Source organism: Aotus nancymaae, unplaced genomic scaffold, assembly GCF_030222135.1.
Source record: "Aotus nancymaae isolate 86718 unplaced genomic scaffold, 86718_ANA_hifiasm-v0.15.2.pri h1tg000051l, whole genome shotgun sequence".
NCBI classification, from domain to species: Eukaryota; Metazoa; Chordata; class Mammalia; order Primates; family Aotidae; genus Aotus; species Aotus nancymaae.
The window spans coordinates 19,605,228-19,749,406 of record NW_026988465.1 but is presented as its reverse complement, the minus strand read 5'-3'; the positions used below and the strand labels follow the sequence as shown (position 1 = coordinate 19,749,406).

Genomic DNA, 144,179 nt, shown 5'->3' with positions numbered 1-144,179 from the left:
ACAAACCAAATTTGTTAAGCCACATTGAGTCTCCCTTCTCCCTTAACAAGAAGCTCTAAGGTTTTTCTGAAACCAAGATTTCAACTTCTCTCTAATGCATTCGAAGAGTGCCTCCACAGGCACAGACCAAAAAGTGTACACGCCAAGGAGATTAAATGTTTAGTTTCAAAATGTTTGAAATCGCTAGCTTAGCTACACACAAGGAGGGCAGAGAAACAATGAAAGTAAGATATCAACAGAGTAAATATCACCTAAAAATACAAACAGTCTTAAAGGTCAAAAATCCTTAGTTAAACAAAAAGACTCATCGTTAAAAACAATCAATTGTAAGATCACCTGAGAACAGCATCACACTATGAGTACCCTTTCAAAGCAGAAATTATTCAGCTAAAAGCTATCAGTTTTGTGCTCTAGAAGTTCCCAACCAGATCAGGTTACAAACAGAAACTGAAACCAAAGGAAAGAAACAGAAAAATAAGTACATTTGGAACTGCTTAATATTGAACTTCTGAGGTGTAGGAAGGCTTTTATCCTGTGGATATTCCAATCCACATCTCTATGTGTTCTTTGGAATGTGTGGAAGGGAAACAAAAGTATTCCCTAGATTCGATATTCTCAGTTTGTCATTTTGGTTGAAATCAGCTTAAAATGTTTCCCTTGATTGCAGATTATTGAAGGATTTTTTTAAAATACTACTTAAATATGAACATGCTTCAAATATAATCCTATTCCTCTTCAAGATTTGAAAGAAGCAAGTGTTGATTTGGTTTGCTAGTGTTTCTGGTATCTTTTCCATTTTTAAATTTTTTTGTATCTATATTTTGTTCATGTTGGCCTTTGCTGGGTAAAATAATAGGTTAGACAGGTATGATGACTCAAGCAGATGGTATTTATAAGGTGAGCCAAATTGTTTCTATGTTTTCACGTCTCCAACAATTATTTTTCTTGCTTTTCATATTGTACATTTTTATTCTAGATAGCTTACTAATTATTTATTATTAAAGCCCCAAATCATCTCCTAGATCTGAAGAGTGGCTGAATCTGTTAAAACTTCCCCACTCTCAGGAACATTATTATATTATTAAGACACCTTAAAAGATTTCTGGGGTTTTAATGTTTCATGAGATAATAAGTATTTCATTAATAACACTTACCCACAGTGTGATTAAAACCAAGCAGGAGGATGTGCTCTTGTGACTTTGCCTGGCATGAACCTGGCCTAATAAACAGTGCCTTCACATAAATAAAGGTCACATAACACACACAGCCTTTAGATACCTATTTTCTCTTTATTATCTTGCCAAGCATTATTCTAAAACAGAAATACAATGCTAACACCCAAGAGATTTTCTGAAGGTGCCTCACCTGTTGGCTTTGTTCCAGCACACACTCCAACATATTTCTGACAGGCAGAGTTCCATTTTCATATTTGCTATTTGAACATGGGAAGAATTAATCCCCCATAAATCAGATTCTATGTCTAGCTGCTCAAAGTTGTAATCTACTTTTTCTCTGTAATAGAAACTTCCTTGAAAGATCTATGATATTTGAAACAAAAATAGAGATAATTTTTTTCTCTCCAACCAAAATGTAGAGCTTTGCTCTTAAACTTACTCTCAACACTATGCCAAAGGGTGCTTCATCTACCTAAACTAGGATCTGCATGATCTTATAATCAAATCCATGAAAATAATTTTGTGAATGCAAACCCAGAACAGGCCAGTGTTTTCTAGATCACTTATACCTAGTGCAATGCTATTGTTGCAGGTGAATTTTTACAAAATACAATCATATTGAAATCAATAAAACCCAATGGCTGTCAGGGCAGCAAAGGAGCTCTAGATTAGAGTTATTCTCATAACAATGGGTTGAGTGAGGGATTGGAAGATACTAGTGAAAGTCAGGGATCTTCTCTTTTGATTTTTATTCTAAGTTCTACATGTGCAGGATGTGTAGGTTTGTTACATAGGTAAATGTGTGCCATGGTGGTTGGTGGCACCTATCAACCCATCACCTAGATGTTAAGCCTAGTATGCACTAAGGAATCTTCTTTACATAAATATCTAAGTCCAATCATACATATAAACCAGGAACTGGCTTTTTTTATGTTCATTAGAACGTACTACCCTTCTAACCACACTATTTTGTTCTCAGTCAATGCACGTGCAACTTCAGGGAATTACTTATTTTCACATTAGATGTAATCACACATTTTGAAAGTTTGCCTAATTGTCCTGAACTCTCCCACCAATAGGAAAGGAAGAGGACAAGACACACATCCTTCATTTAAATCATGAAGTTCCAATCAGCTGTGCATTCCTTTTCTGTTCAACCCTGTGGTCAGGCCTCTGGAACACAGATATTATACAGAAACTGCCTAATTATGAGGTTCTCAGTAATCAAAGTGAGTTTTTAAGACAGACAACATAATCAGCCCCAAAGCCCGCTATGTTCTAGACATATAAGCACACACCCTTGAGTCTGGAGGGAACAATGAGATTGTTAAATCTTTAGTGGCAAATTGTTGAAGAGGAAGAACACAGACCATCCCTTTCCTCATCTGGTGTTCACACGTTTGTCCATGTCAGCAACTCAGTCTCAAGACAGTCCAAACAGAACCCTTGAGTTGACCACATTCCCTCCAAAGCTTGCTGCTGTGCCATACAGAGATCTACATTTTTGTGAAATTTTTAGTGTTATTTCTGAAAGAGCAGAGGAGAGAGAGAGAGAGATGCATGGACACACTAATCAGTTTGGCTTGCTTGCTTCTTTAAATTTCTTTTTTAAAAATGGTAGCTCTCAGAGTCTAAATTTGTAAAGAACTTCTGTCTGTACTCACTTGGAAAATTTAAAAAAAAGAAAAAGAAAAGAAAAGAAAGTCTATGTGGCACATGGCCAGTTTTTTTTTTTTTTTAAGTTGCTAATTTTGGACTCCTCTCCATTAGGGCAGTGTAAGAATTATGCACACAAGTCGGAGGCTTTTCTCTGCTTAGAAAACATCTGCATTCAATTAAACATAAGCCTGAATGTCGTGTTAATTCTGCAGAACCAAACAAAGTCATTTTTGTTTAAACTCTTCAGTACTGTGAGGATGAGAGGTTACAGCAGAAAAAAAACAATGGAACAAAACTGCCGTTGGTCATGAAAGGGAGCTGAGCAGAGGAGCACACAAGAAGTTCTTCTGCTTTGAGAATACTTACCTGGAAATTGTTTCCAGGATAATTCTCGTCTCCAGCATTTATCTCATGGGAATTGAGTGGGGTAGGGTAGGCAGCAAGCTGCTTCTTCTAAACAATGGAACATTCTCCAGATTCCCCCAAAATGAATTTGACCAAATAATTCATGTGTTTGGCAAATGAGCCACGGCATTTTATTTTTAATTTTGTGGAAAGCCAAACAAATAAAAACTAAATTTACAGCTCATTGTATGCATTTCACATCATTTGCCTAGTTACCAAATGTGATTGGTGTTTTGATCTCAAATAAACTGAAAAACAATTTTTCTATTGAAACACACATCTTCCATAAACATCAATATCCACGTCCACCTTTTTAAATATCAGTAGCACTAATTCTACTGGAATTTGAGTTTCTCTTTCTCAAAGACATCTGTAGCTATCTATGGATATTATTTCCACACAAGTATCTCACACCTGTATGTTGTTAAGGCCGATGGTTCTTACATAGAACGGGGGATTGCAGCTATTCCTCTGGGCTGACATATTATTTCTTTGCCACACTGTTTCTTAAGATTAGGTCCCCATGAGTTTCAGATAAGGAAGGGGGTTGGTTGAAGACCCTATTTCTGTTTGAGGGATACGATTTTGCTCCTAATTGGCAGCACCAACTAGCTGTACTCCAGGTACTTTCAGGCAGATAAAAATGTTCAAGTTTTTGTCCTAATCAAAAAATGGCTGTAGGAGCTATGGGTACAGGCTTGATGGGCATGCTAAAAATTCATTCTTTTATATATTTTTACTATATCTTTGGATCCAACCAAAGCATAAAAGAGCTGAGCATGAACCATAATTTTTGGCACCATTTTGACTAGCTTTCAGTAAATTGAAGTTTATGCCAGTTGTCTGAATTGAGAAGCACCGTAAGAAACTGTTCAATAAAATATACCACTGTACCTACTGTAGGGATCTATTACATTATTCAATACCTTTTTATGAGAAACCATGAGAGAAATTCCTCAGATTTTGAGTTTGGGTTTTGTTTTTTTTTCCTAAATTACAGTTTTCTATTTTGTTCTCATTTTCAAGTCAGGAACCCTGGTTCTTGTAAATGATACTAGTTTCCTTTTTGCTTTAACTGCTAAAAGCTTTGAGGTCAAATATGTGACCTACCCTTAATAACTACAGTGTGTACATAACATATGTTTACACTTGTATACGTCAAGGGCTTTATTATAGTATGACCCCTCTATCCCCTTTACTCTGTTTCTGTCACTTATTTGTTTTATCTTTTTATGTTTATTTTTGTAAGTTCTCACAATTCCTTTTTGAAAGAATTCAGGGTGTTTATAAGTAAATATGTAAATCTAAGTTAAGCCCTGCTATTGAGATTTAAGCCAATGTTACCTTCCTCATAAGTACTGGCTAAATCACAGGCTTTCTAAAATATGTAATTTAAGTATGATTTTTATATCATTTAACTTTTAATTATGTGTTCAAAATTTTTAAAAGAGTGAATAAGATGAAAAGAGTAGTTTTAAATAGATATAAAGAAACTCAAAACATCTTAAATAATTACATAACTGGCAAAGAGGACATAAAAGAATGTAAAAGAAATTGAGGTTATTGGACTTAAATGGAGGAAATGATTGTAATGTCAATTAAATAATAATACTCAAGATGCCAGCCATTATCAGAATATGTGCAGCTGTTTTCTATTGTTTTAGAAAACAATGCCTAAGTAAAAATAAGAGGGATTAAATGTTAAAAATTGAACACAATCATTGGGAGGATGGTACTTTATGAGTAATGTTTTACTAAAGCACTTTCAGATATAAAAAGATAGGCTTGTCTCTTGACTACAGGTTCAACCTGATTTTTCTTTGGTTTTTAAGGATGACTAAGATGGGCATGTAAATTAGCCCAAATAAAACAAAGAAAAATGAAAAAGATTAAATGTGAAGCTCCAATTTCTGTGTGTGCTCTATTGTTTATAGTGCTGGAAAAGACAGGAAAAGTAGTTCCCCATGTCATTCTAAAGTCAGTCACCTTCAGCACCATCTCCCTCACTGAAAACTGCATTACATGTAAGTCTTTAAAACACTAGAACCATGTATAATATGGTTTGAATTCATTTTTAGGCCTTAATCAGAGCTAATGAAAAATATTCATTTCCAATACGTGTAAACAGATTTCTTTTTCTTTGACGGATAAGATTATTTTGTATAAAAGTTCATTTTCCTTCTTATTCATTGTCACTGAGATTACAGTTCTGGCAGTATCTTTGGGATTCCAGCAAAGCCTAAACCTTAGACACTGCTCAGTTGATCCATTGAACTGAAGTGCCCAGCAGCTTCATCCACTCTTACCCATCAGGGGTGCACTGGCAAGAGACAGCCTGGTATTAAGGTTGAAAATTTGTGGGGAGGGGAGGTGAGGTGATGAGCTGGTATAGGTGCTGGTCAGGTGGCACCTGTAGTGACTTGGACATGATATTCTCAATGGAGATGAGGCAACTTCTCTAAGTGATTTCATCTGCAGTGTCCATCCATAGGAATCTACAGCAAAATTTGAGAGGGGACTTCATGAGTCAACATGAGGCATTCCTGGGTAATCTCAGACACAAGAAGAGACAAGTTTGAAGGGGGCATTTCAGAATGTGAATGAAGACAATGAATCAGTGAAAGTTTAGATCTTGACAACATGACTTATTAATGCCCCAAACTTGTAGAATCAAGGGAGATTTGGGGTTATGTAAAGGTTTAACTTACTCATCAATGGGTGTATGGATACACAAATTGTGGTACATACATTCAAGAGAATACTATTCAGTCATAAAAGAAGGAATATCTGCTACACAGCGTATGATTATCAGCAACATGATTCTAACTGAAAGAAGCCAGATACAAAGGCTATATATTATACAATTCCATTTATATAAAATATCCAGAATAGGCAAATTATATATAGAGAAAGTAGATTACAGCTGCCAGGCGCTAGAGAAAGGGTTACATGGAGATTAACTGCTCAGTGGGTATGGGGTTTCCTTTTGGGTGATGAATACGTTTCACCACTAGATAGGTGGTGGTGGCACAACACTGTGAATGGACTGAATGCTACCAAATTGTACACTTTGAAATGGTTAATTTTATGTTGTATAGGTTTCACCTCAGTTAAACACAAAGAAAGGTGGTTACCATCACCCTGCACAAAGCATGTTTGTGGGAAGCCTGGTGCTAAACCATTCCTAGATGACCTGCTTCTGGGTCAGTTTTCATACATAGCAGAGCAGCCCCCTTGATGTGATCTGTTGAAAATCAACCCTCTACATAGAGGTTTGTTTAAAAAAAAAAAAGTTACAACAAAAAATTGAACACCTTTAAAGGGTTAAATATAAAATCTTCATGCCAAGAAAATATCAAATGCCCACACTGTTCCCATATCTTATTCTACTTTCTCTTGCTTGATTTTCATCTCCATAGTTTATCTTATAGAATTACAAGTAACTTTAAGGAAAATACTAGGAAATTCTGTTATTTGTGCTTGAACTTACTATCATTAAGTAAATGAAGGCATCTTTATGTCCAGTTTAAGCCTTTTTACTTTGTTTTGTTTTATTCTAGAAAAAAAGGATCACAAAGAAGTTTTTAGTTTGATTTGATTAAGAAAGTTTGACACATTTTCCAACAACCGTTATTGAGCTTAGTGATGATCATGATGTGTCACTCTGTCAATTAAGAAGTCCAGCTTTCTCCAAGAAACTGAACAAGCTACGTGCAAGAGTAGAAGAGACAAAATGAAATGCTGAATGATTACTGTTATACAAGAATGCTTAGTTATCACCAATTAATGGTCATAAAAAAATTAGAAATTATTGTCTAACTAATTGTTCCTTCTCTATAAGTATCACTCAGAAATATATACAGCATTTGATGGGCAGAAATAGCAGCTTCTTTTAAAGATTATCATTAAAATAATAACAGTCATTTGTTACTCTTATTTAGTTTCAAAAATTAAATAATATATTCATTTTCATGCCTATAACAACACCATGGAGCAGCTAATACAAACTCGATTCTACATATGAAGAAACTGTGGCCCACAGAGATGGAGTAACTTACCCCAAACCCTACAGCTGATCAGTATTGGAGACAGGATTCAGCCTTCTCTTTCTCTCTAAAACTCATGACCTTGGAACCCTACCTTAAATACAGGAGGGATGTATATACACTTTGGAACCTTAGATTCCTGTTTCATGATGAACTTAGATTTTAGAATGGAGAAGTATCTCCCCATCTGATAGAAAAGGTAAATAGGGGTAGAGATGAATCTAACACTCAGGTCCATATCTCCAAACTCCCTCTATACCTCTCTTTAGCTGCCATATTTTCATCTAGTGTTACAGGATGGAGGTCCCACGTGGCAGCTGGCCAAAGTCTACATAGAAAAAGTGCCTATGGTCAAAGAATTCCCACGATTTTTTCAGATCACAAAATCCTATTCTATTTTTCTCCAACAATTCCTTCTGTCATCCAGGTGTCTTTTAATATCTCATTAAATACTGATATGAACAGTCAAAATAGAATTATCAGTCATTGAATTCCTTCCAAAATCCAGTGGTCCTATGTCACCCCAACTCTATTTCTATATGATGGAAAAGAGGTTTTTTGATAGTGAAATAATTGATGTACAAGAAAACAGTCACTGTATATCTTAACATGAAAAATTATTCCCAGTAGAGAATTAAATTCAGATTTTCCTGGAGCCTGAAATATCCACAATAAACTGTCATGTAAATTTATCCCACTTTAATTCCATCCACAGTTTGGGAAATACTGGGAATGTAAATTTATCTGTCAAGTAAATTTATCCCACTTTATCTCTATCAGTTTGGGAAATTACCAATGCCTGGTAATTGTATGTGTTTATATATTTTTAAGTAAATACTTATATTTTATCACAAATCCATTTTAACACAAAAGGTTTTTCAGTTATAAAGAAAGGTAAGAATAATAAGGAAAAAAAGTTGAGATCCAAGAAGACATAAAATCTTTTGTGTTTTTCCTATGTGTATTTCTTTGTCATGAGTTGCTCTAAATTTGTCATTATTTCCCACATGAGTACTACCTGGGTAAATTATGGCTTACACTGGCCCTCCACTTGAAATGAAAAGCAGATTGCACTGCAGACTTGAATTATCCTCCAATATTGTGTGATATATGATCCAGCTTGATGGAATACTATTGTTATATATTTCATAGTTATGATTTCCAAAGTATCAAACTCCTCATTATCTTCCCGTGCTAGCCAGCTATAAATGCCAAAACACTCCAGCTTCCAGTATGTACTTTCTTAAACTTATAGTCCTGTGTTCTGTGTATGTTTAGCATTTTATGGTGCTGCATAATATAGAAATGTCATAATACTTTATCAAAAGCCCCTGCTAGGCTACTGACAGTATAGGTTTCATTTAATTCCTGGATGCAGCAGACTTTCTTTGATATTTCCTATATAATAAACAGCAAATGCAGTGCTTAAAATGAATATTTAAAAAATCAATCAGGCTTGAAATTTAATTTTATCTAATTGGCTTGCTATATCCTAACAAAATTGAATGACATAAAAATTTTACCTACTCTATATAATTTCAGATTTTCTCCAGTCATAAAAATAGATTTTTTTCTTTCTCTTTTAACTTCCTTTGATTTAATCTTTTAATTTACTAAGTTAATTTAACCCTCTCTCAAACAGGCTGAGAACATGTGTATCATCATCCCAGGACAGTAATCACATGTGCATGATAATTTTATTCTAGCTTTTCTATCCATGCTTTGCTCTTAATGGAAATCTCTAAAACAATTAAAGTATTTGAAAGGCCTTTGGTTTGATTTTTTTGTTGTTTTTTGTACACACACTTCTAGAATGAACCAAGTTGGAGAAAACACAGATGCAGACCACCTTTTCTGATTCCTAGGAGCCTTCTGGAATTAAGCATCTCACATTAATTCATCTTCTGACAGAAACACGCCAACAGTATAATGTACACCATAGTGAATACTATCAGTGCCTCTGGGAAAGAACAAATAAGTCTTAATGGAAAATATCAAAGCAACAATAGCAGATGGCTTATAAGCAGATGACAGTGGGGAAATATATATGTTACATATATCAGTATGTCTGCTTGAAAAATAAATATATATGCATAGAAGAATGTCCATATAGAAACCCCAAAGGAGCATGAAGCACATGTGTGTTTCTGAATACCTAATATCATTGGCTTAGTATACTGTTCGGTTGTGTTTCCATGTTTCCATACCCAGTTTTTCTGTTGGATTTTCTCTTAAAAAGAAAATAGTATTTACTAAAATAATTGTATTCTTGCTATTTTACCATAAAAGCAAATAATGACTTGAGGGTTCATAGATGGCATTTTCCCGTTTCCATCTTCCTCTAATGATCATACTACCACAGACGTATGTCTAGAAAGCACAAACTATGCAAATTCAAACATGTAGATTCTGACCCATTACTCAATATTGCAATCCAAGATGAACATATTCATGACAGTTAGGAAAGGCATCTATTGCCAACCCAAAATGCAATTTACTTTTATAACACTCCTTCTACATGTGAAAAATAAGTTCGAAAGTGTTATTACACAAGGTTCTTTTAAAAATACTGATTAAGCCCATGTGTGTTGACATAGTTAGGCTCTGTATTCCCATTCAAATCTTGTGTTCATGTGTAATTTTTAGTCCCATTCAAACCTCATGTTCAACTGTTATTTTTAGTGTAAACAGAGGGGCCTGGTGGGAAGTGATTGAATCATGGGGTGGACTTTGAGTTCTCACAAGATTTGGTTATTTAAAAATTTGTAGCACTAGGCCAGGCATGGCAGCTCATGCCTATAATAGCAGAACTTTGGGAGGCTGAGGCAGGCGAATTACCTGAGGTTGGAAGTTTGAGACCAGCCTGACCAACATGGAGAAACCCCATCTCTACTAAAAATACAAAATTAGCCAGGCGTGGTGGTGCATGCCTGTAATTCCAGCTGCTTGGGAGGCTGAGGCAGGAGAATCACTTGAACACAAGAGGCAGAGGCTGCAGTGAGCCGAGATGCCACCACTGCACTCCAACCTGGGCAACAAGAGTGAAACTCCATCTCAAAAAAAAGAAAAGAAAAGAAAAAGAAAAATGGTAGCACCTGTGCCCCTCCCTCCATCTCGTTCTACTGCTCCGGTCTTGTAAGACCTGCCTGCTTCCCCTTCAACTTCTGCCATGATTTTAAGTTCCCTGAGGCCTCTCCAGCCATGCTTCCTAGACAGCTTGCAGTACTGTGTCAATGAAACCTCTTTTCTTTATAAGTTACCCAGTCTCAGGTAGTTCTTCATAGCAATGCAGGAATGGACTAATATATGTGTATATTAGAGATTAATCAAAAAGGGGTCAAAAATTTATGTAATCCATTTTCTATCATTATCAAGTATGATAAGGATAGAAAAAGAAAAGCATGGGTCATGATGTTTTTGTGATAATGAAAATATCTGGTGAGCCAGGTAAACAAAATGAGTTTGTGGGGCTAAAACTATGCTCTAAGTTATGTTGACTCCCCAGACATCTAATGATGTAACTTGACAAAACGCTTTAAGAAGCAAAATACACATAACTCCCTTGCAAAGATTTTTACCCTGACCTGAATCAGAAGCAATCTTAGGTGCTCATGTTTCTAAATTATTTAATTAAGGAAAATTCTCAATTAAATAGAAGGACCATTTTCTTTAAAATCTGAGATTAAATGAAAAGGATCATTCATAGACTTGGGTATAAAAATTATTTCCTCTTCACTGGTCTCATGTCTTTGTTTTTAAACTAACTGAAAATGTCTCAGTTTTATCCATATGCCTGATTCATATTCAGATTATTCCTACTGTTGTGATTTATGATGCCCTTGGCTTTATATTTACTGCTAGCTAAAACTAATAAGCTCTCCCTGGACCAGTGCCATAACACAAGGTCAGCACCTAGTTAATCATGCCATTGTTTTTCCATACATGTTGTCCTCTGAATTATCGGCAATGATAATTGATTAAAAACACATCTTGGATGATGTCATTTTTTAAAAGGGAACAAGTTTAATTTTTCAAAGAAAGCAGCTTTTAAGTTTGTATAAGACTCTTTTTGAACATTTTAAATCATCTTATTAAATAGATTTTTGCATTCATCAAGAATATATATTTAGAATTAGCATTAATCACCATTAAAGTCTCTTTTGAGTCTCCTCTTGTAAAGCCACAGTGCTTTGAGTTCCATATATGGGCAAGTACTATGAAGAGGGACTGAGGTATATTGACAGCTTTATTTTTGATGTATTATTTTATACTACAGAAATATCTTCTTCATTTTCTGCAATTTACTGAAAGTACCAGTTTTCTGTAAATCATACTAAAATGTTCAACATATACATATGAAAAGCGTGAGACATTATATGCACTACTGATTTTTCAGTACTGGGACTAACGTCTATTAAATTTCTCCATATGTAGGCTTCCACCTCCTTAAGAGAACACTTTACTTTACTGTTTCTACTAAGTACATAGGAGTATATTCAGCAGACTTTAAAAGAAGACAGTCACTTCTAGATTCCTTTTTTCCAAGTAACCTAGATCATACCAAATGCTGCAGATATATTTAAAAAAAGATAAAGGAAAAATAGTGCCAAAATATTAAACCAAGAAACAAAAGGTTTCATATCTATTTCTGATTTTATGCATTCTGACCTTATGAGGTCAGAATTCATTTACTTTGCATTTCTGTCTTATGTTCCTTGGAGTAAATATAATATCTGCCTACTGAGAACCACAAATATATTATGAAGACGTAGACACTGGCTTCCAGAAGCAATCAGGTCCACAAATATGGTGTGGTTTGTGTACTATATTTACATTGGTTACATGGCACATAATTAAAAGAGCAAAAAAAATAAAAAACAAATTCATATTTTGTTGGCTCAGAGGTCTTCAGAACTGTCTTAAGCAAGTGGTTTTTAAATCAAAGTAAAGAAATTCTTTTTGGAAAGGAGTAGTAGGTATGGGAGAAATTAGAGAATTCAAACAGAGAAGCAGATTTATCCAGACAGCAGTAGAAATTTCCATTAGTAATGCAACATTGGCATCACTATTGGCCCTCATTCTTCTCTATTTCTATATTATGTTGTATTTCTATTCACCACTGTTTGTTTTCCTAGGAGCTGAAGGTAGTAACTTTCAGCACTCAGCATTCCTGTAATCACAAGCAAATCTGATGGCTATTATCAAAGGCTACTTTTCCCTGCTTGACTTTGTATTATCAGACAAGGAATATTATCGCACAAGGTTTAATGAGCAAAACTATTATGTATTGCTGGCTTTGTGAACTATACATTGTCATTTCTATAGAAAACTGATATTTGTTATAAAACTATATAATTTGAGGTTCAGAATATCTAACTATATTTACCACTAGCTAGTATCAATTATCTTTCCACTTTCTACCAAGTTCTTGATTAGCCCCCCTCATACTCACTGATAATGAGGCAAACATACCTCCAGCCTGCCACCCTTTTCTTTAGTCCTTTGGTTATTTTGTGAATCTTAATTTGCTGTTTGGATCATCCAGTCATGACCCCAGTAAATTCATTTCTGAAAAATATTATCTTGGGACTTAAGGTTTAGCAAGTCTGGGTTCTAAGATTGGTTTTTCTGCTAATTCCATTGATTACTTGATATTTGGAGATCTGTTATTTCTTGGTAATAAAGAACAAGTTGGGTTAAATGATTGCTAAAATACAGTCAATCTGAAATTGCGCAGATGACCTTTACTTTCTAAAACTTTTCTTCCTCCTTTGGTCTCCATTTTGGAACATGACCCAACCATTTCCGCCTACCACTATTAACAACATAGCATTTTCCTCATTGTCCACAACCAATCCATCACTAATCTGGTTGCATTTAACTTTTTTTTTTTGTTTTGTTTTAATTTTAACATTTTTTACAAATTGAAATAATATTGTTTTTTTGTTGTTGTTTTTTTATTGCATTTTAGGTTTTGGGGTACATGTGAAAAACATGCAAGGTTGTTGCATAGGTGCATACGTGGCAGTATGATTTGCTGCCTCCCTCCCCTTCACCTATATCTGGCATTTCTCCCCATGCTATCCCTCCCCAACTCTCCACCCAGCCACTGTCCCCCCCTCCCCCCAAACAGACCCCCGTGTATAGTGCTCCCCTCCCTGTGTCCATGTGTTCTCCTTGTTCAACACCCACCTATGAGTGAGAACATGTGGTGTTTGATTTTGTGTTCTTGTGTCAGTTTGCTGAGAATGATGTTTTCCAGGTTCATCCATGTCCCTATGAAGGATGTGAACTCCTCGTTTTTAATGGCTGCATAATATTCCATGGTGTATATGTGCCACATTTTTCCTGTCCAGTCTATCATCGATGGGCATTTGGGCTGGTTCCAGGTCTTTGCTATTGTAAACTGTGCTGCAATGAACATTCGTGTGCATGTGTCCTTATAGTAGAACGATTTATAATCCTTTGGATATATGCCCAGTAATGGGATTGCTGGGTCAAATGGAATTTCTATTTCTAGGTCCTTGAGGAATCGCCACACTGTTTTCCACAGTGGTTGAACTAATTTACACTCCCACCAACAGTGTAAAAGTGTTCCTATTTCTCCACATCCTCTCCAGCATCTGTTGTCTCCAGATTTTTTTGCGTGAGATGGTATCTCAATGTGGTTTTGATTTGCATTTCTCTAACGACCAGTGATGATGAGCATTTTTTCATATGTTTGTTGGCCTCATGTATGTCTTCTTTTGTAAAGTATCTGTTCATATCCTTTGCCCATTTTTGAATGGGCTTGTTTGTTTTTTTCTTGTAAATCTTTTTTAGTTCATTGTAAATTCTGGATATCAGCCCTTTGTCAGACGGGTAGGCTGCAAAAATTTTTTCCCATTCTGTTGGTTGCCGATTCACTCTATTGACTGTTTCTTTTGCCGTGCAGAAGCTGTGGAGTTTGATTAGGTCCCATTTGTCTATTTTGGCTTTTGTTGCCAATGCTTTTGGTGTTTTGGTCATTTAACTTCTAAATATAGCTAGTATCTATGCCTAAAATAATTATGACTCACTCTCTCACACTAGGTAAAAATTAAGTGGCATAATCCCCATGGTGTGTCCCTGGCTAGCCCTGAGGAATATTTTAATCGATATTGACAAACTGACCTAATCTCTATCCACCAGCACCCCATTCACTCAGGACTCCAACTGTGGCAATTGGCAGTCGCCTACTTAACTTCTAACTCTAAAGTCACCCTCAACAAATCACAGTGAAATGTCCTTACTCAATAAAACTTCCAGGGGACAGTTTAAGTGACCACTTTTTCTTCCTAAGCCCTCATGAATTCAGCCAACAATGGATATTCAAGTTATCCCTTGGGTTCTGTTATGAAATTCAAGAACGTTTAACCAACATGGCCCAAAGATCACTCCTTCTTACCCAACTCTGTAAGAATCTTTGAGCTCAACTTCACTGGTCTACGGCAAATCACTTCAGGGGAAAACGCAATCTAATGCAAATATGGAAAATATCTGTCTTCTTTATTGAAGAATAATCTTAAATTTAACAAGTGTTAGTTCTCATACTTCTCTAAAGCTTAAGAGATGCCAGCACAGAAGGAGCCATAAAGATGACTGATAAAGTCTTAGTTCAGTCTCTGCAGAGTAAGTGAGTCAATAAAACATTCCAACCCTTGAGGCTTTTCATTCTTTGTCATTAAAAATCTTACTATATCAAATATTTTTTACCAATCATTAGCATGGTTCTTTCTGCCACGTTTCTGAAGTTTCTGTTAGCAATTAGCTTTTATCAGTGGTTCCAAACCCTGCTTATTTGAAAATCCTCTAGCAATTTCCAAGTCCCCAGGAATCCAGTTTCACTTGTAGAACCAGGAACTTTGAATTAACTCAACCTTGGCTACCATCAATCTTCTCTACATATCCAGAAGTGATTCTAACTCCTTAAAAACCAGAGACTCTATGGAGGTTGGGTTAAACACTCTCAGGCAGCAAATGCAGGAAGGAGATTTTTAAGACTTCTTCTATCTGGTGAGCACATATACAGCTTTGTAGTATCTGTTCCTTCTCTGGAACATACCGTTCCAAACAGCACATTCTCCCTTGTACAGTATTTTGATCTCAGTGTAAACTCCACTATATCATTTTGTTTTTCTTTTTTAATGTGTGAATGTATGCACACATATGTGTAAGTGCAAACACATACTTTTTAAATTTTGTTTTAGTACTATCATAGCTCAAGAAGTTTGTTGACCCCATGTACTTCTTTTTCTTTAAAGTATTTTGTCAACACTCTCAAATTCTGATAAAAATAATCTTGGCTCAAGTCTAGTGTAATAATTTGAATTAGAAGTAAAATTGAAAACTTCATTTTAAGTTCACTATCCCAGTAGTAAGCCTTATTATCTCCCCAAATATGACTGGAGGTACATGGGTTACTTTTGGCTTGCTTTTGAATTATACCCTGCAAATAAAAATTAACAATAAAAGCATCAAATCTTTAGTTAGGATCTCAAGAAAATAATACAGGATAAATGCAGGTCTGATACAAGTACATGCAGTACTAATGTACAGAACAGTATCTCTCTCCATTAATGTCTTCCCAAAAGTGTTCCTCTACAATTCTGAAATTCTTTTATTTACTTACCATCAAATCCCAATGCAAAAATATTCTCACTCATAGCTTGTATATGTCATCTTTCTTTTTCCTTCTATTTTTCTCTTCTTGTTCAGCCCTTTCTAATATACATCAACTGGGCCTCTATGACTTTAAATTTTTTTCTCACCTCTCTTTAACTAGAATATTACAAATAAGAAGAATTTGGGGGTAATATAACTACCAAGATTCCTTCTACCTACAGTCAAGGGAAGAAAGAATACTGGTGACATAAATTTATTCAATGAAGCTGTTGCCTTGGCAACCATTTTTGGGCCCCTCATAAGTTGTTGAAAACACAGTTGTACCATCTCTTCTAGTTTAGTTACAGCCACCCCTTCCCATGCAGTTGTTTGAGACACGCTCTCTTATTCCTCCATCTTACTGACCCACAACATAACACTCCACAGTTGTTGACTATAATGAAATCTAATGGTCAACACCAATATCATGTAAATAAATTTTCCTTTCTCCATTAGCAAGCTTTTTTAAAACTAACTGATAAGGTTTGGAACTGTATCCCCACTAAATCTCATGTCAAATTATAATCCCTAAAGTTGGAGGTGGGACCTGGTGGAAGGTGATTAGATAATGGGGATGGATTAGCAGTGAATGGTCTAGCATCATCCCTTTGGTGCAATTCTTTTGATGAGTGGGTTTTCACAAGATCTGGATATTTAAAAGTGTGTAGCACCTCCGGCCTCTCTTTCTTTCTTCTGTTTCAGTCATATGAAGTGCTGGACCACTTCAGCTTCCGCCATGATGGTAAGTTTCCTGACGTATCCCCAGAAGCTGAGCAGATGATGCTGCCATGCTTCCTATACAGCATGAAGAATGATAGGCTAATCAAATCTCTTTGCTTTATAAATTACCAGTCTCAGGTATTTCTCTATAGCAATGTGAAAACAGACTAATACAGTAACCAAACACAACTCCTGCTAGACAGTCTAAGGAATATTGCCCACGAACCTTAATAAAGGCAGACTCACATAGGTCTCCTCTCTCCCTCCTACTCCACCTGCTGATTGAGTTCCCTGACACCTCTAGACTTTACATAGGCCTCCCACTGGCACGCCTAACCTCTCTTGGATCTATGAGTAACAAATTTCTTCTGTTTCATTCATTTTGGTTTCACTTGCTTGCTGTGTCTCACTTGACACACACACACACACAGCTAAACACACCCTTCTTTCTGGGCAGTACTTTCTCTCAGAAAGTAGTTATCTTGTTAGGAATAAACTGGACACAAGTCACACACGAGCCACAGGGTACCAGACAGTATAAATAAGATCTTATGAGAGGGACACCTGGTCACGGGTCTGTACACTCAAGCATTAGGCCATCTGCCAAGATAAAGAAGTATCCAATGACAAGTAAACTGTAAACATTCATGGCTGAATCCCTTGAATTTCTGGTCAGGGCAGGACAAGAGCTTATGACCTCAAGGCCAAATTAGAAAGAAATCACAACAATAGAAATCCTAACAATGATGGATAATCAGAACCTTAACAATTTTTGCTTTTATTACATTACAGTTTTAGAATCTGATATGTAAGAAATCCATTTAGATTTTTCATGATTAATTTAAACAATATTTATTGAGAACCTACAAGATGTTGTTTTGGGTGTTGGTGATATATCACGATGAAGAAAACCGAACAAGTTCCTGCTCTTATTGTGCTTACATTCTAGTTGGGCGCAATGAACATAAAAATGAATGTATTCTGTTTCAATTATTCAATTATCCATTAAGAAAAATAAAGCTAAGTAAAGGATGAGAATCAGGTAGTGAGGGAAGTTCTATTTTAAATAGGTTAACTGGTTGGGTGCAGTGACTCACTCCCAGCACTTTGGGAGGCTGAGCTGGGCAGATCACCTGAGGTCAGGAGTTCGAGACCAGCCTGGCCAACAGGGCAAAACCCCATCTCTAATGAAAATACAAAAATAAGTCCAGCGTGGTGGCACACGTCTGTAATCCCAGCTATTCAGGAGGCTAAGGTGAGAGAAACATTTTAACTTGGGAGGAGGACATTGCAGTGAGAAGAGGTCACTCCACTGCACTCCAGCCTGGGCAACAGAATGAGACCCCATCTCAAAAATAAATAAATAAGTAAATAAATAAATAAGTTGATTAGAGACATCATGTAAAATTTAAAAAAATTGGAATCTTGGAATCTGAGGCTATGAAGGTCATGGCATGGAGAAACCTATGAATTGTATTTTTAAAAAGCAGTTTTTACTCACTATTTTATTGTAAGTATTATTTCATGTATTCACCAAGCCCATGTCAAGCATGCCTCATGAGCCAGGGATAGCATAATTGATTGTTGAAACTAAAGCCAATCAGAGGTAGCCCTGTATTCATGGAGCTGATAGGGTAAAAAAGACAACACATAAGTAGTTACCCCTGATTAAAATGGTGATGAGAGCTCTGAGGGAAAGATAAGAGTACCATGGAAACATGTAAGAAATCTGTTCCAGTGGGAAGAAGTAATCTTCAGGACCATTCTGCTGAAAAGCAAGGGCAAAAGCAATCTAGAAATATGTGTATGAAAACCCTGAGATGGTAGGGGTTTGTTGTGTCAAAGGAATGAGAGGACAAAGTAGCAGAAGCCATGCATGTAAGAAAATATGTCTAATCTGATAAGGGCATTGAACAAAAAGGCATTGCAACAATGCAGTTAATGGTCAAATGTTAGAAATGTTTGCCTCTAAGTCAGGATTGAGATGATAATGCTGACTGTACTATGCCCTCTATTATTTAATATTGTTTTAGAAGTCCTGGCTAATGCACTGTAATAAGAAAATGACAGTCTTAAGATTACAAAGAAAAATTCTTTTTAAATTGGTGTTGGCATTCAGTTATGTCTTTGGGTTTTTTGTTTATTTTTTTTTAATTTTAATATTTTACTTGCTACTATGGTATTTTTAGAAAGGGTTTGGTTTCTTGTTTGGTTTTCCATTTTCTATTTTTGCTTTTTTGGAGCTTCTTGAGCTTTTGTTTGTTTTTTACAAGAGTGTCTGAAAGCATAAATTTAAAATGCTATTGTGATCAAAAGTTTACTTTTTAAATCCTTAGTTTCCTTTCTCCTGCTTGCCTTGAACGTGTTCCTCATTTTCCAGCCTTTTGAATTAGATATGTATTATTTTTATATCATTTTTTTATTCACTTTCATGACTTTTTCTTACATAATGAATGGATTTAAGACAATGAATTTACTTTCAATACACAGTTGACTCTGCAGAGATACTCATTTTTCCAACCTTCAGTGTCCATATCAGAGAAATGGAGAAAATACTCTATTCAGAGAGTTTAGCACAAATGAGGCATATTGTAACAATTTAGTGCATCAAACTTTATGACTTATTAAAACGGACACCTTGAATAATAACATGTAGTAATTTTAATGTTGGTTTCCCTAAATGGTCAATAATGGTATTTTATTTCCTATCTTTCATAATAACTATACAGTGGAAATAATGTATTTAATTTACAGTTAATTAGTTTTAAAATTATTCTCTGTTAATCAATGTGTGTTTTATTGTAACCAGATATTATACACATAAATACCAGCTATGAGAAATTTATTGAGGTTGTAGCATCATTCAATCAATGTTTTAAATGTTCAGTGGTTACTTGAAAAGGAGATGTCATTCTGTATTTTTGAGTTGTAAGTCTTAACACTTTTGTAATAACTCAACAAGTTAAATGATGTTTTCAAATCTTCAATATTCCTTTCTTTCTAAATTGCTGTCACTGTCACTCAGTGTTGTTAGGCTTTGTTTCTTTACGCAACAGAAAACTGATGGTACATTATTTAATACACAGTGCTTCATAAGTATTAAGTATTGATGATAGAATACATTTTACAAATGTGAAACAAACTTTTCTTCCATTTATTATTTTTATCTTGAGTCACCTTAGTCTTTTCTGTGTCAAACAATAGTGTTGTCACTTCTGATTTCCTTAGGGTTAGTTATAACTGATAGTTCTTTGCTCATAGTTTATTTTTAGTTTATTTTGTGTTTCAATTAAGATTGTTTAAAAACTTAATGAGGAGAACATTGATTTCCACATTTACTATATTATATTTTAGTCAAAATAGTCAAGATGCAATAAAACTTTACAAAACAAATTAAAAAACAGGAAAGTGTGGATACTACATAGGAAAAAAACACTGTTAATAGAAACTTCCTAAGGAAAACTAAGAGATAAAACTTACTAGACAAAGCTTTTAAATCAGCTATTGTAAGTTCACAAAACTAAAACAAAAATTAAAGATTTAAAGTAAAGAATATCAATAAAGAAATATAAATTTTAAAACTCTGAAATAAAAGATTTACTAGCTGGTTCAACAGCAGATATGAACTAGCAGAATATTAAACAGTTTATTTTTAACAAAGGTAAGTTAACTAGGATTATTCACTCTGAGGAGCAGAAAAACAAAATAATGAAAAAAAATGAACAGACCCTCAGAGGTGTATGTGATACCATCAAGTGTACCAATATAATTGACCCTTGAACAATGTGGGAGTTGGGGCAATGACCCCCCTCAATACAGTAAAATATCTGTGTATAACTTTTAACTCCCACGAAACTTTACTAGTAATAACTTACTATTGACTGGGAACCTTACCAATAACATAAAGAGTCAATTAACACATATTATGTTTGTTATGTGTATTATATGTTGTATTCTTACAATAAAGTAAACTAAAGAAAAGAAAATGTTACTGAGAATTATAAGGAAGAGAAAATATATTTATTGTCCATTATATGGAAGTGAATCATCATAAAGGTCTTCATTCTCATCATCTTTACATTGAATAGGCTAAGGAAAAGAACGACGGGAAAATAGAAAATAACTTCAAAAACAGTAATAAAAACAGTAAGAGAATTACAGTGGTAAGCTAGAAGATATCTATTAAATACAAGGAAGGCAGTAATGTATAAAAATATAATTAGTATGACAATAATGCCAGAAAAAAATGGAAAGGCAATGGTTTTATATTGTTGCGAAGTTGGTCTTGCTGTCTCAGGAGAGACAAAGGCAGAAGAAAACCCATATACAAGTAGACCTGTGCAGTTCAAATCCATGTTTTTCAAGGGTCAATAGCATGTGCAAAATGGGATTCCCAGAAAGAGTGGAAAGAAAGGAGCAGAGAATATTTGATGAAATAAAAGCCAAAAACTACAAAATTTGAAAAATATTAATCTGCACATTCAAAAAGCTAAATAAAGTCTAAGCAAGATAAACTCAAAGAAATTTATACCTAGACTCATTTTAGCTAAACTCTTAAAGGCCAAAAAAAAGAAAGAGAAATGTTGGATGTAGAAAGAAAAAAGACAAAGTGACTCATCAGATAAAAAGGAATCTCAATAAGATTATCAGAAACCATGGAGGCTGGAAGGCAATGGGGTGGTATATCTAAAAAAAAAAATACTCTATGTACAGTATAAATATCCTTCAAAAATAAGGGAGGAATTAAGCCATTCTCAGCTAAACAAAAACAGAGACAATTTGGCCCTCTCAGACTGCCCTATAAGAAATACTAAAGGGAGCCCAACAGATTGAAATGAAATGACTTGAAGAGCACCTCAAATCTACACCAAGAAACAAAGAGGACCAGTAAAGGTAGCTGCATAGGTATATATAAAAAGCAACATAAATATATTTTTGTTTATAAAATGTATTTACATATTGTGTAAAAATGTATTTATGTATTTTGTAAAAATGCAGAAATGTATTTTTCTTCTTTCTTTAAAACACGATTGAATAAAATAATGATGAAAATGTGTTGATAGGCTTATAATGTATAAAAATATGATTTGTATGAAAATAGCATCATAAATGAAAAATAAATGGTTTTATATTGTTCCAAATTTTTGAATTATATTAAAATTAATATTAATCTGAACTACATTATTTAAATTAAAATTTTAGCTTTAATTCCCAAAGCAACGAACAGAAAATAACTTTCAAAAAAGTAAAAGAAACAATAAGAAAATTACAATGGTAGGCTAGAAAGTATCTATTTAATATAAAGGAAGGCAGCAAAGGAGGAACAGAAAAACAAAAGATGTAAGAAACTAGTGAAAAAATGGCAGCTTCAAATCAGTAATTGCATTAAATATATAGAGATCAAACATTACAATTAAAAGTCAGAAATTATATGGCATCTATAAAACATACTTTAGATTCAAACACACAAAGAAGTTGGCTGAAAGTGAAAAGAAGAAAAAAGATATGTCATATAAAATATACCAAAAAGAGAACTGAAGTGATTCTACTAATATCAGAAAAAATAGAATTTAAGAAAAAGTTGCTACTAGTGACAAATAAAGATTTTTAACATAATACAAATGTGAATCCATTAGAAAGACATAATTATATATACATATATAATCATTTAACAATAGAGCTGCAAAATACATAAAGCAAAAATTTTAAAGATGAAGAAACCGAAATGCAAAACATGTGAGTCAATGACAATAATTTGAATTATTGGAATACTTGGCGATTTTAATACCCAGCTTTCAATAATAAATAGAACAAATAGGAACAAGATGAACAAGAAAGTAAAAGACCTGAACAAAACTGTAAACCAACTAGGTCTAACAGTTACATACAGAACACTCCACCCATCACTATAATACACATTCTTCTCAAGTGCACATGAAGTATTTTCTAAGATGTCCCACTTTTTGGACATAAAACAAGGCTTAATAAATGTAAAAGCTTTGAAATCACACAAAGTATGTTCTCTAACCACAATGAAATAAAATTAGAAATAAATAGAAGAAAATAAATTAGAGGAAAATTTGGGGATTTCAAAGATTTGTGGACATTAACACAAACCCAATAAATCAAGGAACTAAGCAGAAGTCACAAGACATTAGAACATACATGAAACAAATGAAAGTGAAAACATGACATATCAAACTTACAGGATACAACTCTATAAATCTGTATTGCCACAGCAACGAATTTCCAGAAAAATTTGACAATAAGAACCATGCAGATTGAAAAAAAAAATAAAAATAAAACTATCTTAATTTGCAGATTGCATGATATTGTATGTAGAAATCCTAAGGAATTTACTAAAAAAAAAAAATTGAACTAATAAATGAATTCAGCAAATGTTCAGAATATGAGATCAATATACAAAAACTAATTGCATTTCTAGAGATAGCAATGAACAATCTGAAAATAAAATTTAAGATATAATTGTGTTTACAAGAACACAACAAATAGTAAAATACTTAAGAAATAAACTTTACTAAAGAAGTGTAGGGCTTATACAATGACAGCCAGTAAACATCATTAAAATATTAAAAAGAAAAAAGAAATGGAAACACATCCCATGCTCATAGATTGGCAGACTTATTATTTCTAAAATGACACACTCCCCAAACTTATCTATAGGCTCAACACAATCTCTACCGAAGTTCCAGCTGGGCTTTTTTTTAAAAAAAGAAACTGGCAAACTGATGCTAAAATGTACATGGAAAGACAAGAAACCCCAAAATAGCTAAACTATCTTTTTTTAGAAGATTCACACTTCTTGATTTCAAAACTTACTACATAGCTACAGTAATCAATACAATGTGGTACTGACATATGGGTTGATACACAAATCAATGGAATATAATTAAAAGGTCAGAAATAATTCAGTTTTTACAAGAATGACAGAAGAATCCAGAAGAACCAAGGGAGAAAGAATAGTCTTCTGAACAAATGATGCTGAAACACCTGGATATTCACATGTAAAAATACAGACATTGGGGCTGGGCATGGTGGCTCACACCTGTACTTTCAGCACTTTGGGAAGCTGAGTCTGGCAGACTGCTTGAGTCCAGGAGTTTGAGACCAGCATGGGCAACATGGGGAAACTTTGCCTCTACAGAAAAATACAAACAGCACAGTGGCACACACCTGTAGTCCCAGCTACTCAGGAGGATGAGGTAGGAAAATCACCTAAGTTCAGGACGTAGAAGCTGCAGTGAGCTATGGTTGTACCACTGCAAATCATCTGGGAGACAAAATGAGATCCTGTCTCAAAAAAAAAAAAAATAGCGGTTGGACTCATACTCCACATTGTATATATAAATTAACTGAAATTGAATCATAAACTAAAATTAAAGGCATAAAATATGCAATTCTTAGAAGAAAATATAGGAATACATTATTGAATAGGCATTACTAGACTTAAATTGGCCATCCAAAGCACATGTTACAAAAGAGAGAGTTAGGTAAATTAAATTTTATCCAGATTAAAAACTTTTACACATCAAAAAACACTATCAAGAAAGCAAGAACAGGAGGAAATATTTGAAAATCATGTATCTTATAAGAAACTTATGTCCAAAATATATTTAAAAACCTCTTACAAAACCATAAAAAATAACCTAATTTTTAAAAGAGTAAAGAATTTGAACAGACATGATCCAATTATGTATGTACAAATATACACATATAGTTAATAAACACATGAAAAGATACACAACAGTTACATTCATTAGAAAAATACACATCAAGAGCACATGAGATAATCTCTTCAAACTCACTAAGAAGACTAAAGTAAAAAAAAAAAACAGATAAAAATATTAAATGTGTTGGCAATGATATGGAGAAATTGGAATGCTTGTGCATTGCTAGTAGGATTGTAAAACCGTATAGCTACTTGGAAAACTGGTCGTTCCTCAAAATGTTAAATATTATGATGCTATGTGAGCCAGCAGCTCCACTCCAGGTTATTTATAAAAGAGCATTGAATACATCCATCCATCCAGAAAACTTGTAGTTGAATGTCCATAGCAGCATGATTCATAATAGCCAAAAAGGAGAAACAGCTAAATTTCCATCCACTGAAGAACAGGAAAACAAAATGTGGTCTACTCTTCAATGAAATGATGCTATTTGGCCATAAAAAGGAATGAAGAAAGTAGAAGGAAGAACCTTAAAAATATGCCAAGTCAAAAAGCCAGACACAAAAGCAACACATATTGTATGATTTCATGTGTACAATATGTCCAGAACAGGCAGGCAAATACATAGAAGAAGAAAGTAGATTAGTGTTTGCCAGGCTGGAGGAAGAAGAAAGTGGGCAGTGACTGCTAACAGGCACAGGATTTCATTTTGGGGTGATGAAAATGTTTTAACATTATACAGTGGTGATTGTAAAACTGAATGTACTGTGAAGCATGGAATTGTATGTTTTAACAGTGTGAATTTTATGGGTATGTGAATTATATCTCAAACGAGCTACTTTTTAAAACTCAATTGGAGATCACTTTTTTTTTAAGAACATTATGCTCAATTATGACTGTTTATGTCATCGTTGTATGTATTGGTTGTCTTCTTTTTTTGCTCTTCTAGAAATCCCCTCTTCATTGCTACCACTCTGTGCTCCAGGAGGCTGAATTAGATGGACTGCATCAGTGACTACCTTGCCTTCTGTTTAGTTCATTAATGGTAGGCTCTGGCAGGAGATGGCAGAAAAGGAAGAGAGTGAGGCCAAGGGGTTATTATCCTCATTCCTTCCTGCTGGGTCTCTGTGATTGCCCTGTCTCTTCCCCAAATGCCACAACGAGGCCAAAGGCTGTCTCTCCAGACACACTTTCCCAGTCCTGATAAGTGTTTCCTCCTTTTGCCCTTCAGGTTTATGGCTAAGAAAGTTTTCTAATACTAGCCTCAGGATACAGAACGTACCTTAGTGATGTCCATAAAGCTGCATATACATTTTAAGTAGCGCTTTTGTTGTATTACCCAATTGCGCCCGTCTCTTGCCAGTCCCTTATGAATATACGGTTTGATTTTAATTTTGTCAACTTGTTATATTCTTTCATTGTGATTTCTTTGCTTTTTACATTTTCTTCTATTTTGCTTTTGGATCTCTTTCAGTTTTGTTTTCAGCAGAGACATGCTCTTTTTAGTTCTACTTGAGACTAGCACTTAAAGATTTAATACTGTTCTTAGAATTATATCCCTTTTCTTTCAGAGAAGGGAATTGGCCTTTTTCTTATCTCTTTCTCTGTTTTAGTGAATTTAATCTAGATTCTTCATTTAAAATAAGTAGTTTATATTTAAAAACTACAATATTAAAAATATTTCATTTGCCCATTTTATATTGTCATGGTTATTTATTATTATTGTTTCTTTAAACTCTTTGTTGCATCATACTGCAACTCTCTGTTACATCATGATGATGTAAGGGCAGTATCTGAATGCATCACAGAGTTAGGTCATTTACCTCAGGGCTTGTTTAGGTGCCTTCAGGCCAAAGAGAACAGAGACACACATAAATTATCTTAGATCAAAAACAACTTTGTATTTTTATTTTCTTAATAAGCATAGTTAGCAATGCAAAAAGAAGGAAATGAGAGGAAAGTGCTATGCAAGGGAAAGCTTTTAGAGATCAGACTTATTGTGCGGTGGCCAGATTTGAGAGATCATTAAGATATGTCCAACAACTTAAACAGAACCTTGAGACAGGGATCAGTGGCTCAAGCCTGTAATCTCAGCACTGTGAGAGGCCAAGGAGGAAGGATTGTTCAAACCCAGGAGTTCAAGATCAGCCTGAGCCATAGTGAGACCCTGTCTCCATAAAAATATAACAATAATAATAACAATAACAACCAACCTTTAGTTACTGTGTCATATGATGTTTTTAATGGCAAGGGGCCATTTTATTCTACATCATGATTCAATAACTTGACAATTGTATATTTTTATTTAATCATTTATTTATAATTTCATTTCATGCACACCATCGGCTATGAGCATTTTGCCTATTTGCTCTCTTTATAAACATGACATTTAATAGGGAACAAACACAGGACTCAGTCAAAGCCTGGTATCTCTAAAGAAGTATAAATATCTATATTTTGAGGCCCAACATTTTTTCTCGACAGCAAAATTTTCATGAAGCTATCCTTTTAACTTACAATTTTAAATGATTTGGTATTTTATATTTCTGTTAGAGCTATTTTTATCATTTATGGTATTCTTGAGATATTCCTTCTGAATTCTGTTTGAATTCTGCATTATTTCTTTTCTATGCAGTTATCTTATCTCCTCAAACTCATTTAAGCTTTTCTGAGACCACAGATCTTTTCATTTATATTTCATATACATCCCATACCTAACAGTTTAATGCTGGAGACACAGAGATGCTCAATAAATATTTCTTAATTTGATTTATTACAGATCTTATTAATTCTGTCTGCTAAGTCTGGGAGTGCATTCCCTTCCGTTTGGTATAAAGCAGACAGTACTTGCTATACTTTGAAATGCAGTCCAGAGTTAATAATCTCTGAGAAACCCGATATGCTTTTATACTGCCCAGATCTCTTATTAGAAAACTCCAGAGACTTTAAGCATCAACTTTTCTTAATCTGTTACCTCATTTGGTGTACATTCATATCTGCAGCAATATCATAAGGTGAACAAGGGCTCCACAAATCTTTGGATTTGTTTTAAATTGGCATTTAATATAGATATTTTTTCTTTTTAAAAGCATTTGGGGTGAGTTCAGCTGCCAGGTCCCTTGAGCAAAATGGTTTTCTTGACATTGCTTCTGTGTTGTCTCACAACCATGTATCTGGCCCTGCAACTTGAAAACAGGAAAAGGAGGGGGAGGGAGAAAAACCTTCTGTTCACTCCTAGTGGCAATCCATTGGGACTCTAAGTGCTTGAATATTTTCAATTCACTAGGAGGCTTCAAGCTATCACGGAGGTAAAAAACATGCAGAAATTCTAAAACAGTAAGCCAATTCCATATAAATCATAATAACGTTCTAAATGGCAGAAACGTAAATCATATTCCCTTTCGGTAAAGGCTTAATTGTATAAAGAGCTCTGTCAAATCATTTCAACTGACCTTACCCCCAATCTAGGCTGTATCTACACAATTCATGTAAAAATCACTGAAGGATATTATCATCAAGACATGTGTAAATATCTAGATGTTTGGCAGCACCTAAAACAAACATCCAGGTGATTGGCTGAATTTTTGTTTTAATGTTTTTTCCAAGTCCTAACAAAGATACTAGGAATACAAGCAAGTTAGTTACTAGTTTCATGTCAAGTAATCTTATAACAACTAAAGCATTATATTTGTTAGAAAAAGAAGTTAAGACTTTTCCTCAAATATTTTTGCTAAAGATACTAAGGCACAGAGACATAGGTATCTTTCTGCCCTAGCATGGATGCTGTACTAGAAAGACAGTCTGATATAAAGAAGGGTGAAGAGGTGTTTCTTCTGTAATTGCTGCACATGTACTTGTGCTGAGGCGACATCTTATAGATGCTATGTTGATAAATGCTTAGGAATGCACCTGGACACCCAGAGATAAGAGGAGTGAATGGATATGAATTCCAAATGGTAGCAGTCCCTGAGGTCATTTTGCTAGAAGTCCTTTTAAATGATCGAATGATTAATGGATAAGGCAATCTTAGGAACCAAAAAAACTCAATTTAAAAGCCATTTTTGTTTAGAAAGACTTCTTCATTTTTACGAGCATTACATTTTCTATTACTTTTTATGTGTGGTATAGCCCGCTGACTTTTACAATAATTGGAAATATTAATTGATGGCATTGATAGGACAGTCATAAAATCTAGTGACAACAGTCATTCCTAACTCTGGATGTTATTCATACCACGAGATTTCTCTGGCTTGTCACTATTCTTTCTCCACCTCAAACTGTTATTTCCCACTGACCTTTACCCAGTCTGACCCATTGTTTCACAGTTGTCACTAAAAAGGTTCTCATTTAGTTTGATTATTTAGGGAATTGTGGCAGGTAGCTGTGAAATAACAAAAGAATAGATACCATTGATCACAGTAAATTTTTTTTCTCTCTGTTTTTCAGCCACATGATAAAAACAGGATGCTTCACTCTCAGGGACCAGTGACTGGCATAACTTATCAAAGCTGCCTTTTCCCTTTCCTCTGACTTTCCCCTTTGTTTCCTTGAGGGATGTAGAAATGACATCAAACTGTTCAAAATAGTGCTGCCCTATTATAGATGACCAAAGAGTTATTTGCTTTATTTTGAAGAAAAAATAATAGCTCTAACCTTTTGTTTTGTACAGAAAACAGACAAACAGGATATATTTTTTTCATCATCTCCAGGTTTTATCTCACCTTTCCTGCACTTTTGAAACAAAAGAAGTCAATTTTAAAAAGCAAATCACAAATAAAGCTTAAATAGAGAATTGCATTACAATTTTCTCTAGAAAAGTTCCAGTGACACCTTATACACTGTAACAACAGATCTCATCATCCTAATAAATGACTGTGGATGCAAACTGTAACTATTTTACAGACATAGGAAAAGAAAATGGAAAAAACCTCATACGTGTAAATCAAGTGAGTATCTTTTAAAGACAAATATTCGTATTAACTCCAAGTTCGATTGCATCATGTCAAATCTTTACTTTGCTCCTGTTAAGATTCTCTTTCAGCTTCTCTGAGGCAGTTAGGTCTAGATCTAGTTATAGCTAGATAATTTATTTGTATTTTAGTAGAAGCAGTTGTGCAATACACTGCCCAACTTGAAGCCCTCCTAAGCCACTTCACCAAAATGGGACTCTGTGCTGTACCAGAAGAGGCACTTAGTCATTTACCTAGACAAACTGTTAATCCTACTTTAGAAGTCTCATCCTGGGCAATTCTCAAACATTTGATTCCATGCATATGGGTTTAACTGTGGTATCTTTCTCTACAGCAGTGTTGTCCAATAGAAATATTTACAATAATGCAAATTTAAACTATTTGCACTGTTCAATATGGTAGTCTCTAACCTGTTGTGACTACTGGTCACTTGAACCATGGCTAATGTACTTAAGAACTGGAATATTTAATTTTGTATAAATTAATTAATTTAAATTTGAATGTGTATAACTTCAAGTGGCTAGTGACTATCATAGTGAACAACAGAGATTCATAATACCTTAAGATGTACTTCCTGGTCTTGTATTTTCTAATGTATATTAAAATAACCAATACCGTTTCTGATCCTTTATATTGTTAAATGCAAAAAATAAAAATCTCTCTTCAAACTGTGATAAGAATATTTAATTGTTTTTGATAATGACATGAAAAGCTTATTTTAGGGCATTTTGACCTGAAGTTTCAAAGATCTTCTTCAGAGATATTATTTTATACTCCAATTCTTTTAGTTTTATAAAAGCAGAAACCATGCGTGGTGTTATAAGATATTGCCAAATATGATAATGTTTCAAAGAGTTATATTTACGAGTTCTCAAACACCAGTCAATAAACACACTTATTTCTATGTCAACAAGTTTCCATAGTGAGAAAAATCCCTTAGTATTATTTACATAAGAAGACACTTGATAGAAAGTTTCAGGTAAAGCACATGTTAAAGGCAGTGCTAGCTCAAGACTGAAAAAAAAATCTGTTTTTGAATACTGATATGAATGACCTGTATGTTCTGAAATTCCTCATGCACATGGAGGGGATAAAATAACTGGGAGCTGATGAATTGAGTACTTTGGAGGACATTTTCTTAGGAGAGAGGAGTATTTTAAATTTCTTCCAACCCAAAGTGGACAAATGAGAATACCTGCCTTTTATCTCTTATTTGGGTGAAAGGGGCTTTAAAGAAATCAGCAAAGTGTCTCCTGTATCTTCTAATCCTCTGCTGTGTCTCCCGGCCAAAGAAATTTATGGAGGACTGGTAATTGAGTCCTATTAGGGATATATAAAGGGTTGGTAGCTAGAAGGCAGAGGCTTGTGAAGTAACTATACTCTCAGAGATTGCTAAAGCAAAGGTCATATGTTTTTCCCCCTACAAATCCAAGGGTCCAAGAGAACCACCAGGCAGAGGGATGCTAGGAGTGCTAGTGAGGAAGGAGACACTTAATCCTCTTAAGCTTCTGAGAGCCCGTCCCTCTAGACTTCTACACTGCATTTCAACAAGAGAAGTAAAGGCTGGCAGATCTGGGCGCCACCCTTAATCATATTCCTATATCGCAGGCATGGTATGGAGGAATCGTTCCAGAAGGCATTGTTTTTACTTAAACACGATCAAACTCCCACCTAAGACATGTACCCCATGCCTACTTCATGAAACAAGACCCTTTCACATGTAATTTCTAGAGTTGTAAGCCTTTAAAAGCACAAGGATTTTCTTTGCTGGGGAGCTCAGCTGTTAGGCATCTACGCTGCTGCAACTCCCGGCCAAATAAATCACCAGTTCCTTCCCAGTTCAGTGTTCGAGAGGTTTGTTTTGTGGCCTTTGCTGCTTCACTAGGAGTGTCACTGGATTCCTAAAACATTTACACTCTCAAGGGCACTAGATTTTAAAACTCCTGAGGTGGGTGGAAGTGAGGTAAGGAGGAAACACACAGAAGTCTCCAAAGATTTCACAAATGTCAGGACCAAATAAGTTTAAACACCTGCCAACCCCAATGGGGTCGACACCAGCTCAGGCAAAGTTTTGTTAAGGTAATGGCTTTCCTGCCATCTTCTTCCCTGTGCCCCAATCCCAAGGGGTCAAAATCTGCAGACACCAGCTGGAGAAGAGAAACCTCTGGGGCCAGGGCAAGAAGGAAGACAACCGCAAGTTTTTCTCTAATGGCAGTCTTCCCATCTGTGGAGGCCTGACCTGGAGGCAATGGAAACACCGTCGTACCATAGGGAGTTTGCAGTTCTCACTCTTATGATGGATGAAATATTTTATTCCCGAAGTGTTATTTTGTGGCTAAAAGCATCCAGTAGGGTTTTAGAACCTCTGCAAATGCTCATGTAGCAACAAGCTAAGATCTAAGCTCTTGAATAAAATTAAAAGGTAGCAGGTAACAAAAACCAAAACAGCTTTAGGATTATACTCCAAACATTATGTCAGTTCGATGTAGTTGTGACTATATTATGGCTGAGAAGCACAAAGAAGAAAGGCAGTTGAGACTATGCAAATAAAACAACATTGCCTTTCCTTACTTCTATGAGTAATAGATTGTCAGTTTGATTAGCCTAATATGTTTTCATCATGTCTGTTAAAAAATGACATCTAAAAGTTACAACAAAGCCTAAGGTGAAGTATTTACTATGACAACATTTAAATGAGTAGGCAATTCAGTTTTTTGACCCAATGCATTTTGGGGAAAATTAAGGAAGTTAAATGTGTCTTTCTCTTTGTCCATACAAACAAAACATTTAAGAAACAGATTTCAGAATTTAAACATGGGGACTGATTTTTCTATCTTAAACCTAATATAGTTTGGGAATACTTTAAAATATCAACAATATCTGTTGGAGGAATAAATTAATAACATTAAAGGTTCAAATGAGTTATTACTGCATGCATATTTTCCCTATTCTTATTCATTAATCCGGTAGCATATATTAACATTTATAGTATCCTATGTGAAAAACTGTGTTTTAAAGCTAAGTTTTAATGTGTCATGCTAAACATAACCTGGTATCTTCCCAATGGAAACTAAGAAAAATACCCATGTATATTGGATAGTCTCTCTCAGATAGGAAGTATACCTCTGACAAATGCAAATTGGGTCCTGAACCTTGGGTAAAGGATGAAGATCTCTTTAAATGTACATCATTTGCTCAGATTTAATGGGCTTTATTTAATAGCTAGTTGAAGAATCACCAAGCTTGAATGGGCCTTAAAACTTATTTAGTCCAACTTATACATTGTAAAGATTATTGAACTTAATACATTTTTATTAAATTGAACTAAATTGAATAAGAGAACAGACTGAGAGTTTAAATGGCTTTTCTAAGCTCACAGTACTCATAGACAGACCAGAATCTAAAACCCAGGCCTTGTAGCTTTGTATCCTGGAAGACTTTGTTTCCTTAGCAACAATTGTCTTTCAAATTTGACCTTGTCTCTAATATATAGGTCTGTCAACTTTTGTATCCAGTTAAAATATATATTCAGACCACTGTCCCCTGGAATTCATTCTACAGCAACAGTCTACTAAAATTGTTGAAAATGTTGAACTGAACAATTATAGTCACAGTAGATACTATAGTTAAATATTCCCTTCCAAATTCTTGAAAAGGCAATATTTAAAATATCTTGAGACACAAACTGCTATACTGAGCTGCTATGTTTAACCTTTAGTTTCTCATTTTTGTTCTTCACCCATGAGCTGAGTAAGAGTTGACAGCTGCCAGTCATGTAAGATTCATTTAAGTTACTGCAGGTAACAAAGTATGTACATATATAGGCCACTAGCTGTCTTGATAAGTTGCTGATGAAATGTTTTGACAAGTAACTTCCTTCAAAAGGACGAGGTTGGTTAGAAACTAATGTGTTGATGAAATAGTTTCTTAAGAGCTCTAGTTGGCCTTAAAGAAAGTCAGAATGAGTGTTTGGTTTCTTTTTCCTTCTTATCATGTTTACCTTATCTCACAAAAACAGTGGGAATATGAGTAGCCTTCTAATTTCTTTTCTTCTGATTATGTCCTCTGTCTCTTATTATTGAAACATGTTTCCTAAGAGCATTTTAGTGCATTTTAATTTTAAGGGAAATAACAAATAAAAGGTCTATTTTCCTAAATTTTGCTGAGGCCCAATTATTTTCCTACTATCATTTTCCCTCACTCAGCTATTGAGGTCAGCTCTGGAGGAAAAAGCATGAGATTCCAGAACACTTCATTTCAACATTATTTCAACAGTGAAGATAGATTTCTTTTTGCTTTTGTGGATGCCATTACTGTGATAAACTTTTTGGAAACATCTATAGACTCTCAATGCAGTGAGCAGGGATTTCATCTATTCCCAACTCCCAATCAAACATATTTTTGGCTCTCCGAATACAGAAAAAAGTGATAAGAGTAACTACACTGAAAGGCTAGACTGAAGCCATTCATTGTTTTGGGAGGCATCTTTCTGATCATAAATTCATAAATTCATCTGTACCCAAGAGCTAAAGAGCACTGGAACACAATGTCATCATGTACTTCTTATTTTATCACTGACACTAGTTTCTATACCGCAATCCATCACATATTCTTCAGTTTAAGAAATATTTAAATCTCTAAAGGTGAACTATATTATATTAAGAGGACCAATAAGATATCTAACATTTTTATAGCCTAGGCCAAGAGAATTTTTCTGCATAAAAATACAGACAACAATATGTTTCAGGTTTTATATGCTGATTCCAGTTTCAAAGATCTGGTCTTGTTTTCTATACTTATAAATAACTCTACAAATCAGAAAAATAAGGTATTTTGCCATACCCAAAGTGTATTTTTTTTTATTTGGGAAATTTACCACTATAGTCAGAATATATTCAAGATAAATGTTTATTTTCCTTTTAATACTCAATCCTCTCAGCAAACGGCCAGCAAAATTTATCCCATCTTACATGTTAAACAAATAGAAATCTCACAAGATGCAGAAATACGTATTCTCGAATGTTTCTGTCGACCAGGGAAAAAATGCTTATATTCCCAGGGCTAATACAAAGGAGATTTTCTTTTTTTTTTTTTTTGAGACAGAGTCACGCTCTGTCACCCAGGCTGAAGTGCAATGGCATGATCTTGGTTCACTGCAACCTCCGTCTCCTGGGTTCAACCAATTCTCCTGCCTCAGCCTCCTGAGTAGCTGTGATTATAGGCATGTGCCGCCATGCTAATTTTTATATTTTTAGTAGAGATGGGGTTTCACCATGTTGGCCAGACTGGTCTCAAACCCCTGACCTCAGGTAATCTGCCTGCCTTGTCCTACAAAAGTGCTAGGATTACAGGCATGAGCCACCGCACCTGACCTCAATGGAAATTTTCTGACATTATTTTTTTATAGTTCTTGTATCTAGACGATAAAGTGAATAGATGTTATTAATTTAAAAATTGATTTTGTTCTTATATATCTCATGCCTTGGTTGCTACAGTGGATATGAGCACAACAGTTTTTTATGCTCATTCACTCTAGTTCTGCATTGCATTTGTACCATGTAACTCTCCTCTCTGTCTTTCACCAAGGGCCAGCCAGAGAGCTGCCAACTATATCTACACAGATGATACAATTTGCATAAACGGTAATGTGAATTCTCTACAATGTATTGCCGATGTAATGCCAGCTGGAGTGATGAAGTGCCCAACCATTGCAACAACACTGCAAGGAGAACCCCCAAAGTACAATCAGGCTGCTCAAATCCACATCCTCCAACTACCCATATTTGAAAAAAAAATCCTCTCCTTCATTTTTTTTGTTATCCATACAATAAAATTATTCCTTAACCAGTATTATCTCAGAGGGAAACATTCTGGCTTCCAGTAGACACTGATGAATTAATGATTAATACCCTTCTATGAGCCAAAAATGATCTTCAGTTGGTAGAACTTAAAAAGCATGCATAGTGTTGAATTTGAGGTAACACAACGAAAATATGTGCGATCAGAAGGTCTTTGAAGTCTATCTCCTGACTTCTTTGTGCTCTGGCTTCAGCTTTCTCATGCCAATAAAGGAATAAAATCACTCCAGGAGAAATAACTGACTTTACAAGAAATGTGTTGAATAGTTCTGACAATCACATATACTAGATTTAGAAAAATCTTACTACTTTATATTTTCCTACAGTTTTGACCTGCTATTGCATTCGAAAACTATTCTGTGATTATAGGGAACATTTTTAATTTTGTACAATGAACATTTGCTACATTCTTAATGTGAGCCATGTTACAAGAATTCCTAATGCTAGTAAGATAAAATCCCTGCTCTTGAGGAGCTTATTCTAACTGGAAAGTTGGAAATAACTCAGAAACTATGATAGAGTCATGGTGTGGAATGGAAGCACAGAGTTTTGCAGCTATTCTAGCCAATCAAAGAAATTTTTCCAAAGAGTTGGAAAAGAATCTCACGGAATGAGGATGAGTTACTACATGACAATAAAAAAATGGAAGGGAATATTTCACACACTCAGAATATTAAGATCAAAGGCAAGGAGATATAAAACCTCCTTAAATGAGAGAAACCCACGTAGGTTTTGTTTTTGCCAAAACATAAAATATAAGTCAAGAAGGAGCAGGTAATGGAAGCCAGTACAATTGTGGTGGCCACAAGTCAGTACATCGACTGGCTTTGAAGAAGAACGGTCCAAGACCACCTTCACATTTCACACAAGCCATATTTTGAGAGCTGTTGGTATTGGAAAAGGAGAAAACAAATTAGGGAAACCAGTCATCAGTTTATTTTAGCAATTCAAGAGAGAGGTGATGACATTATGAATTGAGGAAGTGGAAGCAGGAGAGAGAGAGGAAAGGAAAGAACATGATAATAATTATTATTAGGGGGATGATTTAACAAGAGTGATTTGAATTTGTGTGCTAAGGGAGAAAGGATCTACATAAGTTGATTAGTGAAAGTGAGATGGAAAACTCAAGAGCGGTAACAATAGTAGAGATGGGGACAGAGAGGGACTAGAAACTCAGTTCCGGAAATGTTGACTTTCTGTCATTCTTATTTCAAAGTCTGGTGCTCAGGGGATAAGGAAGGGCTGAAGAGCTTTAAAAATGATAGAGAATCATTAGGGAATGAATAATAATTAAAACCCTGAGATTAGATGAAATCCTAAGGATTCATTTATAGAATAAAAAGATGAGAGATGAACTAGAGGATAATCAGAGTTTATGTTCAGAGAGGCTAAAAAATCAGGAAAATCGATAAAGAAAAGAGTGAGCCTAAGGAGATGCAAGTTCTGAGAAAAAGATGATGTTATAAAAGCACATCCAAGATGCCCGATGACACACTGTTGATATACTTGAGGCCTTTATTAGGTAACATAATGAGGTTTTGAGTACTAACCAAAAACCTGCTCATGGCCACCAATGGTTGGAGGGATCTTACTCATATCTCATTTTAATCTTTTCAACAAGTCAGAATTAGATGTCACACAGTTTGCAAAAGAAAAAAAAAAAAAACTGAAGCTCAGGGAAGTAAGGGATTTGCTTGAGGTCTCAGAAGTAATAGAATTAGGGAACTGAGTTTTGAATTTTGGTCTTTGTAACTAAAATCCAGGTTTTTAACCAATAAAGTGTTTGGCTGCCTTTCCTGATTTATACTAACTTAGCTTCCATTTCATGAAACAATAATCAGTTTGGACATGTATAATACTAATCATCTGCTGAGTAATCTCCTAAACTCCTTCGATTAGTTTAGAAAATGCCTCTGCTGTCATAAACAATTCTGTGGCTATGTGGCACAGTATCACAAGCCACTTACTTTCTTTTATTTGACCTCGGCTCCCTGCCTTTGTCTAAACAGAGCACAGATGAGAGAAGCACTACCACCCTTGAGAAAGTTCTGTGTGACAAAGAGCAGAAGGTGCTTGGGAAAAGTAGAAAGTAAAAGTGATTGGAATTCAAGCCAAGCTTTGAGAAATGAGAACCATGGATTGCACCTGATGACCCAAAGACCCAGTCTAAAGTCTCCAAGAGTCTTGATATGGAGATATTTCCCGTGTACAAACAAGGAATCTGTTGAACCCAAAAGACACATGGATGGACTGTGGGGTAAGGAAAGGGGAAATGAGAGAGCTAACAATACAAAAGCTAAAAAGAAATTATTTAGGCAGATAGTGACAGTAAGAAAGTCCTTGGTGGAATTTCCTTTTAACAGAAAGCAGGTCCCAAATCATTTCTTTTCTAACAAAAAGCAGCCTGAAAAAAACAAGCTGCAAACATAGATAAGCAAGCTGGAAGCTTGCATGTATAAATGCCAGCAGCTGCGCCAATGTAAAAGGGATACCTGGAAACCAGGTACATTAAACATAGATACTCCATCTTATTTTTTCTTTGTTGCCACATATGCAATAAAGACTCAGGGAATGGCCGCCCCAGTGGCTCCTGCCTGTAATCCCAGCACTTTGAAGGCCGAGGTGGGTGGATCACTTGAGGTCGGGAGTTCAAGACCAGCCTGACCAACATAGAGAAACCCCGTTTCTACTAATAATACAAAATTAGATGGGCATCGTGGCACATGCCTATAATCCCAGCTACTCCAGAGGCTGAGGCAGGAGAATCACTTGAACCCTATGTGGAGGTTGTGGTGAGCTGAGATCCCGCCCTTGCACTCTAGCCTGGGCAACCAAAGCGAAACTCCATCTCAAAAAAAAAAAAAAAAAAAGAAGCAGGCAACATGGCACTGGCCAGGTAGAGAACCCATCTGCATAATAAAATATTAGGGTGGGGCGTCAGCTTCATTAGGTGCTATGTAAATGAAACACCCGGTCCAACCAATCCTTTGTGCCCTGTGTAAATCAGACACTGCCTCCTCAAGCTCATCTATAAAGCCAACCACACCTCCTGGCAAACCAAGGAGATTTACTCTGAACCCCCTTCCTCTCCACAAGGGAGCTTTTCTCTTTTATGTATTAAAATTCTGCTCTTAAACTCACTCCTTGTTGTGTCCACATCCTTTATTTCCTTGGTATGAGACAATGAACCTCGGGTATTACCCCAGAAGTATGAGGCCACTTCACTGTGAACCATTGCAAACATAACTACCTATTTTTGAATGTGTATGTATTTCTGGACAGAGTATCAGTTTTCCTCCTTAGCTATTCAAAGTGGCCCAAGACTCAAAAAACTTTATTATGTTAATGAAACCCATAACAACATAATAAAGCAAGTATTATTTTTGTTACTATTTTCATTTTTATTGTTATTGATATTTTTTACTTAGAGAAACTGATACTCAGAATAAAAATCTTCGATAAAGTTCTAAAACTTATAAGAGAAAGATGCAGACTTCAAAGCAAGCTCTCTCTGATTAGAATGTCCTGCTTGTTTCCTTATGAGGCTGCAAAGATTCCATGAGGACACTCTACATTCTTTTAGACCTAATCTAAACCTATCATTCTATCCCAGATCCACTTGCTTGCCAGACCAAAAACAATGTTTGAGTCAACCAAATAATCAATATTTTACATGTGTACACAAGTTTGATCAGTTGACAGTCATCAAATAATCAGTTCTGAAGCTTGCTTTACAGATGACTAAGTCATTGATTGATATAATCACCTCAACCCCAACCAAAAGATATTCTTTTTTTCTGTCTCTCCCTCCCCCTTTCCTTCTTATTCTCCTCTCTCCTTACTCTCTTTCTCTTTCCCTTTCCAGATGCTAAATGGATTTCCTAGTGACCTATGGACAACTATAGTTTTATTGCAGGGTCTATTCTGAGAACTTTACTTGCATGCACAAATTAACAACAACTAAAATAAGGTTTCAAATTAAATCCAGCTAAAATAGGGTTTCAGTTTAATTCTAGACAACAATACATTCAGGATAGTACATCTCCATTTAGCACAATGAGAAAAGACAGGAATCCGGTAACACCTCCTATTTCTCTTTGCATAAACTTGAAAACAGGCCCTTTAACTGTTTTTGAACAACAAACTGTTAATGGGACGGGGCTGTTTATATATTAATTTGCAAGATTTAGTCCAGTTACAAATGAATACTGCAAAGTATTTTTTGACAACTTATTAAAAATTTAAGTATGCTTCCAAACCCTCAGGCTACTTTATTTTTAAAGCTAAATTTTCTTCTGAAATAGCAATATATGACGCCTGTCAAAAACCCAGAGCAATAATAGCTTTAGGCTATTTGCCAAAAATAAAATAGTAGTCTGTATCAGTCAGCAAAGTACTCGTGCCTTGTTGTACATGGCCTCCTTTAATGGTTGATAATTCCTACGGCTGAAATTCACCTGCAACTTGTCTAGAAAAGACTGGGTTCTGTGTTCCAGTAGAAAGCAAATTATCCCTTGTCCATTCAAGTGACAGAACAAGAGTGGACAGCCTAATTTCGATAAGCCAACGGGTAAGAAGATGCCTCAGCATTTCCAAATAAGCAATAAGGCCATAACCAAAATATTTCAAAGTAAAATGTTTCCTTACTTTATTTTCTACTCTTGGCAAAACAAAGATGAGTCCAGAGAGAAACTCAGAGTTCATCAACACCTACTCTGTGCCAGATAATGCACACATTTTCTTGCTCTGCAGTAGTAAGAAAGTTTTTAGATTATGTCTAAAAATTAGAAATTTGTTCTAGGCTTCATAGCCTATTTGAGGTGGGAGAAGAGGGAAGAAATTGAAAGAGGAAAAAATAAATATGTTCCTTGAAATTGTATTTCCCATTTTAAGAAAATATAATTCTTAGCTCTAGATCTGTGTCTCTCAATCAGAGATATACGAATCATCTAGGCAATGTCTGCAAATGTATGTTGGGGGGCGGGGGTTAGGTGGGAGAAAGAAGCCAAATGTTCTTGGTTTTCCCAATAATTGAGGGTAAGAGTGTACCCAGTATTAAATGGGTAAGAGAAAGGATGCTGATTTTATTGCAATGTGCCAGACATCCTAGCTCAACCTGTCAACCACACCTCTACCACCACTCCAGTGAGAATCACTGGTGACCACCATTTTCTGAATATTTATTTTATGTAAACATGAAGAAAAGGGCATCTAAAATTTTATTCTCATTAATAATAAGATAACAAATATCACATATCTGTGATCTTACGTTAATGTGGTTTAACTTGAGTGTGTAAAGAAAAATAGAAAGAATTTATGGTATTTCTTCCTTTACAAATCAAATCTGTTATCAGATAATACATTATCACAAGTATTACTAGTACTACTACATTCTCATTGCTGGGATAGTCTTCTGGAAATGGAATGCTCCCTTCTTGAAAAGATTCTATTTTTCCTGAAAGACTGTCCCTTCCACAAGAAGTGTCTTGCTTATATGCAGCGTAGCTTGCAAGCCACTCTCTTCATTTCTTATTTTTGTGCAAAAATAGTCATGACATATAATAATATTCAGAAATGGTTCGTTTCAGTTATCTTTAAAATAATGCACCCACCAACCTCAAAGCAACCAGCATTTCATTGTGTACTTGTGAACTAGTTCCCTTCCCCGCCGCTTCAGAGTCACTCTTAAGTTCATACAGGCCTTGAGAAGGGAACTGAATAGTACTAATGTGAACATAAGGATAGTGAGACATGTGAAATCAACCTAAATTGTTGGTTGCTTACTTACTCTTTTTTTCTTTCACATTCTTTCTTGTTGCATAAACAACCAATTCATCCTTTGCATGCTGCCAATAAGATCAACCAGTCAAGTAGAAGGTATTTTGTCTCCTCTATTTTTCTTTCTTCTTTTTATCCTTACTTTTTGCTCAACCAAACTATATTTGTTCCATGTAAAATATTTTACATCATTCCATGAAGAGCCTGGCTATTCCAGGCCACAGAACATCTTCAGCAACTGATGACCAGTCTTCTATTGTTCAAAGAGAATTATCTTTCTTGCTTTCCTTTCAACTTTGGTGTTCACTTGTTTTACTTTATGATTGCTTCCCAAAGTATGTTTATAAAGCAAGTAACAAATTTATATATTATTTTATTTCTGCCTGTTCACTAGCTTTATTGAATGAATGAAAAGATGAATAAATTGGGTAATGAAGAAAATCCCTCTCTGAACTCTCATAAAAAACCTAAAGTATGTAGAATTCACTGAACTGGATACTCCCCTATGTCTGAAAAAGGCTTGGAGAACTGAGATCATCATAAAATCCTCAAGGTCAATAAAATGCCACTTGCCACATAAGGATTTCACTGGTAGAACTCAATGTCATGTTCACCCTTCAGGTGTGTGGAATGAGTTGTCTCCTACGTGGTTGTGCTACTGGGTTCACTGGTAAGCCTCCCAAGTGTAGCCTCTTAAAAGTCCCTTTTTCATGTATTCACATGTAATGAAGAGACCTGAAAGCCATTTGGTGATCTTAAACATTCCTGGCAATGGCAAACATTTTAAATGTGTTTGTCATTTATAAGAGAAGATTTTTACTTCATTAGATTCAATCATGTTAGCAGGATTTAATGAGGGTTTAGGGAGCTCTTAATGGAATATTAGGTTACACGGTTCTTAAGAAAGGTCCTTAAAGGAGGCAGCACTTCTGAGCAGAGAAAGCAAAAAGAGTAATCTATAAGACCATTCAAATTTTACTCACGGTCAAAATATTCACACTGTCTCTGTGAATTAGAATTTTGAACAAAAATGTTTAAATATAGTTCATATTTTTATTCAGCTTTGGATAAATTCTGTATCTTGCTTAAGGAAGTTCTGCAAAACAAATATTCTTATGGATGTGAATAATCATCTTGTTTATTTTCTGAAACTTGGATTTTTCTTGACAAGTTTACTTAATAAAAAACCCCTCAGTGGTTAATATTGATCTAAAATGATTATGTTTTGCTTTATTCTGTTTCCATTACTTACATGACAATTTCAGACACTCGTTCCGAAGGGAAAAAACCGCGTCCCAATGCCAAGCATGCTCATGGTTGCCAGCACGTATCTGGCCTCTTACAGGCATGAAAGTCTCACAGTGGGTCAGTCATGGAGAAAGCATATGTCGGGCGCAAGGGCTGGGATCTTATAGGACCCATGTCCCAGACCTCGATATTCTGGGGCAAATGTGCCCTCCCATGTTCCATATAGAGTGATAAAAATAATAATAGTAAACAGTTTTGATCATTTAGTATTTTGCTTTTGTGTTTCATGTATATTTACTCATTTAATTGCAACAACTTCCTCAGGAAAGTGTAATTATCATCACTTGCATTTTACAGACAAAGACAGTCATTTCTTCTTCTGACCAAATTATAAAAGTGAGACATTCAGTACTTTCAGTATTTATTTTCTATGTGGGAGACCTACTCATTCATTTATTTAAGATTGTTCCAAGCATCACATGGTATTGTTCCATGTACTAGTCTGCTAGGGTTGCTATGACAAGGTACCACAAACCGGGTTGTTAAAAACAACAGAAATGTATTGTCTTGTCGTTCCGGAGGCTGGAAGTCTGAATTCCAGGTGTTAGTGGGGCCATGCTTTCTCTGACACCTGTAGAGGAATCCTTCCTTGCCTTTTCTAGGTTCTGTGGCTTGTCTGCAGACTTTGGCATTCTTTGGTTTGCAGATACGTAATCCCAATCTTTATCTTCATCATCACGTGAAGGTTTCTCTGTGTATCTTCACAAGGTTTTCCCTCTGCATGTCTGGATCCAAACTGCCCCTTTGTATAAGGGGAATATAATCCAGTCATACTGAATTAGAATCCCCCTAATGACTACATATTAACTCGTTTAAATATGCAAAGATCTATTTCCAAATAAGATCATATTTTGAGTCACAGGGATTAGGACTCAACATGACTTTTAGGGAAGGAGGCAGTTCATCCTGTAACCTTTGGTATTGTGATAAAGGCAAGAGATACATACATGAACTGGGCATGGTTCCTGCCACCAAAGTTCTCACAGTTGCATTTAGTCATGAAATAAATGGACAACTGCAAAATAGAGTGTCAATTACTATGGTAAAGTGAAATTCTAAAGAGGCTATAGAAGATTTGCCAAGAAAGCCAAGCTGAAGAACACCTTAGGTAAGTCATGGAAAATAAAGATGAATCTGTCAAGTAAAAAAGAACTTGTAAAGAACAGAAGTGAGAATTATAGAACATAATATACCAGGAAACTTGCATAAAGTTCAGCATGGCTGGAGCTTAGGGAGTGGACGTGGATATCAGGGGAAAGAACATAACAAGAAATAAAGCTGAATTGATAGGGGTCAAAACTGAAAAGGGCCTGTGGGTCATCAAAAGGATTTTCAATTTGCTTCTAATGACAGTAGGGACTTGTTAATGAATTTTTAAGCTAGATACTGACCTATTAAGATTTACACGGGGTTAGATACAAGAGGTAATTAGGAGATAGAAAGGACAGGGCAAAATGACCAATAGATGAGATGGGGAGGAAAAAAATAAAACAGTAGAAAAGATGATCATCAGTCTCCAGTTTGAGTAACTGATTAGAAGACTACGTCATTCCTCAATATGCAAAACTTAGCCAAAAGATCTATTTAGGGTAGAAAAGAAAATGAATTCAGTTCAAAACATTTTGAAGAATCTGAGATGCCTCGGAAATCAACAGGTTGGTTTGGGAAGAAGCTGTTGGATCTGCAAGTCTGGAACGTGGTTCAGAACTAGATATGGAAATCATTCACATGCGGGAGTCGGGAGGCCAGGAGTGCTGGCTCATCCCTGTAATCCTAGCACTTTGGGAGGCCAAAGCAGGCAGATCCTTGAGCCCAGGAGTCTGAGACCAGCCCTGGCAATATGGTGAAATCTTGTCTCCACAAAAAACACAAAAATTAGCTGAGTGTCGTGGTACACACCTGTGGTCCCAGCTACTTGGGAGGCTGAGATGGGAGGATCATTTGAGCCCGGGAGGCCAAGGGTGCAGTAAACCGAAACCACACCACTGCACTCCAGCCTGGCTAATAAAGCAATACCCTGCCAAAAAAAAAAAAAAAAAAAAAAAGGAGTTGGGAGAGAAGATCCCCTGAGAAGAGAAGAAAAAAGAGGATATTAAAGAGACCTTAATCCCAGACCTTAAAACCAACAAACTTGCAATGTAATAAAAGCTGATTCCTAATCCTTACAAAATTATGACACATACAGATAACGAGCATTAGTTTGCATGACACGTGAGACCAGAGTCAACTCTCTGAGGACTCCTGCTGCCCTCCACCCATAGTCAATTCTGTAGCAGCGCCATCTCCACCATAACTGTGATCCATCTGTAGCACACCACAGTGCCTGGGATGCCTATTATAAAGCTCTCAATTAGATAAAATTAAACAATAATGAAGTGGTCAGGCACAGAAAAGAAAACTCAGGAAAAGTAAAAAACTAGAAGACAGTGAAGAGACTCAAACATATAGAAAGAATTTATACTTTTAACATTTCAGAAAGATCAAGGTATTACCTTAAAAGCACTGATTGTACTTAGCAGCTAGGATCTTTGAGGATCTTGACAAGATCAGGCTCTGGATCTTGGATACAGATACAGGAACCACATTGCATTTGATGAGAAATGGAACAACAATTGAAGACTTGGAAGCCTCAAGTTCTGACTCCACTTTCTAGTAAGTTTGTTACTCAAGGAAGGAGGGAAATGTATGATCACTGAAAAGAAAAACCATGGCAAAATTTTGAAGAGTGTTTTAAGTATATTTATATGCTGAAGGAAATAAGTCAAATGAGAGAGCAAGAGAGAGAACTGTTGTTTCAGGTCAAAGAACAGAAAACCGGTGAGCCTCAGTGGTAGGCATTGATGGCATCGGGGTTCAAGGGAAGCTATCAGCCTTGCAGGGAAGAGGAACTCATCCTAAGATGTAACAACAAGAAAAACGGGTGCAAAAGGATGCAGGTATATTAATTTGGAAGAATGACTGAAAAGCATGACATTCTCAGTGAAATAAGAGACGAGAATTTTGGTGAGATGAATTTTAACAAAATCCTAGTCCTACACGACTGAAAGAGAGTGATGGCTATTTGAAGATCTGTTGTGGAAAACTGCAGCAACAACCAAAGACGTGGCATGAGTGCAGACATGTGTAAGGGATGGTATCAATACATATGGAAGATAAAACCGCAAAACAGGAGTCAAGTCTGCAGTGAATGTGGAAAAGAGGCCTGGAAGTCAGCAGATAACAATGCCTAAGGGGAGAGGAAGTGACATCAGTGGAAGATGCTGCTTATCCTCCACTGAGATTGGGTCAACATTTGGTCTAGAAGATATTAGAGCTTCAAGTCCATTGACTTTGGTTCTGGATACTGTATGCTGTGTGGCTCGTAAGGAAAACAGTCACCATATAAAAAGCCTGTTAGGCAAAAAGTGTGTGCAGAGAATGGGGAGGGAATTAGTGTTTTCCTGGGAATCACCTGCCCTGGTACCCTCTGTGAACTTAGCCTCTGGATAAAAGACAGGTAGGTCGGGCGACGGCTACATCAACAAATTGTCTAACTTTAAACACTGCCAGGACTGTTCAAAGGACTGAAAGTTCCAACATCAGCAATGCATCCTTGGATAACATGAGGACGTAGCCACTGAAGCTCAGGTGACCAGTGCTCTCTATTCCTCAAGGCACAGCAAATCTTGGGTTAAAAAAAAAATCTAAAAGCAGAACTCCATTTGCTGTTGCATAGACTTGCTTCCCATAATAAAACTAGTAACTCATGGTGAAAACATCTTAGGAAAAGCTGTTGGATACAGTATTGATGTTAGATAGCTCCCCCAAGAAACCAGCTTTAAAAGGTATACCAGAGGTGGTGCTGAGATCTTCATACTCAGAACCATCGTAAACTGTGGTCTGAGTATCAGTGGTGTCTGTCTTACCTGGGAGCTTATTGAAATGTAGAATCTCAGACTTCACCCCAAACTTAATGCATCAGAAGATGCTTTTTAACAAGATCTCCAGGTAATTCCTGAGCACATTAGAGTTTCAGGAGTTCCGTTCTGAAGGCAATTGCTGCGAGTCATAGTTGCTAAGAGCTTTACTTTTGTTTGTTTGTTTGTTTGAATACTACACATTAGGTACTCAGCCGCCTTTGACAGCAACAGGCTTCTGAGAGCCAATGGAAACAAGCTGCCCTCTGGACCTAACTGTCCAGCTGGGACCCTCTGTCCAGCTTCATGAGAGGTTTTGCCAATTTTATGAGTAGTAGAGGGAGGCCGTGGGATGAAGAAAGAGAAAGATGGTAAAGCACAGGGGTGTGTGGTGTGTGTGTGTGTCTGGGGTGTGTGTGGGAGTGTGTGTGTGGTGTGTATGTGTGGGGGGGGTGTGTGTGGTGTGCATGTGTGTGGCGTGCATGTGTGTGGTGTGTTTGGAGTGTGTGTGTGTGTTGCTTCCCCTCCCTCTTCCCCAGAATTCCTGCAGCAGTAGAGATTATCACGACCTCTTGAGGGAGCTCTAGAATGAATTTTCTTCGGAACTGGAACTGCTGTTCAAATTCCTGATGAAGGGTGTAACCTCAGTAAGACTCTTGGAATGCATCAGGTATGGCACCGTGGGAGGGTGGCAGGGTCTGTTTCCACAGAGTTTCTCCTGTGTAGATTGGGCCCTTTCTTTTCAATCTTGGCCTGAGGACATCTACCTCCACAGATTTGAGTGTTAGAAAAAAAGGATTTCAAGAATAATCTTCAACAATCTTTTCAGCTCATTCACAGATTAGAAATAAAAACTGTAGCTTTTATATTCTATAAAATAGAATCTCCATCAAAAAAATAGAATCTCCTTCATATCCTGATATTTTGACTGCTTCATTCATAAAAAGGAGAAACAGTTAATGACTTTTTGTAAAATTTCAAGTTGGACCTCATGTCAAAATAATCCTTATTCAGAAAGTGTGGGATCCAAGAGAAACTTCAATGAATGTGAAAAAGAAAATTAATGTGTGCCTTCTTCTCCCATTTATATTAAAGCTAATGGAATGCAAAACTATTAGCAATAAAACTCCACTCTGGGTCTCCTCTATGAATGTAGATGCTGTGCTCACTCCCAACAGAGCTGAAGTTCAAATAAAGGCAAATCATACAGTGCGCTTTTTTCTAACTAAACTCCCCTTCCACCCACCTCACTGTGAAGCTATGCTGGACAGTAGGCAGAGAAAGATAAAGCTTACGCCTCAGTCTCTTGCTTTACTTTACTCTAGGGAGAGCTCTGAGCAAGAGAAACTAAGTCTGAGTATAGACCATCGTGCCATAGTGCTAGAACGTATTATAAAATAAGACATATATGCAAAGGTCCCAATGATTTACTTGAATCATGTCTAGAATGTCTTTTTTCCTCAAATTAATGTTGAACCCTTTGCTTTTGTTTTTTTCTTAAAGTCATCTGTGTGTCTATTCGTGTGTGTATGTTTTAATGATTTTTTTTGGTTTGGGGCCTAAATGATGAGAAAAATTCTAAACTGTTATATTGATTCTCTTAGTGAACAACAGATTAGATGTTGATCAGATTCAGCCAACCACTATTGTAGAATACCTGTGTTATGCCAGAAACACTTTATGTGAACCCCACCAAATACAAGGGATGTTCGATTTTTACCTATCAAACAATTTTCCCAAAGATAACTCATAAACTAAAGAACTGGGAATCCAGGGCCTTGTTCACACATCAAACCTGAGAAGGCAAAGATTTCCATTCCTTAAAGTCGTTTCAGGTCATTTGTGGATTTTCAGCATTAAAATGTAAGTTAAACCAGTTTTAAAGAATCCTACTTTTTCAGACCTATAGTGAAATACAACAAATGAGTTCAATAAAATCTTCAGGAGATAAACACATGTGTATGCACACATACACACCCTGCTGTGAGCTCATGTGACTGTGGGTGGTTAGCCAAGGAGGAGTATTGTAAAAATCATAAGAATTGTTTTAAGAGTGATCACCACTTTGCAACAGGAAGTGTTTTACTTGCTCTTGTGCTCTTTTCCTTTCTCTTAAACAAAAGGGAGACTGTTTATAGCCACTCAGATATATTTTTAACACATCATTAAAATGATCCAACCCAGGCAGCTCACAAGAGCCCAGTTTTTTAGGTAATGTTGAACTTGCAATACACAGAAGCCAGACAGGTTATTCTGCTGATTCAGCCAATTTCATGAGCCTGGTATGCACATAGTTTCCTCCTAAGAAAAAATCAGTAATTTTTAAAGCATCAAAAATATAAAGAAAAATATTCTAAGACTCCAAGTTAAAGGGCATATCTCAATACGAATTTCTCTCTGCATCAGATAATCTAAAATAATAGTGTAAACAAAGTAAATGGCAGTGATAATTTTAAAGTGCATCATATACCTAATTTGATTTTTCTAAAAAGTCACTATCTTTAAGATTATAGATAATACTTTAAGAATGATTTGAGGGGAAGAAAAATGATTTGAGGGAAGAAAACTATTCAAAGCATCATATCTTAAGTTCACTCTAAATGTGACTATTGCATGTAATAATAAAGAATGCACCTAGACATTCAGTGTTGAGACTTCAACTCAACATTTCCTGTTTCTGGTGTTTAGAATAAACTGCAAATGTGCATTTCCTTGTGTACATTCTTTTTTTTTTCCTTCCTGCCAACAGATGGATTCTCCCTTCTGTTCCTAGACACCAGAGATGTCTTCAGTTGTTACGGGGAAAGACAGGTTCCTAAATTCAGATCTTGAAGGAGAAAATCGCTTTATTTCACCTTTAGTAAGGATTTCATTTGTAAATGTTTCTGTCAATTGAAACGTACTGAAGAAGACAATGACTGAACACTGCAGAAAAGCAATGTGGCCGAAGGAAATAAGGCAGTGGCAGGGGCTGGAAATGCTGAGATTTGCCATCTATGTAGACACGCAGCCTTTCAAGATCATAAATCTCTCTCTCCATTTCGTCACTGGATAAAGGTCACCCACTTTTACATATTCCACCCAGCCCTCTTACCATTTTATTGTATTTTATTTAAGATAGAGTCTCCCTCTGTCACCTAGGCTGGAGTGCAGTGGTGCAATCTTGGCTTAATGCAATGTCCACCCCTCGGATTCAAGCAATTCTATGCCTCTGCCTCCCAAGCAGCTGGGATTACAGCGCTCACCACCACCCCTGGCTAATTTTTTTTGTATTTTTAGTAGAGACGGGATTTCACCATCTTGGCCAGGCTGGTCTTCAACTCCTGACCTCATGATCCACCCACCTTGGCATCCCAAAGTGCTGGGAATACAGGCATAGCCACCGCGACCATTTAAAAGGATGGAGCTCAATCCCATAATGAATGAAAGTGTCTTGAAACACGACTAAACTAAATTTCACAAAAGCACGTCGTTGCAAAATCATAAAATCCACTAAGAATGAGAGAGGATCAAAGGCAGCTACCCAAAATTAGCTTACTCAGAATTTTGTTCCTAGTACCTGACTTTCTATTTTTAGTGACAGATGAAGAACTGAAAGCAGATAAAGGAGCCTACCAGGTAACAGGTGAGGGGCACAGCAGAGTCCACTAAAAGATACAAATGTGCATAGAAATTCCTTCTGATTTTAGAGAAAAGAAGCTTATTCTCCTAAAAATCTCAAATACCTCTCTGTCCCCTTTTTATAACAACATAGGTACACAGTCGCCATTCATTTTCTTTTGGCTGTTTTAGCTCATAGAAGTTTTAATAATCTTCTGTAATCTCTTTAATAAATGCTACTGAGAAATATGTGATTCCGTGTTTGAACAGTTACTTTTTGAGATGCATAAAGTAAGATTTAGTGTTTATCCTTATTAAAATTAACCTTGTTTTATTGAGACCAGTTGCTGCATAATGCAATGACTTTTTTGTTTCTTTCAGTTTCAGGGTGTACACATAGTTTAATGCTAAGAAGAGGAGAAAAGGAGAGGATAAAATAAAATATTTTAGACTTGACATTTGTATTAGGCTTTGAAAGTTAAGAAGGACTTTAATAAGTGAACAGGGCAGAGAGGGTTCTATTTTTGTCTTAGCCTACTCTGTGCTTTGCTTCTAGCTACTCCCCACCTTCCTCTCCAATGCCCACCAATATGTATCTTACACGTAATGGTCATACTTGTGGGACAAGGAAAAAAAACACAAAATGTCAACAGCAACACAAAAGCCTTAAAAGGTTATCTTTGTGATTTTACTTTATGTTGTAACCTGTTGGGAATTTGAGAAGCTCAAAACAGAAGGAAGTACATTAATTTGGGAACTAAAAGTCTCATCTATAAATGAGCGTATCAGAGATATAAAATCATTAAAAATCATAGGCACTCAACCTAGGCCGTGTTACCCACCCATTTCTAACTCCTGCTCAATTCATTGCAAAATATGAGAGTTTAGGAAAGAGGACTGGTGTTGAGGTAAATGGAAGATGGTGCTGACCTTTGATATTAGAAGAAAAGGATAGTAAACATCATGCAAATTTTTAGGCAGATCTGACCAAGAAAAATTATCCTACCTCAAATGCCAATATCAGCCTTATTGTGAAACAACAGTAGTAGTTAAATGATTTCTTTAAAGTCACACAATGTGCCTGGGAGCCAGAGCTCAAACTCTGCCTCCATTACCTTGTGCAGAATGCTCTAAAATCCTGTATGTTTTGCATAGCAAGGCATTTTAGAAGAAATTTTGCGGAAGTGAATTTATTTTTAATTTACAGTTTTGCCTTTATTTCCTATATTGTTTATTTGGCATTTAACTTGTGCCGGCCAGTTGTGTCTTGTTCTACAAATAAGAATTTGGACAACATAAGAAACTGAAAGTGCCAGAAGTTACCATGTGTTTTGGAAAAATTTTAAGGATATAAATAAATATCATTTCACCAAGTAAAGTGTAAGAACTTTGAGGGCAAATCCATGTCTATTATTTTGTTATAACTTTAGTTCCAGCTGGGCACAGTGGCTCACGCCAATAATCCCAGCATTTTGGAGGCTGAGGCAGGTGGATCACCTGAAGGCCAGGAGTTTAAAACAAGCCTGGCCAACATGGTAAAACCCCATTCCTACTTAAAACACAAAAAATTAGCTAGGCATGGTGGCAGGCACCTATAATCCCAGCTACTCAGGAGGCTGAGGTAGGAGAATCAATCGCTTGAACCCAGGAGGCGGAGGTTGCAGTGAGCCGAAATCACTATATTGCACTCCAGCCTGGACAACAAGAGTGAAATTTTGTCTAAAAAAAAAAAAAAAAACCAACAACTTGTTGAAAACACAATCACTTAGAGAATATAGAAACTTAATTCTTTAACTATGAGGGAATTAATAAGGAAGTATTTATATGTGTGGGTTGGAAGGACACTTCATTTGCAAGGTATATTTATTATTATTCACTCTAATAAGATTTAATCAGCAGACAGGATTTTGGAAAACATCATTCACTCAAACAACATTAATAAGGAAGGAATCCTGGCGGGTTTGAAATACTTGAATTCTGTAGATTTCCTTTAAAGAAAAAAAAAGCAAAAACATGCATGTCTATAATCACTTTAAAGTAAAATGTTAAAAAATACATGCACACAAATAAGAGAATGGGCTTTATTTTTAAGTATGTATTTTAGGTTTTAAGAATACATAAGCATATTCTATCTGTTAGGATGTATAGTCTGTTTGAGTTCTGCCATGGAGTTTGAAAATGAAGTAGTCTTTTGCTCTCCCTCTTTCTCCACTGACTAATTTACTAGGTGACATTGGGCAAATCCATCATCATTCCTTTATGTCAACATCTTCACCTTCACTAATGCATCTTGGGAGCCAAGGATGTGGTAATCTATATCTTCAGATAGTGACAAAGAGTATAATAATCTTCAGCAAAAGAGGAACTGTACTTTTCGTATTATTAACAGCCATATATCATTGATTATTTTTAGTAGTTGGGGGTGCATTTACTTCAGGTGGTTATTTTGGGGTTGTCTTCATCTTATGAGTTAACACTGCCAAAATTTACATGACTGAGAGGAATTGTTCTAGATCCAGTATCTTACCTCATGTTCAATGCTCTTTTGTTCTCTTATAACATGACTTCAAGATTTCCATGGGGACACCTTAAGCCACAGTCATAAATTTTAGAACTATGTCATTTTTTTTCTACGTAGGTCTCTTACTAGTAACCTATATCAATTTTCCATTAGTAAAACTGAATTTAGAAGATGAACCAAACAGAATATTAAGAGGGCAGGATAGACTTATAAAGCTACAAAACAAATACCACATAAGTTCTCAGCATTTCAGCTAGCTACGAAGCTCACTGTACAAAACATAACTTACACAGAACCTCTATTGTTCTTCCTCTCATTCCTATTTCCTCTTTTAAAAATAATTTTACACAATTGTGTTAGTTCTTTAAAAATAGCCTCAGATACCCTTATATTTTTCTTCTCTCTAAACCTCACTAATTCTAAAAATAAACTTACAAAACCACATACACAAAAATGGAAAACTCAGAACACATTCAAAGATGTAATTCAACAAGGACAGAATGATGTGTTGATCCCCTGAGATAGCTCTGCCTTAGCTGCAGTACAAAAAGTTGTAAAGGCAAGAATGGTGGTGAACTGGAGGAAAATTAATTTTGTATCTGTGATGTCTTGGGCAGTTAGAACTCAGTTTTATAGGATAAAGTAACATCAGCTGAATTACTTACAGCAGTATCATTTCCCATGAAGTTTTGGTTATAGTCCCCACTTCACTTGTATGGAAACCCATTAGGGCTATTTAGTTATAACCATCAAAAGAACATTTCTCATTTTTACATTCAAACCTGGTCTACATAGCTGAGACTGCATAATTTATTTCAGGCCATTTTTGATCCTCTGTGAAGTATGGAAGTGGTAAAGACTTTTGAGTCATACATTTTGCATGGCTGGTGGTGAAGGCAAATTGCTCAAAATGTGAATAACTCCATTACAAACAGAACAGTGGCTAGAACTCAGAAGGGAAGAACAATCACTTGCCCTTAAATCAGGACTATCAAGAGAGTAGAGTACTGAATCCTATAGTGTACACAGAAAAAATACTTTGAAAGTAAGAAGAAGAGGCTCATATGAGCATTCAGGTTAGCATGGGGCCTAGGGTCACAAATTTATTCTTAAAAGTGAAAGATAATAGGAAAGGAAATACTAAATGCAAACTTTCCTTACTTTATAAGTTTGCCTTCAGGTAGCCTGAAGTAAAAAGATCCTTTGAGATAATTATGAACTTTGAATACAGAAAATCTCAATACAATATTTAATATATTCATGCTTTTTGTTTGTTTGTTTCTTGAGACAGGGTCTTGATCTATCACACAGTCTGGAGTATACAGGGTCTCTCTGTGTCACCCAGGATGAAGTGCAGTGGCATGATCACAGCTCACTGCATCCTCCAACTTTTGGGTTTGAGCAATCCTCCCACCTCAGCCTCCTGAGTGTCTAGTACTACAGATGCATGCCATCACATCTGGCTATTTTCTTTTTCTTTTTCTTTTTTTTTTTTTTTTTTTTTTTAAGAAAAGGGTTTCACCTTGTTGCCCATGCTGGTCTTGAATTCCTGGCTTTAAGGAATCCCCCTCTCAGTCTCCCAAAGTGTTGAGATTATAGGCATGAGTCCCCACACTCAGCCAGTATTTAACTTATTTCTACTGAAAAAAAAAAAAGTCTTGCTCCTTGAACACTTAAAACTACACTGTTCCTTAATATATGCTAAATTTATTTAATGTATTTCAAAATGTTAAGCCAAAAATCCTCTAACTTATATATTTATTGGCTCTCTTATTTTATTCCACATCTGTTTATTCTAAGGGTTTGAATTTCAAATATTATGTGTACACCAAGTAGTAGATGTAATCGTTTTATAGTTTATTAATTTCACACTTATTTACTTTATAAAACAAAATTTGGTGAGATAGAAGGCACTTATTATTGGCTGCACAACAAGATTAAACAACCAGTCACCTTATATTAAGCTAAATCCCTGGTCAGTATCAGAGCTCCTCAAATAAGTCCATATGAACAATGTGATATGGCAGGCTTTTCCAATAATAAAATTCACAAGCAGATATTACAAATTATTTTGAGCAAGATCTACAATGGCTACTTCAGAGAACTTGACAATGAAAATGTACTTAGTACTTAGGCCTAGACTTTGCCTAGATTGTATGGGCAATTAAGACTTCAGTTTCAGTCCTAAAGGTAAAGATTAAACAATTGTGAAAGTTTGGCATCCATCAGGTCACCCTGTGGGAACAAATGGGGTGAAGCCAAATACTGTGTGGTTGCGACCTAGCTGTTTTCCTTTTGAAGTTTCTCATACTAAATTTTTCCAAGTAATGATTCCAAGTTTTAGCAATTGTTTGCTTACTCTTTCACTGAAAAATCTTAAACTACAAGAAAAAGCATGCTTTATTTCCGCCCCATCTCCATAAAAATGTTTACACTTATAGATGCAATATTCATCTTGAGTTTTCCATCTTTGCTTCTGTCCTTGATGATACAGAGAAGGTTATTGTTAACCTCTCAATGCACAGATATAGTCTGAGGTTAAAATTTTTCTTAAACAACTGCAAGAGAATTAAAAGTGTTATCTCTTCTGATAAAAATATCAAAGCTTCTTTTTTATGTGAGCAAATGATAACTAAGAGTGATAACATTTTGAGAGCCTGTATCATATGTTTAAAAGTAATATTTGGCTGGATGCTGTGGCTCAGGCTTTTAATCCCAGCACTTTGCGGGGCAAAACCGGGTGGATCATTGGAGGTCAGCAGTTCAAGACCAGCTTGGCCAAAATGTCAAAACCCCATCTCTACTAAAAATATAATAATTAGCCAGGCGTGGTGGTCCTCACCTATGATTCCAGCTACTTGAGAGGCTGAGGCAAGGAGGATCACTTGAACTCAGGAGGCAGAGTTGCAGTGAGCTGAGATCATGGCACTGCACTCTAGTCTGGGTGACAGAGCAAGACTTGGTCTCAAAATAAATAAACAAATAAATAAATAAAAGTAATATTTTAAATTTCCTCAACTTGATTCACAAATAAAACATTTCATTATTCTTAGATTCTCCTTAAATAAAAACACAAGTGTATTTGTTAGATCATTTTCATTACCCCATTGCATACTTAGTAAATTGCATTTAAAAAGTCAAGGCTACAGTAATCAAAACAGCATGGGACTTGTACTAAAACAGAGATTTAGACCAATGGAACAGAACAGAGGCCCTGGAAGTAACGTCATACATCTACAACCATCTGATCTTTGACAAACCTGATAAAAACAAGCAATGGGGAAAGGATTCCCTGTTTAATAAATGGTGTTGGGAAAACTGGCTAGCCATGTGCAGAAAGCAGAAACTGGACCCCTTCCTGACACCTTACACTAAAATTAACTCCAGATGGATTAAAGACTTAAACATAAGACCTAATACCATAAAAACCCTAGAAGAAAACCTAGGCAAAACCATTCAGGACACAGGCATAGGCAAGGACTTCAAGACTAAAACACCAAAAGCATTGGCAACAAAAGCCAAAACAGACAAACGGGACCTAATCAAACTCCACAGCTTCTGCATGGCAAAAGAAACAATCATTAGAGTGAACTGGCAACCAACAGAATGGGAAAAAAATTTTGGAATCTACCCATCTGACAAAGGGCTAATATCCAGAATATACAAAGAACTAAAACAGATTTACAAGAAAAAAACAAACAAACCCATCCAAAAGTGGGCAAAGGATATGAACAGACACTTTGAATCCAACAGTGGTCTAATTCTTTGAAAAATAAAGAAAAGTTGAATCAACTGAAATGTATCAATAATAATCTTAATAATGGATATTAAATTGGGTTATGTGTGTGTATTGCCCTAAAGACTCTTTATAGTTATATAATAAAGTTATTAGATCACGTATTTGTTTCCTAATGCCACTGTACCAGATTACCACAATTTCAGTGAATTCAAAGAATGTGAATACTTTAACTTACAATTCTGGAGGTTATAAGTCCAAAATGGGTCTCACAGGGCTACAGTCAAGGTGTGGGTAAGGCTGCATTCCTTCTGGAGGCTCCAGGGGAAAATTCCTTGCCTTCACTTTCCCAGCTTCTAGGGGCTGCCCATATTCTTTGGCTCCATCTTGAAAACCAGCATTAGCATCTCTCCTAACTTTTCTTATACTGTCACATCTGCCCTTCTCTGAGTCTTCTGCTTCCTTTTTAGATTTATCATACCTTTGTGATTATATTAGGCCCGCACAGATAATCCAGTATCATCTCCTCCATTTTAAGATCCGTAACTTAATCACAGCATTACATGTCTTACATGGCAAAGCGATGCTTTCTCTTTGAGAAACCAGCAAATTCAACAAATCAGTACTTCCCAACTCTGTGCCACACCCTCACTCCTTTACTCTGCAGCTGATTTATCCATACACTACTTCATGGATAAAGCTGGGTGTGGATAAAGCAGCTATAGAGTAATCTGTGACTCTGTTGCCTTACATGCCTTACATGGAAAGGGATGCTCTGCCATGTAAGGCATATAAGGCAACAGAGTCACAGATTCTAGGGACTAGACATGGACATCTTTAGGCATCATTATCCAGCCTACCATAGACAGGCTGTGTATTACAGGTGACTAAGGTCTTACAATGTAGAAACATATGTAGAAAATTATGCTGGAATTGAAATAAAATGTTTGTGAAGGGAAATCCTTCCACTGGGACCTGGGTAAAAAGGGTTAGAGTGTGATCAGTATGCAGTTTTTGTGATCTTTCTTTTGAGCAAGGATCTTAGCAAGGGAGGGAGACCTCATGTAAGTCTCCACCTTCACAAGAAGTGATTTTCTCCTTCCTATATGGGGATCAAATGCTTGTAGATTCATCAAAGCTCAAGCAACATCCTAGTATGCCATGTGAATGACTCAGAAATATAATTAAACTATTTGTAAGTCATTTTTATATTCCTTAATTCAATGAGTATTTAAATGTCATATATTATTTTTTTTATCATGAATAAACAATGCACATCTACTGTTTGTATTTCTGTTAAAATGGGTTTTTTTCCCCAAATTCTCTAAATATTTTATAGTCAATTGCCATTTTCACCCTAAGTTGAAAAACTAAAAGGAAACATTAGAGATTCCAGTGTAACATAAATGAGTCCTCTGAATATAAAATCATCACAATGAGGGTATGAACAAAAAATACTTTATTAATACCAATTTCGATAAATATAACATTCTAGTAACCTTTGACATATTACTTCATCCTGGAAATTTTGACCTTTGACTCTGTCTCCTTCTCACCCAAGAAAAGGGAAAGAAAGGAAGGTTTGCACTTTTGCCACTGCCTATTGTGATTCAAAGGCATTTGGAACAATAGGGAACGAAGAGAGCTGCTGCTTAGTGATGGCCTGTCCTATTGACCTTGAATGATCACCATGGGGTCTTTTTCTCTAACTATCCTAAAGGGTTTATCAGAGTTTATCAGTCTCATTAATCCAGGCTTCCACTGGGGCCTGGGCAAAACGGTTTAGAATGTGATCAGTATGCAGCTTTCGTGACCTTTCTTTTGAGCAAGGGAGGGAGACCTCATGTAAGCCTCCACAACAACAGGAGGTGGTTTTTGCCTTCCTATATGGGGATGAAAAGAATGATACCGAAGTCAATTCAGCAGAGAGAGTGACAAAGTCACTGCGACTGTACTCCCATGCCAGCTGTTCTCAATACAGCCTGAGTGGGTGTACCTTTAATTTTCTACTTTTCAATTTATTTAGTGTGGATGCATTTTTATTAACAATTATGGTGGATATCTTTATCACTTTTCCTATAAAGTAGTCTTGATACACAGTCAAAGAGGAAGAACTGGCATTGGATGAATTAGGTAATATCTTTAATTCACTGGGGCTATCTTTGTTTTTATATTTACCATTTTTATTGATACATATAGTACAAAAATGGAATGGGAAATCCAAGTCTTGTTTGGGTACAGTTGAGGGTCAGGTGTGTAGAACAAAATCAAGATTTTTTCTGCATCTTTATTTCCATCTTTCTTTCTCTGATGCTACCATACCTCAAGAGAACAAATTCTTATTTCTGGTGAAAGACATGGAATATTTTAGAAATAAAAATGCCCTGGATGAGAGGCAAATCCAAGACAAAGCCAAATGTTTTCCATATGTACTTTAAATACTTCGTTCAAACATAAAATAGAAGAAATCAATTGATTGTATCACATATGAAGCCTTGGATCTTCTGTGAATCTTGTCAACATTTAGCATCAGCTAGGACAAATAAAAAATGTCAAGGTTTTGTATCATTTAAATTTAGGTTTTATTCTAATGAGGAATGATTTCTGCGGTCAGGCTGAACTTCTGATGATGACACAGGTATCTGTAGAAGCTCTATAAGCAAGTGTTGTTGAGTCCCTCCATATTATGCTCATTTTAACACGAAGTGTGTTTAAAGGAGCATATGGTTTGGGGCAAACCAACAGGGCCTTATTGTACAGACATGAGTAAGCTACAACAGCTGAATGCTATCACGGGGTTCTTTTTTTTTCGAGACGGAGTCTCGCTCTTGTTACCCAGGCTGGAGTGCAATGGCGCGATCTCGGCTCACCGCAACCTCCGCCTCCTGGGTTCAGGCAATTCTCCTGCCTCAGCCTCCTGAGTAGCTGGGATTACAGGCACGCGCCACTATGCCCAGATAATTTTTTGTATTTTTAGTAGAGACGGGTTTCACCATGTTGACCACAATGGTCTCGATTTGTTGACCTCGTGATCCACCCGCCTCGGCCTCCCAAAGTGCTGGGATTACAGGCGTGAGCCACCGCGCCCAGCCACGTTTTCTTTTTAGTTAAATATGCACACAGACCCAAACATACAACCTAATTTTGGAGCATTTGAGAAAATTTCTAAATAATTATTGAGTGCTCTATTTATTATTAATACTGAATTATATTCAATAATGGTAATAAAATCTAGAGTGCCGTTCTTATTTTATAAGAATTAACACTCTAGAGAAGGGGGAAAAAAGCTCGTACATTGTTATTTGTCTCATATATGATAAATGTATGGAAAAAGCTGTATTAGAAGGCTGTAATGAATGAGCTACTCAGGCCTAGGCAACCTTTTTAATCCGCTCTCTCACCACAGCAATACACTCAAGTACTGGTTCATGGTCAATGCCATTGGGACATAAGAGGCAGTAGGGTGTGGATAAACCAGCTGTAGAGTGAAGGAGTGAGGGTGTGGCACAGAGTTGGGAAGTACTGATTTGTTGAGTTTGCTGGTTTCCCAAAGAGAAAATACTTCCACCGGGGTGATTTCAAGCTACCAAACTGACACCACTGAAAACCAAGTTTTCTTTATGGTCCCCCAAATCTGCTGGTCAACATCATGCCCTGAAGAATAAAATTTGCTTTTCTCTTAGGTTATTACATTAACCTATTATTCAAAACACTTTCTGCCAGGCACAGTGGCTTATGCCTACAATTTCAGCACTTTAGGAGGCCAAGGCGGGTGGATCACCTGAGGTCAGGAGTTTGAGACCAGCCTGGCCAACACGGTAAAACCCCACCTTTACTAAAAATACAAAAAAATCAGCTGACCATGGTGGCAGGTGCCTGTAATCCCAGCTACTCAGGAGGCTGAGGCAGGAGAATTGCCTGAACCCGGGAGGCGGAGGTTGCGGTGAGCCGAGATCGCGCCATTGCACTCCAGCCTGGGTAACGAGAGCGAAACTCCGTCTCAAAAAAAAAAAAAAAAAAAAAACAAAACAAAACAAAAAACAAAACAAACGAACAAACAAAAACACTTTCTGCGCATGCATATGCTTCTAAGTGAAATATTCCTACTCACTACCCCTGAAAACATAGCCCTGAATAAAATAATAAAACCTCCTCCCCTTATTCTTCAAATAATTAGGCAGGAGTGGGTATTGACCAAGAGTAGTCAATAGTCTAGCTATACAGAAACTATAATAAAATAAGCTAGGCCAACACTACTCACTTTCTCTGAGATTTCAATTGAGAAGTACAGAGAAAGTCAAGAGACTGGTAGTCATTGCTGAAGGTCAAAAGAGGCACAGAGAGAGAAGCTATGAAGTCGTGTAGGGACTGTAAGGTAGAGAATATGGCAAACTAATCCTAAAATGCATAGAAACTCAGGGGAAAAAAGACATTAAGATACACAGTCTCATTTACTCTGAGAGATACGGATAAGAACTGGCTCCTACACCTTCTTCAATTCCCATCAACACTCTTATTCCAGATTTGAATCACATATATTCTGAAGAGAAGCTCTCTTTTTATTAAGGCCACTTGAGTAAGAATCTTTTTAACTATGAAAAGAGTTTAGGTAAACGTCTTAGTTAACAAAAAGACTTCAGGTAAAATAAATTTATACCAGGAATGGGGTTTAGGCTAGTGGAAATTTTGGGATAATTGGAATTACTTAGGCCATTACAGTGGCTTTGCTTCTGGAATGAAATGATGATGTTTCATGCTATATGTTGCAGCTAATAAAGTTATAAACTGTGTTTCTGGAGAAAGGGAGCATCATGGCTTTCTTCACTGTAAAAAAAAAGTTAGACAGCAAGTTAATACTCTTAAAGTTACTCATCCCCTTAAATATCCTACTATCCAAAAATAAACAACATTATAACACCAGTTATGAGAACCATCTGTTACAAGGTAATGAACTATTCCAGAAAATAAAATACATGCTCAGGACCAGAGCAAATGAATGGTACATGGCATCAGGTACTGAGAAATGAAGGTTTTGTCCCATTTTTCCCTTTTGGAAAAGTTAGTGGTTATAACAGTTTTAGTTATTTCCCACTATTGTATTTCAATTGTTTAGCAATGTTTAGTTGTTTAATTTACAGATTGCAAAGAGGAGACAAATAAAAACTGAATATACTTTAATGGTACTATTTAAAATAACAGCCAGCTTTCTATGCGCCAAGTATTCCTCTAAGTACTTTACATACATATTCATTTAATCCTTTCAAAAATCTAAAAAACAGGTTGAGATATGTACCCATTTTAAGACTAGGAGACTGAGATATAAAGAAGTTGAGGTAATTTCCCTGATTACCTCCCAAGACTATTGGTCTGACACCCTAGCTTCAGACCAATAGTCTTGACCACTGCCCAGTGGACTCCAACATCATTAAGTAGTCTTTGATGTGGCCTTTTGCCATTTCCTTTGAAGGTACTAGATGGAGTTGACACAAAAGCACCCTATTTTTAAAGTATCAGTATATTTACAATGGATGTGACAGATGGAATGTGTCAGATGAGGACAACTACTGAATTGGATGAATGGGATGCAGGGAGTTTGCTTTACTGATTAGCAAGAGCTAAGATCTATTAGGTATGTTTCATACCTGGTTCACCATGGACATGTTCCTTACCAGGAAAAACTGCTTCATAATAATTTTAGTGCACAGATTTTCACCTCCTTAGTGATTCCCACCTGTCCAAGAATGAGATACCGAACTCAAAGGCAGCCAACCCAAAAGGTGATGACAAAACTGTGAAATGGCCTGGCTTGCAAAAGATGAGCTCAGCAAGTGAGATTCTCTAGAAAATCAGAACCGGAAAATTCTAAGAGCCTGAGTCATATGGCAGCAGGAAACAAAGTTAAATGTTATAGAAATCAGCCTGGGAAGATGATGATGGGCTTTGCCAAAGTTATGAGGTAACAGAAACTATGAGTCAGCAGAGCAATTAGGTAGGAAAAAAAAATAAAGTACAAAGTAAGGAAACTATTTTTTTTCCATCGGACATTAAAAGCAGGCCTGTGGGGAATATCTGAATCACATGGTACAGAGCCAACTGTACAATAAAGACCCCCCCAAAGTATTGCTGTTGAGGTCTCTAAGATTATGAGTCCAGGAATGCCTTTCTCTTGGAGACTCCAGTTGAAGGTGGCTGTGTCGATAGTTCCTATTTACTTGGGTTTTTTTTCCCCTTATAAACAAAAGCTACTTCCTAAGACAATAAAGATGTGTTCAGAATCATACAAAACCCACTTTTACTGTCTTTTGTACCTTCTAGTAGTTATTATTTCACAGCTCCTCCAAGGCAAGGATTAGCAATTCATCTTCATATTTTGTAAGTGACAACTTGGGCACTTCTTAGAATGGCACCATCATGTGACAGTCTTTAAAGAAATAATTTTTGTTATCCAATACTTTCAATGTATCTGGACTTCAGAAGATGAAAGTAAGTTGCATTAGAATAATGATTAGCTGCAGGAATAGTATAGAAAGTTGTCTCTTGCAGGAACTAGAACTTAGCGACATGGAATCAAAAGAGAAACAAGCTTGCAAGAATCTATTTATGGAAAAACTAAAAAAAAAACTGGACTGATTTTAATCATTTTCTTGATTCCAACTTCACAATACATTAAATAATTAAACAGAATTATTCATTTATTCATCAAAAATGAGGCAATTGAGAGCTTACTTTTGTTAGCATTTAATCATGTTATATACTAAGTTCTTTGTTCACTCTGTTCACCCTGACTTTTCTCCCCTTAGGAAGCTACACCCAGGCCATTCTCTCCAGATTTTTTTTTTAACTTCTGCCTAGTACCTCTGGCTAGACAACTAGATAGCCAGTTGTCTGTGGCATTCCTTTGGAGTTAACTTACTAATTGTGTCTAACCACATCACCTGATTTTTTTCTTCTATTTTAAAGTTTGTGATTAACAGTGACCTAGCTTAGGAAGATGTATGTTAGGCATTATAATGATAATATAACATGGTTTGAAATTTGTAAAATAATTTTAAAGCAAGTATTTTGTTTTCTATTGTGATAGCTAACTTCTGAAATGACAACGCATTTATTACTTTTCCCTTTCAGGTATATTACTAAGAATGGTTTCCACTGTAATTGACAGAAACCTAAACACAAAACGGGCAAAACAATAAAGGAGCTGTTGGAAGACTGAAAATGATCTGGCTTTAGGCAGTTTGACTGGAATGCTATATCTCTCACTGTGGAATTCTCTGGTTCCATCCTCTTCCATATTTTGGCTTCCCATGAAGGAGATTTTCCATGTGGCAGCAAAAGGCTGCAGCAGTCACAGGCCTCATAACTACTAACCTATCTGCTTATCCAACCACTTGCTTGACCTGGCCAAGGGGCTTTGCTTTCCCCACTACTGCACTCAAGTTCTAGGCTTCTATCTGACCGGACCAACTTAGGTCCAGTGGGCATTCCTGAAAAAATTATCCAAATGCCATGCACTGAGAAGTTTAGGCTTAGATTAAGTGTTTGTCACTGAGCCAGTCGTTGTGAATATGGGATTGGTTTGAACTGAGTGGATGAAGCCAATTGCCCCTAGAGATGCTGCAGGTGAAGGTGACACCATTCTAAGTGTATGGCTGGCACCTGTGGGAAAGGGGTGAGATGGCTACTTCATAAGGTATACTATGACAGGTGAGCAGGCAACCAAAAGTGTGGACTCCTGAGAATATGATTTGAATTTCTGCTTTCTACCCTATTTCTTTGACTCATAAATTGAGAATACTACTAATACCTTTCTCACAAAAAGGAAATGATGAATGTCTGCCATGTAATTGTGTAAACTATATTATGAGCTAAAAAACAATTTCATTAGTTTACTATGGCTGATGCTGTGTCTATTATTAGGTATTTTTTAAAACAAAGATATAGAAATATGCCAGACATTTAATAAGAACTTTTATTTCTTATAAATAAACCAAATGCTTGTATAGACATTCAATTTTACCAGAATTCTCTAGTGTGTTTTGTAACATGGTACAGAAATCTAAAATAGCTACTACTAAGATATAGATGATCCTGTCATCAAAATATTTGGGAAATGTTAAATTAGACAAGATTAAATTGGTTTCCTTGCAATAAGACTTCTTAGAATCTTTAACATGCTAGTATTAAAAGTGAATCTTTAAGAGAGAGTCATATTATTACTGAATTTGTCATATAAATTTTATCATAAAATCATTTGGGGGGATGAAACATTGGAAAAGTGGTTCTTAACTAAAGGCAATTTTCCCCCAGGGGACATTTAGCAATGTCTGGATGTCTTTTTTTTTTTTTTTTTTTGCCACAAATGGGTAGGTATTATTCACTTCTAGTAGTAGGATGCTAAACATCCCACGATGCACAGGACAGACCCTATACAACCAAGAATTATCCAGCCAAAAATATCAATAGTGCCACAGTTGAGAAAACCTGTTTGAATTAATGTGATATGAAATTAACTCTGTGAAACACTGATTTAGACAGCTGATGCCAGATTTCCTACCTCCAAGGAATGGTGTAATCATTTGCTTTTCCAATGGCTCACCATTAAACTGGCCTTTATTCAGCATCAGGATAGACATTTTAGTATTTGAAGTGTACCAAAGCAAAGCAAGGCTAAATCCTAAAATACGTCCAAAACATGCCTAACAGGGTTACTATAATAAGTATATTTATTAAAAGGTTTAAAACTTTCATTATGATACTAAAACCTTCATTCATCTATTATTGTACATTTTATATGAAATCAGTCAAATTTTCCTTCTCAAATAGCAGCAACTACATACTAATACCTTACATTTTGAAAACCACTGGATCCTTTCCACACAACTTTCATACTTCCATTCTAGAGGCATAGACTGATTAGATAAAATTACAAAGGATTTGAAAGTGGAATACTTTAATCTTTAGTACAATTTGGTTCTATTCCAACAATCTTATAGAATAATTCAAATAGAAAGTTTCCATTAGCCTTGTAAATGTCTATTCAATAAAGTCAATTGCTCTGTGTGAGACTTTATATTTTAAAAATATTATTTAAAACATAAAATATTATTTAAGAGTAAATACTTCATGTTAAAACAAAGTTTTCTAGGATTTAATCTATTAGATTAAAATGATAAAAAACTGAGAACCAAAAAGTTGAATACATTCAGAGGAATTTAATCAGAATTGAAACTTGCTAATAGCTCTCTATGAGTGGGTATCACTGCCTTTAAGATGTACTGATACCATAAGATTACAATGAGTTTGCGATTATTTGGCCACTCTCTGCCTTGCTTGTCTAGGAAATTCCAGTTTTAATATAGACATAAACCTAAAGCCTTAAAGACAAATAATCAGAACAAAACCCTGTGGCATCTCTTAGATATTGTCCTCATCCTTCCAAAGTCAAATCACACAGAGAAACTGAGGCAACAGAAACGTTACACATGAGGCAGCCAAACCCAGAGGACTTGACAGACTTAAATGTCAGTGTCAGGACAGCTCTGCTGATTCTTAGTCACAACTCTTTCCACAAATATATTGTTTTAATTATGGAATAACTAGAGCATAAGACTGATCTAGCTGGTGAAATCTTAAAGGAAGCTGTTAATCTTTGCCTCCCCACATTAGAAAGTAGAAGGGTAAATATATATCCAACAAGATCATTAATCACTCTCATTTATTTCTTTTCTTTCTTCTTCTTTTTTTAAATAGAATTCCATGAGTAGCAGGAAGACTAGGTCAAGTGAGGCAACAGGTCTAATTAGGAAGCAGAGTATTCACAGGGCACATCCCAGGACTGTAGTGGAAATTCCCTAACATTGTAATTTACTAAGGCAAAGGTATCTGGCTGAGATTTACATAATATGCTGTATCCAGCTTTTGTTTGCTAACCTGAAAGGACAACAGTGACATAATGTTATTTTCCTCACCTAAGTATCACTTGACTTTTTAAAGCGCCTGTAGATTGGTTAGCTCAGTCTCAGGAGACAAGGAGAGGAAATCCCCATGATTTGTTTTAACTAACCTAGTTCCCTTATCTATTTATAAGTTTACCTATCTACAAAGATATGTATATATGCATATACATATACTATTTCTATCTACATTCCATCGAAGAGAAATGTAAACTTAAAAAAACAGCATAAGTTTCATTTCCAATTAATATTTTAACATATTTTTCTTTAATATCTGGACATGTCTTCAAATGATGTTCTTCTAAATTTAAATCAATGGATCTAACTGTTCATCTGACAAGGGCATAATAGGTATTCCATTTTTCCTGTGTTTATGTAATTTGGGGACATACTAGTTTTATTAGCGTATAAACTGTGATCACCTTTTTCTCTGGCTTCTATTCCATATGACTCAATATACCAATGGCCCTCAAAGAAATTAAGTCAACTAATGACCAAGAGATATGGCAAGAAGTTGCAAATGGGGCTTCTTCACTTTGGCTTTTTACAAGAAGCAGTTTGAGGTAGTGGGAAAAGTTAAGTCTGGAATCAGATGTAAGACTTAAGACTAAGGCTAGCCATAATAATAGTTATGAGGCGCTGTGCCAAGTCATTTACGTGTAATCTTTACAGCAATTAGATGAGTTAGAATGCATTAAAATCTCCATTTTATTAACAATAAAAGTAAATTCGTTGACTCGAGGTCCCACATTTAGGAAGTAGTGGAGCCAGTATTCAAACCTAATTCAGCCTGATTCAGTTTAATCTTTTAACCACTAAACTGGCCTGGATTTGCAATCCAGTGTTCTTATTTCAGTGGTACCACTTTCACAAATTATGTCATTTCTTTCAGCCTCTGCTTCCTCCTTTATATGAAAGGATGTAATGCTAACTATTCTGAATGGTTGTTTCAAAGAAAAAATAAGATAATGCTTGTGGAACCACCAACATACAGTATGTATTTGATTCATTTCCTCTTTTTCACAATCCATCAAAATAGAAAAACTGGTACACAAGACAACTAGCATGTAATAATACAGTGGTTCTCATTCTTGACTATACATTAGAACACCTGAGGGACTTTTAAAATGTACTAATAGTGACCTGCAAATAGACATGAATGGGATTCCTAGGATGACAGTGACGCACTATTAATCTGAGTGGTGGTTACACAGGTGTGTTCATTTTGTGATCATTCCTTAAGCTTATGTATATTTATGATTGCAGAAGAATGCAGATTCTTCTGTATGCATATTCTACTTCAATTAAAGTGTGTATTATTAATACAAATACTAATTCGCAGGTCTCACCCCTCAGAAATTCTGAATCAATAGCTCTGTGTAGGAATGCAAATACTCGTTTTATGTAAACCCTTCTCAGGTGATGTTAATACGCAGTCAGTCTTGGGAAATACTGTTAAGAATAGAACCAAACCTTAGCAAATAAAAGAAATAAGGAAGGCATGCTTTACACCAAAATATGGAATATTTGCCAAATTCAAAAGTCTGAGTAGGTGTACAATAATTAGACGTGGAGATTGTGAAAGAGTATCGTTTCATGTAAAGATTATCCCAAAATAGGAATTAAATATTCATTAAAGATCTATTAGTTTCCTCAAAAAGCACTGTATTTTCTGTAGCTTTCTTTATTTTATGACCATTTCTATTAACAACTATTTTACTAAGCCATCCTGCGTTTTTTGAACACCTTTATTCAACAAAAGCAATGTAGTTTGAAAAGTTTTTTTTTAAACTTGAGTTGAAATGTCTACTCCATCAAAGTACTCATATTTGCAAGTTTCGTCAAACATCCTTCAGTATCTGATAATTAACAATAAATAACACGACCATGTCTGCATTACATTTTCCCCAACAGCAATAATCATCTTAATTATTCCTTATTATTGGGCATTGTTGTTTTGGACCACACTACTAACATTTGCATGTGTCTTCTCTTACTGAAGCACACATTGTGTGCACTACCCCCCTCCCCACACACACATACTCACACACATACTATCTTAGAAAAATGCTTTAAAAAAATATAAACAGATCAATATAAGTTAAGATTAATTTGAGGCCAGGCACAGTGGCTCACGCCTGTAATCCCAACACTTTGGGAGGCCAAGGTGGGTGGATCACCTGAGGTTGGGAGTTTGAGACCAGCCTGACCAACATGGAGAAACCCCATCTCTACTAAAAAATACAAAATTAGCCAGGCATGGTGGTGAGCTCCTGTAATCCCAGCTACTCGGGAGGCTGATGCAGAATCACTTAAACCCAGGAGGTGGAGGCTGTGGTGGGCCGATATTGAGCCATTGCACTCGAGCTCCAGCGTGGGCAATAAGAGCAAAAGTCCTCTCAAAAATAAAATAAAATTTTTAAATTTTAATTTGAAAATATGCTGTATACTTAATTTTTGTAAGTCTTTATCAATGTCTTTATAATTAAATTTTTAAGCAATATACTTATTTTGCTGGGATTTTTTCCAAAACTGGTAAAAACAGAGCTGTTGAGATAAAATTTTGGGTATTTATTATGTTCATTTAAGGAAACTCTGACTTGCTTTCATAGGCATAGGTGTCACTCTCCTTTTTACCTAATTGATTCTCTATCTCCTAATAATTTTTTGTCTATCCAGTATCTAATTAATAACCAAAAGCATTTGCACATCTTCCTAATAGGAAGACTGAGCTAGCAATGTTTGATTATTATGTGTACAAATTTAGTTATCAGAGAGGTAAACCTGATCATTGCTGAATTTTTTCAAAAGCATAAATGTCAGGTTTTGAATATGCTCACAGAATACACACACTTGTAAATTACATTGGTCAATGGAAGGAATAAAGAAAGAAATCTCTAATCTTATACTCAATTGGTGAACCTACCAACTCCATAACGTCTCAAGTCAGGTGGCCTTCAAAGGCCAATAGATTTATTATATTTACAAAGCTGCTGGGAAAACTTTGGATAAGAAAACCTAAAAAGGTAAAAAGCAGCTGAAAGTACTGAAATACAAAGATTATTCAGTATTAAAACATCCATAGTATTAAAAGTGGGAAGTACAAACAGATCTCAATGAAGCTAGCATATTAATGTGAGATTTATGCTGTCGATAACCAATGGCAATTAAGTATAATGTGCAAATACCATGGGATTATATGTTTCAGTTGCTAGAAACAGAAAAAAATGGATTAGTTTTTGGCACTTCTTAAATTTAATAATAGCTGGTGTGCTGGAAAGAAAAATGAAACAAAAATCCTTTCTCTGGATTAGTAGAGAAAAGAGCTAATATCTGTCAGTGAATACCATTATGATTTTTATACATGTCTCTGGTTTGGCTTCATTCATGGATTGTACAGATATTACTTAAATAAGACTTCAAGAGAGAACTTGGATTTTTGAAACTGAGGACTGGACTCCAATGTTGTGGTTGCCAGGTAGTGGATTAACAAGCTGTCAGTGTGAAATCCATTCATTTCTTCTTATCATTCAGGAAGCAGACATCCTGTCACTCTCTACTGATTTCATAACTTTCACAGGAAGGTAGAGGCATCACAGTGGCAGTCCAGGTTTTATTTATATGTAATAATATTCTGATCATGATGCTTGACCTTTCCTATCAAACACCTTTGTTATCTTAATCAATGTGTCATTGCCACATTCATGTGTTTTTGTTTAATTTTTATACATCATTAATTTGAACCACATGAAACTGCCATTTTGTAGTTCCAAAATGATCACATATTCACAATGTCACCATTTAATATGGATTAGCCTACTGTTGATCTACTCAGGGAAGAGTGAAGAAGCAAGAATTTTATAGCAAGTAGCAAAGCAAAGAGGAAATGTGCTCGTGTGTGTGTGTTTCCTGAGAGTCTAATACGTGCTAGGCACATCCTATGCACCAGATATACAGCAAGGAACCAGATTAAGCCTCTGTTCTCATGGGGGTTACAGGTCTGCAGAGAAAATGGATAATAAAGTAGTGCATAAGAGAATTCCAGATGAGAGCTGTGAAAAACATGTTATTCAGGGAAAGAGAACATAAAGAGACTTGGCAGGGGGTGTTGCAATAGGAGAGGGACAACTCTTCTAGACAGGGTGAAGACCTCCTTCATGATATGAGAGTTGAACGGAAATCTGAAAACAAAGAGAATATATCTCACAAAGAATTGGTAAATCTGTGTTCTACAGTAATGGGCCATCAAGTGTAAAGGCCATGAGGTGGAAAGGCACTAGACTGACTTAAAGAGGAACACAGTGGCCAGAGTGGCTGGAGTAAGTGATGGAAGGGGAGAATGGTAACAGACAAGGTCATAAAATCAGGTGGGTCCAGATATTGTGGGGTGGTGGCTTTGGTCAGCCTTGGGATTTTATAGGAAAACAATGGAAAACCACCGAAAAGTTCTGAGCAGAGAGGCACAATGATATTTTTAAAAGACAACTCTGGCTTTTATGTGAATAATTTCCTAAAAGGAAAAAAGAACAGAAGCAAGAAGTCCAGGTACAAAGTTACTGAGATTGTCCTGTGGGAGACAGCTTCAGCGTGGGCCTTAGGAGTGGATGTCCTGAGAAGCAGCAGCAGGACCAGCTTCAGTGGCATCCAATGTGTGACCTGCCCAGTCCCACAAGGTCCTGCACTCAGAGGAGTCCCATGCTTGGGTTAACACTGTGCTGTTGCCATCTTGGAATTTCTCATAATTTTTGAACTGGGGACCCTACATTTTCATTTTGCACTAGACCTCACGAATTATTTAACCAGTCATAAGAGGGAAAATTATGTTTCCTCTTTCTTTGGATTTCTATTCAACTTTCCCCTCCTAAAAGAAGCCTGGTCTGGCCACCCTGCCTAAAAGAACCCAAGGTATCCCAGCATTTAGAGGTAAAGAATAGGAGGAAGGGTCAGGAAATGAGATTGTGGAGGAACAGTCAGTAAAGGTCAAAGGCCAATATGAAAAGTTTATTATATATGAAATGAAAATTTAAAAAAATTAAAAAGGTAACTCATGAAAGGAGGGACATGGTCGACTTTGCCAAATGCTGCTGAGAGTTCAGATAAGGTGCAGACTTAGAATTAACCCCTAGATTATTTTTGAATGATAATCAGTTATAGTAGGTGTTTATGGGATAAATGTCCATGGCTTTTTTTTCACTGAGATAAAATTTGCATAAAGTAAAATTCACTCTTTTCGGCTTATAGCTCTGCAAGTTTTGAGACATATACACAGTTGTGTTATCACCACCATAATCATGACACAGAACTTTTATCAGGACTCAAAATTCCCTATGTCTTTTTGTAGTCAACACCTTCCCCATAGCTAGCCACGGATCTGTTTTCTGTCTCTGTAGTTTCACGATATGTTCTATACATGGAGTCATACAGTATGTGGCTTTTTTTTTTTTTTTTTGAGACAGAGTCTCATTCTGTTGCTAGGCTGGAGGGCAGTGGCCCGATCTTGGCTCACTGCAACCTCCTGGGTTCAAGCAAGTCTCCTGCCTCAGCCTCCAGAGTAGCTGTGACTACTGGCATGCACCATAACACTCAGCTAATTTTTGTATTTTTAGTAGAGACGGGATTTCACCATGTTGGCCAGGATGGTCTCAGTCTCTTAACCTTGTGGTCTGCCTGTCTCGGCCTCCCAAAGTACTGGGATTACAGGCATAAGCCACCACACCCAAGCCAGTATGTGGCTATTCTAATTTGACTGTTTTTACTTACTATAAACCCTTTAGGCTCTTGTTCTTATTATATACATCAGTAATTCCTTTTTAGTTACTGATGAGTAGCATTCCATTGCAGAGATATACCACAATTTGTTTATTCATTCTCCGATTGATGATTCTTTCCAGTTTTTGAAGGTGACAAATTCACAATAAATATTCCCATAGAAATTTTTGTGTGAACATAGCTTTTCATTTCACTTGAGTAAATACTTAGCTGCTGGGTTATATGATAATTGTATTTCAACTTTATGAAAAAAAAAAAAAGCAACTCAATGTTAAAACTGCTTTCCAAAGTCATTAAACCATTTTTTATTCCTACTAGCAATATATGTGAATTCTAGTTGCTATATAGGTTTTTTTTCTTTTATTTTTAGCCATCCTAAAATATGGCATATCATTATAGTTTTAATTTCCATTTGCCTAATAACTAATGATACTGAGCATCCTTTCATGTACTTACTTCCATCTCTATTATCTTCTTTGGTGGATTATCTGTTCACATCATTTGTCCATTTTTTTCACTGAGTTGGTTATTTTCTTATTAGTGTGATATGAATATTCTGTGTGTATTCTACTACAAGGTTTTTATCAGATATGTACTCTGCAAATTTTTTCTGAGTCTGGGGTTCTTCTTTTTATTCTCTTACTAATGTTATTCAAAGACCAGAGGTTTCTTAGCTTAAGCCGAAAATATCATTTTTTCTTTGATAAATTCTGCTTTTGCTATCACATTTAAGAAATCTTTGTTTAACTAACACATTTTAAAAATTTTCTTCTATGTTTCTTCTAGAAGTTTTATAGTTTTAGATTTTATACCTATGACAATGGGATTTTGTAAAATAGAAGTCATTGGTGACTTTTTTGATTATCAATTAATTTGTGGAAATAAAGACCTAGTCAAAATAGATTACAGAGAAAATAGGAGATAAAAGAATTGAGACTGTCTTTATAGACAACATTTATAGGACTTCTACTACAAAGAGGAGGTAAAAATTAGGGCAATAGCTGGAAAGAAACCCTTACAGGTGTGGTATGATGGCTAGTTGTGTGTAGGTAAGCAAAATTGGACACATTGGCCTGTGTTTTCATAAAGTGGTACAAACTGAGACAAATCAGAGGAGAGAAAATCCAGGGAAACCTCACTCAGTGGGTTAAAATCTCCAAGCACAGAAACTGGTTATTTAAAATGAAAATAACAGGGTTTCTAGGGCAAGTAAGGATAAACTTCTATGCTTTTGCATTAGAGCCAGTAAAATGTTTGGCTTGGAAAAAATGAAAAGAGGTAGGAAAAGAATTTCAAATTGACCTTAAACTCAGGAACTTGTCTGATTGAATCTTTTTCCATGGATTGAGCAAGAGAGAATTAGTAAGTGAAGGGGTGGGGCTATCTATTCCCTGGGTAGAACCTCAATGGGTCTCACATTTCCTAGGATCTCTTAAAACCTCCTTTAAATACAGTCTGTTTATAAAGTGACCTCAGCGGTTTTGGTAAGTTCCCTACAATCCTGGCATTCTCTCTGCTCAGTATGACAGAAAGCAGGCAGTGAGTCAGAGGCAGAGATTATACATACATGTATGGAATATCAAGCTGAAAAAAAAGGTATTTTCAGGTTGCTCGTTCTTTTAATTACAAAATATTCTGCAAGTTTCCAAAGGGAAAACAGAGAGAACACAGTTAAGAAGTCAAAAACTGCCATGGCAGTCAAAACTATTATGTATGGTTTGATTTCTAGGACTAGATTAAATTCTATAAAACAATATTCTGGCTTTCTGAGAGGAGAGTCTGAAGCTTCCCTTCAGAGCCAGTGAGATCTTCTGTGAGACAGGCCTGCTGTACACGCATAACTCAGTTACTAAGCAATCAAAAAGGAAACCAAGGCATTTATTTTGATATGTTTATAAAATTAGGGGCAAGTATTAAGTTTTCATGGTGGTTTTAAGATTTCTTTTGTTAGCTTGTTTCTACTGTCATAGAACTAACAGTTTTTATCCAGTTAAAAGTTATGCAACATATGCTAACAAGGGCTATGATTAATTAAACCTGAAATAATTATTTCTTTAAAATGTCCAATTAAGCATTGTATAGCATATTATGAAAAGCTGTCATGGAAGAAATTATAAGTAAAAAATAGTATATATAATTAATATGTCCTAATGATTCTTGTGTGTGTCCACATGCCATCAAAGAACCATGAAAGGAATGATGTTACTTCTCAGGCTGGTGCATATGGTCTTGCGATGCCGTTTGACAAATTGTGGTATTTAAAATTCCTAATTTTCATTTCACATATGTCAGGAACAGTGAAAAAGTTAGGGAAAAAAATAGCACTTATGACATTTCAAGGGCCAAAAATGTGAAAATTATATTACACCTGACTTATAAATACAATTAATAAATGGCCAACAATTCCCAGTAAATCAATCATATCTTTATTATAATATGTAAATAATAGAGGTGGAGTGGTTATGATCCTCGGATAAAGAGGAATTTCAAATTTCTTGTTAGTCTCCATTTTATAGAATCTTGTGGCCTTGTCAGTGAGTACACAACAGGACCCAACCCAGCTTGAGGACACAGTACCAATCTACTTGTTCCAGCGCAATTGTTATCGTATTTTCTCTAAATCCAGTTCAAATCACAATTGTAGCTAATAATTTTTAAATTTTCTACATACCAGCATGTGCTCACTATGCTGAATGCATTTTATTTTCATTAATCCCCATAGAGTGGGTAATATTTTATTCATGTTTCACACATGGAGAAGCAGATTCAGAGAAGAAAAATAACTTTCCCAAGCTCAAATATAAATTATGTGGTGTAATCATGCCTTTAACTCTAGTATTCTGAAGGGGAGTATGTTCTTAACCACTAACAACGGATACTTACTTAGTATGAAGAGCTTCATATGTGGGCAAGAAAATTCCTGTTGTGGTGACACAGAAAGGTATAAGCAAAACTAGAAGAACATTTAGCAACCATTTTCATTTCAGGTCTATGTTTTGAGAAGGCCAATCCCACATATTGTGTGGATGAAGAATATGTGAAGGACCATGACCTACAACTGCATACGAGTTCAGTCTCAAGCTAAAATACCCCAGATATTGCAAAAAAGACACAGTGTGACTAGATACTACTAGAATTGCTTGCTCAAACCCACACTTGGCATAATTTTCAGCTTTCCAGTTATGCTACTAAAGTATCATCCTTTTTAAAGAAATACCCAGAGTCTTAACAGACCCCAAATATTGTTGCTGCTGCCATTTCTGAACTTTGGTGGATAGGGAAAAATGTAGAACAGATTTCCTTACGGGAAATTTAAATCCTAAGGCAATGTAGTCAAGTCATTCTTATTATTCATGAAATCAACCTGTTTCAGGGAACAAAGCTTTCCAATGCAATTTTCAAATAACACACTCAAACAGGTATGCAAGTAAAAGAGCTGGAAAGAAAGGGGAATTGGACTGTGATATGTTGAATGCTTGCTTTGAAGAGATAGGTACAGCAAAACGATCAAGGCCACAGGAACTGAGGGTAAGTCTGTGCATTCATTTATAAGTATGATGTTATGTATCATCAGCTAATTTTCACCTAGTATGTATTTAATATCTGTCAATGTTGCTTATACTAAGTTATTTTAATGTTAGTAGTAGCTATTATTTTATTATTAAATTATTTTATGAAAGCATATAGTACTGTGCATATATATGACAGATTTTTACCTGAGAGAGAGAAAGAGGGAGGGGCAGAGAGAGAGACTGAGAGATTCAGACAGAGAACTTTAAATGTCCCTAGCTTGTGGAGAAGTTATTCCTTCCAACAGACATTCAGATCATTTTCAGTTCCATGGCAGACACAGACCCTTTATTATTAAACGCATCAAAGCTTTGCTTCCAAGAAGGGCAATCTTCTCAGTTGTTCCCTCTCTGAGTCAGAATTTGAATGCTTTTTTTCATGGAAAGTGATTATTGTAAGGTAATAAAGAGGTTGTAAATGTGCTCTCTTTCTCTCTCTCCTTCATGCCATCCTTTAAGAAATAAATCTTTGACAAAAGATTAAATAAGTAATTGTTATTGGGCACATTGTTTTGTGATTCACAGACACATTTGTAATGTTAAATATTTATAGCATTTACACAACAGGACACTTTCTCCTTTCAGTGTTTTGAAGTTTTTCTTTTTCTCCCTGAATTCCAAAAGGAGCCTTGACATTAAGTCTCTGCTTTGGAGAAAAACAACTACTCCAAAAATATGCTAACCATCTACCCCCTTGTTTGCATTCTATTCAGTGGCTCACATAAATATGCAACATCTACAGAGAAAATGTAAAATGAAGTGCTTGACATTCTCCTTGGTGCTTCCAGCATTCCTTTTGGGAACAGACCTAAGCTGCTAAAACCACACTTGCTCCAGACTCCATTACCATGGACTAATGCAGCCCAAAGAGGATAATATTAGTAAGTTAAGAGAAATGGGTCATATGCAACTCTTGGTACAAAACATGGTTGCGATGTGGCATCAAATATAAATGTCTCTACTTACGCATAGTGTGTACTGATGAATTCTACTGGTTTTTTTTTTTTTTTTTTTGAGATGGAGTCTCACTCACTCTGTTGCCCCAGCTGGAGTGCAGTGGCACAGGCTCAGCTCACTGCAGACTCCACCTTCTGTGTTCAAGTGATCCTCCTGCCTCAGCCTCATGCCTGTAGCTATGGTGGCACTACAGGTATGTGCCACCATGCCTGGATAATTTTTGTAATTTTCGTAGAGGCAGGGTTTCACCATGTTGGCCAGGCTGTCCTCAAGCAATCTGCCTGCTTCAGCCTCCCAAAGTGCTGGGATTACACGGTTGAGCCACTGTGCCTAGCCTTTATTGACTAATTTATTCAAGGAAGACAGGAATCCTTCTCTCTGAATCGCTTTCCAAGTCCATTCTTAGCTAAACTTTCTGGAAAAATAGAGGAAAGCATTTTCTATTTTCAAAAAGCCTGCTCCATTTATAAAATCTTGCATTTTCTTAAATTCCTAAAAATGTCATATACATTTACAGATTTGCCTATTTTCACATACATATCAAAACACTATTTGTTCATCAGTCCTAAATTGCTCATTGGTTCTCTCACCAATGGACCTGATGCTGTCGATAAAACTACTTTTTACCCCTCTGTTTGCCCACAGTTTCTTCTCACACCTTATTATCATTACTAAAGAATATGGCCAGGTGCAGTGGCTCATGTCTATAATCCCAGCACTTTGGGAGGCCAAGGCAGGTGGATCACGAGGTCAGGAGTTTGAGACCAGCCTGGCCAAGATGGCGAAAACCCATCTCTACTACAAATACAAAATTAGCCAGGCGTAGTGGCGTACACCTGTAAACCCAGCAACTCAGGAGGCTGAGGCAGAAGAATCACTTGAACTCGGGAGGCAGAGGTTGCAGTGGGCTGAAATCGTGCCACCGCACCCCAGTCTGGTGACAAAGCAAGACTTCATCTCCAAAAAAAAAAACAACAACAACAACCAACCCAAATTATCTCTATATAAACCTACATTTTCTAAAATACAACCCAACAAATTTCATGGAAATTCAATGGATATTTCTCAAAATTAAAATTCCATTTTAAATGTGTTTAGAAACATTCTGGGTTAAACAAAATTTAACATTTCTTTATGTAGGATTTCTCAGTCTTTCATGAGCGTATGCATTACAGAGCTCCAAAGAAGAAATCCCAAAAGCATTCTTTTTCTCTTCCTTCAGAAAACCTTTGGCAGGACATTTTCAAGTCCTGGGACAGCCAGGCAGTAGGCTTGACCGCTCAGTTGGGCACTCTAGAACCAACCTGCAATCTCTACTCAGATGTGAGCCAAGAGTCATAGAGGTGTGTCTTCTGCTGCTGCCTGATGATGGTACAGACAATGTACAGACAAGGGAACACTGCCCTTTTACCCTCTGAAAGTTCACTGGAAATCACTTCAAGAGGCAGATTCATAGGAGAGAAGGCATACAAATTTATTTGATTACGGTTTTACATGATAGGGGCGCTTTCACAATGAAAACCTAAAGATACAGGGGAAATTGTCCACTATTATGCTTAGGTTCAACTAAGTTTGGACAGCCCTATAGAAATATGATCAGGCAAAAGGGTAGGATCTAATGCTAAGAGACTGGGGGAACCCAGCATGGCCTGTCTGTCTATGTCCTTCTTGGCCTCTCTGTGCAGCATTCCTTATACCTAGGGTGGGGCAAGACCCTTTCTGGAATGGGAGTCTTAGGACCTAGAATTAAACAACGTAGGTCAAATAATTGCTTTATGGCCAGTTTTTACATAGAAAGGCAAGGGATCAAATATTAAAGTAACATTTGTAGATTCTGGTCATATTTTTAGGTTTGAGTAACATTTTTACATTTTATGGCTGGCTTTGGAAAAAAGAGGTTTTGGTGTCTATGACCTACCTTATGGAAAAGGGATTCTGGTTTCTTTTTTCCTTCTTTTTTTTTTTTTGAGACAGAGTTTCGCTCTTGTTACCCAGGCTGGAGTGCAATGGCGTGATCTCGGCTCACCGCAACCTCTGCCTCCTAGGTTCAAGCAATTCTCCTGCCTCAGCCTCCCGAGTAGCTGGGACTACAGGCATGCACCACCATGCCCAGCTAATTTTTGTATTTTTTTAGTAGAGACAGGGTTTCACCTTGTTGACCAGGATGGTCTCGATCCACCTGCCTCGGCCTCCCAAAGTGCTGGGATTATAGGCGTGAGCCACCGCGCCCAGCCCTGGGATTCTGGTTTCTATGGCTAGCCTCAGAGGAGCAGAAAGGGCCAGAATTATGAGTGCAGTAAAAGGTCAGAGAAAGCTTCTGAGACCCTCATTTTGGGGCACTGCTTTTTGAGACTTCATAACAACCAGAAGGGTACATTTGTTTGTTTCCTGTTTCATGTTTCTTCTTACTTCCCATACCTATTTCAAAATATTTCAATAAAGCAATGTCAGTCACGTATGCTGGCTCATGCCTGCAATCCCAGCATTTTGGGACGCCAAGGCAGGTGTATCACCTGAGGTCAGGAGTTTGAGACCAGCCTGGCCAACATGGTGAAACTCCATCCTACTAAAAATACAAAAATTAGCCAGGTGCAGTGGCATGTGCCTGTAATCCCAGCTACTCAGGAGGCTGAGGCAGGAGAACTGTTTGAATCTGGGAGGCAGAGGCTACAATGACCTGAGAGAGCACCACTGCACTCCAGCCTGGGCAACAGACCGAGATTCCATCTCAAAAAAATAAAAACAAAAATAATTAAAAAAAAAATAAAGCAATGTCCAAAAAATTGTTCATTATTATTTCAGTCACCTCTGGAAATGAGTTAACATTACATATTGTGTAATATTATGAAAGTTAATATCAAAGAATGTCTTAGAATTTGCATAGGCATTTGACATAAATGACTCAGATAAAAATAATGTCACCTAATATGGTGTGCCCCTATATTGTCTGTGTCCCCATCCAAATCTTAGCTTGAATTGTAACTCCCCATAATCCCCATGTGTCATGGGAGGAACTGGATGGGAGGTAACTGAATCATGGCGGCAGGTTTTTCCCATGCTGTTCCCTTGATAGTGAATAAATCTCATGAGATCTGATGGTTTTAAAAAGGGCAGTTACCCTGCACACTCTCTCTTGCTGTTGCCATGTAAGACATGCCTTTGCTCCTCCTTCACCTTCTGCCATGATTGTGAGGCCTCCCCAGTCAGTGAAACTGTGAGTCTATTAAATCTCTTTTTCTTTATAAATTACACTTTTATAAAGAAAAAGAATCTCTTTTTCTTTATAAATTAACATACTAATATTTATAAATATTAGTATGAAAATGGACTAATATATCACCTCTTAAATTGGGTGGATTCCCAGTTATTTTGAAGGTCATATTTTTTATGTCTGTCCATCTATGGCAAAGTGGGGGAAATAGAATCATCTGCAAGTATTGGCTTTGCTGTCTAAACCTGGCAGCAAACAGCCAAGAAGGATGCATTTGGAGAGGTTGTGAGAACTCTGTTACATAACATATAACACTCTTCTCTCTTTTTTTTTTTTTTTTTTTTTGAGATGGAGTTTCGCTCACTCTTCTCTCTTATACTATCCTTTAAAAAATACAATGTCCCTAATAGAGGCTCATAGATGCATGGTGTTAGTATTTGGCCAGGAGGTTAAATAGCACAACACCCACTGTCAATAGAAACCATTGAAATCTCTTTTTTAAAAAAACTAGTAATTTGTTCAATATTTATTTTGCTACATTATGCCAAACAACTGACTTAATCCATTACTTCATTAAACAGTCTTTCTTGATCAACGAGACTGAATTCACAGGGTCTTTTATCATCGTACTAAAGAACAAACAAGAAAGTAATAATGCCTTCAGATACAGAACAGTTAGCACATTCATTAGGTAGGTTCCTGTTTATACTGCCAACGTGAAGGCCTTGTATTTTATTACAACTGCTGATCTACTTGGAGAACATAGCGAACCATGGGATCTCTGGTAGAAGAATTAAAGACTCAAGAAATTCAAATGCATGTTGTCAGCTGACAGACACAAATAACTTTACTGAGCTCAGTTGAAAGCTAGCTGATCAGAGTAAAAATGCCCTCTTTAAGTAATTTGCTAACATATTTTGGGGGACTGTTTGCTAACAAATTTGGTGCACAGAATTAGATGAGTCATAATTCTTCATTTATGGCAGGTTTTGTTAATTCCATAGATGGTACTATTTGGTTCCTTGATTGTTTGCCTTAAAAATATATTCAAAACCTCTGAATTTACTACTCTATACAGAAACAGAAACATTAGAAATTACTTATACATCTATCTAGGTGGTCTTTCCCTCTTACCCTCTCCTTCCACCCAAGTTTACACACATACATTAGAACAAATGCTATCTTTGGTGTGACATACACAGTTTTTATGTAATATGTGTTTGTGGGACACATACTGCCTTCTCTTTTTAAAAATATCTTGCCATGTCTTTATACAACCCCCTGAGAAGATCATTCTCAGTTTATATGTTTAGTAGTGTCCATTTTCAGGTAGTAATAATCTCACTTGACATCTAGAGAGTACTACAGTTTGCAAACTACTTACATAAAGAATTCACTCTCATAATTTTCCATCAATTATCTAAGAATGATTAATGCCACTGGAGGGATTAAGTATGTCAAAACCAGAGTTTTGCTGAATTAATGCCACTGGAGGGATTAAGTATGTCAAAACCCGAATTTTGTTCCTATGTGTTTTCCATGACATGGAAACCAGAGATACTGCAGTACTGCACTGAAATCAGTTGGGCTTATACCGCTCCGGAACAGAATCACAGGGATTAAAGCAGAGCTCTTTTCCTTCTTCCATTAAGGTAATCTCTACGGTAGATGATAGGACATCTATTTCGACTTTTGTCTGTTGAGACTTGAAAAACTATGTGTTAAATCAAAGGTAATTTTGGCCATCATTTCTTCTTCTGTACTGAAGTCATTGTGAAATTCGGGAAAGACTTGTACAGGAGCCCAAAACCTGCTGGCAGTGAGCTCACGTTTTCAAAGTGAAAACAAATGCTTATCCCTGCTTCCTCTGCAGCAGTCTTTTCTAGGATTGTGTTGTTCTACCTGCACGATTATAGGCTTTAAAGAAAAAATCCAGAGAAATAGTCTAGTTGGGGAGTCTGACTTCTCGAATTCAGACAATTTGTCAGCTTTCTCTCACATGTATTATTCTGTATGGAGATATTTTGCAGGTCCAATAAAACTACAAGCATTTGGCCTGGTGGAAATAATGAGAGGCGTATTTGAATTGATGAAATAAAATATGGATTCTGAACTATTTTAACCTCAGTTTTATCATGTTCCTGTCCCCATAAATAGAACCAGTCTAACAAAACGTTGCTTAGTAGTTGTCTTTAAGTGGCTTTTATTAGTTAATAGCTAATAATGATTTGTAATTAGCAAATAATTTGAATGTAAATAGATTCTTCTACACTGCCTACCAATGCTTGAAAACAATTTGTTCTCCTAAATAGCCTACAAATTACCCAGGCAGTCTTGATGATACTCTTAATTTGTTTGGTAAAAAAAAAATTCTGTATATGAGGTAAAAAGGGAACTTTAGCTCTGCCTGAATTCCCTACTCAAATTGTGACATATTTTGAAGTAATGGACTCCAAATTTATGGCATATTAATATCACTGTTTGGCAGTCAATACAGGAAGAAAAAAAATGCGTCCTGGAAGAGAATTCAGAAAGTGCCTTAAAGAGTAACTGGATGCCTCAGAAAAATTCTTAAGCCTAGTAGGTTTGTGAATATTCCTTACAATTTCCTGTGACAGTGTCCTCAAAATGGAAGGTGAAGAAACCTGAGAAAGAGAAACGCCTTAGGAAATGATGAATCTGGATGAACAAAATGAGAGAAGGGTCTGGATGGGATCTTTGCCGTGGTGAAAGAAGGCAGTAACAGAGGAAATGGGCAAAGGTGGGGGAGGTGATAGGAAAATTTTAGAAAGCAGATGGATGGAATTTGGTGAGACATTGGATTTGAAGAAGGATGAAAGATGATTCCATGATTTGGGACTGATTCCATCACTTGTCAAATCTTTGCTAACCATCACAAAAGCAAACCAGAAGGAAAATAAAGATTGTTCAGCGTTGAATTCATCACACCATTGGCAAAAGAACTGAGGACGGTTGTTAGCAATGAAGGGCTAACTTTGTTAATTTTGCAGACAGAACGTGATACACTCATACACTAATATTATAACTTGGATATGAATAAAGATCTAACTTTTGATATTCATCCCAAAAGAGTAAGAAATAAACTCACAGACTAGCATTTCTAAAGTGTGGTAGACTTTCTACATGCTTCATTATGGAGAGACTGAGGGTCACTGTCAGGCTGGAAAATCTTCAGCTCCCACCAATCCCAGCATGTTTATATATGGTTTTAGCCTAAATGACCGTGTTAAGTAAAATTGATAGGAGGCCATTTGTTTAAACAGAGCTCTTGCACTAGGCCAAATAGACCAAACCAAATGAAGTTACTCATACTGAAGTTCCCTGCCTCTAAGGCAAAACTAAGTTGTTCATCTGACTTTCCAAAAAATCAGAAGAGATAATAGCCACAACCTCAAACAGGCCCATTTCAGCTGGCATGATAAGGAAGTATCCTGTGTGTCAACCTTTTTACAAAGAAATTGATTTTGAAAGGACCAATACACTTTCGTTCTGTTTCTGCTTTCAACAGCACTTGTTCTGTCTCTATAAAGTCAAGCCTGTTAAGCTCATCAGAACATTCATGCTATTTCATGGAATGAGCTGTTGACAAGTTCTAGAATCAAAAATAAAAGCCAATTAAAATCTTTAAATTTGTTGTAATTTTGTCTTTTGACATCTGAAATGTATTTTCATTTGCAGGGTCTCAGAAAATGTTCCTGCAAAATGAAGTCCTCAGAAACAGCTCTCTGACCTTCTCCAAACCTCCTATCTCGGGGCCCTTCACTTCCACCCCCCTCCCCACCCCACTGCCGCTAGGCTGGCCATGGAAACCAGACTCCCTCTTCCTCAAGGCAGGTCATGAAAACCAGAATCCTTTTCCCCAAAGCCAGCCACAAAACATAAAATGTTACTTCTACTTCACCCAACTCCCCTTCAGCCTTTCTGTGTAAACTGTATAGAAATTATCTGACCTGGCAGGGTGTGGTGGCTCATGCCTATAATCCCAGTACCCTGGGAGGCCAAGGCAGGCGGATCACCTGAGGTCAGGAGTTTGAGACCAGCCTGACCAACATGGAGAAACCCTGCCTCTACTAAAAATACAAAATTAGTCAGGTGTGATGGCTCATGCCTGTAATCCCAGCTACTCGTGAGACTGAGGTAGGAGAATCTCTTGAACCCGGGAGACAGAGGTTGCAGTGAGCCAAGATCACACCACTGTACTCCAGCTTGAGCAACAAGAGTGAAACTCTGTCTCAAAAAAAAAAAAAATTATCTGACCTACCTTGTTTCATTGTAGGTCATAACACTCCCATTCTAGAGAAGATTCTGCTGCATACCCAGAGGGAAGGATGGAATACTGCCCACAGTGCAAGAAGAATCTAAACAGACAGGACTTGCTGGGTTTCCTCACATTCTATTAGCATTAGATCATATGCTTTTTGTCTAATCATATTTCTACAGGACTGTCCACACTTTGTTGAACCTAAGTATAAAAATGGACAATTTCCCTTCTATCTCTGGGTCTTCATTCTGAAGGCTCCTAGGTCACATAAAACAGGATCAAATAAGTGTATATGGCTTTTCTCCTGTTAATCGGCCTTTTTTCAGTAATTTTCACCAAACCTTCAGAGAGTGAAAGACAAGTTTTTCCCTGACCCACACATTCTTGCTACCCTGTTCTCCTGGTGGGTTTCTACTCATCATTCTAGACCCAGTACCAATACTATTATGATTTTATCTCTGCAAGTTTCCCTACCACCTAAACATAAGCGAATGTCCACTTATCACCTTTTCCCTGGCACTTGCTATACCTCAGATGTAACATTTATCACATGTGCATTACTATATTTGGTTTTAAGTTTTTCGAATAAGTAATACCTTTATGTGATTTACATGTTTCAGTGGCCATTTCCTTCTCATCCTTATTTAACATCTGAGCAGATTTTACCTTGCTGTTCCTGTTCTCAAGCAGCCACTGTAATTGTTTTTGTTTACTTCCAACATTTCTTTCTGAACAAATAAGTGAATTCACATATACTCTATTTCCTCCTTTCCTGACACCCACAATATAACACACTACATTCAGTATCTGTCCCTTGCCTCTTCACTTTAAATTCCCAGAAGATATTTCCATGTAAATCTATAGAAAGAGCTTTCTTATTTTTATTTTTAGCTGTGTTCTATTATATGGAATGTATCATAGCTTATTTAACTTGTCCACTATGGATGAATTCATTTGTCTATTATTATTTCCAATATTTGGTATGAGAAACAGTGCTACAAACATTGTTTGGTATATGTAATTTCACATGTATAAAATGTGTATGTGTGTGTGTGTGTATATATATATATATATATATAATATTAATATTGACAGATATTGTTATATTGTCCTCCAGCAGATTTGTAAGATTTTGTATTCCTACCAAGAACATATGGGAACTCCTGATTTCATGGCCTTGTCAACAGAATATGTTGTGTAACTTTTGCACTTTTGCTAATTTTGTATGTTAAAATTAGCATCTCTTTTTCACATTTATTATGAATAGGGTTAAACATCTAGCATCTTTTTCATGAACTCACCATACACATATTTATCCAGTTTTCTATTTGATTATTGGGCTTTTTTCCCCCAATTTCTAGGAGGTTTTCATATATTAGGAAGAATTATTGAATTTTGTCTGCAATGTCAGCAGCAATTACTGTTACTAGTTTGTCTAGTATTCTACTATTTTGTCACTGATGGATGTTTTAGCTGTCTAATTTCATCTAGAAGTTTTTAAATATTCAAATATGCAATTTTATTATTTTTTCCCTTTATGATTTGTGGATTTTGAATCATAGTTTGAAAGACTTTTTTTCATTCTAAGTTCATAACAAATTAGTCCTTATTATTTTCTAGTGATTGTATTGTTTCACTTTTTTCTTTTAAACATTTGATTCCTTGGAAACGCATCAAAGTATAGTAAGTAAGAGTTACGAATCTGGATCACTAATGTTTTATTAGCCCATCTTTTCCCTGATGATTTGAAATGTTCCCTGCATTTTATACAGTATTCAGCCAGATGCACTGGTGTTGTTTCTAGGTTTTCTATTTCATTGATAGGTCTACCTAGGCATCACTACCACACAGCTTTAATTATTGCTTTGTGTTATGTTTTAATATAAGGCTAGCCTCTGCCTTTCACTATTTCTTTTCTTTTTCTGTGAGTCCTTGACATTCTAAAATTTTGAATCAATTTTCTAGTTCCAAAAAGTAATAATAATCCTAATATTGTTTCACTGGTATCACATTAATTTTATAAATAAACTCAGGGAGACCACATGTCTCTACAATGTTTCATTTGCCAAAGGACAAGGTGTGTCTTTACATTTTTTTAAAGTCTCTTTGGTATTCCTCATCTAGGATTTTATTCAGTATACTCCTAAGAATCTTATCCTTTTTTTTTTTTTTTTTTGAGACAGAGTTTCACTCTTGTCGCCTGGGCTGGAGTGCAGTGGTGCTATCTCGACTCACTGCAACCTTCCCTCCCCAACTCAAGTGAAGGAATCTTATTTTTTTATTGTAATTATAAATGGCATCTGTTTTTCATTATAACAGTTAACCTAAATGCCAACTGTGTATATGTGAACTACGGATGTAGTCTAATAATTTTGTATTCAAACTTATTACTTCTATTCACATAGCTTTATTTTCTTCTTTTTTTTTTGTTTTTTCTTGAGACAGAGTCTCACTCTGTTGCTCAGGTTAGTGTACAGAGGCATGATCTCAGCTCACTTCAACCTCCACCTCTCAGACTCAAGTGATTCTCCTGCCACAGCCTCCTGTGCCATTTGAAGACACAGCAAGCAGATGACCATCTGCAAACTAGAAAGAGAGTTCTCACCAAGAACAGAATTAGTAGGCACCTTGATCTTGGACTTCCCAACCTCCAGAATTTTAAGAAATAAATGGCTGCTATTTAAACCTCCTGGCCTATGGTCCTGTGATATAGCAGCCTAAACTGACTAACAAGAGTTGCCTTCTGTACTCTTTGAAAAGTATTAAGGTTTTCCACATGGCATAATGTTTACATTTTTATAATGATGCCACAGAAAACTGAATGTATATTATTCATTTCGGAGCACAGAATTTAATATGTAAATCATAGCAACTTTAATTATTCACATTATATAAACCTTCTATACCAATACTTATCTACTTGATTTGGCATGTATTAAGAGAAGTGAATTCAATGTCTGACTTCCTCTGTATTCCTGTCTCTTTTTCCTTGTCTTTCTTGTTTTCTACTTTATGACCTTAGCTACTATGGTACTCTTATTAATTCTAAGAATCTACTTGTATATTCTTTCTTTTTAATAGTCAAATAACCAGTAGATAACAAAAGGTTGTTTTCTTTCTTTGTCTTTCACTGACTACACCCAGAAACAAGAGGTCACATGGCCTTGTAGCATTTTTCATGACTGTAATGTCTACCACTCCCCATTACTAAGAATCACAGCCAAGCACATTAGCTCGCTTACCCCTGCAATCCTAGATCCCAGTGCTTTGGGAGGCTGGGCTGGGAAGATTGCATGAGGACAGGAGTTTGAAGCTGGAGTGAGCTATGATCACTCCACTGCACTCTGAACTCCAGCCTAGGTGTCAGAGCAAGACCCTATCAGATTAAATAACGTGCACTGTTTCCTTAGTTTGATAAAAGTGTGTGTGTGTGTGTGTGTGTGTGTATTTTTAGCAAAATGGTTATTAACTTTATTACTTTTTTTCTGCTTTTATTGATCTACGTGTATGTTTTTCTTTTTAAATAGGTTGCATTCTGTATTTTCTTTTCTCTGAACTTTTCCCTCACTTCTCCCTACTTCCCATAAACAATTTTTGATTGAGTGAATTGCTTTCTTCCCTGTTCCATTTCCTTCTCTGTGAATTTCTTTTTTTTTGAGTCAGAGTTTCATTCTTATTGCCCAGACTGGAGTGCAATGATGCTATATCAGCTAATCCCAACCTCCACATCTTGGGTTCAAGCAATTCACCTGCCTCAGCCTCCCTCAGCTAGGATTACAGGAATACGCCACCATGCCAGGCTAATTTTTTATTTTTAGTAAAGATGGGATTTCTCCATGTTGGTTAGGGTGGTCTCGAACTTCTTACCTCAAGTTATCCACACACCTCGGCCTCCCAAAGTGCTGGGATTACAAGCATAACCCACTGCATCTGGCCCCTACTCCATGAATTTCTATTTTTTATTTTGTTCCTTATTTTTCTAGAAAAGATCCTTAATATACACTTGTTAAAAGGACATGTGAGAAGTCACTGCATATCCAAAAATGCCCTTACTATCACATTTAAGCAATATTTTGGCTGGGTATAAAATTTTAACTTGAAGATAATTTTCTTTTCTTTTTTTTAATTGCATTTTAGGTTTTGGGGTACATGTGAAGAACATGCAAGATTGTTGTATAGGTGCATACGTGGCAATGTGATTTGCTACCTTCCTCCCCTTCACCTATATGTGGCATTTTCCACCATGCGATCTCTCCCCAACTCCCCAGCCCCTGCTGTCCCTCCCCTATTTTCCCCCAACAGACCAGTGTGTAGTGCTCCCCTCCCTGTGTCCATGTGTTCTCGTTGTTCAACACCCACCTATGAGTGAGAACATGTGGTGTTTGATTTTGTGTTCTTGTGTCAGTTTGCTGAGAATGATGGTTTCCAGGTTCATCCATGTCCCTACAAAGGACGTGAACTCATTGTTTTTGATGGCTGCATAATATTCCATGGTGTATATGTGCCATATTTTTCCTGTCCAGTCTATCATCGATGGGCATTTGGGTTGGTTCCAGGTCTTTGCTATTGTAAACTGTGCTGCAATGAACATTCGTATGCATGTGAGCTTATAGTAGAATGATTTATAATCCTTTAGATATATACCCAGTGATGGGATTGCTGGGTCAAATGGAATTTCTATTTCTAGGTCCTTGAGGAATCACCACACTGTCTTCCACAATGGTTGAACTAATTTACACTCCCACCAACAGTGTAAAAGTGTTCCTATTTCTCCACATCCTCTCCAGCATCTGTTGTCTCCAGATTTTTTAATGATCGCCATTCTAACTGGCGTGAGATGGTATCTCAATGTAGTTTTGATTTGCATTTCTCTAACGACCAGTGATGATGAGCAATTTTTTCATATGTTGGTTGGCCTCGTGTATGTCTTCTTTTGTAAAGTATCCGTTCATATCCTTCGCCCACTTTTGAATGGGCTTGTTTGCTTTTTTCTTCTAAATCTGTTTTAGTTCGTTGTAAATTCTGGATATCAGCCCTTTGTCAGATGGGTAAGCTGCAAAATTTTTTTCCCATTCTGTTGTTTGCCGATTCACTCTAATGACTGTTTCTTTTGCCGTGCAGAAGCTGTGGAGTTTGATTAGGTCCCAGTTGTCTATTTTAGCTTTTGTTGCCAATGCTTTTGATGTTTTGGTCATGAAGTCCTTGCCTATGCCTATGTCTTGAATGGTTTTGCCTAGATTTTCTTCTACGGTTTTTATGGTGTTAGGTCTTATGTTTAAGTCTTTAATCTATCTGGAGTTAATTTTAGTGTTAGGTGTCAGGAAGGGGTCCAGTTTCTGCTTTCTACATATGGCTAGCCAGTTTTCCCAACACCACTTATTAAACAGGGAATCCTTTCCCCATTGCTTGTTTCTGTCAGGTTTGTCAAAGATTGGATGGTTGTAGATATGTTGTGTTAACTCCAAGGCCTCTGTTCTGTTCCATTGGTCTATATCTCTGTTTTGGTACCAGTATCATGCTGTTTTGATTACTATAGCCTTGTAGTATAGTTTGATGTCCAGTAGTGTGATGCCTCCTGCTTTGTCCTTTTTCTTAGAATTGACTTGGCTATGCGGGCTCTATTTGGTTCCATATGAAGTTTAAGGTAGTTTTTTCCAGTTCTGTGAAGAAGGTCATTGGTAGCTTGATGGGGATAGCGTTGAATCTGTAAATTACTTTGGGCAGTATGGCCATTTTCACAATATTGATTCTTCCTAACCATGAACATGGAATGTTTCTCCTGTTTGTGTCCTCTCTTATTTCGTTGAGCAGTGGTTTGTAGTTCTCCTTGAAGAGGTCCTTTACATTCCTTGTTAGCTGTATTCCTAGGTATTTTATTCTCTTTGTAGCAATTGTGAATGGCAGTTCGTTCTTGATTTGGCTCTCTTTAAGTCTGCTATTGGTGTATAGGAATGCTTGTGATTTTTGCACATTGATTTTGTATCTTGAGACTTTGCTGAAGTTGCTTATCAGTTTCAGGAGATTTTGGGCTGAGACGATGGGGTCTTCTAGATATACAATCATGTTGTCTGCAAATAGAGACAATTTGACTTCCTCCTTTCCTATTTGAATACCCTTTATTTCTTTTTCTTGCCTGATTGCTCTGGCTAGAACTTCCAGTACTATATTGAATAGGAGTGGTGAGAGAGGGCATCCTTGTCTAGTGCCAGATTTCAAAGGGAATGCTTCCAGTTTTTGCCCATTCAGTATGATATTGGCTGTAGGTTTGTCGTAAATAGCTTTTATTATTTTGAGATACATTCCGTCAATACCTAGTTTACTGAGGGTTTTTAGCATAAAGGGCTGTTGAATTTTGTCGAAGGCCTTTTCTGCATCGAGATAATCATGTGTTTTTTGTCTTTGGTTCTGTTTACATGGTGAATTACATTTATAGACTTGCGTATGTTGAACCAGCCTTGCATCCCCGGGATGAATCCTATTTGATCGTGGTGGATAAGTTTTTTGATGTGCTGTTGCAGTCAGCTTGCCAGTATTTTATTAAAGATTTTTGCATCTATGTTCATCATGGATATTGGTCTGTCGTTTTCTTTCCTCGTTGAGTCTCTGCTGCGTTTTGGTATCAGGATGATGTTGGTCTCATAAAATGATTTGGGAAGGATTCCCTCTTTTTGGATTATTTGGAATAGTTTCAGAAGGAATGGTACCAGTTCCTCTTTGTATGTCTGGTAGAATTCGGCTGTGAATCCATCTGGACCTGGACTTTTTTTGGGTGGTAGGCTCTTAATTGCTGCCTTGACTTCAGACCGTGTTATTGGTCTATTCAGGGTTTCAACTTCTTCCTGGTTTAGGCTTGGGAGGAGGCAACTGTTCAGGAATTTATCCATTTCTTCCAGGTTTTCTAGTTTATGTGCATAGAGTTGTTTGAAATAATCTCTGATGATGGTTTGAATTTCTGTGGAATCTGTGGTAATATCCCCTTTATCATTTTTTATTGCATCTATTTGGTTATTCTCTCTTTTCTTTTTTATTAATCTGGCTAGTGGTCTGTTTATTTTGTTGATCTTTTCAAAAAACCAGCTCCTGGACTTATTGATTTTTTTGAAGGGTTTTTTGTGTCTCTATCTCCTTCAGTTCTGCTCTGATCTTAGTTATTTCTTGTCTTCTGCTGGTTTTGAGTTTTTTTGATCTTGCTCCTCTAGCTCTTTCAATTTTAATGATAGGGTGTCAATTTTAGATCTCTCCTTGCTTCTCACGTGGGCACTTATTGCTATATATTTTCCTCTAGAGACTGCTTTAAATGTGTCCCAGAGATTCTGGTATGTGGTGTCTTCGTTCTCGTTGGTTTCGAAGAAAATCTTTATTTCTACCTTCATTTCATTGTTTATCCAGTCAACATTCAAGAGAAGGTTGTTCATTTTCCATGAAGCTGTGCGGTTCTGGGTTGGTTTCTGAATTCTAACTTGATTGCACTATGGTCTGAGAGACTGTTTGTTATGGTTTCCGTTCTTTTGCATTTGCTGAGGAGTGATTTACTGCCAATTATGTGGTCAATTTTAGAGTAGGTGTGATGTGGTGCTGAGAAGAATGTATAGTCTGTGGATTTGGGGTGGAGAGTTCTGTAAATGTCTATTAGGTTTGCTTGGTCCAGGTCTGAGTTCAAGTCCTGGATATCCTTGTTAATTTTCTGTCTCGTTGATCTGTCTAATATTGACAATGGGGTGTTAAAGTCTCCCACTATTATTGTGTGGGAGTCTAAGTCTCTTTGTAAGTCATTAAGAACTTGCCTTATGTATCTGGGTGCTCCTGTATTAGGTGCATATATATTTAGGATCATTAGCTCTTCTTGTTGCATTGATCCTTTTACCATTACGTAATGTCGTTCGTTGTCTCTTTTGATCTTTGTTGCTTTAAAGTCTATTTTATCAGAGATGAGAATTGCAACTCCTGCTTTTTTTTGCTCTCCAATTGCTTGGTAAATCTTCCTCCATCCCTTTATTTTGAGCCTTTGTGTATCCTTGCATGTGAGATGGGTTTCCTGGATACAGCACATCGATGGGTTTTGGCTCTTTATCCAATTTGCCAGTCTGTGTCTTTTGATTGGGGCATAGAGTCCATTTACGTTTAGGGTTAATATTGTTATGTGTGAATCTGATACTGACATTTTGATGCTAGCTGGCTGTTTTGCCCAATGGTTGATGCAGATTCTTCATTGTGTTGATGCTCTTTACCATTTGGTATGTTTTTGGAGTGGCTGGTACTGGCTGTTCTTTTCTATGTGTAGTGCCTCTTTCAGGAGCTCTTGTAAAGCAGGCCTGGTGGTGATGAAATCTCTGAGTACTTGCTTGTTCACAAAGGATTTTATTTTTCCTTCACTTATGAAGCTTAGTTTGGCAGATATGAAATTCTGGGTTGAAAGTTCTTTTCTTTAAGGATGTTGAATATTGGCCCCTATTCTCTTCTGGCTTGTAGGGTTTCTGCTGAGAGATCTGCTGTGAGTCTGATGGGCTTCCCTTTGTGGGTAACCCGACCTTTCTCTCTGGCTGCCCTTAGCATTTTCTCCTTCATTTCAACCCTGGTGAATCTGACGATTATATGCCTTGGGGTTGCTCTTCTAGAGGAATATCTTTGTGGTGTTCTCTGTATTTCCTGGACTTGAATATTGGCCTGCCTTGCTAGGTTGGGGAAGTTTTCCTGGATAATGTTCTGAAGAGTATTTTCCAGCTTGGATTCATTCTCTTCGTCACATTCAGGTACAGCTATCAAATGTAGATTAGGTCTTTTTCACATAGTCCCATATTTCTTGTTGACTTTGTTCATTCCTTTTTACCCTGTTTTCTCTAATCTTGCCTTCTCGTTTTATTTCACTGAGTTGATCTTCAACCTCTGATATCCTTTCTTCTGCTTGGTCAATTTGGCTGTTGAAATTTGTGCATGCTTCACGAAGTTCTCGTGTTGTGTTTTTCAGCTCCATCAATTCACTTATATTTCTCTCTAAGTTGTCCATTCTCATTAGCATTTCGTCAAATCTTTTTTCAATGTTCTTAGTTTCTTTGCATTGGGTTAAAACATGTTCTTTTAGTTTACAGAAGTTTCTTATTACCCACCTTCTGAAGCCTGATTCTGTCATTTCATCACACTCATTCTCCATCCAGTCTTGTTCCCTTGCTGGTGAGGAGTTGTGATCCCTTGTAGGAGGAGAGGTGCTCTGTTTTCAGGTGTTTTCATCCTTTTTGCACTGGTTTCTTCCCATCTTTATGTATTTATCCACCTGTCGTATTTGTAGATGCTGACTTTCTGATTGGGTCTCTGAGTGGACGTCCTGTTTGCTGATGATGAAGTTATTTCTGTTTCTTAGTTTTCCTTCTAACAATCTGGCCCCTCTGCTGTAGGACTGCTGAGGTCCACTCCAGGCCCTGCTTGCCTGGGGATCACCTGCAGCAGCTGCAGAACAGTAAAGGCTGCTACCAGTTTCTTCTTCTGCTTTGTCCCAGAAGGATACTTGCCAAATGTCAGTCTGAGCTCTCCTTTATGAGGTGACTGTTTGGATATAAGGGGGTCAGGGAGCTGCTTGAGGAGACAGTCTGTCCTTTATAGTAGCTCAAGTGCTGAGCTGTGAGCTCTGCTGTTCATTCAGAGTTGCTGGGCAGGTACGTTTAAGTCTGCTGCAGCAGAACTCATAAACCCCTTTTTTTCTAGGTGTTCTGTCCTGGGGAGTTAGGGCTTTATTTATGAGTTTCCGCTGTGCTGCTGCCTTTTTTTTTTCAGGGCTGCCCTGCCTGGCAAGGAGGCAGCCTAGTCACTGTCTGCCTGCAGAGGCTTCGCTGAGCTGCTATGGGCTCCGCCGAGCTGTTGTGTGAACTTCCCTGCTGTCCTGTTTATATGGGTGTAGTTAGAACTGCCTCGGCAATGGTGGCCTGCCTCTGTAATGACGGACTCTCTCTGTAATGGCGGGTTGCCTCGGCAATGGCAGGCTGCCTCGGAAATGGCAGGCTGCCTCAGCAATGGCAGACTGCCTCTGCAGTGGTGGAGTGCCTCGGTAATGGCAGACGCCCCTCCTGCACAGAGCTGGACTGTCCCGGGTTCAGCTGTGCTTGCTGTGAAACTCTCAACCCAGAGCATTTCCAGTTGCTGTTTTTTTGTTTTTGTTTTTGTTTTTTTTGTGGGGGTGGGACCAGCCGGACCTGATCACCTGACTCCCTGCCTCAGAGCCTTTTGTTTTTTAGTTGAACAGTTGGCTCTCTCCCAGGTGTTCTGGTCGCCTGTTGAAAAGGCGCTGGGATCTGTGTGATTTCCCGTGTGGCAACCCATTGCGCCGGCTGAAACAGCAGCTCTGAGATTCATGGTGCTTTTTGGCCTGGGAATCTCCTGGCCTGGCTCCCTGTTTCAGTGTCCCGCCCTTTTTTTTTTTAAATAAGATGAATGAGCGACTCTGCCTTCCCGGAGCTTCCTGGAGCTCCCCTTGCTGGCTAAGGGGGGACCCAGTCCCATTTACTCTGCACAGGGAACCGCTGTGCCAGGGTGCCAGCAAAATAGCCGTGCCGGCCAAAACAGCCGTGCTGGCAACCCGTGGGGCTCCTCTGCCTGGGAATCTCCTGGTCTGTGGGCAACAAAAATCCGTCTGGAAATGCGGCATCCACTCACCCTCTGTGCTTTCACTGGGAGCTGCAATCCTGAGCTGCTCCTAACCGGCCATCTTCACATTAGCAACTTGAAAATAATTTTCATTTAGTGCCTTAAGGTGACACCCACACCGACCCTCCCCTTCCGGTGCCACCTGCCATGCTGATGATGAGATTTCTTTTGCTAGCTTTGTGCGCAATCCTTTGTAGCTGCATTTTTTTCTTTTAAATCTAGAAACATTTTAGAGATGTTAATTTTGAGTATTATCCTTTTATCTGTGCTGTTTATGCTTTGATATCATTATTTAATGCATAAATTTTTGTGAGCTCTTTCAAATTAGATTTATATCCTCAGAGATCTGTTCTTATTCTTTCTTGATCATCCCAGATAGCTCTCTATGTCCCCAGGTTCTCAAGTACCATCTAAACCTTGATGATACCTGCAATGGAGTGATTGTTTACATTCTCTCAAAATTTATATGTTGAAATCCTAGCCTCCAAAGTGATGGTATTAAGAGGTGGGTCCTTTGGAATGTATTTAGGTCATAAGAGCAAAGCCCTTGTGAATGGGATTAGTCCTCTTAAACAGACCCCCGAGATGTCCCTTATCCATAATGCCATGAGAAAGCACAGCAAAAGAGACAGCCATCTATCAGTCAGAAAGTTGGCCCTCATTAGACATTGAATCTGCTGGCACATTGATCTTTGACTTCCCAGCCTCTAGAACTGTGAGCGTTAAATTTCTGTTGTTTATAAGCCTCCCAGTCTATGGTATTTTGTTACAGAAGACTGAATGAATGAACTAAGACAATACCTTTGCCAGGTCTTTCCCCTGAACTCAAAACTCATATTTTAACAACCTAATCAAAATAATAGTAAGTACAGTAGTAACATTAATTGAAAATGGAGTATAAGCCAACCAATTTGTTTTGCAAGTGTTTTATAGGAATTCTATCATTTAATCTTCCCAACATCCCTACTGTTATCTCTGTTTTATACATGAGGTTCTGTAATGCCCAGTGAGATTAATTGTAATTAATTGTAATTTGCTCCCCTGGTCAGAGCTGATAATTGACAGAGTGAGAGCTCAATCCAAGTCTGATTTCACAACCATGGTCTTGTTTCCACTGTGCTATGCTGTATCCCTCCTTATCTTCATTTTCTTAACCTTCAATCTTCTTATATTTGTCAGGTTTCAAATATGATCCATCTTCTTTGCCCTCAAATAATGCCTCTTTTAAGTTGCCTCTTTCTATCCAAGTTAATTAAGATAATACACTCTGAAGTTATTCCATCTGGATTTGGATCCTGGCTCTGCCATTTGCAAATTACATGATTCTACGAAAGTTACCTACCTGAAGCATGTACCTCATATTTTTCCATCTGTAAAGTGAAAATAATAATGTTATCTCATTTGTGGAGTTTTTGAAGATCAAATGCAAGGATGCATATAGAGTGACTGGATGCAAAATAAATACTGAAGAATACTACTGTCCATTTGACTGTCCTTCTGTGTTTAGTTACTGTGCATATCCAATTAATCCAAGATGCATAATAATATGACAGCCTAAATAACTTTCAACACCAAACTTTGCCTAATCCCTCTGCCCATTCTATAGTGAGGACACATTATGTCCTTCCAACAGTTCTTAAGAGACTTCTCATGGTTTCCTTTGCTTCTACTCATGTTCCTTTCACTCCATTTTCTATAAGCAGCAAGAGTAATCTTAAGAAAATATAAATCTTACCACATAGCTCTACGTTTAGACCCTTTAATGTATTTTTAATTTCCTTTAAGATAATGTCAAAGATGCTCAATGTGGCTAACAAAGTTCTGAATGATATGAGTCCTGTCTCCCACTCCAGTATCATTCCTCACTCTTCCTCTTTTTTCCCTGTTCACCTCATATTTACAATTATTCACTTTTCTCAGGCATATTCTTATAGTATATGCATTTTTACTCCTACACTTTGGGCAAACGATCCTCTCTGTTTGCAATACTTTTTCTTCCTGTTGCCGCTCTTTCTGCCAGATTTGAAGTCAAAAGTCATTTTTTGCAGTATGATTCTACTGAAAACTGACATCTAAATTAAGTATCCCCTCAACTTTTTCCACAATACTCTAGACCTCTCTTACAATAATGTGTACTCACTGTTTTAAAATTACTCATTGACTTGACTGTATTTCTCCAATGGATTATAATTTCAGAGAGAAGAGGCCATGCCTGCTTGGCATACCAGTCTCAAACACCACTCCCAAAGGATAATGAGAACACAAAGAATATTTCTTGAATGAATGAAAGAATGGTAAGTCTTGCAAAAGTAGATAACTGCTCTATTTTTGATACAGGTGACAATAAATACGGGTTTCTTTTTCTAAAGGAACCTAGAATCTGTTTGAGAGGGAAACATATGATTTAGTGATTTCTCATTGACAAATTATCACATTTTATTCATATAAAACACTTATACTGTTTTATATTATTATTCCCATTTTAAACATGAGGAAATGAGGACAGACAATTTCAGTAATGTACACAAAGTCAACCAGACCAAGTTGTAGAGCCAGGATCTACAGTAGGTGGACTGAAGCTTGAACTTATAGTGTTTTTTTAAAAAACAGTCTTGCTCTGTCGCCCAGGCTGGAGTGCAATGGCACAGTCTTGGATCACTGCAATCTCCACCTCCTAGGTTCAAGCGATTCTCCTGCCTCAGTCTCCTGAGTAGCTGGAATTATAGGCGCCCACCATCATGCCTGGCTAATTTTTGTGTGTTAATTTTTTAGTAGAGATAGTGTTTCACCATGTTGGCCAGGCTGGTCTCGAACTTCGGACCTCAGGTGGTCTGCCCACCTTGGCCTCCCAAAATGCTGGAACTGCAGGTGTGAGCCACTGGGCCCAGCCGAACTTACACTCTCAAGAGTGCACTAAGTAAGACTAATAATCAATCTACCATTACAATGTCAAAAAATAGGATATTAAAGGTTCTTTAGGGGCCAGAACTGTGTCTTATTCATTTCAAATTTGTTCACTTCGCAAATTCTTTAACCTCTCTCAACCTCATGGCTCTGAGGTAACACCAAAATGAATAAAAGCTTCTGGGCCCTTAACTCCATCTACAGTCCGTATTTTACTATTCTGTGCTTCCTCAGAACCTTTTGTCAAGGTCCTTTATATACTTGGCTCCAGGTCATCTTTCCTGATTTAAACTTACTTGGCATTTCTCCTCATTGACTCTTGAGAAATTGTCAACAGAAAAAGTCCTCCAAAAATTGTAAAACCCTTTAATTCCTACCTAGGTACATATCTGATTTAGGAGTGATGCATGCCAAGTAACCACTACAGTGCTGCTTCAAATTCAGGAGACTATGAATTTGTATATGTTGAATTCAAATATGAAAGATCCAGAAACAAAAGAGAGAAGAAACATGTTATTGTAATGATTAGTACTAAAGTTTTTCATGAGTATAATCCTCTAGACTAAAATATACCTAAGTAATATGACTTGATATTAACAAAAGCATGATGCATAAAAGATGAATCTTCAGAAATGTTAGACAATAATAAATTTAAGTATGTTATATAGGCTAAAACAGGTACATGACTATTTTAACAATATCTGGACGTCTTTCATCATTATTTCATTCTTTTCTGTTACAATCTTTGTACTTCGAATTCCTCTGGATTTTCTGATTTCTGCCATATATGATTTGGCAGGTTATTTTCTTATACTTCATTTTGACATATGATTGATTTATAAATTCAAGGGCAAGTAAAGAAGTCTGCATCCTTACCAACTTCCAGACTCTTTTGAATTATGGTTTTATATACTGTAGTTAATTGCCGCCTTGTGTCAAATGGTTTTCTCACATCTATTGGCATTAATTTTTAAAACATTTATATTTAACAAGGTAGACTTCACAAGTTAAGTGGATGCCAATTAACCTAAAATCTGAACTGACTTTTCAATGCAAGTCATTCCTATTAAATTAGCATTCTCTACAGATTGAGTAGATAGCTGTCAACACAATGGAGCCTAAGCATCAATTTTAAGCAATTTATTTTTTAAGTTTATAATATTAGTTTGATTGTGATTATATATCCCAAAGTTATATAATTCTGTGTCAATTACTAAGGAGCTAGCTGAATTTTATATATTATTACATTTTAATCATCTTTATAATTAAAATTTAATTTGCATCCCTTTCTCTTTGCTTTTCCATCTACAGATTGTATTTCTTAGAGTTTGTCACACAGAATTTAAGCAATTTTTCTGCCAATTAAATGACATTTTATTTTTCTAAGTGAATTGACTGCTGGGGAAATGGGCTCTGGAGATTAAAGGTCTACTTATTAAAAGCAAGAGCTTCCTCCCACACACAGATACATAAAGCTGCCTCACTATTTCTTCCTTCCACCACGACCCATAGTCTTTCTGGGACAAGGGCTGAGATTTTACAGCGCAGTGTTTAAATTGCTGAGGATGCTAAAAACAGGGACTTCTACGCTTGCATTTCTGGTACAAATCCTACCCACTTGGACTCAGTCCAATAAGTCTGTAGAATTATCTGCAGAACAATGCAAGAGGATATATAAAGTTTTTGACTATTTGTATCAAAAATAAATCAGGATCTTGAACTAAATAAAAAGTTAACACGCTGTCGTGAAAACTCTGCATGAATACAGATAAAATATACTAGATGCCCTTTGACTCTGACAGTCCTTGTTCTCATCTTTTTGCTTGTATTCATTTCTCTTTTCAATCAATTTGGAATAATTCTGCTTGAATAATAATCTGATAGTAAATTCATTATTTCTAATTACATTATCTTAACATGCAAATTCAATCTTTTTTGGCTTACATTAACATAGATAAAAATATGTGACCAGAGGTCAGTAACAGAAGGTTAGTTTTACATGAAATGAGGACCAGATAAAAGACCAGTAAGATGTTAAATATTTATATCCTTCGCATGATATGCAGACATCAATCCTTGATGTCATGTCCAAATAAAGAACTTATATATATGCATAGTGACAAAGAATTTGGGAACAGTGGAAAGAAGTTCAATGACAGAATTTCCAATTGTATTCATTACTACAAACATTTATTGAATAAAATGTGCAGCACTTTTAGAACATTATTCCCATGGGATAAGTTGCCAAGCCACACTTGGTTATTGTTGCTGTATCAGCTCAGACTCTTTGAAGTTAGTCTTGTTTATCCACTTTTTTAGCAGATCTGCAGAGGTTTTATCTAAGCTGGCTAGTAAGGCATATAGAAAGGATGTAAACTAGGTTTATGTGGTAACAAAGACTATGATTTTGCTTTTACTACTGTGACTAGGACCCTCTGGGAATACAAAAGCTATGATAAAAACATTTATTAACCTGTGTGTCTAATATGGTCTTCAAAGTAGTATTATCACTTGCAATTAACTGTAACACTGAATCTTATTCTTCAAATGCAAACAATAGGCCTGGCAGAGCCTACAGATGCTCTGTGGCAAAGCACTTATTCATTCTGTCTCTTTAATTGACCTGATCCAAATGTGACATTAAAAAACTGCTGTTTGTCAACTGAAAAGTCATAATTACTCAGAAAGGACATGCTTAATTATCCTTTATCTTTAACCTACCACTATACACATCCAGCCAATCAAGTCGAAATTCTCAATTCAATTTCCAAAGAAAAAACCCATAACATTTTTATTTACGATAGCATAACCTAGTCAGGCATGGTGGCTCATGCCTGTAATCCTAGCACTTTGGGAAGCGAAGGGAGGCAGATCACTTGAGGTCAGGAGTTCAAGACCAGCCTGGCCAACATGGTGAAATCCCATCTCTATTAAAAATACCAAAATTAGCTGGGTGTGGTGGCAAGTGCCTATAATCCCAGCTGCTTGGGAGGCTGAGGCAGGAGAATCACTTGAATCCAGGAGGCGGAGGTTGCAGTGAACTGAGATTGCACCATTGTACTCCAGCCTGGGTAATAAGTGAAGCTTCGTCTTAAAAAATAAAGATAAATAAAAAATTAAAAAATATAGTATAACCTGACTCTTCAACACAAGATATAAACAATCAGGTAAAAATTCTGAGTTCTGTTCCAAAAGAAAACACTCATAGTATTTTTATTTAATATAACATAACCTGACTCTTCAACATAAGACATATATATATACATGCACAAACGTGTGTATACATGTATATACACATGTGTGTATGAATATATGTAATATCAGTCTAATTATTTGACTAATATATACATGTGCATATATGTATTAGTATATATATGTATATATGTGTATGAATATATATGTAATATTAGTCTAAACTATTTGATGGTGAATGAACAATATGAAGAGATTTAAACTATCACCTTTCTCCTTTCATCTCTGCCATCAGGTTCATTCAACTGATGTAATAAAAATTAAAAGGAAACTTTAAGAAAAACCTTGCAAGTAAACTTCTTAAGATTTATCCAATATTATTTTTTTCTTTTTCTTAGAAAGCCAAGACTCATTCATTTTCCAAGCCTTCATGAATATTGATTTCAAGGGAGAAATTATTCTATGTAATAGAAGTAATGTGGTTATTAAGATAAGTCTCTGTTTCAGTATAGTTCATTTTAGTCAAATGAATGATTGAACTTGACCTGATGGCAAAGAAATACATGCCTTAGAACATTTTCCTAGCACAGAATAGTAATTAATAGAGGTTTTACTTTGTAATTAAGTTTTTTAAGGCAGCAGTAGCAAAAAGATATCTAAGAAATAATTAGGAGATTCAAATCAAGTTAGACTTATTTAAATTGATATATTTATCATGCTATAACCCAATATTATTAAAATGCCTGTTTTATCCTGAAAATGTGCATAAAGCAATAATCCTAGATTATTTATATAAATAAAAATATCTACAGTACACCAGATTTTTGGCTTTAAAGCAGGCCAAATGTTTCTGGACAATAATAAACTTGTGATTCTCATGTAAGTTGATGATAAATCTGGATCTGGGCTCCAATAAACATTTTTTCTTTTTTTTTTTTTTTTTTTGAGACAGAGTCTCACTCTGTGGCCTCGCCAGGACTAGAGTGCAGTGGCACAATCTTGGCTCACTGCTGCCTCCACCTCCCAGTTCAAGTAATTCTCCCGCCTCAGCCTTCCAAACAGCTGGGATTACAGGCAATCGCCACTACGCCCAGCTAATCTTTTATATTTTTAGTAGAGACAGGGTTTCACCATGTTGGCCAGGCTGGTCTTGAACTCCTGACCTTGTGATTCACCCACCTTGGCCTCCCAAAGTGCTAGGATTTACAGGCATGAACCACCGGGCCTGGTCTGTATATTCAGTTTTAAAAAGGCAAAAGAGTTAATAAAACTAAACTTTTTTGAGGTTATATAATAATATTAATTAAAAATTAAAAATAATCAGGTAAATTATAATAATTCTAATTATTAATTACAGCTTAGGTGTTTGGATATAAGTTCATTATACAAAACTCAATTAATTTATATATACTAGCTGTAAGCATACAGAAAAATTTGTTTAAAAAAGATACCATTTATGAAAGGACCACGACTATTAAATACATAGAAATGAATCTAAGAAAAGATGTAAAAATGAGTTCTATATATCAAAGTAAGATTTTGTCAAAAGGAATTAAAGAAGATATAAATAAATTGAAATAATATCCTTTTCTTAAAGTAGCCCAGTGTTATAACAATGTCATTTATTCACAAATTGATTTAAAGATTAAATGCAATTCTAATAAAAATTCCACAGGCTTTTTTTGTCCCTGTGTGAAAATTTGCAAATAATTCTAAATTCTGTATCAAAATTCAAAGTGCCTAGAATGAGACATTTGTGAAGAATCATGTAGAAAAACGTTTTCAACAAGATAAGATGTTCTACTACGAAAAAGGATGTGGCTAATATGCAGAAAACTGAAACTGAACCCCTTTCTTACACCTTTTACAAAAATTAACTCAAGAGTATTAAAGACTTAAACGTAAGATGTAAAACCGGGGGGTGGGGAGTTGGGGAGGGATAGCATGCGGAGATATAGCCACATATAGGTGAAGGGGAGGAAGGCAGCAAATCACACTGCCACGTATGCACCTATGCAACAATCTTGCATGTTTTTCACATGTACCCCAAAACCTAAAATGCAATTAAAAAAAAAAAAAGAAAGAAAGGTAATGCAGTAAGTGCATATCTTTGGGAGTAGTAAATATAAACCCACAGGACGAATTTATTTTAAAATTTTTCTAATATGAGGATAAGAACTTGAAGGTTCAGATATTTCTAGTGACAACATCATACATAGAATAAAGGGTACTGTATCTCACCTTTGAGTAAAATGAAGACAATATGAACAGGAGAACTGTGTCAGATGGCTCAAACATATCCCTATAATTACTAAGAAAGTTACTGATGTTAAAGATGCATGATTAGTTTATATACGATTGTTTAATAAGGAAAAAGGATATTTCCAAATTAATAGTTTGTTTTATATAAAATATGGTTTTAAATATGTATATATAACTTTATTAGAAAATTAAATATTCTAAGTAGATCTTTCACTATTCTGTCTATTTCTTTAGAAGTTTGTATATTCAAAATAACCAAAAATTGTTCTTTTTTTTTTTTTTGAGATGGAGTTTCGCTCTTGTTACCCAGGCTGGAGTGCAATGGCGCGATCTCGGCTCACCGCAACCTCCACCTCCTGGGTTCAGGCAATTCTCCTGCCTCAGCCTCCTGAGTAGCTGGGATTATAGGCACGCGCCACCATGCCCAGCTAATTTTTTTTGTATTTTTAGTAGAGACGGGGTTTCACCATGTTGACCAGGATGGTCTCGATCTCTTGACCTCGTGATCCACCCGCCTCGGCCTCCCAAAGTGCTGGGATTACAGGCTTGAGCCACTGCGCCCGGCCAAAAACTGTTCTTAAAGATTTTTTTCATTTGGATAATTGGAGGTTATGTTATACTTTCTATGGACTTAGGTATAGTTGTTTTAGTACTTCAGATGCCCAGAAACTGAGAGTTGTGAACTCATCACCCAGATTTATAAAATATTAGGCTCTTATCACATTTACCATATACGTCTTAAAAGAAATAAAGTGTACAGTGAAAAAAAAAAAGAGATGTATCCCTAGAAGAAAACCTAGGCAAAACAATTCACGACATAGGCATGGACAAAGACTTCATGACTAAAACACCAAAAGCAATGGCAACAAAAGCCAAAGTTGACAAATGGGATCTAATTAAACTAAAGAGCTTCTGCACAGCAGAAAAACTATCATCAGAGTGAACAGGCAATCTACAGAATGGCAGAAAATTTTTGCAATCTATTCATCTAACAAAGGTCTAATATCCAGAATCTACAAATAACTTAAACAAATTTACAAGAAAAAAACAAGCAACCCCATCGAAACGTGGGTGAAAGATATGAACAGACACTTCTCAAAAGAAGATATTTATGTGGCCAACAAACATATGAAAGAAACCTCATCATCAATGGTCATTAGAGAAATGTAAATCAAAACCACAATGGAATACCAATTCACTTTTCACAATGGGATACCAATTCACTTTTTAATGGTGATCATTAAAAAGTCAGGAAATATCAGATGCTGGAGAGGATGTGGAGAAATAGGAATCCTTTTACAACTGTCGGTGGGAAGGTAAATTAATTCAACCACCATCGAAGACAGTGTAGCAATTCCTCAAGGATACAGAATCAGAAATACCATTTGATCCTGCAATCCCATTACTGGGTATTTACCCAAAGAATTATAAATTATTCTACTATAAAGACACATGCACACGTATGTTTATTTCAGTACTCTTCACAATAGCAAAGACTTGGATCCAACCCAAATGCCCATTAATCATAGACTGGATAAAGAAAATGTGGCATATATATACCATGGAATACTATGCAGCCATAAAAAAGAGATGAGTTCATGTCCTTTGCACGGAGGTGGATGAAGCTGTCAACCACCATTCTCAGCAAACTAACACAAGATCAGAAAACCAAACACATGGACAAAGAAAGGGGAACATCACATACCGGGACTTGTTGCGGGATGGGGAGCTAAGGGTCCATGTTCTGCACATGTATCTCAGAACTTAAAGTATAATAACAATAAAACATTACCTGGGTGTGGAGGCGTGTGACTGTAATCCCAGCTACTGGGGAGGCTGAGACAGGAGAATCGCTTGAACCTGGGAGATGGAGGTTGCAGTGAGCCAAGACTACATCATTGCATTCCAGTTGGGAGACAGAGCAAGACTCCCTCTCAAAAAGAAAAGAAGAAAAGTAGTATGAATGATAAATAAAATAGAAAATAAACAGAATAATTAACCCCTAAAAATCAAACATATAAATCAACCCTTAACTTATTACAAAATACTTCAGTGGTTTTGGAATTTTAGGGTGCTTAGGCATATTGAATATCCACATTCTAAAAGATGAATTTTGATCTGTACCTTACATAAAAATCAATTTCTCATAGAATGAGGAGCTAAATGTGAAAGGTAAAATAAAACTTTCAGAAAGTAGTAAAAGACAATAACTTTATGTCATGAAGTAGGAAAAGATTTCTAAAACAGGTAACAAAAGCACTACTCATGAAAGAAAAGATAGTAGATTACATTAAAAATAGTAATTACTCTTCATTAAACCACATCATTAAACCAACGGAAAATAAGAGACAGAGTGAGGGATATTATTTGCAACACATACAACAAACTACTTGATAAGAAGGTAGACGCTCAAGTAAAATGGAAAATTTTGAACAAAAACTTTCCAATGAAGTTGGGACAACAAAATTGCCTGCAAAAACGTAAAGTCTTCAAACCATCATTCATTAAAACCACAGCAAAATGCTTCCACAAATTCAAGCAATATGACTAAAATTAAGAAAGATAATTTTAAGTGCTGGTGAGGATATGGAGCAATTCCTTGTGGGAATATAAACTGGTACAACTCTTGTAAAAATCAGTGGCAGTATTTACTGAAGATGGAGAGATATTATCTGAGATATATAATGGATTAATAAATTGTGGTATCTTTATATAATGGAATGTTATAGAGAAATGAGAAAAAATGAGATGCAACTAGGTACAACTAAATGAATAAATATTACAAATTCAATATTAACTGAATGAAATCAGAAAAAAAGATAGTTCAAAAGGTATGTTTCTATTTATACATTTCAAAAATAAACAAAAAATAATATATGATGTTAGAAATCAGAATAGTCATCAACCTTAGAGAATGGTAATCAAACTTAGGTAGTGGATAAGAAAAGGTGGACTTCTGATCTATTTTGATGTGGGTGCTGGTTCCTGAATGTGTTTACTTTAAAATTCACTTAGTTATACACTAATGATTTGTGTACTTTATTATAAATGTTGATACTTTAATAAAAATTTACTTAAAAATATAATGTACATGATAAAAATAAATTTGCTTACAATGTGTTAATTCTTATTTCTTTTTTGTTTAAGATACTTCTAATTGCACATTCAGGAAAATCTGTCTAATTATTCAGGAGGTGATAAAAGCATAGGGTACACAACATTCAGTATCCTACAGACTTAAGAGCACACCATTTTAAGAAGCAAAGCCACACTGTAGGGAACAGTGATAGCAAATTACCTACAAATCCAGTTAATCTTTACTGAACTGTATGGCATAGTGGTTAAGAGCTCGGGTTCTGGAATCAGACTACCTGGATTCTTTACTCATCTCTACCAGTCACTAGCTGCGTGACATTTGGTAGGTTACTTAAGCTTTCTGATAGGTTACTTAAGACTTCTCATTTGTAAAATGGTAAGAAAAGTATCAATCACAGCACTGTTATGAGAATCACAGGTATGTGCTTGTACTTTCAAAAAACTTAGGTTATTTTTGAGGCAAATGTTTAAGTGTGAATATTTTTTGTTGTAATTGTCTGCTATGTGTCAGACATGTTTATTTAATCCTAACAACCCCTCTAAGAGGTAGATACTGCCATTCCCATTACATGTAGAGGGAAATTGAGGCTTAAGATAAAACAGAAACTTGCTCCGTGTTTCATTCAATGTTTTCTGATTCCTGGTCTGTGGCATTTGGCATTCTGCCTTCTGTGTTCTTGGATAAGATTTCGAGACTGCTTGAAATCTACTTTCCTTTGCAGATGAATTCACAATTTAGTACATTTGACAAAACCTTGCAGAGATTATTAGTGGATGCTGTGCAAGTTGCTTAAAGGAACTTTCACAAGTGACTACATAATTAGAAACTATCATCACAATGATCATCCCGATCACTTGAATTCATGAGGTCATCACAGCCAAACACATATTATTTTTTAGTAATTTTATTCAAGGATAAATTTATTAGGTTGTTAGTGAGAAAATGACATTCTTAGTCACTGAATAGATTTCTATTCAGCGATATAAGGATAAAATCGCATGTTTTTGAGGTTTTGAGAATTTTTTTACTCTTAGAGCATGCAGTGTTTAATTAGCACTTAACCTAATATAGAATGCATCAAAAATTAAGTAGGTATTAATTAGGAACACAAAATGTGAACTAGCCTTAAAAAGTTAATTATCAAATTGGTATAGCTATCTGTCAGCAGACTCCCATAAGCACCCTGTTAAAGCAGTTTCATTTTTTTAAATGTAATATGTTTCTTAGGATGTGATTACACATACAATATATGGTTGTAATTTTGAGTTAATTGCATAGTAGCTAGATTAACTTTTACATCATTACACTTTAATCAGTGTTTTTCATGATTAACATTCATTTACATTTAAAGCTTCCAAGCTCCTTTTACCATTGTCTCCGCTCTTCCCTTCTCATGCCAAGTGCTGACTTAACATATCATTGCATTAAAGCTCTCTGAGGACAAACTTTGGCATTTTCTCACTATAGGTACAACGAAAATGTTCATATGAAGCTATGATAGTGATAGTATCTCTACCACAATGTACTACTAATGACTGTAATTATCTTAATATATAGAAAAAAGAGGCTAGATATTAGCTGGAGAAATCCCATAGCAAATAAAGAAAGTAGTTAATTCTCTATATCATTTTGACTTCAGTTTTGTTCCAACTGTAGTCTTTCAAAGGAAAAAAAGATAAAATTCATTTTTTTCTTACACTTGGCTTGAACAGTATGAAACACATCAGGATCTTTGAAAAAAAAAAATCATACTATCTTATTAGTATACCACAACTGACAAATTTGAAAAGAGACTGAGAAAGAAATATCTCTTTCAGTTATCTTGCTAAAGAATACCATTACTGATCTGAACCAACCATGAGAGTTGTGGTTTTTCCTTTAAACATTTGTTTGTATTAACACAAAAATATGTACATATTATAATTTTATAAAATATTCACACTATCCACAGGTTGACAAAACAAAAACTCAAATACATCATAATTACCTTTAAATACTGAAGCACTCTGCTTCATCCCCAAATGAGTGGCTCATGTCCTCACAGTCCCAAACTCTGCTGACTCAGTTGCTATTTTCATTGTTTTAGTATTATTTGGATGTTAAAAATCTTTTTTTTTAACCTGCGATAGTATTCGTGTTGCATTATACAATTGATGTTTGATTAAATAGTTGACCCTTGAACGATGCAGATAGTTAGGGATACCAACCCCCTATGTAGTCAAAAATCCACACGACTTTGAATTTCCCCCAAACGTAACTACTAAGAGCCTACTGTTGACCAGAAACCTTACTGATAACATAACAATTGATTAACACATATTTTGTATTATATACATATTATATACTATACTTTTACAATAAAGTGAGCAAGAGAAAACAAATGTTATTAAGAAAATTATAAGGAAGAGAAAATAGATGTACTATTAACTAAGTTGAAGTGAATCATCATAAATGTCTTCATCCTCATTGTCTTCCCGTGGGCAGGCTGAGGTAAAAGAGGAAGAGAAGAGGCTTGGTCTTGCTGTCTTGAGGGTGGAAGAGGTAGAAGAAAATCTACATATAAGTGAACCTGGAAAATTCAAACTCATATTGTTCAAGCGTCAGTATGTTCATTTAGATTAACCAACTCATTTGCCACGTTTTTTGGTCTTCATTTCTTCTTACATCTCAGACCACCTATCTGGAATCATTTTCTTCTGCCTTCAGAAATTCCTTTAGTTAGGATATTTTCACGGCTAACTCTCAAGTTTTGTTTGCTTAAAAATTTCTTTACTTTCATTATAAATTATTCTTAAAAGTTATTTCCCTTAAGGTTAGAATTCATGGTTTACAATTACTTTATTCTAACCAATTAAATATATTTTTCTATCATCTCCGGTATCCACTGGTGCTGATAAAAATTCAGCTGTTAGTCTAATTATTGCAAATTTGAAAATAATCTGCCTTTTTGATGTTTGTTTTTAAGAACTTCTCTTTTTCTTTGGTCTTCAAATCATGTGACATTTGAAGATCTAGCAGTCCTTTCCTTAACGCCTCTCCAACCATTTCAGTTCCTGAAGCTTGTTCTCTAAAAGGTTCAGCAGGGAGGTGTGATGGTTAATTTTATGTATTAACTTGAATGAACTAAGAGATGGCCAAACAGCTAATAAAGTATTATTTCTGGGTGTGTCTCTGAGGATGTTTTGAGAAGAGAATTGAACTGAGTAAAGGAAGTCCACACTCACCAATATGGACAGGCCTCATCCAATCTTTTGAGGGTTCAAATGGAACAAAAAGGCTGAAAGGAGAATTCTCTTTGTCTTCTTGATCTCAAACATCCATCTTCTGTTACAGGACATCAGTTCCTGGTTCCCAGTCCTTCAGACTCTAAGACTTAGATCAAGGTCATCTTTTTGTATCCTCCCTGTCCTCTCCAATCTCTCCCCAACCTCCTCCAGTTTTCAGGTCTTCAGACTCAGTTCACTATCAGCTGCCCTGGGTCTCCGGCCTTTGGACAGAATTGTACCACCAGCTTTCCTTGTTCTTCAGTTTGCAGATCGTAAATTATGAGACTCCCTAACCTTCATAAACTTGTGAGCCAATTTCTCATGATGAAGATCGATCTATCTATCTATCTATCTATCTATCTATCTATCATCTATCTATATCTATCTTCAATTAGTTCTGTTTCTCTGGAGAATCCTGACTAATACAGGAAAGCACAAGGAACAATATTCCATGAGTTCTTGAACATTCATAAAGTTTTGTTGATAGCTTTTAGAATCAAAGGTCATTTTGATTAGATATAAAATCCTAGCTCACATTTTATTGAGTAATGTAAATTTATTACTTCTTTGACATATGGTATAAAGCATGATGACAATATAATTTTGTTTGAATTTTTTGTGACTTAGTCTTTATTTTGTCTAAGTGCTTATATATGTATGTGTCTGTGTGTGTCTGTGTGTGTGTGTGTATACACATGTATATATATAAAACTTTTTCCTTAAAGTCAAATAATTTACTGAACTATATATTGGTATTTGTTATTTGGGTCAGTTTTCCAAGGCACAGAATGAGCATTTCCATATGTATTTTTAGATGATTTCATGATGACAACATTTTTGTGAATCATGCTTTTTAGTTTTTGTTTGGTTCCATTGCTTTAGTTGCTTTGGTTTTCTTTTTTTCAAGAACACACGCGCGCACACACACACACACACACACACACACACACATATGTCTTGGCTTTCTTTTTGGGGGGAAGGGTCTATTTTTTAATCCTGATCACTTTTTGTAAATTTCTTTTTACTGAAAAATATTCTTTATATTTTTCTGTTTTTCTTAAGATATCAACCATTGTGTGTATTCTCTCTTATGTAGCTTCTAATCTAGTATTTATTGCAAGAAATTTCTTCTTTAATTTCTAATTTCTTTTTTGATTCTATCACATCTCTTCAAATCTTCCCAATTTCAAATACCTCATATTGGAATTTTTCTAATTTTGATATCTGTGTTTATAGCTTTTTAATTTTTATATTTTTTTCTAATTTCTTTTACTTCATTTAAAAGTATCTGAACATATCATTCCCTGTGATTTCATTGCTGTCACAGGTATAACTGGTTGGGGCCAGCATTATGGACAGTAAAAGAATTTGCCAAGGGCCGGGCTCAGTGGCTCATGCCTATAATTCCAGCACTTTGGGACACCAAGGAAGGTGGATTGCTTTAGGTCAGAAGTTTGAGACCTGCTAGTCCAAAATGGTGAAACCCTGACTCTACTAAAAATATTTCAAAAATTCGCCAGGTGTGGTGGCATGTGCCTGTAATCTCAGGTACTCAGGAAACTGAGGCATGAGAATTGCTTGAACCTGGGAGGTGGAGGTTGTAAAGAGCCACGGTCGAGGTGGAGGTTGCAAGAGCCACTGCACTCCAGCATAGATGACAGAGTGAGACTGTGTCTTTAAAAAAAAAAACCACCAAGACAGTGGTGAGTAAAGAAAGCCAGATTTTTTAAAGTACAAAGATACACTGCAAGAATGCAATGAGCAGCAGCACAGCAGAGAAGGCTGTCTGCCAAAAGGCAGGGGCTGGGGGGAAGTTTCATAGAGTTGTGCCGGAGGGACTTATTAAAGTACAAAGATACACTGCAAGAGTGCAGTGGGCAGCACAGCAGAGAGAAGACTCTCTGCCAAGATGCAGGGGATGGAGGAATGTTTTACAGGGTCATGCTGGAGGGGCAACATGATGAATGAGGTCATGCTGCTGAGGCTACATGTGGAGGGAGGTATTTGGGAACAGGCTGTTGTGCCAGCAGGTTGTCTATGATGAGCCATTTCTCAAAACAATGGTTCTCCCCAACCTTGGGCCCCTTCCTCATTGTTGCCTATTTAGCAGGACTCCACATTGTCTAGATGTATATTATTAGGTACTTAATTCTTATTATCTTATAACTTTTTACAAAATCTGATCAAAATCATTTCTTTCTTTTTTATCGTTTTTTTCCTTTTTTCTTTGTTTTAAAGTGAGATGAGTTATTTTGTACTTTTAGGAGGCAATAGTGGGTCAAGTGAAATTTTAACTTGGCCGCTTCAGAGTTTCCACTTTTGTTTCTTTAAAAATGATCAATATATGTCTTTACACTTCCCAAGAACTGTCTTGTCTGTTCTCTTCCAATATATTAACCCATGAGACAATCTGGCCCACCAGTTGCTTTGTAAATAATGTTTTATCAAAATGCAGCCACAGCTGGTGGTTTACCTATTGCCTTTGGCAGCTTTTAGGCTGCAACTGACAAGTTTGGTAGTTGTGATAAAGACTTTGTGTCTAGCACAGCCTGAAATATTTAGTCTTGATATCTACGGTAAAGGTGAGCACAACTCTGATCTTAATCATCTTTTTGCCCCCCTATTTTCACCCTGTCCTTCTCAAATTTGACTAAATTCCTACAAAATTCTCCATATTGGTCTTTGCACTAGGAGAAGGCTTTAGTTTATTAGTTTTGAGCCTTTTTTAGGACTCAGACTACTCCAGCACCTTCCTGTGTCATATAGTTCATTTAATTTCATCCTTGAATTAGATTCTGCAGAATTTCCTTCAATTTTAGTTGTTATTCTCAGGTTGATTTGCTTTTCATGTTGTATTCTGCAACACTGCTCCAACCATAATTCTTCATTCTGGAAAGAGCAGCTGGTTTCAGTTTCTTTTTTTCTTTTTTTTGAGATGGAGTTTCATTCTTGCTGCCCAGGCTAGAGTGCAATGGCACCATCTCCACTCATTGCAACCTCTGCCTCCAGGGTTTAAGTGATTCTCCTGCCTCAGCCTACCAAGCAGCTGGGATTACAGGTGCCCGCCACCATGCCCAGCCAATTTTTATATTTACAGTAGAGATGGAGTTATGCCATGCTGGCCAGGCTGGTCTCGAACTCCTGGCCTCAAGTGATCCGACCACTTCGGCCTCCCGAAGTGCTGAGATTACAAGCTTGAGCCACCATCCCTGGCCTCTTTTTTCTAATTTTTTACCAGATATTTTCAACTCTTCAGATGTTGCAATTTTGTTTTTTTATGTTCTTCTACCAACTGAGCAGGCACCACTTCCATTCTAGTCTTGGTCCCAGCTCTGTAAGGTCCATACTCAAAGCTGTTAGATAATAATAGTTTTTGTTTTGAGATTGGAATTTCGCTTTGTTGCCAAGGCTGGAATGCAGTGGCACAAACTCAGCTCACTGCAACCTCCACCTCCTGGGTTCAAGTGATTCTCCTGCCTCCGCCTCCTGAATAGCTGGGTAAGGCATGCACCACCATGCCTGGCTAATTTTTGTATTTTTAGTAAAGACGGGGTTTTGGCATGTTGGCCAGGCTGGTCTTGAACTTCTGACCTCAAGTGATACGCCCACCTCAGCCTCCCAAAGTGCCATGATTACAAACAAGTGTGAGCCACAGCACCCAGCCTAGGTGATAATTGTTTTAACCTCTTTGCTTCATTTCCTTAAAATTAAAAGGGGTTGTAGTTTCCTCCTGCATTGACTAACACTTACTATTTGTTATTTTGCCTGTTCAGTTTTCCAATATCTGTTTAGCCAATTTCCTGTATTGTATTCTATTTAAATAACTGATACGGTTTCTATTATCCTGACTGAATTGTGACTAATAATAATGTTCATCTTCAGTATTGGTGAAGATTTTTACATCTTTTAAAAATAGGTATTGTCTTATAATGATGATGAGTATGTAAACTAACTTGAGAACCATTTCTCAGCTGTTATCAAAATGTAAATATTCATGTTTTCATTCAGAATCTGACTTTAAGGAATCTATCCCAAAGAAATAAATGTGCACAATAATATATGCACACAGGTATTAGCTATGTATTATTTAAACTATCAAAAAATCAGAAAAGAACAAAATATAAATCAAGAGGAGAATTTTAAATAAAATACTGTGTCAAATATCATGGAATGGTATATAACAATTAAAAAAAGAGAGATTGGCCCATGTAAGAATCTGAAACAAGCTCCAAAATTTACTGTTAAATGAAAATACATGTCACAGAACAATGAATGTTATCATGGTTTTATTTTTATTTAACGTGATACATGTATAGATACACAAACAGAAAAAAAGAAATCCTTATCCTAGATTGTCAACATGACATATCTCTGCTAAGAAAACTGAACTTGTGGCTAGTGAGAGAGTGACTTAGGCATTCTACTCTACATGGTTCTGCATGGTTTGAGTCTTTCACAGTGGTAATTTATTCATGTGTTAATTGCACAACAATCAATATACATATGTGTGTATGTATATATATGTTTGTGTGTGTATATATATATCCATGTGTGTGTGTATCTGTGTGTGCATGTTTGTGTATGGATTAAGACTTTTAAGGAATGGGCTATAAGGAGAAATAAACTTGGAAGAGGGAGTTGACTCTCTGGAGAAAAAGTGAGAAAGGACGAGAATCAATGATGTCAAGTTGAAAGTGTTATAAAAAGAACAGAGTAAGGACTGAAGCTGGAACCTGATCCCAAACTTTATATTATTCTGAATTCTGTCCATTTATAGTAGTGAATCCAATAAATACCAATGGCTTGTGATTATAGTGCACTGCCTTAAAAATGTAAAGGAAGTAAAAAGGAGCCCAAATTAATATTTTTTAAAAATAAAGTATGAAGGAAGCCATATCTGAGGAAAAAAAGATTTTTATATTCTGAAAAAAAAAATCTGCTTTTTTCAATATTCAGAATTTCATTAGTCCTGCATTCTGATGTATTATCAGTTTTAAGAAGAAAATAAATGCACAATTAATTTATTTTCACCTTATTATGAATTTTTAAAAATAAGTTGACCATTTGAATTGTCTAGAATATTGAAAAGCAAAAAAAAATTTTGCTTAATGTTTCACAATCTTAATCAGCTTGAAAGTGGGAAAAATAAAGTGTATATAAAAATAGATATTGTAATAGAGGCTGCCTAGAATAAAGACATTCAAGACAGTTTCAATTAGATTGTACTCTTTCAAAAGGTGTCTCATTTGAAGCAAATTGTATTCTGTCTGTTATAAAGGTATTCTAAGGAGTACAAAGATTATTTGAGGTGAAATAAGTGGATCTAAGCCAATGAAAGTCATTTGGATTGTTTGAGAGAGGATGTGTGATAGCATCTATCTCTGAGAATATGTTCAGAGTGGAGCAGCTAATCTAAATACAACAAGCACCTTGCTACTGGCAAACTTCATTAATAACTTGAATGATGGAAATGTCTTGACCAGTGAGGAATCTGTCCAGTAAACACTGAAAAAGTGACCATTAAATCTAAATCTGAGAGTGATTGGTCAATAGCACTTTAATATTAAATGCAGTATTAAGTATGCCTTACATTTCCAATCTCCTTTCTAAAGCCGACTGTTGGCTACAAAAATACTTTATTTTCTCTCACTAGAATCAAGTATAAAATTCTAGAAATGTTCATATGCTGCCTTTATCTCATATATATACGTGAGATATGTATAGATATATAAGACAGGGTCTTACTCTCTCACTCTGTCACCCTGCTTGGAGTACAGTGGTGCATCTCAGTTCACTGCAACCTCCGCCTCCTGGGGTTCAAGTGATTTTCATGTCTCAGCCTCCTGAGTAGCTGGGATTACAGGTATACATCACCATGCCCAGTTAACTGTTTTGTATTTTTATTAGAGATAGGGTTTCATCATGTTGGTCAGGCTGATCTTAAACTCCTGGCCACAAGAGATCTGCCTACCTGGGCATCCTAAAGTGTTGGAATTATAGGTGTAAGCCACCACACCGGCCTCACTGTTATGTTTTGAGCATTTCTATATTCTGTTACTTTAGTCGCATGAAGAAATCTTAATTAAATTGCCATAAAGCACTTATTTAATCTGAACTCTCTGAAAATTATTTTGTCTTTTGGGGGGAAAAATACCACGTACTTATGTTATTCATATTCCAAAATATGAGAAATACTTAACCTTAGAATTGTTTTCTTTCTTTGAGTGATGAGATTACAGTTGATTTTTATTATTTCCTTCCTGCCTGCCTTCTCTCTCTCTCTCTTTCTTTCTCCTTCCTTCCTGCCTTCCTTCCTTCCCTCCTCTCTTCCTCACTTCCTATCTTCCTTTCTCTCGATGAAATCTCGCTCTTACACCCAGGCTGGAGTTCAGTGGCACAATCATGGCTCACTGCAGCCTCAATCTCCTGAGCTCAAGAGATCCTCCCACCTTAGCCTCCTGAGTAGCTGGGACTACAGGAATGCACCACCACCATGTCCAGAATTTTTTTTTATTTTTAGAGCTAGGGTCTCACTATATTGCTCAGGGTGGTATTTCCTTTTTTCTTTTCAGTTTCTCAGCACATTTACAGACAACATATATTACTTTCATACTCAGAAAGAGAGTAAACAGCACCTATTTTATAAAAAAGAAAAGAAAATCATAATTATAAAAGTCTGAACTTAAACATTTTGACAAGTGAAAAAAGAAGGCTCTCCTGCCCATTGTGTTAGTCTGTTCTTGCACTGCTATAAATAACTACCTGAAACTAGATAATTTATAAAGAAAAGAGGTGTAATTGACTCACAGTTCCACATACTCTACAGGAAGCATGACTGGGGAGACCTCAGGAAACTTACTATCATGGCAGAGGGCAAAGGGGAAGGAGGCACATTCTATGTGGCTGGAGCAGGAGAAAGAGAGAGCAGGGGAGGTCCTATACACTTTTAAAGAACCAGATCTCCTGAGAACTCACTCACTATTATGAGAACAGCAAGGAGGAAATCCACACCCATGATCCAATCACCTCTGACAAGGCCCTTTCTCCAATAGTGACGATTACAATTGACATGAGATTTGGATGGGGACACAAATACAAACCATATCACCCATTATGAGTTTCTGGCCATTTGTACTCAGTGCAAATGTGTTTATAGGAATGAAGGAACTTGATAACCATTAGTGATACTTTTTGTACATTAAGCATTTTCTTATATTCCTCATGTGTCTGAATTTGGTCTATGCTGGAAATTGTTTTCCATGGGCAAAGTTATGATCTGAATGTTTGTGTCTCACCAAAATTCATATGTTAAATCCTAATCACCAAGGTACTTGGAAGTAAAACCTTTGAGAGGTAATTAGGATTAGATTAGGTCATGAGAATGGAGCCCTCATGACAGGATTAATGCCCTTATAAAAAGAAGAAGAGACAGATTTCTCTCTCCTCCATGTGAGGATACGTGGAGAAGATGGCCATCAGCACATCAGGAAGAGTGCCATCAATAGAACCAAATCAACAGACACCTTGATCATGGACTTTGGGCCTCCTGAATTATAAGAAATAATTTATTATTGTCTAACATACTCAGCCTATGCTAATTTGTCATAGCTGTCCAGCTAAGACAGACATGGTAGCACTTCCCTATCTCTTTAACCTATACAAACCTCTATTTATTCTAGGAACTACCAGACACTGAAGAAGATTTTGTATAATTTGTGATTGGGCTTGATCTAAAAGCCATAAATCTTATGATAAGTAGTCAATGCATTATCAAAGAATATAACATAAAGCTTTCACAGCAAATACTAAATCAGACATTATTATCACCAAAATATCAGGGGAGCAATGTTATTTTATAGGAAGAATATTAGATTGTGACCCAAAAGAAATCTGTTCTACCTGTGATTTTTAAAAATAACTAGTTATATGAACTTTGACAAATCATTGGTCCACAATTTACCCATGTGTAAAATCGGGAATTGCATTAAAGGATAAATACATTCTCTTCCAGCTTTAAAATTGTTTAACTTGTTATGTATTTCGGGGTGACAAGTAGCATTTCTCATACACATATATTGCACAGTGGTGAAGTCTGGGCTTACAGTGTAGCCATCACTGGAATAGTGAACATTGCACCAAGTAGGTAATTTTTCAGCCCTCAAACCTCCCCTCCCACTTTTTCAGCTTTTATAGTCTCCATGTCTATTATTTCACTCTGTATGTTCACATGTACTCTTTGTTTAGCTCCCACTTCTAGATGTAAACTAATAGTATCTGTCTTTCTGTGTCTGAGTTGTTTCACTTAAAATAATTGCCTCCAGTTCCTTCCATGTTGCTGCACAAGGCATGATTTTATTCTTTTTTTATGGCAGAGTAGTATTCCATGGTATATATATGTGTACACCACATTTTCTTTATCAAGTATTTCATTAATGGACACTTAGGTGGATTCTCTATCTTTGCTATTCTGGAATAGTGGCATAATAAACATACAAATGCAGGAATCTTTTTGATATAATGATTTATTTGCCTTTGGGTATATATCCAGCAGTGGGATTGTGGATCATATGGTAGTTCTTTTACTTTTCTGAGAAATCTCCATGCTGTTTTCCAGAAAGGTTGTAGTAATTTGCATTCCCATGAACAGTGTATAAGCATTCCCTTTTCTCTGCATCTTTACCAACATTTGTAGGTTTTTGACTTTGTCATTCTTTGGCATATGACTAATTTTCTCAGGACTATTTATTGAATAGAGTGTCATTTCCCCAGTGTACATTTTTACTGACTTTGTTTAAGATCAGTTAGTTGCAGGTATGGGGTTTTATTTCTGGATTCTCTATTCTGTTGATTGATCTATGTATCTATTTTTATACCAGTACCATGCTGTTTGGGGTACTATAGCCTTAAAATATAATTTTAAGTCAGCTAATGTGATGTCTCCAACTATATTTTTTTCTCAGGATTGCTTAGATTATTTGGGGTCTTTTTGGTTGCATATAAATTTTATGATTTTCCTTTCTAATTCTGGAAAAATGACTGGTAATTTGATAGGGATTGCACTGAATCTGCAAATTGCTTTGTGGAGTATGGCCATTTTAACAGTATTGATTTCTTCCAATTCATGAGCATGGGATGTTTTTCCATTTGTTTGTGTCACCTATGATTTCTTTAATCAGTATTTTGTAGTTATTTTTATACAGCTCTTTCATCTCCTTGGTTAAAAATATTCCTAGGCATTTTTTTGATGCTATCACAAATAGAACTGCCTTTTTTATTTTGTCCTTGGCTAGATTGTTACTGGTGCATAAAAACATTATTGGGCTAGTCACGGTGACTCACCCCTGTAATTCCAGCATTTTGGGAGGCCAAGGCAGGTGGATCATGAGGTCAGGAGATGGAGACCACCTTGGCCAACATGGTGAAACCCCATCTCTACTAAAAATACAAAAATTAGCTGAGTGTGGTGGTATGCACCTGTAGTCCGAGCTACTCAGGAGACTCAGGCAGGAGAACTGCTTGAACTCGGGAGGTGGAAGGTGCAGTGAGCTGAGATTGTGCCACTGCACTCCAGCCTGGTGACAAAGTGAGACTCCATCTCAAATAAAACAAAACAAAAAATACCACTACTGACTTCAGTATGATAATTTTGTACACTGAGACTTTTCTAAATTCATGTACCAAATCTGAGAGTTTTTCAGTGGAGGTTTTAGGATTTTCTAAATACGAGATTATATAATCAGTTAATAGGGATACTTTTAACTCCTCTTTTCCAATTTGGATGTCTTTTATTTTATTCCTTGTCTTTTGCTCTGGCAAGGATTTCCATACTAAGTTGAACAACAGTGGCAAAAGTGGGGATTCTTGCCTTGTATTTGTTCTTACCGGAAATGCTTTCAACTTTTCCCTATTAAGTATCATGTTGGCTGTGTGTTTGTTGTATACAGCCTTTATTATGGTGAGATATGACCATGAAGGATACTGCATTTTATTGAATGCATATTCTGTGTCTGTTGGGATAATCATATGGTTTTTGTCCTTAATTTGTTTATGTGATGTACCATATTTACTGATTTGCATATGTTGAATCATTGTTGCAGCTCTGAAACAAATCCCACCTAATCATGCTGTATTATCTTTCTGATGTGATAATGGATTTAATTTGCTAGTATTTTGTTGAGAATTTTTGGATCTATGTTCATCAGGGATATTTGTCTGTAGTTTCGATTTTTGGATCCTTGTTTGGTTCTGATATCAAGGTGATATTGGCCTCATAGAATTAGTCAGGAAGAATTCCCTCCTCCGTGATTTTTTTTTTAATAGTTTCAGAATGACTGGATTGTTTTAAATAGTTTCAGGAGGACTATTTTTATACCAGTATCATGCTGTTTGGGGTACGAAAGCCTTATAGCATAATTAGAAGTCAGCTAATGTGATGCCTCCAGCTTTATTCTTTTTCCTCAGGAATGCTTTGGCTATTTGGGATCTTTCTGGTTGCAGATAAATTTTATGATTTTTTTTTCTAATTCTGGGAAAATGACTGGTAATTTGACAGGGATTGTACTGAATCTGCAAATGCTTTGGAGAGTATGGCCATTTTAACAATATTGATTTCTTCCAATTCACGATCATGGGCTGTTTTTCCATTTGTTTGTGCCACCTATGATTTCTTTAATCAGTAGTTTGTAGTTATTTTTATAGAGCTTTTTCACCTCCCTGGTTAAAGACATTCCCAAGTATTTTTTAGTTACCAAGAATACAAATATCCTTTGCATGTTTGGTAGAATTTGATACAATATTCCTAAGTATATTTTCCTTTCATTAATCCACTGTAATTAGCTTTTCCTTTCATTAATCCATTGTAATTTTTTGTTCTCTTTTTCAGTTAGTTCTAGTCTGACCTTCGTTACTTCTTTTCTTCTTCTAACTTTGGGTTTAGTTTGTTCCTGTTTTCCTAGTTCCTTGAAGTGCAATCATAGGTTGTTAATTTGTGAGTATTTCATCTTTTTATGTAGGCATTTAATGTTATAACCTTCCCTCTTGGCAGTGCTTTTTCTGTATTCTACAGGTTTTGATACACTATTTCCATTTTCATTTGTTTCAAAAAATTTTTTAATTTTTTCCTCTGAATTTCTTCATTGATGTAGTGATTATTTAAGAACATGTTGTTTAATTTCATTTATTTGTTTAGTTTACAAATTGCCTTTTGGTGTTGATTTCTGGCTTTATTCCACTGTGGTCTGAGAAAATAATTTATATGATTTTGATTTTTTAAAACTTGTTAAGAATTGTTTAATGGCCTAAGAGGTAATCTATCCTGAAGAATATTTGATGTGTTGATGTACATTCTGCAGTTGTTGGATAGAATGTTGTATAAATGACTGTTAAGTCCATTTGGTCCAAAGTCCATTTTAAGTCCAGTGTTTCTTTTTAATTTTCTGTCTTGATGATCAGTCTAGTACTGTGGACGAGGTGTTGAAGTCACTCACTATTATTGTGTTGCTGTCTATCTCTTTTCAGGTTTAGTAATATTTGTTTGGTGAATTTGGGTGCCCAGAGGTAGGGTGCATATATATTTAATATTTTGGCTGAATTGATCCTTTTATATAATAACCTTCTTCATTTTTTTTACTGTTTTTGATTTAAAGTCTGTTTATTCTAATGTAAGTATAGCTACCCCTGTTTGCTTCTGGTTTTTGTTTGCATGAAATATCTTTTATCATCCATTCACTTTCAGTCTACATAGGTAAGGTGAGTTTCTTAGAGGCAGCATATAGTTGAATCATGGTTTTTTTATATTCATTCTGCCAATCTGTATCTTTTTAATGGCGCATTTAAGCCATTCACATTTAAGTTAACATTAATATGTGAGGCTTTGTTCCTGCCATATTTTTTTTTCAGGTTGTTTTATAAATTCTTTATTTTCTTTCCTTTCTTTTTTGTTTTGTGGTTTGATGAAATTCTGCCATGTTGCCATTTCATTCCTGCCTCTTCCTCCTTTTTGTGACTATTTTATAAAAGCTGTGAATTTTATATTTCCATGTGTTTCCATGATGGTAAAAATCAACCTTTTGTTTCCATGTTTAATATCCCTTTGTGCATTTCCTGTAGGGACAATCTCATGGTGACAAACTTCCTCAGTGCTTGCTTGTCTGGGAAAAACTTTATTTCCTCTTCATTTTTGACACTTATTCAAGCAAGATGTAAAATTTTCAACTGATAGTTTTTTGGTTTTTGTTTTTTCTTTCAGCCTTGTGAAAATGCTATCCCATTCTCTTCTGGCCTATAAGGTTTCTGGTAGAAGTCTGATGGAATTTCCTTTATAAGTGACTAGACATTTTTCTGTTGCTAATTTAAAATTTTTTTTCTTCCACTTTCACTTTAAACATTCAAATATAATATACTCTGGTGAATTCCTTTCTGTAATATGTTTTTCTTAGAATTGCTAGGTCTCCCATATCTGGATGCCTAATGCTCTTAATTAAGTTGGCAAGTTTCCATCAATTATTTTTTCAAATGGATTTACTACATTTTTTATCTCTTTCCTCCTTGATAACACTGACAGTTTGTACTTGCAGTCACTTTATGTCATCCCAGAAGGCTTTGTTTAGTCTTTCTTATTCTTTTACCTTATTATTTTCTGACTGGATTATTTCAAAACCCGATCTTCAAGTTCTGATAGTCTTTTTTTCTGCTTTATCTAGTCTACTATTGAAGCTTTAAATGTATCTTTATTTCTGTCAATTAATTTTCTAGTTCCAGAATCTCTGTGTGTTTTTTTTAAAAGATATTTATCTCCTCAGCAAATTTCTAATTCATATCCTGAACCGATTTTCTGATTTCTTTGTATTGCTTTTTAGATTGCTCTTTCATTTCATTGGGCTTCTTTAAAATCAGTATTTTGAATTTTTTATCTGACATTTCTAGGAGTTCTTATTGACTGGGATATGTTGCTGAACAATTGTTTTGTCTTTTGTTTGTGTCATATTTCCCTGCTTTTTCATGTTTCCTGTGTCCTTCCACTGATATCTGTGCATCTGATGTAGCAATTGCCTGTTTCAATTTTTTGAAATTACTTTTGTAGAAGAGAAATTTTCCCTGAAGTTGTATGTATATTGTTGATTAATGTACTTTTCTTTGACTTTGGGTGCCTGTAGTAGTGTGATCTTTGCATTACTTCTCTCGCAATACACAGGGTAAGTGGTATCTGTGATTTCCTCAATTGAACAGGGTATAGTTATTAGCTCAAGTAGTGGTAAAGTTTTTGGGGATGACTCAGATGTCAACTGAACTAATCTTTGGGCCCTGGTGCTGGCAGCAATGGGTAAGTAAGGCCCCTTTTTAAGGCCCCAGAGCAGTTTACAATGGCTCTAGTGTTAGCAGGTCTTGGAGATCTGATTCTTGAACCCTCAGGTAGCTTGTTTACAAACCAGAAATGGAAGAGGTGGACCAGACATGTGGGTTGGTTCTCAGACCCTTGGATAGCTGATTTGGTATGGGTCATGGCTGTAGAAGTGGTGAAGCCACCCACTGGGACCCAAGAAATCTATGCTGGTGTTGCTGGAAGCTCTGAGGGGTTGTGTGGGCTAGTCCTTAGTCCCACAGCTGCCCACAGCAGGGCAGTGATTATTGTCCTAAGTGTGCTTAGAAAATCTTTGCCTCCTCATCTCTTCCCTGGCTGAGTGGTAGCTGCAATCACACTTGCTCAAACTCAGCTCAAGGTGGGACACAGTCCAGTGTTAACCTCTCAAAATGGTGCAAACTGGGTTTATGAACAGAAAGGGCAGGGCCCTTTTTAGACGAGAAACATGGATAAGATACTGTGGGCAGTATGGTTCACTCAAGTCTCAGTCACATAGTAGCCCATGACAGAGTGATGGGTATTGTTCTAGATATGTACAGAAGAGCCTGGTTTCTTTGTTCCTCCTTAGCCAGGTGGTAGCTGCAGTCATGCCAACTCAAACTCAGTCCAACAGTGGGATGTGACCCAGCATTAAGCTCTCAAAATGAACCTTGGGCCTGAGACCAGAAAGGGGCCTCTCCTAGGTAGGCAGGATAGGCAAGAAAATATGGGGTGTGCAGTCCGCTTGCATCTTAGTCTCACAGCAGCCCACTGCAGGTCAGTTGTTACCGTCTTAGAATGTAAAAGAGCCTGTCCCTTCTTGGCTGGGTGACAGCTGCAGCCACATTAGCGCAAAGTCAGTCCAAGGTGGGGAGGAGGTGAAGTCCAGCATTAAACTCTCAAAATGGTGCCTTGCACCCGGAACCAGAGAGAGCAAAATCCCTCTGAGGCAAGAAGTGTGAACAAGGAACTGTGAGGAGTATGGCTCGTTCACATCTCAGTTTCAACAGCAGCCCAAATCAGGACAGTAAGAACCCTCTCAAGGGTTGTGGGATGACAATCTTCTCTCTCTCTCCTCAAGGCAGTGTAGCAGCAACAGCCATTTCTATATATCATTGATATCTAGTTTCTCAAAATGGCTCTCAGCTGAAGCTGCTCTAGGCTCAGATGCCTGTGGGATGCTGCATGCGTTCACCTTCTGGAGCAATAACTCTGTGAAATCTTTAGGCAGTACTGTAAGTCAGGCTTGAAACCATAATCAGTCTGTTGGCAGTGGTGAATCTACACATGTCTGCAGCAAACTTGATCTTCCCTCTTCAGAAGAAAGAATTTAGCCAAGGGGCATAAGGCAGAAGGAGAGACTGAGGCAAGTTTTAGAGTAGGAGTGAATGCTTATTAAAAAGTTTTAGAGCAGGAATGAAAGGAAGTAAAGTACACTTGGAAGAGGGACAAGCAGGCAACTTGAGAGACCCAAATGCTTTGTCCGACCCTTGACTTGCAGTTTTATACATTGGCATGATTCTAGGGTTTCCATTTCTCCGACCTTGATCTTTCTCTTGGGGCAGGCTGTTCACAAGCACAGAGGCCACATGTGGCATGTGTTCACTGAAGTTGTATGCATGCTCATTTGAGGTGCTTTTCCCTTACCAGTTGAGTGTTCCTAGAGGAAGGTCATATAGCAGTTAAACTTCATCATTTTTGCCTCTTAGTGAACATGCTTGAGCCCTCTCACCCAACTCCTGAGATCTTATCAGAAAGCTGCTGATCACTAGCTTCAAGTTTTTTCTATTTATTGGGAGACTGTCTTTCCCTGGCACCAGCTGTGACCAATTATTATTTTAGAGAGACAGTTTAACAACTGCCTGGCATTCCTGATGATAGCCTGATATTCCTGGTTGGGGTTCTTTACTCCCCTGCTCATGTCTGCCTAACTACCTACTCTAACAGGTCAAGGGTTTCTCCTGTAACCAAGACTGTAAAAGTCTGTTTCAGAATGTGGAGCCCTGAGGATTTCTCTCTTACTGATTCCCCACGTCCAGGAGCCTCTTCCATCTCAGTTAGTCCCCAGCCAGGCAAGCTGCCTCAAAACCTCTCCTTACTTACTGGTGCTTCCTGTCTCTGGTAATCTTAGTGTTCTCTCCTAGATGATCTGTTCAAAATATGCCTACTAAAACTATTCTGGTTCCTCTCCGTGGAGGACGCACATACCTGCACCTAGTCAGTCATCTTGACCTCAACCTCTCTTCCAGCTTTGTAATTCTGTGGTTTCCTTCATGTTGTTAAGAAATTCTCACTGTCATATAACAAAATCAATAGAAAAATAAATTTAACATTATTCTATAGAGCTTCTCTGGAAGTCTGTTTTTATGTGACTAATACAAAATAAAAAGTATAATAAAAATTGAAATGTGAATTAATAGTTTTGTTCCATAGTTGTCATAGCACTTGGTTATGTCCACACATGCATAAACCATCTTATATAAGAATTTATTTTAGAAGGAAAGTATACATTTGGAGTGATTATGGAGTTCTGTTGCTCTGGCATACATATAAAAGTAAGGCTAAACTATTTTTATCTTAACCTCCTGCCTTGGGATATTATACTCATTTGTAATAACCCTAATCTGTCAGTTATTATTTTCTTCTGTATCACACTGCTATTTAATTTATGGATTGGAGAAAAAAGTCTTAATGAAAATCTCTACACAGGGTAGTTTATTCCCTTTTATCCCAATCTGAGAAGATAGAAATCTTCTTAAAATATTCCTGAAAGATGGTAGCCTATAAATTGTACCTACTTTCCTAAGCTACCGATGAGCTAGAAAAATTTGATTTTTAATGCATTTGCATCATAAAATATCTTTTGCTTTTTAAAAACATTATTTCCATTTTATATCTTATTGTTTTTATTTTCTCCTAAGTAACACTGTCTTCCTTCTAAGAGGGCATAATGAATGACACACAAACCAATGATAAATGACAACTTACATATCAATTCTGTATGTCTTTGGTTTTCTGAATCACTACACTGTATTTCCATAAACAACTGATCTAATGAGTAGGCAAATAGACTGTAATGATCTGGAAAACAATCTATGCAGTAGCTGGCTATCTATATCAGTCTAGTCAATATCATAACAAAGATCTACATAAAGCATCCCTCAGTCTGCAAAGAATCCAAGCTGTAACTGATGATAGATATTCTATAGCATCCATTCTACATTTCTACCAATGCCTCCCACATAGTCTGAAATGAGCAAGATGCTTAATAAATGTTTTTTGAATACAGGAATAAATTTTTTATAACACTCTTTTATAATAACAAAATGATGAATTTTTCAAAAAGTTAAGTAACAAAATAATATTGGCATCCATATTATATTGTCAACTATGCTCTACTAGGACCCCTGGTCAAATATTTTCTTTCATATATCTGAAGTATGATTTCTGGTGATATTTTGGAAAAAAGAGATTAGAAAGTATAATGGATACATTGTTGACAATTTCTATCTTGATCACTTAATTACTTTTTCCTTCTGATAAATTTTCTATTGAATTTATTTGGGACAGTATAACTAAACTTAGAGAATTATTTTATTCTTTTGATCCAAGTTTGGATTTTCAGAATTCAAATTCTGTTAATTTATAGTTGCTGAATAAACCGACAAGAAAGCTTGGATCTGAGGGGATTGTTTGTGAAAACTTTTGAGGCAAATCAGAATGGGTGGACCTGGAGTAAACTGATTTTAAGAGAAAGGAAGAGCTACATAGTAAGATAATTAAACAGAAAATAAAAAAAGAACAAGGAAATAAAGGAAGGAAGGGTGAGAGGGAGGGAGGGAGGGAGGAAGGAAGGAAGAAGGGAGGGAGGGAGGGAGGGAGACAGGGACGGAGAGAAAATAAAGAAGGAAGGAAGGAGGGAAGGAAGGAAGAAAAGAAGGAAGGGAGGGAGGGAGGGAGGCAGGGAGGGAAGGAGGAAGGGAGGGAAGGGAAGGAAGGGAAGGGAGAAAAGGAAGGGAGGAAGGGAAGGGAGGCAGAGAGGGAGAGAGGAAGGAAGGAGACAGGGAGGGAGACAGGGAGAGAGGAAGGAAGGAAGGGAGGAAGGAGAGAGACAAGGAGGGAGGGAGGGAGGAAGGGAGAGAAAGGAAGGTGGGAGGAAAGGGGGGATGGAGGAGGAAGTAAAGAAAACAAATAAGTGGAAGTACACTAAAAGTTTTCTGAGCATTACTTTTGTTATATCTGTAAGAGAATGAAGTCATTTTGATGAGAAAATTTAAAGAGGAAGGCAAAATTCTTTTGAAATGTTTTTCTGTGTTAGTTGACGAGTTATAACTTTCTCTACACTGGGAAAGAAAAGTCTTAGAATGGAAAAAGTTAATGGGCTATTTATATCAAAAATTATAAAAATGAGACCAAAAAATTATGAAAATGAGACCAATGATAAATATAAAAAGAAGTTTAAAACAATTTTAAGAATCATATGAATAAAAAGCATTTTTTCTATCAATATTTGAGGTATAAAGTGTTTAGGAAAATGAAGAGTTATAAATTAGAAGAAAAAATATCAAATTTTAAATATTTATAACAGATATACTATTTTTGCTGGCTAATTTATTTGTCATCCTGACTGCATCACTAGGTGCCTGATATTTGGTTAAATCTTATTTCTGGGTATGTCCATGAGAACGCAGCTGGATCAGATTAACACTTGACTATGTTAAACTGAGTAAAGTATATGGCTTGCCTTGTGTGTGGGCCTGATCTAACTTGTTGAGGGCTTCAATAGGACAAAAAGGCAGAGGAAGGGAAAATTCGCTTTCTCTGCACAACTGCTTGACCTGGAACATCAATCCTCTCCTGCTGTTGGACTAGGACTGTCTCTCAGTTTTCAGCCATTCAAGTCTTTAGACATGGACTAAAACCATGACTGAATGCCACTGACTTTCCTAGATCTACAACTTGCAGATGCCAGATCATGGAACATCTCATCCTACAAAATCAAGAGAACTAATTATAATCTTTCTCTCTCTCTCTCACACGCAAACATACACACACACACACACACACGTGTATATATTTCCTACTGGTTCTGTTTCTCTGGAGAATCCTAACGAATACAGATATTTTAATACCAAGAGGGATTCTAGACAAAGATAATTTTAGGAATAGTTTTCTGAATTGGTTCTAGTGTTTCTGGAATTGGCTGTCTAATATGGTTAGATTTAAAGATGATAATGTCTCCTTTTTCAGTAGTTAGGAGAGAATTGATAGTCCATGGCATGAATTGGTAATAGAGATAAACAAAATAACTACTTTGGATATTCTTAATCACTCACTTAAAAGAATCAAGGAACTCAGTAACTTTATATATAAAGCTACTGAACATTTTTTGAAAACTAATAAATATACTAGATGGTCTGGTTGTTCCTGATGTCACTGAACAAAGAAGTGGTAAAAAAAGAAGGATGGGCTCATGGATTTGAATTTCCTTAAAACATATTCAAGTTTTCCAATGGTATTTCATTCAATCAATTTTTATTTTAAAATGTGCTAAAATCGAGAAAATCTGCATATCATGAACTCTTAACACTCATGTGAAGGTCAAAGAAAATTAATACTTTACCAGGGAGTCAATACTTCACCCAGCAGCTTTTTTCTACCCTCAGTGTAAGATTAACACTCCTAGGAGTTATAGAGAAAAGTAAACCCATGGAGGAGTCGCTTTTTTATTGGATTGGTGCTATTACATTGGACCACAATAAAAGTGTGTTGGATTTGAGTATGGCCTGATAAATTTAATCACAGATTTATTTCTGTGTTTTACTTTCAACAAATATTTGTAGACATCCTATTCCAAGGGAGAAGAAAAACAATGTTACCAGATATTATAAGGATTAAAAAAATATATGACATAATTCCTATAGAAATGGCATGTATCTAAGTTATTGCTTGAGATACAAATACGGTGATGAAACGAGGCTACAGCAAGTTTCATATATTTAGTACATGCTAATCTCAGGCATTTCAGAGTCTGATGATGATATACGATTTGGCTTTGAATCAAGGGTAACATTTGTATAGGTAGGTAGGTGGGTAGGTATTAGAACACGGTAGATGCTTCAAGTAGGCAGTCATGAGTAAAGCATGGAGGAAAAACTATGAAAAGTCTGCTAATAATGGTATTTGAGGTTAGCTAGAATATAGATTTCATTTAGGAGCTTAATGAAGATAAAGAGGAAATTATAGTTTGGGACCAATTAAGAAAAAGACTTTTAATTCTAACTTAAAGTTTTTCAAATTAATTCTTTTAACAATGGAAGAACATTTAGTAGTTTTTAAATAGAAAAACATCATTCTATGTGGTGTTCTGTGAAGGTCTGGGAAGAGAGAGAAAAAAAGTGATTAGTTTTTACTGAGTCTTACTGATCCAGGTGATCTTTTGGTAATAGATTAGAAATATTAGTTCCTAGTGCAATTACTAGTCATCAATAAGAGTTTTAGGTAACTGTTGCAAACAGAAACCTTCTTTGACATAGCCTGTGTTATTCTTACTGACTTATCTCATGGGGCTGAGTTGATAGATCTCACTTGCTTTGTGTGGCCAGGGCCAAGTCCCAACTGATCCAGATAGAACTTGGCATAAAATCCTCTAGGGAATGTCTGGGTCCCACCAGCTCCGCCACCTGACCACTAGTGGGCAGACACAGTCCTTGGTTCTAAGGAAAATTTTCTATCACAGAGGGGAATCAGGGTCAACGATTTCAGGGGCAGTCCCTTTAACTGCTTAATCCAACCTGGCTGACTTAATGATATAAACTGTAGATTTACTGCCTCTGCCCTCTGAGCACTGAACCACCACCTTCACTCTAAAGGTAATTCCACCTGGTAATTAACTGTGAAATATTGAGTGGCCAGTGTCTGACCCGAGTGTTTGTGCCAAGCAAAAGTTTCACTTGCTTTTTTTTTGCTTTTTTTTTCTCTCTTTCACTGCCAGTTTGTGTGTATGTGTGTTTTTAAGTATTAACTCTCATGGAAGCACATGCCTATTTAAAATTCCCAGACGATGAGTCAGACCCGTTCAGTGTGGTTCCTGGAGAGTCACATGATCTGATTTCATGAAACTTCACCTTATGAAGGGTTAGAGGAAAAAATCAAAAAAGCACTTTCAGACTTATATACATATACATACATATATATTCTTGTATATATATACTTGTTTATAATGTCATATAATTTTCCATACATACACACACACACACACACACACAGAAGAGAAACAGACAGACACACATACCCATGCAGTAAAACAAAAAAAAAAAAACCCTTTGCTTTATTCCTCTCTTGTCTTCCCCCATAGATATTTAAAAATCTGGTCAGCCAACAGCTCATGCCTCTTTGAAACAAGAAGAAAGCAGAAATCCTGTAGCTACATGTGCTGCACATGAATTTGAGTTATGTAGCTACCCTATGAAATCAAAATAGTAAGACTGGAAATTTGGATTCCAAAGTGATAAAGAGCCAGCACTGCTGAGACTCAGGCTATGTAAGTGGTTTCACTTGCTGCTCTGATAAGCTATAGGCTTATTTAGGCCTTTTAAAAATTCTGTATTATAATTTTTACTTTTCTTCAAATCAGTTTGATGTTTCACAGTACAAGTAACATATCTTTTTGCTTTGACCAATAAAGTAAGCTTCCTCCTGTGAATAAATCCAAATTATAGTAATTTCTGAAGCTCTTCAATTTATTGTTCTGTATATTTCCTCCAAGTGTAAACTCACTCTAGGAGTGGTATTTGTAGTGTGAAAGCCTCATTTGCTAATGAACCCTAGCTGTAAGCCGGATTAAGTCACTTCTTATGAAAAATATATGAGTTATAGAATAACAAGTATTCTAGAATGATCCTGCCTGACGACGGGTATGGATGGAGAGCAAGAAAGCTAAGAGTTGCTTAGAAAGGGAAAGTTCTCTTCGAAAGGTTGAGGACAGCCGAAGAATTTTAGGAGTAACTTGGTGTTTTAAAACATTATGGAGGAAGTAAAACCAGCTAAATTGCTGCATTGATTCATTCACTTAACGAACATTTATTGAGAGCCCAGTGTGTGCCAGAAACTGCTAGATGCTGGAGACTCAAGAATTCACAACTACTTCTAGTTTGATGGATGGGAGTTTCATAAGCAAATAGTTATAATTCAGGAATGTGGAAAGTACTGTGAAAACACAGGTGCAGCAATGACTAACTTTGTCTAACAGAATTAGATAAAACTTCACAGAGGAGGCGATATTTGATCCAGATCTTTACAGATAAGTAGGAAATTACTTGATGAAAAATTAGTAAAGCAGAGGAAAAAATTATGAATTTGGGAAGGTAGGGTTGAACGAGAAGGCTCATTAAAGATATAATTTAATATTAGCCAGAACTGATCCATAATAGGGAGCTTTGAATATGCAATTCATTTGCACTTTTATTCTGGGTGAATCCAGAAGCTAAACATATTTCAGCAGAGGGTTATAAAACCAGGAAGAGGAAAGCTACTAGTAATCTAGGCTCTCTCTCGTATTAAATCATTCATCCTCAGTCTCTATCCCTGTTTCTGTCTCTCTCTTTTTTTCTTCCTCCTCCTTCTCATGCTCAGGTTCTCTCATCTTTAGGTCTAAATCATTTTTCTCTGAAGACTGGCACCATTTTGTACTAAGATATTACCAGTTTTATCATATCTAGTAATAGTCCAGACTTACTGGGGTTGCTGTATCTATATCCCAAAATTCCTAGAGGGAGAATCTTATTTGCCCAGCTGATCCAATACACTGTGGTCAGGAGTGGAGTCACATGGTATGGATAAAAGTCCTGAAAACAAACCTCCATCGATAGAGAATGACTTTCTCACAAAGACAGTCCATGGGTTGAGTACTGCTTAAAAGTTAACTATGACTTATAATAATTCTATGGTGAATGCTCCTAAAGGGATCATGGGGTGTAACATGACACTGTTACCTTCTGCCCAATGCAAATCTAAATTTGCTGAGGTTGTTTTCTATAGCTTTCATTTATATCTGTATTTTGTGAGTGCTTCTTGAAATGTCCAAGAAAGTGTATTTCTGCATGAACAGGAGAATGGGCTGGGACATGGAACTTGAGTCAATGTGAATATTTTTTATTTTTTTTCTTCCTTCTTCCCCCACGATCATTAGCCCCAGTTAGGTAAAGAGATTAATTATACTAGGGGTCAAGTGTGATGCAAAGGCTATACATTATTGAAAACCATTCCTTTGGGAGTCTGTTCCTCACTGCGGTCTGCACCTAAGTAAATTTCAATGAGATTCTGATGTTCATACATAAGTAGAACCTGTAAGTGCCTGTAATCTCTTCTAACATATTTTTATCATGGAAATATGATGTAATTGGTAGTATAAAGAAGCCCCTGAGCTTTATTTGTTACTTTTATTCTTAAATTATTCAAATTCCCCATATCAAAGCTGTTTAGCAGGTTATCAGAAAACGAAATTTTTAGCAACTTGAGTTACTTTGTGAAAATTATTAAGAAATAACTTGACTCCAACATTTCCATAGATTTGTTAGCATCCAGACTTAAAAAGTAATAATTCCAAATCACATCTAAATTCAAATTTGTATTTATGAAGGTAATTCTAACTGCTCTAATAAATTCCCAAACATCAGTGGTTTATTACTTGCTCAAAAGTCCAAAATGGGTGTTCCTGATTGGTAGATGGTGCTTCTCCATAATTATGGAGCTGATACCTTTCCATCCTGTGGCTCTACCATGTTTCGCACAGCTTCTACAGTCACCGAAAAAAAACTTCCCATTGCAAATGGGAAATTTTTGTAGGCCAAGCCTAGAAATGGCACAAATCACTTCCACCTATACATATTCAACTGGCAGAAGTCATTCACACAGCTGGGCATAATTACTAGCATGGCCACATTTTGCCCAAGAGGAAATAAGAGTGGTGAAAATTCAGGTAGTCTCCTCCACAAAGGTCTTAGTAAAGTCTCTTATAGTGCTTATTCTTGATATCACTTACAATGAAAAGGTGTAAGTTTATTTAATGTAAACTGATTTGAAAATCATTCAGCAACATTAAAATCCAGTGTATAAATAAATTACAACAAAATGCATCTGATGCTATTTTGTTGTCTGTAATACAAATAAGCATTAAGTAACCTAAAATGCACATACATACACACACACACCTACTTTGACATTTAGTTGAGAACTGGGTTTCAAACTATTAGGTGATGTATGAGTATCCAAAAAGAAATAGATATAGTTTAGATATGAGGAAGCACTCTGCTATTTTCCTATCAATGCCACTTTTTAAAACTATTTTCTATGTTCTTTTTTGTATAAACAGAATACTACTAGAATTTGACAATAAAATATTTCATTCTTAAATAAAGTGATAAAATTTCCATGTTTATCATTTTTAGTTACCACTTTACAGATTAGTACATTCTGCTCAAATCTATAGTATTCATTTTTTTTACACACTTTATATAAATTTAGAAAAAACTTAATACTGTTTCAAATTGTTCTTGGCAATTAAACCTTTAGATTTTTCAGTTTCTAGTAGTTCTACCTGTTTTTGTATTTGTAGAAAATTATGGTAAAGAGTTAATTATGTAGGTTAGGGAAGAGAGTGCAAAAGGATGTATTTTTTTTATCATGTACAATCCCCTGGGATTATAATTGTACCTCTCATTAGAGTCTCTAGAGGAAATGTTTATGGTTTGAATCATAGAAAAAGCTGTCATATGAAATCAGAACACCCAAGGAATAACACAATACCACAGAGTCAGTATGATTGATGATATCATAGCTCATTTTTAACAGATGTCAAAAAAAGAAAAATCAAGCTGCCATTCCACATACTAAGCCCTTGTTCATTTAACAGAAGACCTTTATAAGTAAATCATAATTAATGGTAAGTATTCACTGGGTTAGGAGATGGGCATTTGGATTACTTTTAGACTTTCAAAAGAAAAACCATATGATAAAAATAAGAATTTCTAGAAAAGATACTTATATATACCTTTAATTCCCTGGGGCTATATTTGACCAAATATTTAATTTGGCATTGGTGAATGGATTCTAGTTAGGAAAAGTTTCTTTTTAGAAATACAACCACATTTGTAGAACTCAAAAAGTCTCATATGCATCCAGTCTTAAAACAAGTTCTTCCATAACTGCCAAAGGAAATCCTACTTCCAGCTGTGCACTGACTGGTAGAGAGTCAGTGGTACTTTTTAATGATGTATGCATGTAAAAATAATCTGGAGAAAGTAAAGGAAAACAATTATATCTTAATTTTGTTAAAAAATATCAGTAGTTTCTTTGCTGAATCCAACCTTCTACTGAACCAGATTATTATTTTCTCTTAAGCACACTGCAGTATGTGTTCACCATCTCCAAGGGAAGATAAAGAAGTCAGCTAACTGGTAGAATTATCTATGAGATATATTAATTAGCAGCCATATGTCTTTCTCCTAGTAGGCCCTTCTCACTTTTGGAGATATGGGCAAGGATAGTATTATACCATGATTCCTATTCTAAAGTGATCCTGGGGAAGCAAGGCACTGTGGCCCACACCTGTAATCCCAGCACATTCAGAGGCCAAGGCAGGCAGATCACTTGAGGCCAGGAGTTTGATCCCAGCCTGGACAAAACAGGAAGAATCCTGTCTCTATAAAAATCATCAACAACAACAAAAAATTATTTTTAATTATTCAGGTGTGGTGACCCACCTGAAGTCCCAAGCTCCTTTGGAGACTGAGGTGAGAGGATCCCTTGAGCCCAGGAGTCCAGGACTGCAATGAGCTCCAATTGCACCAAGGTACTCCAGCTTGGGCAACAGAGTAAGACCCTGCCTCTTAAAAAAAAAAAGAAAGAAAGAAATTCTAGAAAAGTAAGAAATCTTGTATCAGGTAAAGGGCACTAGTTCCTCCTTAACCAAGCACCTGAGGAATTTCTTAGGTCTGAAGCATCATCCCCTCCCAGGTTTGATGCTTATTAATGAACTGTCAGGCCCATGCAGGTTGGGTATACTGAGAGCATAAACATATGTCTCCTATTTCAATTTAAAATATGAAACTCAGAAATTGTGTTTTTGTTAAACACACATAATCATACACACACACACACACACACACGCTCAGAAAGAACTTTGTTTTCTTCTTTTTGAAGTGCCAGTAGAATATACAGTAGTATTCAATGCCAGATAGTATTCATTTAGATGAACAAAGGGGAATAAAAGCACTTTTGGGATTATGTCTCATTTTAAGTTGAAAATAGCATGATAAATAGAATGTACTTCTGAAAAAATTTTTGAGACTTGAATAGCTAACTCAAGTTCGTTTATACTTTTAACTTTGTGATTTTGATAGTCTTTAGTAGGGGTGAGCAAGATTTTTTTCTGAAGGACCAGTACATGCTATAGACATTACAGGCCATAGATTTTTGATGGAACTATTTAAGTCTGCCATTGTAGCAAGAAACCCGTAGACAATATGTAGATAAACAAATACAACTGTGTTCTAATAAAACCACATTTTCTAAAACAAACTCAAATTCTTGATTACCATTCTCTATTTGTTCTAACAAAAGGAGCAAAGCTACCAGGCACACAGTAAAGACACCTTGTACTGGTCATAGCGATGGTCAGATATGGTCCTTGGGCCACAGTTTGTCAACCTTTGGTCTTTTCAACCCTCATATCACCTATTAAATATCATTCCTTTTCTCACAGTTTCTTAGAGATTATTCTCAAATAACTCATAATTTTACCTTTTGATATGGAGATAAAATACATTTTTCTCCGTTTGTTATGAGGAATTTGGCCCACCTGCTAGATTGAACAGACTGCAAGCTTATAATCTTCCCTGGGCCTTTTGGACAGTAAGGGCCTGCAGGAATTGGGATATGAGTTCATCTGTCAGTTTACAGCTAGAGAATTTAAAGCAAGAACAAGGAGTTTTGGTTCCACAAGATGCTCTATTTAAAAGGACATTGTTGAGAGGTTTACTGTTCAGCACTGCTGGGACGGTCTTAAAAAAATGACCTACTTTCCCTCAGCAAAGCCAACTCTGAAAAAGGATGATGCCTACAAATGAGGTCTCATAAAAGAATATAATTAAACACTGATGCTCCTCAGAGTGAAAGAGCTTTGAGATAATGACTACAGTGGTACACACTGTACCAAGGAGAACAAGATGTCACAATTATATATTTGCAGGTTGATTTAATCTGACAGGATTCTTATCAACAGTGAATTTGGTCTGTCTGTGCATAACAACACAGCTTATGTGTGCCACAAATGAAGCTCTGTTTATCTTTACTAAACTTACAAGTGTCAATTAGCAAACTTCTTAATCGAGCTGGACATAGTGGAGGTCCAGTATATGTGTTCATTTTCTCTGGCACAGTATGTGTAAATCATCCTTTTTATCTAAATGATGTCTTTTAAAAATTCTCTGTATAGATTTTTTTTCATTATTTGATTTTTGAATGATATTCTCTCACTGCAAAGTTCTAATTATCCTATTTTTTCAAGTATCCTTAACAGCTAAATTAGCACCTAGTAGATTTAGGTTGTCCCTCACAGTTAACCCAGGACACAGATAAACAGATAAACAGATTACATCAGGGGTTCGCAAACTATAACACTTGGGGCAAATCCATCCTACCACCTATTTTTTGTATGACCCATGAGCCAAGAATGACTTTTACATTTTTAAATAGTTGAAAAACAATCAAAAGGAAAATATTACTACTGGACTCATGCAACTACATGAAATTCAGAGTTCAGTGTCCACAAATAAAGCTATATTGAAACACAAGCATGTTCATTTTTCAAATATATGGTCTATTGCTGCTGCTTTTGTGCTACATTTTTAAAAATATAACTATTATCTCCCTCCCTTTTCTCTCTCCTTCCTTTCTTCCTTCCTTCCTTCCTTCTCTCCCTCCCTCCCTCCCTCCCAGGCTGGAGTGCAATGCCGTGATCCAGGCTCACTGCAACCTCCACCTTCCAGGTTCTAGTTATTCTTCTGCCTCAGCCTCCTGAGTAGCTGGGATTAAAGATGCCTGCCACCATGCCCAGCTAATTGTTGTTACTGTTGTTGTTGTTGTAGATTCAGGGTTTCACCATGTTGGCCAGGTTGGTCTCAAACTCCTGACCCAAAGTGCTAGGATTACAGGCATGAGCCACTGTGCCTGGCCCTCCTTCCCTTTTTAATTCCTATTTTCACCTTCACTTTGGGGTTTTGGAAGTATTCTAGGATAGTGGTGGGAGCTCAGCCCTAGAAGCTCACTTTTGTGTATGACAGTGTACCTTTATATATATATATATATATATATATATATATATATATTTTATTTTTTTTTTTTTTCAGTAGAAACGATTGAAGTTTATTGGCGGTCACAATGCTTACACTATATGCAGCAAATACCCTTACAAGTCTATCTGCAACCTGATCACGCAAGAAAGGATTCATCACACAGTCGCCAGAGGAGAAGGGAAAAAAATTAACAGGCTTGTTTCTGGGGGTAGAGGAGAGAAATAAAAATAAAACCTAATTGATGAGTGTCCCGTGGGCAAGAGCTGAACTAGAGATGTGTACAACTAGCAGCAACAATTGTGGAAAAAGTACAAGGCAAATAGCTTTCTCCATTAATTTTTCTCTGTAGGTTAATTTCTTTTAATATTCAAAACATTATGGTTTTCATTTTATAAAAATGTATATTTTTAAGGGGTGGGAGAATGTTAAATACTTCATGCTAGGTAGGCCTTGTTATTAAGAACCCCCTACTGTAGTAACTTCCTCCAGTTCATACATTCATGAGTGCAGCGTACATACATAAATATCCACACGCACACATCCACACACACTGCCTCGCGGGCTGGGGAAGACTGAAATCTATTGTCCACACACAGCAGGGCCTCTGGTGGACTCGACCACATTGCCCCATAGGAGAGCAGTGGGCTCACTTCCTTCTCTCTGGTTTCTATCTTCACAGATACCAAGAACCCCACAACATGTCGTTAAATCCAACTTTTAAAAGCAAGAGGCATCTGTCTGAGGATGAGGGTAAGCAAAGTGGGAAAGAGGATGGAGATAAGAACACCAAACACTTTTAGCTGGAGTTATTTGTCACTGCAAGGGGCCAGGGACCCAGGGCAGAACCTATACGGTCCAAGGGGATTGGTGTTCTGGGATGGCTTAGAGTTCCTAATAACAAGGGTTAATACAGTAACAGGAAGTGATCATTTCTGGGTGAGGACAGGGCAATACGAAAAAATATACATTTGGAATTTTAGCTTTTTTTTTTCTTTTTTTTGCCTCTCTACTGTGTCACTAAATATATCTCTGCACTCTCACACATCCTTGTCCAGTATAGCTTCAGGCCACCAGAATACACATTTTCTTCACTCGCATACACAACCCCTCACATCAGCATTGGTGCACTAGACTCTGTAAAAATTTTTCAGTCACACTTTTTGTTTTTAAACTTGAGTCAATATAAACCTTGTTCAAAATGTTATGAAAAAATGTACATGTTTATACAAGGCAGGTTGTGGCAGGACACTAGGGGTTCTCCCCACTTGGGTGGCACCAGGAGGAGGGGCTGGAGTCTCAGTTTGTGTTTCTTATCTCCTTCCACCACCCTTCCCACCCAGTCCCCCAGGAACCAGCAGTGCCCTGCACCCCTAATGAGTGCACTCACACCCCTATTCCCTGGGGAAGTAGCTAGCTGACCTTTGCCATTTTCCCCACACCCCTGGAGGAAGGAGCCAGGATCAGCCAGGCCCTCTCCCAAAGGGCGGCTCGTACCAAAGGTCCCTCGTCCCAAAGGGACGCTGCTCTGTACAGGTAGAGTCCAAGGAGGTGTCAGCTCATGTCATTGCTATTCATGCCATAAGTGGAATTCTTCATTGAGTTGTTGACTTCTCAACGGAATGCTGACAGGTTCTGGGTGAACCTGTCTCTGTTTTTCATAAGAAGATTTCGTTCGATGCCTTCCATCAAGTTCTCAAAACACAGATGCATGGCCTGCTGCTTCTCTGGTGGCTGGCTGTTCATGATACTGTTCCTTAGGTCAGAAAAATACTTTTCATTAAGTAATATCAAGCCAAGTAGGGGTCGGGACATAGACCACTGGTTCCTACAGTCTTCAAAGATGATGGTGTTCAGCACCGTGGACAGCATCTGCTGGATCATCTCTAGATGCTGCTGTATGATGTGCAGAAAGCAGTCGCTCTCCTGGTTCAGGGGTGTGGTCCTCTTCTTGGTGCTACGTGACAGCTGCTTGAAGAGGTATGTCACTATGTGGTCCAGGCAGGAGCAGCAGCCTGTGCATACCATGGTGTCAAGAGCAGTAAGTCCTTCAGAAATGGAAAAGAGAATATACATGATGACATGAGGTTCCAGGCTTGCAATAAAGTTCATATGGTCTTGGGTCAGGACTTCCAGTAGTGAATAATAAGACTGGCTGAGCTTGGGATAATCCAAGAGATCACTGTGGGGAATAGAGAGGAGCAGCTTGATGAAGGTCTGCAAAGCATTGTCCAGGGCATCGCCTCCATAGAGACGAAAGACTCCGAAACTGATGTAACTCCCACTGAGAGCAGCCTTCAGCATGGAGAAGCAGATGGAGATGCCCTTCAGCTTCAGGGCATAGACCTGATCCTTTGGGACCTCTTCTAGTGTCAGGATGCGATTGCCATACATTGTTATCATCTTGCTGGTTTCTCGGAAGAGTAAGATGCCATTGGGGGAAGAGACATCAAACTGGAGTCGCTGGGATCTATTGTCAACTAATTCAGCCATCAGCTTGAGTACAGGTGTGGTACAGGCTGGATCATGGTACCAAAGCTCAATTGCCCGTTGGAGAATTGGCATGTAGGATGGATATATCCATTCAAAGAGCATCATGAAGCTGGTCTTGGCATTGAAAGCAAAAGCGATCCCTCTCAGGTCTCTTACTAGGCCAACTAGAGTTCGCTTTGCCTCCTGCTCATTGAAACTATTGGTGCTAAACATCTGGGCCACAGCCTCAAATGCTGCTGTGAGTGGCAGTATGAACTGCTCATACTGATCTTCATCCTCTCCTAAATCCACCATGAGGAGACGCCCAAGTGCTGTGTAGAAGGTAGTCCGACACCGCATGTCTGTCAGGTTGGACTGATTGTTAATACCCAAAAATGAAAAGTGCTCGCTCATATGATTGTTCAGCATGAACTGTACTGCACTAAGCTTCACTAGTTTCCTTATGCTACTGTACCCAATGGAGAGGTCATTGAGAAGCTGTAGTGTCTTGGAGGTGATTGGTTCACAACAGCCCCAGTACTTCAAGTTGGTAATGATTTTTCCTATGAAGACACTTAGGACCATGGTCTCATCATTCAAGCCCAGAACTTCTGAGAGTCGGCAGTAGAGCTTAGAGGATTTCTGCACTTGGTCCCCAATGTAGATCTTACAAAACTGTTCAAAAAAGCTCAGCATGTCCAACTCTAGCTTCTCATTACCCGCCTGGGCCAGACGAGAATCTGTTAGGTTCATCAGCTGGAGCACCCGACAGACAAGCTCACCATCTATGGTGTCTTGCTCATCAGTGCTGGCAAAAGAAACCCGGCCACCAATCACTGCTCCAATAATGTAAACCAACCATGTCAGCCTTCCCTCCTGCACTGCAATGTCCATTGGGCTTGCGCTGGCACTCTGTAGCAGCTCCTGGTAGGACTGGGCTGACTGGTCAAACAACTGCACGAGGAGTGCAAATGTCTTCTCGTACTCACAACGCCCAATGGTGGACAGTTGGTCCAACTGCTGCTGGACCAGTCCCGTATCCTCCAGGGGATCTTCCAGGCCATCTCTCAGTATGATGTGCACAGATTCCAACCAGGATGTGATGTAGGCTTTGATGACCTCAGGAGTGTAAGTTTCCAGCATGTGGGGCTCTGTGACTTTGAGATATGGCACAGAGGCTGCCAACCACTGCCACAGGCTCAGAAGATAGTGCACACTATTTGGGGCAAATTCCCAGTGCTGTAGGCTGGTCACTGTGAAGTTGGCTATCAATCAGATGACTTCAGGGTAGTTTTCCATCTTTACCAATTCTCCCAATTGATAGTTACTCTTCAATCGGGCCAGTAGTCTGCAAAACTCATGATAATTGTTTGGTCTGACAAACTCTGTGGATTTTCCAGTATTCGTTTAACACCATCTACAAGATGAGAGAGAAACTTGGCCCTCTCTGCGTTGTTAAACAGGGATCTTCTGACTGAGGCAATCTGTACCAAGCAGGATAATACCAGAGGTGAAAATGAAGGAGGGATGGAATGATACAGGTTAAAAAACAGCTGCAGAGTTGAAGAATCTAAGAATGCTGATCTCCAGCTGGTGGGAATCTGCACTGTACACAGGTCATCTGAGGACTCATCAGTTGAAGTGCCGATGAAGTCAAAGTTGAGGCAGTTATGAGTGAGCTTGAGCAGTTGCATGAGCAAGCCATGCTGACTTTCATCATTCAAGTTTAGATTCTTTCCTGAAGCCTGTTTTAGTAAGTTGCAGGAAAGTGTGAAGATATCAAATAATGATGAATCCCGAAAAGAGGAGGCTATTTTTCTGTGCTTGGTTAAAGGCTGAGTGGTGTCTGCTTGATTAATTTCATTGGTTAGCTGAGATAAAACTGTGACACCAATGATGCAGCATTCAACACTATCCTGTAAAAACCTTGTGACGTCTGTGATTGCATTTCTGAAGACATAGTCATCCTTCTGACAATCAAACCAGCCCAGTTTTGTGATTCTGGCATATAATTGAATAAGTGCTTGTGTCACGAAAGTAGCCAACTTCGGCCGAGTGGCAAGGTAATTGAGCACATAGTTCCGAATATCTATTCGCCGTTCCAATGGTAGGGGGTTGTTTGTGCATGATACAAGCTTGGTAAGGCATGTAGCTGCCAGTAACTGGGAGTAAGAGGAACTTCCTCTTTCAAGGAGTAGCTGGCACTTGCTCAGGCAATCAGGGCTGTTGGTAAATTCAACCAAGGCTTTCTCTGCCTGGAGTCGAGTGGTTGTATCTGTGGTTTCATACAGCTGTTTGCACAGATTCTCTAGTTGGGCCAGGCTCTGCATATGATCCGCCATTTTGCTCCATTCATTCACCTTAATATATTTTTATCTCTACCTTATGAAATGTAGAAGCCAGCCTACATACTCATTAATCAAAATGTCCAACAGTTCTATAGTGCTTTAAAATTTATGAAGTGCTGTCACATGCACTGTCTCATTTGATCTTACATACTGGTACCATTTCCTTTACTTGAAAGAGATGGAACCTGAGGTTCAGATACATTAACTGACTTTCCAAAAATTATGTAACCCTATAGGCAGAGCAAGATGGCAGAACAGAAGCTTATACCATTCATTGCCCCCCACCCTCACTGCCACCACTGGAAGACCAAATTTTAACAACTAACAGCATAGAGAAAAGCACCATCACAAGAAACAAAAATCAGGTGAGTAATCACAGTACTTGGTTTTAACTTCATATTATGGAGAAAGGCACTGAAATGGGCAGGAGAGAGAGTCTAGAATCACCAATTGTACCACTCCCCGATTCTCTGCCAGCAGTCATGCAGCACGGAGAGAGAATCTGTGCACTTTGGGGAGATAACTCACAGTGACTGGGGCACTTTACATTGAACTCAGTGCTGCCCTGTCATGGCAAAGAATAAAGCCATGCTGGTCTCCTCCAGTGCCTGCATACAGGGAACATCTGGACCACCCCTAGCCAGGGGTGAATCTTTCAGCCTAATGGTTGGAACTTGAGTTTCTTGGCAAGCCTCACCAATGTGGGATGAATTGGGGTCATAGGTAAACGTGTGGGATGAAGTGGGGTCATAGGCAGTCTTGGACTCATGGACTGCAATTCTTAGGCAATTCCTAGTGCTAGGCTTGGTTCAGAGCCCGTGAACTAGGGTGGCATGTGACCTAGTGAGACAGAAGCTGGTGCAGCTAAGGAACTGCTTGCACCATCCCTCCTCCAACCTGAAGCAACACAGCTGGCAACAACAAAAGCGTCTCCTTCTTTCTGCTCCACAAGAGGAGACCTAAGGGTCAAGAGGACATTGTCCTGAAACTCGGGTACCAGCCACAGTAGGATAGGGCACTGGGCAAAGTCATGAGGCCCCCATTCTGGGCCCTAACTCCTGGATGGCATTTCTAGACACACCTTGGGCCAAAAGGGAACCTGCTGTCTTGAAGCAAAGGGCCCAGTCCTGGCAGGATTTATCACCTGCTGACTAAAAAGCCCCTGGGCCCTGATTAAACAGTAACAATACCCAGGGAGTACACCATGGGCCTTGGGCTCTGAGACATGCTGGCTTCGGGGTGACCTAGCACATTCCCAGCTGTGGTGGCTACAGTGAAAGACTCCTTCTGTTTGAGACAAGCAGAGAGAAAAGTAAAGGGAACTTTGTCTTGTACCCTAGGTAGCAGCTCAACCACAGCTGGGTAGAGCAACAAGTAGGCTTTTTGGGTCCCCAAGTCCAAGCCTAGGCTCTTGCACAGCATTTTTAGACCTGCCCTGGGCCAGAAGGGAGTTCACTGTCCTGAAGGGTGAGTCCCAAGCTGTCAGCATTCTCCATAAGCTGATGGATGAGCCCTTGGGCTTTAACTGAACATCAGCAGTGGCCTGGCAGAATACACAATGGAACACTGATGGTGGTGACCACAGGGAGAGGCTCCTCTGCCTATGAAAGGGGAAGGAAGAGTGAGAACTTTGCATCATGGTTCGAGCTTAGCTGCAGTAGAATAGAATATCAGGTAAATTGCTAAGGTATTTCACTCTAATCCTTGGCTCTCAGATAGCATCTCAGGACTTACCCAGGGCCTGAAGAAACTTACTGCCCTAAAGGGAATTCAACAATACATTAAAAAGATCATTCATCACAATCAAATCAGATTTATTGAGGGATGCAAGGATGGTTCAACATGCACACATCAATGAATGTGATACATTATATCAATAGAATGAAGAATAAAAATCATATAATCATTTCAATTAAAGCTGAATAGCATTTGATACAGTTCAGCATCCCTTCATGAAAAAAATTCCCAAAAATCTGGGTATAGAACGAGCACCTCAACATAATAAAAGCCATATATGATAAACCCACAGCTAGTATCATACTGAATGGGGAAAAACTTGAAAACCTTTTATCTTGGATCTGAAAATGACAAGGATGCCCACTGTCACCACTGTTACTCAACACAGTAGTGGAAGTCCTAGCTACAGCAATCAGACAAGAGAAAGATATAAAGGGCATCCAAATTGGAAATGAAGAAGTTAAATTATCTGTATTTGCAGATGATAGAATCTTATATTTGGAAAAAGCTAAAGATGCCACCAAAAACTATTAAACTAATAAACAAATTTAGTAAAGTTGCAGGATACAAAATCAACATGCAAAAATCAGTAGTATTGTTATATACCAACAGTGAAAAACCTGAAAAAGACATAAAAAATACTCTCATTTACCATAGCCACAATAAAATTAAATACATAGAAATCCACTTAATGAAGGAGGTGAGAGATCTGTGCAATGAAAGCTATAAAATGCTGCTGAAAGAAACTGAAGAGAACACACACACAAAATGGAAAGATATTCCATGTTCATGGATT

The 144,179-nt window shown here is 36.7% G+C and overlaps 1 protein-coding gene across 1 annotated transcript; it reads right to left on the bottom strand.

Annotated features, from left to right (window-relative positions):
• Positions 1–138,239: 138,239 nt before the first annotated feature.
• Positions 138,240–141,654, bottom strand: LOC105721434 (exportin-7-like). Its single transcript, XM_064363132.1, is given in 2 exon segments — positions 138,240–140,674; positions 140,677–141,654. Coding segments are annotated over 2 exon segments (3,399 nt in total). The 5' UTR covers positions 141,641–141,654.
• Between the last annotated feature and the right edge of the window lie 2,525 nt (positions 141,655–144,179).